The sequence below is a fragment of the Ranitomeya imitator genome, chromosome 4, assembly GCF_032444005.1.
Source record: "Ranitomeya imitator isolate aRanImi1 chromosome 4, aRanImi1.pri, whole genome shotgun sequence".
Classification (NCBI taxonomy): Eukaryota; Metazoa; Chordata; class Amphibia; order Anura; family Dendrobatidae; genus Ranitomeya; species Ranitomeya imitator.
In genome coordinates, this window is record NC_091285.1 from 505,918,787 (window position 1) to 506,062,965 (window position 144,179).

The 144,179-nt window shown below is 45.2% G+C and overlaps 2 protein-coding genes across 4 annotated transcripts in view; one reads left to right on the forward strand and one right to left on the reverse strand.

Annotated features, from left to right (window-relative positions):
* Positions 1-6,635: 6,635 nt before the first annotated feature.
* On the reverse strand, positions 6,636-102,044 carry COPS2 (COP9 signalosome subunit 2). Of its 2 annotated transcripts, none has more exons than XM_069766038.1 (13): positions 101,882-102,044; positions 82,061-82,174; positions 77,177-77,254; positions 68,406-68,531; positions 59,544-59,633; positions 59,375-59,452; positions 58,154-58,328; positions 43,454-43,632; positions 43,323-43,375; positions 41,814-41,911; positions 16,472-16,554; positions 12,602-12,660; positions 6,636-7,390 (listed from the first exon to the last, which is right to left on the reverse strand). In XM_069766038.1, exons 1-13 carry the CDS (start codon positions 101,933-101,935, stop codon positions 7,246-7,248), a joined length of 1,332 nt encoding a protein of 443 aa, XP_069622139.1. In that variant the 5' UTR covers positions 101,936-102,044; the 3' UTR covers positions 6,636-7,245. The 2 variants fall into 2 exon arrangements, with proteins under 2 accessions (XP_069622139.1, XP_069622140.1); XM_069766039.1 differs by having other exon boundaries at positions 59,544-59,618; positions 101,882-102,033.
* Positions 102,045-142,716: 40,672 nt separating this feature from the next.
* Positions 142,717-144,179, forward strand: part of GALK2 (galactokinase 2) — a 507,611-nt gene continuing 506,148 nt past the window's right edge. For both annotated transcript variants that reach the window (XM_069766040.1, XM_069766041.1), the window contains exon 1: positions 142,717-144,179. This exon is cut by the window's right edge. The gene's annotated coding sequence lies outside the window, so the exon portion shown is untranslated.

The window sequence follows — 144,179 nt, forward strand, 5'->3', positions numbered from 1 at the left end:
CTATTAACTATTTTGTGCGATATAACTCTCTAATTTAAGAGCATAAAAATAAAAAAAATTTGAAAATTGTGAAATTTTCAAAATTTTCGCCAAATTTCCTTTTTCACAAAGAAACGCAAGTCATATAGAAGAAATTTTACCACTATCATAAAGTACAATATGTCACGATAAAAAAATTTCAGAATCACCAGGATCCATTGAAACGTTCCAGAGTTATTACCTCAAAGTGACAGTAGTCAGAATTGTAAACATTTGCCTGGTCATTAAGGTGAAAACAGGCTAGATCTCAAAGGGGTTAAAGGAGCACTCCTCTGGTCAAAATTTGTATCCTCTTAATATATTGCAATCATCATATTATATAGCACTGTGCACTTAAGTGTCATGTTGTGTTTGGAGAGCTCCTTATGTGTCTAAGCAGTGTAAGCCCCCACAAGTGATCCCATTTTCAAAACTAGACCCCTCATGGAATTTACCTAGATGTATGTTGAAAACAGTGAACCCACAGGTGCTTCACAGAATTTTACAACGCTGACCTGTGAAAATGAGAAAATATTTTTCCCATAAAGATTCTGTTTTAACCCCAAATTTTTTTCATTTTTTTGTAATGAAAGCAGGATAAAATGGACCCCAAAATGTGTTGTGCAATTTCTCCTGATTACAGATACCGCATGTGGTCAAAAACAACCTTTTGAGGCACAGGGCAAAGCTCAAAAGGGAAGAGGTGCCATATTACAGTGCTGATTTTGCTGGACTGGCATGAGGGTGCCATGTCACATTGGCAGAACCTCTTACATGCCAGAACAGCACCTCCCCACATGCAACCCCATTTAAAAAAAAAACTACACCTCAACTAGGGGTGCAGTGATCATATTGACACCACGGGTGTGTCACAGAATTTTATAGCATTGGGCAATGAAGAAAAAAGATTTACATTTTTACAACCAAAATTTAGTTTCAGCCCGAGATTTTACATTTTCACTCTGGAAAAAGGGCAAAAATGGCAATAAAATTTGTCCCACAATTTCTGCTGAATGTAGAAATACCCCCATGTATGGCTGTACAGTAGTGCTTAGTCATACAGTGAGACTCAGGAGGGACGGAGTGCTATTTGACTCTTGAAGCGCAGATTTTCCCAGAATAGTTGGCATATTCCATATACACAGTGAATCGCCCCCAGACACAGGGCCACGGGTTCTCGGTACCGGGCCTCTCTGGTTCGGTGCTGGTCAGACAAGATTGTTAGTGCCTCGCGACCCGGATGTCATTATGACATCGGGTCGCCATGGCAAAGATCACCCCCCTTGCGATTATGTCACAGGGGTGCCGATTGGAGCACAGAGGGGGCTCGTTACCTCTGACTACCTTTTAAATGCTGTCATGGATATCGATTGCAGAGTTTAGTGAGGCCACTTCTGGCAGTGAGCGTCGAGTGTCAGCTGTCATATCAGCGGAAAACCCAGCTTTGATCGTCCGCGCACGGCCTACTGTGCGTGGACGATCGCCATGAGGAATATGTACTCATTGGTCTGGATGTACTTCCCAACCATGATGTATAGATACTGCAAATGCCAGGAAGGGGTTAAGGAGATAAAAACTTTGATGGGAGTACTTTTTTTTTTCTAACTTCATCGTAAGCAGCTCCACTAATAGCTTTCAGCTGGTGCCCCAGATATTTGTTGATGGGTTACAGCGGTGACATCATGATTCCAATGCACATTATTGCTGCGGCTAATCACGAGGCTCAGTGGGTATAATAATCAGGGCCGCAGCAGAGGGGCAGCTGGACCTATGGAGGGCGAATTAATCTAAATTTGTTTTTTTTTTTACACTGTTGAAGTCTTTCCAGTAAACAGAAATGAAAATGGAAACCCCTTTTCAATAATAATGACGTGTGACCTTCTATTTTACCAAGCTAATAGCAAAGATGGTGAGCTAGCACCAGAAAGAATTGTACTACCCACGGTAAATATACCCCCCCCCCCAAAAAAAAAAAAAAACCCCTCCGTATTAGGATGCTCATTGAAAGAGAATCAAAACTAATTCTACCAAACTGAGTGGCAAGCAGTAAAGGTTATATAAAGCTGTATAAAACATGGGGGTACAAGTCTTACCCCGCAATGAATGTTGGAAGGTTTTTGGCAATGAACTAAATGTAAAGGTTGCATTGTATCGTGCTAATAATCTATATTTTTAAAGAATGAATGATATGTTCTGACCAATGTGACATATCTGACAGAACCAATATTAAACATGTTTTCACAAGCCTGGCATCTCTATAAAGAATATTTTGTTTTACTTGTATGACAATTATTACTCTTTTTATTAGTTATTCTCTTCGCTCACACAGGGAGATACAAAATGGAGGACTTACAACTCTGAATGGTCTATTCACCCTTATAAGTGGAAAAGGCTTGTTGTATAAATGTTTTAGGGACAAATGTTTAAAGGGAACCTGTCACGTGAAAAAATGCTATTAACTATGGGGTTAATCTGCAGGTTAATAGTGTTTTGAACCTGCTTGGTGCCTGTACTTTGAGCCCCACTGCCAAGGGAAAATGAACTTTATTCTTTCCGGCGGCATCCAGTCACCTCTCTGTGTATAGAGAGCAGCGGCTTTAACAGTGCTCCCAGAAATGACTGACAGCAGGATCAGCATTAGGACCGGCTGTCAGTCAGTACCTGAGGCGCATATACAGTCGGGTTCTCTGTATACGGTGACTGAACCCATGCTGGTGCAACCCCCGGCATTGAAATGTGAACGCTACTGATAGGAATATAGTTAATTTTCCTCTGTTAGCGGGGCTCAAAGTGGTGGGCAGGATAAGAACCCTATTAACCTGCAGGTAAACCCAATATCTGCAGGTTAATAGCTTTTTTTCACGTGATAGGTTCCCTTTAAGAAATTTTAACAGCCATTTATACTAACTCAGTAGCTTTCTACCATATCTATACAGAAAAAAAAAAGAATGAAAATTGAATGCTTCAGTTTTTTTGTGAATAGAAAAACTGAAGAAAAATAAATAAATTGAACTTAAAACTTTAGTAATATTATTAGAAAATAATTACATATATTCATAAATAATTTTTACAGATATTTGCCAAGCAGCGGCCTCTATATATTCATTGTTTAGGAACAGATTCTAAAATAGGTGGGTTCAAACAGGCAGACCCCTGGCTCCAGTTTGATGTCAATAGCAATACCAAAAGTCATGTACATCAGCAACCCAGAAAAGAAGATGGGAACCGGTCCCAAGCACTGTGCACAATGCAATGAGTGACTTGGTAGAGAGCTAGAGGTGAAGGTCACCAGCAGGACGTGGTGTCGTTTGTTTCATCTTTGATGAGACTCCTGGCTGCTTAAAACAAATACTGCAAGGAGAAAAGATTAATTGATCTCTTTAGAAACTTAAATACAATTTGTATGCATAATATAGAATATTTTGAGAATTATCATACAGTGGGTACGGAAAGTATTCAGACCCCTTTAAATTTTTCACTCCGTTTCATTGCAGCCATTTAGTAAATTTAAAAAAAAAGTATATTTTTTCTCATTATTGTACAATCTGCACCCCATCTTGGCTGAAAAAAAAAACAAACGTAGAAATTTTTGCAAATTTATTAAAAAGAAAAACTGAAATATCACATGGACATAAGTATTCAGACCCTTTGCTCAGTATTGAGTAGAAGCACCCTTGTGAGCTACCGTAGTACAGCCATGAGTCTTCTTGGCAATGATGCAACAAGTTTTTCACACCTGGATTTGGGGATCCTCTGCTATTCTTCCTTGCAGATCTTCTCCAGTTCCATCAGGCTGGATGGTGAACGTTGGTGGACAGTCATTTTCAGGTCTCTCCAGAGATGCTCAATTGGGTTTAGGTCAGGGCTCTGGCTGGTCAGATCTGAAGCCATTCCTTTGTTATTTTAGCTGTGTGCTTAGGGTCATTGTCTTGTTGGAAGGTGAACCTTCGGCTAAATCTGAGGCCCAGAGCATTCTGGAAGAAGTTTTCATCCAGGATATCTCTGTACTTGACCGCATTCATGTTTCTTTCAATGACAACCAGTCGTCCTGTCCGTGCAGCTGAAAAACACTCCCATAGCATGATGCTGCCACCACAGTGTTTCGCTGTTGGGATTGTATTGAGCAGGTAACATAGTAACATAGTTAGTAAGGCCGAAAAAAGACATTTGTCTTTTCAGGTGATGATCAGGTGATGATCAGTGCCTGGTTTTCAACCCACATACCGCTTAGAATTATCACCAAAAAGGTCTGTCTTCATCTAATCAGACCAGAGAATCTGATTTCTCATAGTCTGGGAGTCCTTCATGTGTTCTTTAGCAAACTCTATGCGGGCTTTCATATGTCTTGCACTGAGGAGAGGCTTCCGTCTGGCCACTCTGCCATAAAGGCCCGACTGGTGGAGGGCTGCAGTGATAGTTAACTTTGTGGAACTTTCTCCCATCTCCCGAGCTCAGCCACAGTGATCTTGGGGTTCTTATTTACCTCTCTCACCAAGGCTCTTCTCCCATGATTGCTCAGTTTGGCTGGACGGCCAGGTCTAGGAAGGCTTCTGGTGGTCCCAAACTTCTTCCATTTAAGTATTATGGAGGCATCTGTGCTCTTATGAACCTTGAGTACTGCAGAAATTCTTTTGTAACCTTGGCCAGTTCTGTGCCTTGCTACAATTCTGTTTCTGAGCTCCTTGGTCAGTTCCTTTGACCTCATGATTCTCATTTGGTCTGACATGCACTGTGAGGTCTTGTATAGACAGGTGTGTGCCTTTCCAAATCAAGTCCTATTAGTTTAATTAAACAAAGCTGGACTCCAATGAAGGAGTAGAACCATCACAAGGAGGATCACAAGGAAATTAACAGGATGTCACTTAAATATGAGAGTCTGAGCAAAGAGTCTGAATATTTCTGACCATGTGATATTTCACTTTTTTTTAAATAAATATGCAAAAATGTCTACAATTCTGTTTTATTCAGGCAAGATGGGGTGCAGAGTATACATTAATGAGAAAAAAATGAACTTTTTTGAATTTACCAAATGGCTGCAATGAAACAAAGAGTGAAAAATTTAAAAGGGTCTGAATACTTTCCGTACCCACTGTTTCTAGTGTTAGCGCTCCTCCAGTTTCAAATCTACAATTAATAAATGTTCTATAATATTTTATAATAATAATCTTTATTTTTATATAGCGCTAACATATTCCGCAGCGCTTTACAGGTTCCACACATTATCAGTTTCAGGTGGAACTTCTATTTCAGCCTTGGGCTAAGTAGGTAGAGACTAAAACCAACTCAGTACTGCGTTCTCTCCATGCTGAAAAGATAAATGCCTAAATAAACATTTGTAAGGCTACGTTCACACTAGCGTTATGCTAATTTGTGTCGGGTTTGCGTCGGGCGACCCAGCAGCGACGCATGCGTCATGCGCCCCTATATTTAACATGGGGGACGCATGCGTTTTTGTTTGTTGCGTTGCGCGACGCATGCGTCTTTTTTGCCGCAAGCGTCTGACCAAGAAAACGCAACAAGTTGCATTTTTCTTGCGTCCAAATTTTGGCAAAAAACGACGCATGCGTCGCAAAACGCAGCGTTTTTGCGTGCGTTTTGGTGCGTTTTTATTTGCGTTGTGCATTGCGTCGCCGACGCAGCGGCGCACAACGCAAAAGTGAACGTAGCCTTAGGTAGTAATAAACATGAAGACACAGATAAGAAAAAAAATTTTTTGACAGTGAGGCTGATCATTGAGTGAAACAGGCTGCCATAAAAGGTGGCAAGTTCTCCTTCAATGGAAGTCTTCGAACAGAGGCTGGACAGACATCTGTGAGATGATTTAGTGAATCCTGCATTGATCGGGGGTTGGACACAATGACCCTGGAGGTCCCTTACAACTCGTAACATTCTAGGATATTGGGTACTACAAGCTAAATGTCTTTTCAGGATGAGCTTTATTATTTAGAAAGTCCTGTGATCACAGCAGCATGGGCACTAAATTAACCATGTAGTTTCTCATCATGTGGTGTGAAGACAGGAGGTGGAATGTGACCCAGTAGGTTTAAAAGACAGAACAAATGGACTGCATCACTATCTGTAACATGGCAGACAATAACTTCTTGTATGAAAAGAGAAGAAAAAAAGGATGCGGAGTGAAAAGCTTCACAAATATAGTGTGCATGAGGATCAAAGTCAAGAACCAACATTGAGGTTTTCTTCTTACACTGGAGATCAGCCATACTAACTTTGATTTCTCTTCCACGAGAACAGTACTAACGATTAATATTCTGCACAAATTTCATTCTGCCAAGCTTTACGTAACACAAAGATATATGGTGTGCAAGAAAGACTGAAAGTCTTTTAAAAAATATGTTTGAGGGAAAACAAGTTGACCGTTATCTGTGGCTAGGATGACAATACACATTGGACACAGGTAAGAAATAAATATTTCTCATTTATTCAGCTTCAACTTTTCTATGGTTTAGGTTGTCAAGTATATTTAAGAGAAATGAAGCTGTATTTTGTGTTAAATGGAAAGCGCCATCAACACTACCTAAAAAAAACAAAACACTGCAAACAATTCTATCCTGCCAAATGGATGTTATTGTCTTGTTTCTAAGCAATAAATACACAAATTCTTTTCCGAGGTGTTTATTTTGTGGCTTGGAACCTAAGCGACTGTGCGCCACCTTCTAAATGTAGTCTACAAATGAATATATCTATTCGGGAACAGATATGTTCATTTCATTCTTGCTAAATGCAGCCAGCAGATCAGCTCATATAAGGAAGTTTTGAAAGGATACGAATTTCAAGTTATTGCAGGTTATTTTACATATTTTTTTTTTTTTTTAAGGTAAAATACGTTTATACCAAACCAAGTGTAATGTGTAGATTTAAAACGGTGACAAAACCTTCGCTCGGGAGTCGGGACATGATTTGCCTGTGGCAAACTTTACTAGAATGTTACATTTTACAGGGCAGGATGACAATACAGCAGAGATCCTGTGATATTTTGGTTATCTTCTGGAGGTTAAAGCTGTTTTAGTTTATTCTCTTGGGAAAAATGCAGCAGTGAAACACATACCAGCTGATTGAAAAGCACTTCCTTTTGTTGTGATTTTTTTCAGGGTGCAAACACCAACCCACAGTAGTTCGTCTTTACCAATCCAAAGTCCTTTTTAAGGGTTATATAACTGCACTGTTGCCTTTAAGTACTTGTTTTGCTATGTAAAAGCTTGTTCTCTGTTAAGCAAGCTTGCTGACTACAGCCTGGTTGAGAGAATTCAACTGATTGGTCCATTTATCTAGAGCCGTGTATCGTGCGCCTCCTCGCTTTTGATGGTCCAGTTCCAGGAGTTGGTTTACTTGATCAATCCGTCCATGAATAGTGCTTTACAATCAACGACAGAAAAAAAACAAACAAAAAAAACGTTAACAAAAATGAAAGGTCATTGTTTAAATCACTGCATAACACTTAGTATTAATAGTTGTTGGCTTTAATCTGATTTTAAATCACATTGTGTATAATATGAGGGGGAAAATGTATTTATATTTGCACATATAATATGCATATATAAGTGCAATGTAAGAATGATTTCAAGAATATAAGTGTTAATATGTATTTTTTTTATCAATTAAAACAATGCAAAGCGAATGAACAAAAGAAAAATCTAAATCAAATCAATATTTGGTGTGACCACTCTGCTTTCCAAACAGAATCAATTCTTCTAGGTACACTTGCACAAAGTCAGGCATTTTGTAGAATTATAGTCAGGTGTATGAGTAACCCATTACCAAACAGGTTATAATGATCATCACTTTAATATGTAGGTTGAAATTAGTGATGAGTGAGGGTACTCGTTGCTCAGGTGACCTCCGAGTATTTGTTAGTGTTCGGAGATTAAAGGGAACCTGTCACCCCCAAAATCGAAGATGAGCTAAGCCCACCAACATCAGCGGCTTATCTACAGCATTCTGTAATGATGTAGATAAGCCCCCGATGTATCATAAAAGATGATAAAAAGAGGTTAGATTATACTCACCCAGGGGCGGTCCCGGTCCCGTCCGATGGGCGTCACGGTCCGGGGCCTCCTATCTTCATAGGATGACGTCCTCTTGTCTTCACGCTGCGGCTCCGGCGTACTTTGTCTGCCCTGTTGAGGGCAGAGCAAAGTACTGCAGTGCGCAGGCGCCGGGCCTCTCTGACCTTTCCCAGCGCCTGCGCACTGCAGTACTTTGCTTGGGTACTCGAACATCACCCAAGCGTGCTCAGGAAAACCCGAGCAACAAGTATATTCGCTCATCACTAGTTGAAATACAATCAACTTAAATAAAAACAGCTGTGTAGGAGGAGGCTTAAAACTAGGCGAGGAACTGAACGGTGCTGCTTCAAAAGGTGAGGCTGGAAAAGACAGTTTCATGTAACAGGTCATGAAGGGCTGAGACATAAGGTAATTATACTGCATCAGCAAGATCTCACCCAAGCAAAGATTTCAAAGCAGACTGGGGTTCCAAGATTTTTCCAAGGTTTCAAGCTCTTATGAGGCAGCAAGAAACAGACAACGTTGAGCACAATAGAGGCAGAGGTCAGCCAAGGAACCTGCCACCAGGTTTTCCCAATAAAATGTAAAACCACCACCTTTAAAGGGGTTGTCCCGTCCAACTCTGTGTGACTGCAGACTTATGAATAAACTCACTGCAAGAACGCACTGCAGGGATTTGCCAGTTTCTGAGCGGAAGCCGGAGGGTATGTACGAGTTATACATACTCCCGTCGAGTAGTCATGGCCTCGCTCCATTGAAGTTTTTGGAAGCGAACTGCATCCACTGGCCGGGAGTATGCATCTCAGACATACCCTACCGAATGCCTGCAACGCATAATACACAGAGTGACTGCAGAGTTATCAATTTGGACCAGACAACCCCTTTAAAGCCTCTTTCACAGTGTTCTTGTATATATATAGTACAGAAAAGACCTTTTTATTATACCCACAAACTGCGCGGTCCGGTCCAATGGTCTGGATCCAGACCTCTTATCTTTCTACAATTGCCGCCCTCCTTCCCTGGTTCATGTGCTACCCTACCTCATGAACAGTGTCCCCAAATTTCTCTCCTGTATAGGCACTCTGCTCTACGCTTGGCAGGGCAGAGAGAAAAGTACTGTACTGCACATTCACTGGGCAAGGCGAAATAGAGCCAATGACCTGGAAGTTAATCCGGCGCATTCGCATTACAGTACTTTGCTCTGTCCTCAGCAGGGTACAGAGAAGTGTGCCCGCGCAAGAGTGGGATTGGGAGACACTGTGTGGATGATGTAGGATGTGTGATCCACATGAAGCAGAGGAGGACGGGTGTAACTGTAGGAAGAGAGGAGACATCGCGTCAAGACTAGAAACGTTCATTGGCCCAGACTGCACCATCTGTGGGTATAATAAAAGGGTCTTCATTGTACTATGCAGAGGGGATTGGGGACCTGCACACAACATACTAAAATGTTGTAAAAGTGTCCTTAAAAGTGGTTGCCGTACTTTATATTGGGAAAACTTGCTGACAGGTTAACCCCTTCACGACATGCACCGTACTAGTACTGCGCATGTCGTGTCTCCCCCTTTGATGTGGGCTCCGGCGGTGAGCCCACATCAAAGTCGCGACATTTCAGCTGTTTTGTACAGCTGACATGTGCCCGCAATAGCGGCGGGTGAAATTGCGATTCACCCGCCACTATTAACCTGTTAAATGCCGCTGTCAAACGCTGACAGCAGCATATAACTACCGCTTCCGGCCGCGCAGCCGGAAATGAGCGCATCGCCGACCCCGTCACAAAATCGGGGGTCGGCGATGCGTTAGGATTGCAACCATAGAGGTCCTTGAGACCTCTATGGTTACTGTTGCCGGCCTGCTGTGAGCACCACCCTGTGGTTGGCGCTCATAGCAAGCATGCATTTCAGCTACATAGCAGCGATCTGATGATCACTGCTATGTAGCTGAGCTGATCGAGTGGTGCCATCTTCTAGCCTCCCACGGAGGCTATTGAAGCATGGCAAAGGTAAAAAAAAAGTTTTAAAAAATATGAAAAAAATAAAAAAAATATAAAAGTTTAAATCACCCCCTTTTGACCCATCCAAAATAAAATAAAAAAAAAAAAAAAGCAAACCAACACATTTGGTATTGCCGCGTTCAGAATCGCCCGATCAATAAAAAAAAAAGCATTAGCCTGATCGCTAAACAGTGTAGCAAAAAAAAAAAAACTTGAAACGTCAGAATTACGTTTTTGGGTCGCCGCAACATTGCATTAAAATGCAATAACGGCGATCAACAGATCTGCACCGAAATGGTATCATTAAAAACGTCAGCTTGGCATGCAAAAAATAAGCCCTCACCAGACCCCAGATCACGAAAAATGGAGACGCTACGGGTATTGGAAAATGGTGCTGCTTTTTTTTAGCAAAGTTTAGAATTTTTTTTTCACAACTTAGATAAAAAATAACCTAGTCATGTTAGGTGTCTATGAACTCGTAATGACTTGGAGAATCATAATATCAGGTCAGTTTTAGTGAACCTAGCAAAAAAGCCGAACAAAAAACAAGTGTGGGATTGCACTTTTTTTGCAATTTCACCGCACTTGGAATTTTTTTCCCATTTTCTAGTACAAGACATGGTAAAACCAATGGTGTCGTTCAAAAGTACAATTCGTCCCGCAAAAAATAAGCCCTCACACTGCCATATTGACGGAAAAATAAAAAGTTATGGCTCTGGGAAGGAGGAGAGTGAAAAATAAAAACGCAAAAACGAAGAAGGGCCGCGGCGTGAAGGGGTTAATGCAGTGCAGCAAACAAATAATGAAATCGGAAGATGTCCATTAGCGCCATCACCTCATAACTGGCAGTAACCAATGGGACCCAGCTGAACTTATCTACTGCTTGGAAAAATCTGTCCAGAAGTGATCTCGACAGAAGAATTGTGGCCAAAAACCCATACCCTTGACATGGAAGCAAGACCAAGCAAAATAACTATGCGTAAAACCAAAGGAACTGGGGGCACAAACATAGAAGCAGTTGCCCTGGACAGACGAGTTACTATTTGAAGTATTTGGCTGGCTGGAGAGAAGTAGAATAATAAGTGTCTGCATGCAACCGTGAAGCATGGTGTAAATTGTTTTGCAAGTTTGGGGCTGCATTTCAGCAACCAGATTTAGGGATCTGGTTAAGATTAATAGTGTCCTCAAAACTATCAGAAGTGCAAAGAACATCAAGCAGTCCTGGAAGTGATGATATGAATCCCACAGAGCTCTGATTTCAACAGCAAGTCTGCCTGTAATTACACGAAGAGACAGAAGGAGTTGAGCAAGTCAATATCCACAGAAGATCTGTGGTTAGTTTTCCAAGATGTTTGGAACAACTGTGTGCAGGTCTAAGCTGTCGATTTGAATGGAAAAAATGGTCACACCAAATAATGCTTGGATTCAGATTTCACTTTTCTTCACTTTACCTTTTGTTAAATAATAAAAATAAACTATTAACATTTCTATTTGGAAGCACTCAACTCTATCATTTTTTTCCACACCTGCTATAACTTTTCAACAGAATTGTAGAACTGGTTAAAATAAACAGGTTCCTTAAAAAAAATACATTTAATATACTTGATAAGCGCAAGCAATATATGAACACTGATATTTTACAATATCAGAGTCATACAACTCTTCAGCCTAACAACTAAAAAATATCAGTTTTATAGACCACTGAGAACAAAAATGTATCTAGATTTTTCAGAATACTGAGTAAAAGATAGACTTACTACCAATAGTGATGAGCCAATAACATTGTTGCTCGGGTGGTCTCCCGAGTATTTGTGAGTGCTCGGAGATTTAGTCTTCAACACTGCAGCTGTACGATTTACAGCTGCTGAACAGGCTGAATACATGTAGGGGTTGCCTGTTTGTTAGGGAATTCCCACATGTATTCAGGCTGTCCACCAGCCGTAAATCATGCAGCTGAGGCGACGAAGACTAAATCTCCGAGCACTCCCAAATACTCGGAAATCACCCGAGCAACAATGCTATTCGCTCATCACTAACTACCAACAGTACATGTGAACATAAGAACGTTCACAGTATAGGTTATTAGAGAAAAATGCCTATTTCCCCCTTATTACTCACTTTCTCCTGCTCTACTATCATTTGCACTCAAAAGCTGCATGCATCTGCCTTTCAATCAAGATTCATATTACACCTGCTGCCTATAAAGGTCTATGGAGAGGAGAGGGTGAAGGAGAATGAGGGAGAAAGAAGTAGTAAGGAACAGAAATAGCTGGGGTTTCTAGTGCAGGGGGTGGAAGGGATTGCCAAAAATGTAGGATACAAGTCAAAGATGGCCACACACACACACACGATGGCATCTTTTGAAAAGTCACTTGAAAATGCAAATACACTTTTAGACTAAGGTAATCCATCAACATGGTCCTTCCAATAACAAAATAAGACATTCTTCCAGGCACTGTTTAATTATCAATAATCGCAACAAACAGCAATTTCTAAGTTATAAAATGTGAGTGTTTATTTAAAAAAATTAAATTAAAAAGTGAAAGTTGTATAAACCATTACGTACTTATCCAGTATGCACTGCACCAGCAAACTCTCAACATCCGCTACATCTATGTTAAGTTCCTAAAAAAGAAAAATAATAAATTAAAAAAAAACAAATGGTCTCTAACGCAGAGAGAGCAATATAAATTCATATATCAATTTATATGGGGACTTAGGGCCTGATTTCTCAGAGCTTTTACGCCAGTATTCTGGTGTAAAAACATTTGAATAGACAATATTTTGGCGAAACACAAGTTTACTCCAAAATTTTGCAACTTTTGGAGTTCCCACGACCTTTTTGCCCAGCGCAGACATAGTGAGTGGAGCTGGACAGGAATATGGCAACCCCCGCTCTTCAAATCAGATCTATAGAAATAAAATACAGCATAAGGCAAACGGCGTAAAATACCATTGTAAAATGATAAAAGTATATTACTGTAGGATAGGGTTTAGTACACGGCTGGCTGAGTGTCATCTTATGATGAAATTCTCTCTTATGCGGATTACAACACAATTGCCCACATGATCCTTGGTCACACTTACCACCACAAAACTCCAGATAAGATATAAAATGTCAAGCACATGACAGTGTGAACACAAGGGTGAAAGTAACAGCACTAGAAGACTGTTCAAACACAGCACTATATAAACCATATCTAGCTGTACGTGCAGCTGTGAAGTATTATTGTGTAAGAAAATTTAATTCTTTAGGAGTTTTGTGAAAATGCAGCTCAATTACAGTCATGCTTTTCAGAGGTTTTCCTGCACCTCTACAATTCGGGTAACGCTGTCATCTGGGAAACATATCAATAGGAAGTGCTATAAATTTCTGAACACGTGAATGACCTTTCCTTTCCATTCCATCTGCACAGAGGCCCAGTTCTGATAACAGAAGAGGGTATTGGACATTTATGGCTTATCCTACTTACAAGGCCATAAATGTCCTATAAGGCAGAGGTCCCCAACTCCAGTCCTCAAGCCCCACCAACAGGTCATGTTTTCAGGATTTCCTTTGCATTGCACAGGTGATGCAATTATTACCTGGGCAAGACTAAGGAAATCCTGAAAACATGACCTGTTGGTGGGCCTTGAGGACTGGAGTTGGGGACCTCTGCTATAAGGAACAACTCATGAAAATGTTATCAATCTAGTTTGTTAGTCAATTCTCTACGAATATAAAACTAGTGATAGCCTATAGATAGGACTGATCATGTGGCCAACAGCTGTCAGCTACTGAATATATATTTTATGACATCCTATATTATGGGACTAGGAAAAAGCTGTGCACATACCCTTAGTACTTTGACGGTTTGCCTTTTTTTTTTTGCTAGTATTGTCAGGATAATAGTCATGCATTAGCAAACTGCTTGCAATGCAGTCTCTTAAAGAGATTGTCTAATCTTCTTACAGTAAAAAGGTAAAATTGCAAAGTGGTAGTAAAAACAAGCAACTTTTCAATTTACTCATTTCTTAAAAATTCTCTAGAACGGGGGGATTTTTAATACTATATTTTATGGCTCCTTTCCAAGGTTAATGGCCACTTTAGAGATGGCTGGTTTACTAGGCAAAGAGCGCACACGTGCAAGCTGTTTGCTATACTGCTAGCAAGTGGCATGCTACAACTGGTTAGATTTCTGGATCCGGCCACCACCAGTGCCCCTGTGTCCCACCAATGCCGAGAAGGCAAAGCTACATGGCAAGGTACACAGTTAGTACCAGAAGCTCCGCCATGCCGCCAGTCTGCGCTGTCAATTTACAGTAGCCCATCTTTTCCCCCAGCAAGCAAAAAGTTGGGAATCTGGGGAGCTTTTAATGTTCTACATAAAGTGGCTTCATAATAATTTCATATGAAAGTTAGATTTATCAATTTGCTTTTTGTTCACCATTGATTTATACATCAGTGAACATATAAAAACAGAAAACGAATCTTAAGTTTTGGATTGCTGAAGAATAATACCAAAAGCACCTGTGTTCTATTGTGTAGTTACTGACTAAATAGTGGGAATCACATTCTTTAATTCCTTGTTCTGCAAAAACAATAATATAAAGTCTGCAAATTAGGTGTCCTTGCTACAATCTTGGCCAAAAAAACGTTCTCAGACTAAAATATGTCTGCGCTATCATTGGAAGATAATTTGTGCACGCAGTACTTCCCCAAACTAGTACATCAGGGTGAAAAGAGAAGAAAAAAAAAAAAAAAAAAAAAATGATTCTCACGAGCCTCATCCCATTTTAATACGTGAAGCGACAGTAAATAATTACCTAAATCACAAGTGCTAAACAGAAAATGTAGATAAAGAGGGCCTGTCACAAGGTCAAAAGTGAAACGTTTTTGCTCTTTAATCATTACTACTGCTTCCTGAATATTCAGGGGGTTCTTTTTAAATCTGCCATATGGCTCCAGAAAAAAAGGCCTTTTTATTTAGTGCTAATTTCACTTGTCTTTACCAAGAGGTCGGTGCTCACAAGATAAAATATTAATAAAAAAAATAATGAGCGACAAAGACATGTCCACGATAATGAGCCACGCCCCCTTAATAAAGATCAGGAAAAATGAGTGCTAAATAAAAGGTCCATATATCTGGAGCTGTACGGCGGATTTAAAATAAGCAAAAAAAAAAATAGAATATTCAGAGAAGCAGTGGGAACAAAATAAAGAGCAAAAACTGGCCACTTTTGACCTAGTGCTCGGTCCACTTTAATACTGAGCAAAATAATAAACTATTATTTGACGCTGAGCTGGAGATCATTATATGTGTAACAAATTAATGTTCAGACAGTGAACTCTAAGGCTGTGTGCACATGTTGCGGATTTTTCGTGTTTTTTCGCTATAAAAATGCATAAAAACGCATACATTATGCATCCCATAATTTACAATGCATTCCGCAATTTTTGTGCACATGATGCGTTTTTTCCGCGGAAAAAACGTATTGCGGTAAAAAACGCAGCATGTTCTTTAATTTTGCGCATTTTTCCCCGCTATTTAATGCATTGGAGGCTCCGGAAAAAAACGGCGAAAAAACGCATGCGGATTTCTTGCAGAAAATGTCCGGTTCTGCTCAGGAAATTTCTGCAAGAAATCCTGAACGTGTGCACATAGCCTTGATGCTTAAAAATAAGAGGATGTTGCCTGAATTTACACTAAGTATATTAATTTGAAGATTGTGCCCAAATTAACTAAAGTACTGAAAAGAGCAGGAATAATAAATGTCATATTACATGGTGAATGGCACTTTATAACCACAAAGCATGAACATGCACAAAATGTGATAAGATTACTGTAAAAGGGTGCAAGGATTTCTATGTTTCCCGGCAGAGTCCGTAAATCAGTAGCAGAATACAACCATTTTATTTGTATATAATGCCTTCATTTTGTTGGTGACCTGCTGAGCCACAGCTTGTGTCAGCAATTCATTTAGGGAACACACAAAGAAGCTATTGTACATGATGGGTACAATATGCAGGGGAATGGTCAGATTTTATACCAGAATCGGCATCAAAAGTCGCATAAATCACTTGAAATTCCTATTAGTTATATAATAGAAAAACAAAAATAAAAAACACTCGTTTGCCACATTTTAATTCTTGAGGAATGTATGCCTTCAAAAAATGCACTCAATGAATTAAGACATATGCACCAAAACCGTAAAAAGAAAAAAAGTTCCCAGAAATACTTGATGTTTGCACAGCAGATATTTCGATATTTCTAGCAGAAAAATTCTCAGCAAATACGGTGTGTGAACAAACACTAAAATGTCAGATAATCTGCAGTATCATAGGATTCTTATTATATTTCTGCATTTTGATACCTGAGTAAAGTAATATTGGTATAAGAGAATATGTTGCCTTGACTGTCATGTCTACAGAAAACTAGCAAGTAAGGATTCTTACCTTAGAAATAAAAGGAATATGTATTCTTGTATAAGGCTTTATTAACTTAATAAGCACTTGAGTTCTGATGTTTCTTAAAAGCTCTGGAAGAAAGAGGAGACAAGTATGAACATTAAAGTATGTCACACCCAAAATGCCTTTTAGACTAACTGCAGAGTAATATAGAGGACTAAGCCCACCAGCAGCAGTTACAGTGCCTGTGAAAATGACCCAATAGATATGACAATAGATTAGTGCACCCTTGGTGTGGCCATGAATTGTGTGCACCGTGACGCCACCTCAATGTTTGGTTTGAAGACCGCCTAGCTTGTGATGCATGGGGCTTACTGCTAGAGGGAACACTGTCCCACATGTGTACCGATACACACTGTGCCAGTAGTGCATACCCTGGGGGCGTTCTCCTACCTGGCTCCCCGCAGACTCTGCTGGCTACACTCTCTAGTGTACAGGCTGAACCAGCAGAGAGGAACCAGGAAGGAGAACACGGCTGGCATTTCACACCCCGATGGGCATGTGTACACATATGGGCAGCATTCGCTCTAGGCGCGAGCGTTGTCCATTACAAACTAGTACAGTCCCCAAGAAGCAAATTGAGGGGGCGTAATGGTGCACCCAGCTCATGACCACGCCACAGGAGCCTTAAAGTCCCCTCATTTGCATATGAATTAAAAGTTCTTTCCCCAGGCACTGTACCAGTAACAAGTATAGTGCTAGTAAGATTTGTATAGGGGAGAAGTCCCCCTATATAAGGGCTGTGGAGTCGGGAGTCATGAAGTTGAAGTCAGTATCCATTTTGGTGGAGTCAGTATAAAGTGGACCAACTCCAACAATATATAATAATTTGGGTTCAGTAGTACAATGCAGGATGTGCTGGAAATGTTCTCATAAGAATTTGGGAAAGTTATGAGATGTCCTATAAATGTCTGTGCTGCACTTTATGCACATAGTCAGCAGTGACCAGGGCTGTGGAGTCAGGGAAATGGAGGAGAAGGAGATTTGGCTTATCAGCTCCACAGCCCTGCCCTGTATCACTGTATAGTTAGTCTAAAGGGCATTTGGGGGTGACAAACTCCTTTTAAAGAAAACATTCCTATAGAGATTTTCCCATCATAAAAATACTATTTATTTTAAAAGCACTTTTGCATGTAAGCCATATAAATAATTAGCCAATTTATACTGCCCAAAATAAAAGCCCACTGAAATTCCTCTTTCTTAATTCCATTTCAGAGTACTGGTAATTACTAGATAGGTATTACACCTAAGCTCATCTTTACACACAGTTTCTTGTGATTTCTTAGGTCATGTTCACACTATGCGGTTTTTACCGCGGAACCGCCGCGATTTTGCCGCTGCGGATCCGCAGCAGTTTTCCATGCAGGGTACAGTACAATGTTACCCTATGGAAAACAAAAACCGCTGTGCCCACATTGCGGAAAATCACGGAAAAAAACGCGCGGAATTGCTGCGGAAAAAAAGTAGGAGCATGTCACTTTGTGCAGAATCGCAGCGATTCTGCACCCATAGAAATGCATTGATCCGCTTACTTCCCGCATGGGGCTGTGCCCACCATGCGGGAAGTAAGCGGATAATGTGCGGGTTATACCCGGGGTGGAGGAGAGGAGACTCGCCTCGCCTCCAGGCCCCGGGAACCATATTTGAGTAAAAAAAAAAAAAAAAAGAATTAAAATAAAAAATAATGCTATACTCACCTCTGAAGTCTCAGAGCTGCACGCGGCCGTCCGGTCTCAGGTTTGCTATGCGACCAGGACCTGCAGTGACGTCGCGGTCACATGACCGTGACGTCACGAAGGTCCTGGTCGCACAGCATCTTTGGAACCGGACCGCCGCCTGCAGCGCCGAGGAGATCGGGACGTCAGAGGGTGAGTATATCATTATTTTATTATTTTTAACATTACTATTGATGCTGCATATTGCTGCATATGCAGCATCAATAGTAAGGGTAAAATCCCGCAGCGGAACCCGCAGGACAAACCGCGATAAATCTGCAGGGATAACCGCAGCGGGTTTGCCCTGCAGATTTATCAAATCCGCTGCGGGAGAACCCGCAGGACAGGACGCAACGTGTGAATGTGGCCTTATAGTGGTGTCTTCCATGCAAGGCTCCAGAAGGTGAGTATACATAACTAGATGGTGGCCCGATTCTAACGCATCGGGTATTCTAGAATATGCATGTATGTATATAGCAGCCACATAGTATATAGCACAGGCTACGTAGTAAATAGCACAGACCACGTAGTATATAGGAGTACTACGTGGCCTGTGGTATATACCATGTGGCTGCTATATACATACATACATATTGTAGAATACCCGATGCGTTAACATAGGCCACGCAGTAAATAACACAGCCCACGTAGTATATAACACAGCCCACACAGTATATAGCAGCCACGCAGTATATAACACAGCCCACGTAGTATGTAACACTGGCCACGTAATATATAGCACAGCCCACATAGTATCTAACAGTGGGCACGTAGTATATAGCACGCAGTATAGAACACAGCCACGTAGTATATAACACTGCTCACATAGTATATAGCAGCCATGTAGTATATAACGACGCAGCCCACGCAGTATAGAACACAGCCCACGCAGTATAGAACACAGCCCACATAGTATCTAACACTGGCCAGGTAGTATACAGCAGCCACGCAGTATCTAACACAGCCCATGTAGTATTTAGCAGCGTGGGCACCATATCCCTGTTAAAAAAAAATAATTAAAATAAAAAATAGTTATATACTCACCCACCGGCGGGATCCAGCGTAAATCCAGCAAACCTCTGGCGATGCGCGCGCGGCTGCCGCCATCTTGCGTTCCCAGGATGCATTGCGAAATTACCCTGATCACTTAGCGGTCTCGCGAGACCGCTAAGTCTTCTGGGTAATTTTGCAATGCATCTCTGGAACCGGAAGCTGGCGGCAGGCGCGAGCACATTGTCGGACTACGGAAGGTGAGAATAGCAGGTTTTTTGTTTTTTTAATTATATTTAACATTAGAACTTTTTACTATCGATGCTGCATAGGCAGCATCAATAGTACAAACTTGGTCACACAGGGTTAATAGCAGCGGTAACGGAGTGGGTTACCGACGGCATAACGCGGTCCGTTACCGCTAGCATTAACCGTGTGTGAGTGGTGACTGGAGGGGAGTATGGAGCGGGCGCTGACTGCGGGGAGTATGGAGCGGGCGCCGGGCACTGACTGCGGGGAGTATGGAGCAGGCAGAGGAAGGAGCGGCCATGTTGCCGCCGGACTGCGCCCGTCGCCGATTGGTGGTGGCAATGGTCGTGGGCGTTTTGCCACGACCAATCAGCGACTTGGATTCCATGACAGACAGAGGCCGTGACCAATCAATATCCGTGACAGAAAGAAAGACAGAAGGACAGACAGAAAGACGGAAGTGACCCTTAGACAATTATATAGTAGATGTCAATGGACAAACTACACTGTGGGGAATTATTAGGCAAGTTGTATTTTAGAGGATTATCTTTATTATTGATCAACAACTATGTTCTCAATCAGCGCAAAAGACTCAATTATCAAAGCTTAACCCCTTAATCCCCAAGGGTGGCTTGCACGTTAATGACGGGGCCAATTTTTATAATTCTGACCACTGTCCCTTATGAGGTTATAACTCTGGAACGCTTCAACGGATCCCGGTGATTCTGACATTGTTTTCTCATGACATATTGGGCTTCATGATAGTGGTAAAAATTTTTTGATATTACCTGCGTTTATTTGTGAAAAAAATGGAAATTTGGCGAAAATTTCAAAAATTTCGCAATTTTCCAACTTTGAATTTTTATGCCCTTAAATCACAGAGATATGTCACACAAAATAATTAATAGGTAACATTTCCCACATGTCTACTTTACATCAGCACAATTTTGGAACCAAAATTTTTTTTTGCTAGGGAGTTATAAGGGTTAAATTTGACCAGCAATTTCTCATTTTTACAACATCATTTATTTATTTTTTTAAGGACCACATCATATTTGAAGTAATTTTTAGGGGTCTATATGATAGAAAATAACTAAGTGTGACACCATTCTAAAAACTGCACCCCTCAAGGGGCTCAAAACCACATTCAAGAAGTTTATCAACCCTTCAGGTGTTTCACAGGAATTTTTGGAATGTTTAAAAAAAACCAAAATGAACATTTAACTTTTTTTCAAAAAAAATTTACTTCAGCTCCAATTTGTTTTATTTTACCAAGGGTAACAGGAGAAAATGGACCCCAAAAGTTGTTGTACAATTTGTCCTGAGTACGCCGATATTCCATATATGGGGTTCAACCACTGTTTGGGCGCATGGCAGAGCTCGGAAGGGAAGGAGCGCCGTTTGACTTTTCAATGCAAAATTGACAGGAATTGAGATGGGACGCCATATTGCGTTTGGAGAGCCCCTGATGTGCCTAAACATTGAAGCCCCTCACAAGTGACACCATTTTGGAACGTAGACCCCCTATGGATCTTATATAGATGTGTTGTGAGAGCTTTGAACCCCCAAGTGTTTCACTACAGTTTATAACGCAGAGCCATGAAAATAAAAATACTTTTTTTTCCCCACAAAAATAATTTTTTAGCCCCCAGTTTTGTATTTTCCCAAGGGTAACCGGAGAAATTGGACCCCAAAAGTTGTTGTCCAATTTGTCCTGAGTACGCTATATGTGGGGGGGAACCACCGTTTGGGCGCATGACGGAGCTCGGAAGGGAAAGAGCCAATTGGAATGCAGACTTAGATGGATTGGTCTGCAGGCGTCACGTTGCATTTGCAGACCCCTGATGTACCTAAACAGTGGAAACCCGCCACAAGTGACACCATATTGGAAACTAGACCCCCCCAAGGAACTTATCTAGATGTGTTGTGAGAACTTTGAACCCCCAAGTGTTTCACTACAGTTTATAACGCAGAGCCGAGAAAATAAAAAATCATTTTTTTCCCACAAAAATTGTTTTTTAGGCCCCCAAATTTTTAGTTTCCCAAGGGTAACAAGAAAAATTGGACCCCAAAAGTTGTTGTCCAATTTGTCCCGAGTACGCTGTTACCCCATATGTTGGGGTAAACCCCTGTTTGGGCGCACGGAAGAGCTCGGAAGGGAAGAAGCACTGTTTTACTTTTTCAACGCAGAATTGGCTGGAATTGAGATCAGAAGCCATGTCACGTTTGGAGAGCCCTGATGTGCCTAAACAGTGGAAACCCCCAATTGTAACTGAAACCCTAACACACCCCTAACCCTAATCCCAACCACACCCCTAACCCTAATCCCAACCCTAACCACACCCCTAACTCCAAACACACCCCTAACCCTAATCCCAACTGTAAATGTAATCCAAACCCTAACTGTAGCCCTAACCCTAACTGTAGCCCTAACCCTAACTGTAGCCCTAACCCTAACTGTAGCCCTAACCCTAGCCCCAACCCTAACCACAGCCCTAACCCTAATGGGAAAATGGAAATACTTTTTTTTATCTTATCATTTTTCCCTAACTAAGGGGGTCATGAAGGGGGGTTTGATTTACTTTTATAGCGGGTTTTTTAGCGGATTTTTATGATTGGCACCTGTCACACGCACACAAACTAAAAGATGCTTAGTTTTTGCATCTCCACATTTTGAGAGCTATAATTTTTCCATATTTTGGTCCACAGAGTCATGTGAGGTCTTGTTTTTTTGCGAGACGAGTTGACGTTTTTATTAGTAACATTTTAGGGCACGTGACATTTTTTGATCGCTTTTTATTCCGATTTTTGTGAGGCAGAATGACCAAAAACCAGCTGTTCATGAATTTCTTTTGTGGAGGCGTTTATACCGTTCCATGTTTGGTAAAATGGATAAAGCAGTTTTATTCTTCGAGTCAGTACGATTACAACGATACCTCATTTATATCATTTTTTTAATGTTTTGGCGCTTTTATACGATAAAAACTTTTATAGAAAAAATAATTATTTTTGCATCGCTTTATTCTGAGGACTATAACTTTTTAAATTTTCTCCTGATGATGCTGTATGGCGGCTCGTTTTTTGCGGGACAAGATGTTTTCTGCGGTACCATGGTTGTTTAGATCAGTCTTTTTGATTGCGTGTTATTTCACTTTTTGTTCGGCGGTATGATAAAGCGTTGTTTTTTGCCTTTTTTACGTTGTTCACTGAAGGGGTTAACTAGTGGGACAGTTTTATAGGCCGGGTCATTATGGACGCGGCGATACTAAATATGTGTACTTTTATTGTTTTTCTTTTATTTAGATAAAGAAATGTTTTATGGGAACAATATTTTTTTTTTTTTTAATTTAGGAATTATTTATTTATTTTGTTTACATATCTAAATATTTTTTTTTTTTACAAAATCACATTGTCCCGGGGAAGGGGGGAGGGGGGGATCATGTAATAAGGTCAGATCAGCGATCTAACGTGTACTGCTCCAGGCTTACAGGCGCTTGTAAGCCACCTCCCTGCAGGACCCGGAAGTAGCCCCACGGCCATTTTGGATCCGGCGCATGCAGGGAGGAGACACTCGGTACAGGGTGAGCACATCGCCTTGTACCAAGGGTCTCAGGGAAGCAAACAGGGAGCCACCTCCCTACGCGATGCTTCCCTATGCCCCCGGAACGCTGCGGGGGGTTAATGTGCCAGGAGCTGTCCATGACCGCTCCTGGCACATAGTGCCGGATGTCAGCTGCGATAGTCAGCTGATACCCGGCCGCGATCGGGCACGCTCCCCCCGTGAATTAAGTCCCAGGTCACCTCGACGGGATAGTATGGGATTAAGGGGTTAATATTTTTGGAAGTTGGAGTGTTTTTTTTTCTCTAGATTTGGCTATCTTAGTAGGATATCTGTTTGTGCAGGTAACTATTCCAGTGCAGAATTATTAGGCAACTTAATAAAAACCAACTTGTATGTAGCCCATTCTCATGTACAGCACCATGGAATCAATGGTACTATATAAATAAATAATAATAATAATAAATACAAATAGTAAATACAAATTACAGATATCACTTACAGTAAACAAACTAACAATGACAGACTGATACAGAGGGGCGAGGATCCTGCCCTTGCGGGCTTACATTCTACAGGATGGTGGGGATGGAGACAATAGGTTGAGGGTTGCAGGAGCACCGGTGTTGGTGAGGCGGTAGCTCCGGGAATGGTGAAGGCAGCGGAGTCAGTGCAGGCTGTAGGCTTTCCTGAAGAGGTGGGTTTTCAGATTCCCTCTGAAGGATCCGAAAGTGGTTGATAGACGTGTTGGGGCAAAGAATTTCAGAGGATGGGGGATATTCGGGAGAAGTCTTGGAGGCGATTGGATGAGGAGCGAATAAGTATGGAAAATAAGTATGGAGGAGAGAAGGAGGTCTTAGGAGGACCGGAGATTACGTGAGGGAACATATCGGGAGATTAGTTCAGAGATATATGAAGGAGACAGGTTATGGATGGCTTTGTAGGATAGTATTAGTAATTTGAACTGGATACGCTGAGGGAATGGGAGCCAGTGAAGAGATTTGCAGAGGGGAAAAGCGGAGGAGTAGCGAGGAGTGAGATGAATTAGTCGGGCAGCAGAGTTAAGGATGGGCTGGAGAGGTGCAAGGGTGTTAGCAGGGAGGCCACAGAAAAGGATGTTGCAGTAGTCAAGGCGGGAGATGATGAGGGCATGCACAAGCATTTTAGTAGACTGACGGTTCAGGAAAGGACAGATTCTGGAGATATTTTTGAGCTGGAGGGGACAGGAGGTGGAGAGAGCTTGGATGTACGGTATGAAGGACAGGGCAGAGTCAAAGGTTATTCTGAGGCAGCGGACTTCTGGTACGGGGGAAAGCGTGATGTTGTTAATTGCGATAGATAGGTCAGGTAAGGAAGATCTATGGGATGGAGGAAAGATGATGAGTTCAGATTTGTCCACATTGAGCTTGAGGAAGTAAGAGGAGAAGGAGGAGGATATGGCTGATAGACACTCCGGGATTCTGGACAGCAGAGCGGTGACGTCTGGGCCAGAAAGGTAGATCTCAGTGTCATCAGCATAAAGGTGGTACTTGAAACCATGAGACTTTATGAGTTGTCCCAGGCCAAGTGTATTGATTGAGAAGAGTAGGGGTCCTAGAACAGAGCCTTGGGGGACTCCAAGAGAGAGGGTGGGATGTGGAGGTAGTGTGGGAGTGGGAGACGCTGAATGGGCGGTTGGAAAGGTACGAGAAGATCCAGGATAGGGCGAGGTCTTTGATGTCAAAGGAGAGGATCTGTAGTAGGAGGCCTAAGTTGCCTAATAATTAAGCACACCTTTTATAGGGTTTTGATGTCATTAGACAACACCCCTCTTCATTACAGAGATGCACATCACCTGATTTACTTAATTGGTAGTTGGCTCTCAAGCCTGAATAGCTTGGAGTAGGACAACATGCATAAAAAGTATCATGTGATCAAAATACAACTTGCCTAATAATTCTGCACACAGTGTAGAGCACCACAATGCACAGAAGAAGAGAATGTGTGCACCTGGATACCTTCAGACATAATATTAGTCACATTGTTAGCTAAGCTATGCCCAATATGTCCTGCTACTTAGGAACATCGGGCATGCCTCGGACACCAATAGATCTCTATGCTCTTGTGGAAAACTAATGGGGACATTAATATTCTGTAAAGGTGTGTACAAGCACATTGGATTTTCAATGACAAAATGAATTACAAAATACAATCAGTGGCTGCCCATAACTAACCAGTTCAAGACCACCCACAGACTTTAAATGTCCAGACTGACTGCACTTTATTCTAAACTGTTGTTCTAAAACATCAATGTAGAGTACGCTGCTTGCACACAGCCGGACTCCCCACATTGACGGTTTATTACCATTTGACACTGTACCACAAACACATAATGGTACATTAATGTCTACAGAATTAGAATGCAAGGTTTGTAATTGGTTTGAACACCTGGTTGGGAAAAGCTGCTCTTGAGGGAGTAAAATTAGGAGAGTCAATGGTAAAAAAGGATCTTCATGCATGTGTTGTAGACAGACTAAACAACAGCATGTAATGTCAATAGGCAGCTTCTACTGTCATACATTTTAGGCAACGTTCACATTTGCTTTGTGCGGCGCTGCGTCGGCGACGCAACGCACAACGCAAATATGAACGCATGCACAAACGCTGCGTTTTGCGACGCATGCGTCGCTTTTTGCATGGTTTTGGGCGCAGGAAAAACTGCATCATGCAGCGTTCCCTGCACCCTGACGCATGCGCTGCAGCGACGCATGCGTCGCAAAACGCAAATGCAACGCATGTCCATGCGCCCCCATGTTAAATATAGGGGCGCATGGCGCGTGCGTCGCCGCGGCTGCGCCCGACGCAGCCGGGAGCGGAGCAAATGTGAACGTAGCCTAAAAGCTTTAAACTTGACTTGCAGGACAGGACGTCACAATGTGTTAGTGCAACCTTATATAGCACAAAAAGGTTCAGTTCTGGGCACCAGTTCATAGAAAGGATGCCCTGGAGTAGGAAAAGATACAAAAAAAGCCACAAAATTGATAAGTGCCATGGAGGAACTTGGTTATGAGGAAAGACTAAAAGAAAGAAAAGCATTTGGTCGTGAGAAGAAATGTGTGTAAGTGGGGACATGACTAACCTGTAGAAGTACATAAATAGCTCATGCAAAAGCAAATTCATGTAAAACCCCACAATAGACAAGAGGGCACTCCTTCCGAGTGGAGGAAAAATAAATCTCAAGAGGAGACACTGCTTCTTTACCATGAGAACTTTTAATCCGTGGAATAGTTTACAAAAGAAGCTGGTCATAGTGGGAACTGTTGATGGTTTCAAAAAAGGTTTATTTTCTTCTTTTAAAAAAAAAAAAAAAAAAAAAAAAACACATTAAAAATTATGGTGTACAGTTCTTTTCTGAATGTTTGGTCCAGTGGATCAACGTTTAGGAACAGGAGGGAAACATTTGCTCTTCTGGGGCGGATGGGATCATGCATTTTAGTTATATATGCCGCCTTATACCCTCTACGAACACTTGGTTGAACTTGCACATTTGTCTTTTTTCAATTGTAACCATTTCTGTCTTCCTGATAGATGTATACAGAGTAGGAAGTGCTAAGAACTAGTGATGAGCAAGCACTAAAATGCTCGGGTGCTCATTGCTCAGGTCGAGCAAATTGGAATACTCGGGTACTCGACCCGAGCAACGAGCCCAATGTAAGTCTATGGGAAACCCGAATATTTTTACCGCGATCCCCCACGTAGGTCCTTTTAAGGGCTCATACTCACTTGCGCGAAACTCAGATCAGTCTCGCACGGCAATACCTGGCACTGCATCTGGCACAGAGGAACGAGCGGCTGCATGTATTACTATGCGGCCGCACGCTCCGATCTGAGTGCCGGCAGCAGCGCCGGGTATTAACATGCGAGACTCATCCAGGTTTCGCACAAGTGAGTATGAGCCCTAAGATCTAAAACATCTGAAAATGATGGAAACACTGCTCAAATGACATGGGAACATCACGGGGATCACCCCTGGAAGCATTTCTGACTCAAAGGTCACAGCTGTAAGCAATCTGGTCAGAGTTTCACGCCATTTTTACAGGTGCACCAACAAACATACAAAAACAAAACCAAAATGGATTTTGCTGAGAAATATGTTAAGGTACATCCTTTCCAGGGTAATGAATTGTATATAAGGCAAAATAATTAACCCCAGACCAATATGTTCCTCCACCACTTGGGCTCCACACGCAGCGTTTTTGATGCGTTTTTCAACTTTTACACAACCAATACAAATGCATTCAGAGGGAAATGTCATTGTAACATTTAACAACCCTAGCTGGCCATGTGGTGTGTGACACATAAGGAGACCCATCTTGTTTCATTTATGAAAGAGGGACTCAGTCTTAAAATCACAAAGCGTATTTTTGAGGGGCATCAGGCGGCATTAATATTCTTAAAGGGCCAATATTAAACAGTAGGTCTCCTATGCGGTTATTGCCTATGAAGTTAGTCGCTGGGCTGCCAACAATTACAACGCACCCCAATACCCCTTTCACGAGAGGTACAGGAGGGCTTCCTGAAAAAATGTTGCATTGGATGCAAGGCCTGCCCTGCTATCAAGTTATATGCACCCAGAAAAGCCTTTGAACCCAGGTACTGGATGGCCACAGGAAAACCCACTTCACATTCTTCAGTTGGTCCAGCCATACTGTTTCCTTATGCATTGAATGCAAGTTCCGCCTTGACCCAAATTTGCACGCACCCCAATCCTCTTTCGAAGAAACATGGAGGAGGGCCTCACAAAAAAAAACCTGTACCATTGCAAAGGAGTGTGTCTCCTAGACTTGTAAAGCCCATACACTATGTGTATGGGCTGAGAAACATTTCCCAATGGGGAGTACATTTTTAACAAAATATTTAATTGGGATCACAGACACCCTTGCCAAAAAATTGACTGTCTGTAGCAGCACGGAACACGTGAACCCTGGTGATCTAGTGGTGGAAAATGATGAGAGGCCCAATTTAAAAGAGCGTGTCTCCTAGACTTGTAATGCCCATACACTAAGTGTATGGGCTGACAAACATTTCCCCATGGGGGATACATTTTTAAATAATTATTTATGGGGATCAGACGCCCTTGGCCAAAAAGTGAATGGCTGCAGCAGCACAGAACATGTTCACCATGGTGTTCTAGTGGCAGAGAATGATGATATGTGGAGGAAGTCATTATTAAAAACTAGGCCCAATGTTAAGGAGCGTGTCTCCTAGACTTGTAATGCCCATACACTAAGTGACAAACATTTCCCCATGGGAGATACATTTGTAAAAAAAATATTTAATTGGGATCACAGACACCCTTGCCAAAAATTGACTGTCTGTAGCAGCAAGGAACATGTGAACCCTGGTGATCTAGTGGTGGAAAATTATGAGAGGTGGAGGAAGGCTTCAATAAAAACTAGGCCCAATGTAAACGAGTGTGTCTCCTAGACTTGTAATGACAAACATTTTGCCAAGGGGGATATATTTTTAAAAAATATACTATGGGCATCATAGAGACCCTTGCCAAAAATTGGACTGCCTGTAGCGGCACAGAAGACGTTAAGCCTTTTGATCTAGTGGTGGAAAATGAGGAGACAAAGATAAATCATACTGAAATAAAATAGAAAAAACAGGATTTTTGGTTGCTTACCGTAAAATCTGTTTCTTGAAGCCTCCATTGGGGGACACAGGAACCATGGGTGTATGCTGCTGCCACTAGGAGGCTGACACTATGCAAATAAAAAAGTTAGCTCCTCCTCTGCAGTGTACACCCCACCGACTGGCATTATACTCTTCAGTTAGTGAGAAAGCAGTAGGAGATAATGAACAAGGTTGAAAAACCATAACCACAAACTTGAGAACTGTAAACGTGAGAACAGTCATAGAACAGATAACAACAGAAAACATTGGGAGGGAGCTGTGTCCCCCAATGGAGGCTTCAAGAAACAGATTTTACGGTAAGCAACCAAAAATCCTGTTTTCTTTATTGCCTCTCATTGGGGGACACAGGAACCATGGGATGTCCCAAAGCAGTCCCTAGGGCGGGAAAAAACAGACTTCCATCAGGTCAGAGGACTCACCACTGCCGCCTGCAGGATCCTTCTGCCTAGGCTGGCGTCCGCCGATGCGTAGGTATGGACCTTGTAAAATTTGGCGAACGTGTGGATGGAAGACCAAGTTGCCGCTCAGGAGGCGCCGACTGCCCGGGTAGAGTGAGCCTTAATCCCAGGAGGGGGCACTCTGTTCTTGACCCGGTAAGCCTCCAAAATTGCCATTCTGATCCATCGAGCAATAGTCGCTTTAGAAGCCGGCTGGCCTCTGCGCGTGCCATCAGGAATGACGAAAAAAGAATCCATCTTCCGGAAAGAGGATGTTCTATCCAGATAAATCCTCACTGCCCTGACGAGGTCTAGCTTGTTCAACGATCGCTCCAGAGGATGAATCGGAGCTGGACAAAAGGAAGGTAGAACGAAGTCCTCGTTGAGGTGGAAGGTGGAAACCACCTTAGGAAGAAAAGAAGGTGGGGGTCGGAAGACCACCTTGTCCTGGTGAATGACCAAAAACGGAGGGTGGCAAGACAGTGCCGCCAGCTCCGAAACGCGGCGAATGGACGTGATGGCCACAAGAAAGGCCACCTTCCAAGATAAAACTGATAGAGGAATCTCCCTAAGAGGCTCAAAGGGGGAAACCCTTAGAACGTCCAGTACCAGGTTTAAGTCCCATGCCTCCACAGGGGCCATGTACGGCGGGACAGCGTGGGCTACTCCTTGAAAGAAAGTCTTAACCTGTGGCCGAGAGGCCAAGGTCTTCTGAAAGAGGATGGAAAGCGCAGAAACCTGACCCTTCAGGGAGCCAAGAGCCAGGCCCGAATCCAGTCCTGCCTGAAGAAAGGCCAAAAGAGAAGGCAGGGAAAAAACCATAGGAGGAACGCGGTTGGACTCGCACCAACGGAAGTAAGCCTTCCAGGTGCGGTAGTAGATCCTGGAAGACGAAGGCTTCCGAGCTTGAATCATGGTGTGAATCACCCGGTCCGAAAGACCGGACGCTCTTAGAACCGCGGTCTCAACAACCACGCCGTTAAACTGAGCGACCGAGAATTCGGGTGGCAGATCGGACCCTGGGACAGCAGATCGGGCCTGTCTGGAAGGCGCCAGGGAGCGTCCGCGAGAAGGTTGACGAGCTCCGCGAACCAAGCTCTCCTGGGCCAATCCGGGGCGATCAGGATGACCGGCACCCCTTCCGCTTTGATCTTTTTCAACAGCTTGGGAAGTAATGGAAGGGGTGGGAACAGGTAGGGCAGCTCGAACTGTGACCAAGGAATGGCCAGAGCATCGACGCCCACTGCGAGAGGATCGCGGGACCTGGAGACGAACTGCGCAACCTTCCTGTTGATTCGAGACGCCGTGAGATCCACATCCGGAGTCCCCCATCGAAGACAAATCTGATGGAAGACCTCCGGATGCAAGGACCATTCCCCTGCCGCGAGACCCTCGCGGCTGAGGAAGTCGGCGGCCCAGTTGTCCACGCCGGGGATATGCACCGCGGATATCACCGGAACCGTTGCCTCTGCCCAAAGGAGGATCTTGGATACCTCGGCAAGAGCCAAGGAGCTCCGGGTCCCCCCCTGATGGTTGACATATGCCACAGCCGTGGCGTTGTCCGTCTGGATCCGAACTGGAAGGCCCCGGAGGATCCTTTCCCAGTGGCGGAGGGACAGAAAGATGGCCCGAATTTCGAGGACGTTGATTGGCAGAGATGACTCCTGCGGCGACCAACGGCCCTGAACCGTCAGGTGGCGAAAAACCGCACCCCAGCCGATCAGGCTGGCGTCCGTTGTCACCACCTGCCAGTGAACCGGAAGGAAGGACCTGCCCTGGGAGATGAGAGGTGACGTCAGCCACCAGTTGAGAGACCGCTTGACCCGAAAAGAGAGTCTGATCAGCCGATCCAGGGAGAAGACAGACCTGTCCCACTGAGACAGAATGGCTTGCTGAAGGGGTCGAGAATGGAATTGGGCGAAGGGAATCGCTTCTAAGGTAGCTACCATCCTCCCCAGAACCTTCATGGCCGATCGGAGGGAGGGAGGCCGAGGACCCTGGAGCAAGCGTATGTCCCGACAAAGAGTGGATCTCTTGTCCTTGGGAAGGAAGACTCTGGTCTGACGAGTGTCGAAAAGCATGCCCAGAAAGATGATGCGCTGAGAAGGAATAAGGCAGGACTTCTTCCGGTTGACCAGCCACCCGAAACGGGATAAGGTGTCGAGAACAATGGACAGGCTTTCGTGGGCCTGAGCAAAGGACGGAGCCTTGATGAGGATGTCGTCGAGGTATGGAAACAGGACCAAGCCTCTGACTCAAGATGGCCATCAGCGCCGCCATGATTTTCGTGAACACCCTTGGCGCGGTTGCGAGACCGAACGGCAGGGCGACGAACTGAAAATGATCTTGTTGCACTGCGAAGCGCAGGAAACGGTGATGTCCGGGAAATATCGGAACGTGTAGGTAGGCGTCCTGGATATCTATAGAGCATAGAAATTCCTGAGCCTCCATGGAAGCAATTACTGAACGAAGGGATTCCATCCTGAAGTGTCTCAGGCGAACCCTCCTATTCAGCAATTTGAGGTCCAGAATGGGACGAACCTTGCCGTCTTTTTTCGGTACCACAAAAAGGTTCGAGTAGAAACCCGTGTACCGTTCCTTTTCTGGGACGGGAACGATTACCCCGGATTTGAGCAGAGAAGCGATAGCTGCGAAGAAGCCCGGAACCAGAGCGGGATCTTTTGGAGGACGGGATTGGAAGAAACGATCCCTGGGTCGGGAGGCGAACTCTATTTTGTATCCCGAGGATACAACTTCCCTGACCCATGCATCCTCTACTGCGGAAATCCAGACGTCCCTGAAACGGAGAAGACGGCCCCCCAACCTGGGAGTTGGGCTGGAGTCTTGCCGAGAGTCATGCGGAGGTGGATCTTCCAGTCCTGGGCCTGGACGATCTACCCTGGGAATAGCGAGGACGCCAGGACGGAGTGGGCCTGAAGGACACCGTCTTCTTCTCTTGACGTGCCTGTGGCCTCTGTTGCTGCTGGGAAAAAGGGCTTGATGCAGCGAAACGACGAAAAGGCCGAAAAGAGCGAAACTGCCGTCTAGGAGGAGGGCGACGAGGCTTAGCCTGGGGGAGAAGAGAACTTGTACCCCCGGTGGCGTCCTTAATGATTTGGTCCAGCTGGGAACCAAAGAGACGAGAGCCCTGGAAGGGCAGACTAGTGAGGGACTTTTTGGAGGACAAGTCCGCCTGCCAGGCCTTGAGCCAAACGGTCCGGCGGATGGCAACGGCATTGCTGGAAGCCTGAGCCGCACAAGACGCGACATCCAGGGAGGCGGAAACCAGGTATTCACCAGCGTGGGAAATCTGGTTGGCAAGTTCCGCTAATTGCGCGGGAGGTGCCCCGTCCAGGATACCTCGCCGTAGATCCTTGGCCCATTTTGAGATGGATTTTGAAGCCCAAGTGGAAGCAAAGGCTGGACATAGCGCTGCTGAAGCCGCTTCAAAAGCAGATTTCGCAAAGGATTCTATAACTGTCGTTAGAATCCTTCAGAGATGCTCCGCCGGACAGTGGAAGCACCGTGTTGGTGGACAGCCTGGAAACAGGGGGATCCACCGAGAGGGAGACCATCCAATTGGCGGTAAGTTCTGGTGAAAAAGGATATAACACCCCCAGGCGTTTTCCCCTCTGAAAACGTCTGGTCGGATTCTCTCTCTCTCTGGCCAAGATTTCCTCGAATTCAGGATGAGGAGCGAAAAATTTTGAAGGTGGTTTGGCCCGTCTAAACGAAACCGCCTGATCTGCGGGTTCCGTAGAGGGATCCTTAATGCCACAGGTTTGGTTTATAGCCCGAATCAGGTTCTGGACCGTCTCACTCATGGTGGCGATTTGGTTAGGATCCAGCTCCGAAATATCCTCTGAGGGCGCATCAGATAATGCCTCGCCTGACTCAGGGGAGGAGTATCGGTGGGACACCAACCGCGGGGGAGGGCCGTGCGGCGAGATGGAACGCGAAGAGGACTCAGACCGACGTTCCTTTCTGGACCTTTTGTAGCTTAGCAAGGAGGGCTCGGGCGGAGGTTCCTGCGACCCGCTGGCCACGGCAGGGATCTGCAGGGGTAACCGATCCAGCGCGGACACCGGGGTTTGAGATACCCGTGTTAAATCGGCCACAGATGTGACAGAGAGGCGGCCCAGCCTGGGATGGGGGGATCACTCTCGGGCGGAACAGCCGGGGGATCCTGGGCGGTGGGAACAATCGGGTTGCTGCAGGACTGACACAGCGGGGAGGACTGATCTGAGGGAAGTTTGCTGTTACAGGACGAACATGCAAAGTACGTGACTAAGGCAGAAGATGAAGAAGTAGGGGGGCAAGAGCGGCCCCCTTTAGAAGACATTTTGAGAGATCCCTGAAGATGCCAGTGGGTTAGGGGACAGTGGGGCAGAGAAGGGTGTCAGTCTGCAGTGCAGCTACTCACGGACCCGGTCCTGGAAGATGTCCCACTTGTCCTCGGCAGAGAACTTCCCTGAGGTGCTGATTCTGCGATGCTGAGCCCACAGAAGTTGCGAGTGAAGGAGCGTGGCGCGCTGCGTGAGGCACTGCGAGGGCTGCTGCTGCTGTGAGAAGCGGTGCACACCGGCCGAGAGACCCACGAGGAAGGGGTGGAGCCAGACGCAGAGGCGCCGGTGGGCAGGACGCAGTATGTCGGGCGGGAAAAAGCCCGCCTGCAGGAGCGGAAATGGAGAAGCTGAAAAACCGGAAGTAGGCCCCGGCCGAAGCCGGGGCCTAAATTAGGTACCGGTAGCCGAGAAAAGGAGCCGCGGCGTGAGGAAGGCTGAAGCCGCAGGCACCGCGGCCTGCTAGGCTGCGCCGCTGAAGGGCGCCGTAGAAAACACCCTCCTGCGGCGCCAGAGCGATGCGCCGCAGGGGGAAGCGGCGCGACCGCCTGCAGGGCTGCGTCGCAGAAGGGGGCCGCAGATAACCAGGGGATAAGAGCGCGGTGGCCTAAAAGGGGCCCCGCGCTGAGACAGAAGGCCCTTGTCAGAAAAAGGGAAGAAGGAATACCGGCCGCGCCACTGGAAGATACAGGTGATGACCGGGTAATAAAGTCGACAGGGAGCCCCTAACAAGAACCCCCCTATCAAAGATCTGGGATGGGAAGGGAGAGAATACTCACCTAAAAATATCCCACGCTGGTACTAACCTTGAAAAGGGTTGAGACGTCCAGGGGCTGATGGACGTCCTCGTCTCCTCCGACCGACAGGCTCTGGTGGGCGAGTGGGTGAGGGACGGAGCCAGGACCGGACTTCTTAGCACGCTTGTGTGCTAGGATCTTGGTCCTGGAGAGGGATCTATGAGGATACGGAGTGGCAGTACACGCCGTACTCATAGTCCGCATTGTGGGAGTACAGGTGTGACTGCTCACCCTGTATCCCTCCGAGGAAACCTGTAAAGGAAACGACGCACATTGAGGTAGATAAGGGTCTAATGAAAGACCCGTGTCCACCTCCTACTGACACTAAGCTAAACTGAAGAGTATAATGCCAGTCGGTGGGGTGTACACTGCAGAGGAGGAGCTAGCTTTTTTATTTGCTTTGTGTCCGCCTCCTAGTGGCAGCAGCATACACCCATGGTTCCTGTGTCCCCCAATGAGAGGCGATAAAGAAAAGGATGTGAATCCACCGATGAAAGTAAATAACAAAAGGGAGGGGTGAATACAGGCTCATATATATGATACCAGATTGTGTCCAACAAGGTATGTTTGTCCCTAGCAACAGCTCAGAGACCAGGATATAAAAATATATATATAATAGTATTTCAATATTTTAATATTGTAGAGGTATACACTGGGTCATACAAGGACGGGGCAGAGATATTAAAACTGGAATATTTAAGAATAAATGGGAAAAATATATGTATATCTCATTTTGATGAGTTCCCCCTGGGGGAGTTTATTTTGTTTCTAATTACTAACGGGCATCTGAAAAATACCCTTGCACAAAAATTGAGTGACTTTTGCATCACGGAATACGTTCACCCTGGTGTTGCACTGGTTGTGGATGATGAGGATGAGGATAAGGAGGACGATACACCAAACAGACGAAATCAGAAAGTGGATAGCCATGTGTGCTTGGGGAGAGGTGAATATTCACCTCCACAAAAAAGACAATCTATTACAGGTTATGTCTCGCTGTTTTTACTTGGTGGTGTACAGAAATCTTGCCCAATCCAGCCCTTGTTCAATTTTATAAAAGTCAGCCCGTCAGCATTTTCAGTTGACAGGCGGATGCGCTTATCTGTTATAATTCCACCAGCGGCACTAAAAACCCGCTTGGACAGAACGCTAGCAGCAGGGCAGGCCACGACCTCCAAGGCGTGTCCAGCTTGGATACTCAATAATTAAAAGGCACAGAGGAATCACGGAGGACGTTTGTACGTTTGCAAGGTACTCCCTCAGCATCTTCCTAAACACTGCACTTCTTGTGACAGCACCCCTTGCCTCTGTGCCGACACGATGGGAGGGTCTGAGAAAACTAACCCAGAACTTTGCCATTGTTCCCCTGCCTGAGCTGGATTGTACTTTTGTCTCTCTCGTTTGGACTCCTTGGTTGTACAACAAACTCTGACGTCTGCTGCCAGCGTTCTCACATGGGACTTTTCTAAGTAATTCCGCTACAAAGGCCCTCTGGTACCGCAACATTTTAGTACACCTCTCTGCCTCTGGCAGAAGAGATTGAAAGTTCTCCTTGTAGCACGGGTCTAGAAGTGTCACTATCCAGTAATGAATGTCACCATGTGTGCCAGACTGCTAACAGGCAAGACTTCCTCCTCCTCCTCCCTGTCCTCAGGCCATCCCCGCTGAACAGACGGTATGACAGCTGTGCTTGTAGTAGTCTATAGCGCATGAAAGTAGCTCCTATTCTTCCTCCTCCTCATTGCCTACCAATCCACGTTGGGAAGACATGAGGCTGGGCTGAGTGTAATCCCCCTGTATGGTTCCTTGGTCCATATCCTCGTGCTCTGCCTGTAATGCATCCTCTTTAATTGTGAGCAGAGAGGTTTTCAGAATGCTGAGAAGCGGGATGGCGACGCTAATTATGGCATCATCGCCGCTTACCATCCTGGTTCAGTCCTCAAAGTTTTATAGGATGGTACATATGTCTGACATCCATATCCACTCCGGAGGTCTTATGTGTGGAGTCTGAACTGAATATCGACGGCCTTGTTGATGTTGGTAGTCAACAACTGCCCTCTTCTGCTCACAAATCCTTTCCAACATATGCAGCGTAGAGTACCATCGCGTGAGGACAGCTGGAAGCTGCAAATGCTGAAGCACGGCAAGGGCGGCTGAAGCTGTAGCTGACTTTCTAAAATGGGCAGACAGATGGCATACTTTCACTAGCAGATCCGACAGCTCCGGGTAGCTTTTCAGAAAACGTTGAACCACGAGGTTAAGCATATGGGCCAGGCAAGGTACGTGTGTGAGCTCACCTTGCCTCAGAGCCGCCACCAGGTTCCGGCCATTGTCACACATGACCATGCCTGGCTGTAGGTTCAGCAGTGTCATCTAAATATCTGACTGCTCTTTCAGTGCTGTCCACAACTCTTCTGCATTGTGCGGTTTGTCACCTATGCAGATTAGCTTCAGCACAACCTGTTGCCACTTGGCTGAAGCAGTTCTTCCAGCTTCTGACTGATGTGTTGATTTCAGAGATGGAGGCTGAAGAGGAGGAGGAGGTGGTGCAGGAGCTGTAGACTGTGGGGGAACCCTGATTGACAGAGGGCCCGCAATCCTCGGCGCGGGGAGGATGTGTTCCATCCCAAGGTCCGACTGGGTCCCGGCTTCCACTATGTTAACCCAGTGTGCCGTCCCTGCCCACAAGCACGTGTCCATGTGTCAGTGGTTAGGTGGACTTTCCCAGTAACAGGCTTTGTAGAGGGCACGGGTAATGTTGTGGGACACATGCTGGTGTAATTCCAGTACGGCACATAGGGAGAAATAGTGGCGACAGGGGACAGAGTACCTTGGGATGGCCACCACGATCAGGTTGCGGAAAGCTTCCTTCTCAACGAGCCTAAAAGGCAACATTTTGAGCGCAAGCAAAAGAGAAATGTTAGAATTTAGTACTGTGGCATGTGGGGCGTTGGCTGGGTATTTCCGCTTGCGTTCCAATGACTGGGGTATAGACAACTGAAGGCTGTGCGGGGACAAGGACGTGGATGGGCTTGATGATGGTGCTGCTTGACTGTGGGCAATAACAGGTGCAGGGCTACAGGCATCTTCACATGCACGGGCTTCTATGCAAAACAGCGGAAGAAGCAGTGGTGTCACCTGCAGATAGTGTTCCCGGAGCCTGGGGTTCGGCCCACAAAGTTGGGTGCTTTGCTGCCATGTGCCTGATCATGCTGGTGGTGGTCAGGCTGGTAGTCTTTAAAAGATAACCAGACTCGGGAAGATCAACATTTGGAATGGCAACTTCCCTCATGTTGGTGTTACCGGGAACGGATGCACGCCTTCTGTCTGTGGCCATAACACTGCTTCTTCCTGCCTGTTGGGGTGATATGCCTCCTTCCCCATTTGTGTTGCTGTCCTCGCTATGCATGTCCTCCTGCCAGGTTGGGTCAGTCACTATGTCATCCACCACCTCGACTTCCACATCCGCACCCTGCTTCTCCTCCTGACTTTCTGGCAATTGTGTCTCATCATCGTCCACCTCGTGACACTTTCCCACCATCGCCTTCGTGTGACCGTGGCTGGTCAAAGCTTTGGGCATCGCTACATGCGATCTCATCTGGCCCCACTTCAAGTTGACTGGCCGAGAGTCCGGAATCTTGAAAGGGAAAACTGAACAGCTCTTTGGAGTGTCCAAATGTGGGATCAGTTGTCTCAGGGCACTTGGCATGGTGGGAGGAAGGAGGATCAGGGTGAGAAATATCCGGTCCACACTCATGGCTACTCAGACTTGACCGTGTGGAAGACATGGTTGTGGTGGCGGCTAAGTGACTGGAAGCATTATCCGCTACCCAACCAACAACCGTTTCACACTGCTCTGGCTTCAATAGTGGTGTGCTGCGATCCCCTAGAAACTGAGACAGGAACGTCGAGCGAGAAGATGTGGGTCTTTGTTGTGGCCCACTTTCAGCTTGGCCACGGCCTCGTCCTCTGCATGCACCATTAGCATCAAGTCCACTTCCCCATCCCTTGCCCATTTTAAATGGAATACTGAACTATTTCCAAAGCTCAACACAAATGTATTTATTTGGAGCAAAATTATATCTGACCAGCATGCCTTCAAAGCTACGATTTTACCACCACAGATACACCAGGCCTCAGCCTGACATAACAGACTGTATAAAACTATATACAGGTCCTTCTCAAAAAATTAGCATATAGTGTTAAATTTCATTATTTACCATAATGTAATGATTACAATTAAACTTTCATATATTATAGATTCATTATCCACCAACTGAAATTTGTCAGGTCTTTTATTGTTTTAATACTGATGATTTTGGCATACAACTCCTGATAACCCAAAAAACCTGTCTCAATAAATTAGCATATCAAGAAAAGGTTCTCTAAACGACCTATTACCCTAATCTTCTGAATCAACTAATTAACTCTAAACACATGCAAAAGATACCTGAGGCTTTTATAAACTCCCTGCCTGGTTCATTACTCAAAACCCCCATCATGGGTAAGACTAGCGACCTGACAGATGTCAAGAAGGCCATCATTGACACCCTCAAGCAAGAGGGTAAGACCCAGAAAGAAATTTCTCAACAAATAGGCTGTTCCCAGAGTGCTGTATCAAGGCACCTCAATGGTAAGTCTGTTGGAAGGAAACAATGTGGCAGAAAACGCTGTACAACGAGAAGAGGAGACCGGACCCTGAGGAAGATTGTGGAGAAGGACCGATTCCAGACCTTGGGGAACCTGAGGAAGCAGTGGACTGAGTCTGGTGTGGAAACATCCAGAGCCACCGTGCACAGGCGTGTGCAGGAAATGGGCTACAGGTGCCGCATTCCCCAGGTAAAGCCACTTTTGAACCATAAACAGCGGCAGAGGCGCCTGACCTGGGCTACAGAGAAGCAGCACTGGACTGTTGCTAAGTGGTCCCAAGTACTTTTTTCTGATGAAAGCAAATTTTGCATGTCATTCGGAAATCAAGGTGCCAGAGTCTGGAGGAAGACTGGGGAGAAGGAAATGCCAAAATGCCTGAAGTCCAGTGTCAAGTACCCACAGTCAGTGATGGTGTGGGGTGCCATGTCAGCTGCTGGTGTTGGTCCACTGTGTTTCATCAAGGGCAGGGTCAATGCAGCTAGCTATCAGGAGATTTTGGAGCACTTCATGCTTCCATCGGCTGAAATGCTTTATGGAGATGAAGATTTCATTTTTCAGCACGACCTGGCACCTGCTCACAGTGCCAAAACCACTGGTAAATGGTTTACTGACCATGGTATTACTGTGCTCAATTGGCCTGCCAACTCTCCTGACCTGAACCCCATAGAGAATCTGTGGGATATTGTGAAGAGAAAGTTGAGAGACGCAAGACCCAACACTCTGGATGAGCTTAAGGCCGCTATTGAAGCATCCTGGGCCTCCATAACATCTCAGCAGTGTCACAGGCTGATTGCCTCCATGCCACGCCGCATTGAAGCAGTCATTTCTGCCAAAGGATTCCCGACCAAGTATTGAGTGCATAACTGAACATTATTATTTGTTGGTTTTTTTGTTTGTTATTAAAAAACACTTTTATTTGATTGGATGGGTGAAATATGCTAATTTATTGAGACAGGTTTTTTGGGTTATCAGGAGTTGTATGCCAAAATCATCAGTATTAAAACAAATAAAAGACCTGACAAATTTCAGTTGGTGGATAATGAATCTATAATATATGAAAGTTTAATTGTAATCATTACATTATGGTAAATAATGAAATTTAACACTATATGCTAATTTTTTGAGAAGGACCTGTAAAACTACGATTTTTCCACCACCGATACACAAGGCCGCAGCCACAGATAACAGACTGTATAATGTTTTTTTCTCTTGTATGTGAAATTTGGCAAAAAATTAAAAAGGAGTACAACAACGCTAGCAGACAGAACTATGAAACTTATGCCTGCGAAGCTACAATTTTTCCTACCACTGATACACCAGACCTCAGCCTGATATAACAGACTGTATACATTTTGTTTTGGTTCTTGGATAATGTTTTTTTATTTTTTTTTTAAGTGGTACAAGGCTAGCAAACATAACTATGAAACGTATGCCTGCGAAGCTACGATTTTTCAACCACAGATACAACAGGCCTCAGCCTGACATAACAGTGTATAATTTTTTTTTATTATCTTTTTTTTTTTTTTTGGGGGGGGGGGAAGGGAGATGGGGTTGGAGAATTAAAAAAAAAAACAAAAAAAAAACAAAAAAGAGTAGAACAAGCTAGCAGACAGAACTATGAAACTTATGCCTGCGAAGCTACGATTTTTCCACTTTTCCACCACCGACAGCCTCAGATAACAGACTGATGTAAATGTGGTCTAGTCTTGATTTTTTTTTGGCACAACTGAATTGTGTCAACAAGTTGGCTATGACACACACAAAAAAAAAAAAAGATTTTTTTGGCGCACTCACATCTGGTGTCTGGAACAACAACAACAAAAACAACTTAGATTTCAATAACCTGGCTGTAGTAGGGAGCGTGGACATGCAAATAAATGTTAAAATAAGGGGTCTATGGATTGCTTTTGAATAAAAGGAGCAGGTATCAGGTGAAGAAAAAAAAGCCACAGAAACTGCAGCTGGATATACTATATATTAAATAAGCAGCAGCAGACAGTAATGGAGCTTTTGGAGGTATGCAATGAGAGCTCTGTACTCACATACACTGCCTGCAGGCCTAGCACTGATGTGGATATGTGCACATAGACTCCCCTGACTACCTAGCGCTGCGATCTCGGGACCCCCCGAATTAGCCCTAAAAAGGACTGTTGGTTTCTCAGGAGTTGTCGACTGAACAGTTGCAGACCTGCACTAACTATTAACAGGACGATTCTGACCCTATCTCAGCAGCAGCTCTCCCTACACTCGCTAAGTCCGGAGCAGAATGCGGCGAGCAGAGCGGCGCCAGGTCTATTATAGACCTGATGACGCTGTGCGGCCAGACAATCACTGTAATACCACGACAAAGATGGCTGCGGCATTACAGTGCATGGCTGACAATCCCTGTACTGTCACTGGCGCCCTAAAGAGTGCCAAAATTGCAGGGCGGAGACCAGAGCTCCCGCTAAATAATCCTGGAAATGCTTGGTGCTCGCTGAGTACACCGAGCATAGTGATACTCAGGCGAGTACCGAGTAGTGGCGAGCACGTTCGATCGTCACTACTAAGAACGCTTCCTCCATACCCAGTGGTCATATGATCCCCTTCTGAAATTAAGTGAAATTGGCTATGCAAGCAGGAGGCTGAATTTTCACTCACTCTGTAATTACGGGCTAATATACCACCCCCAGCTACACAAGAAATCAGCAATAAAAAGAATCTATTAATATGTTATGTTTCAAACCAAGCTTTATCTTTGTCCCACAGAAAAAAATCTATTGAATACTAAACACTACAGTTGGTTGATGAGTTTGGTCCTATCTGTACTGATAAACATTAGTAGGGTGCACCTGTTTTCTTCAAAATAAAGCCTGTACATAGAAATAGCTCGTGTAGAGCATGCTATTTACACAAAATACAGAGTGACTTTCACCTTCAATGTGCTCCCTTATAAAGGGGTCATCCATGATGTTGCTGTGATTTGTTTTCAGAATTTTCTCAAACTCGGTGATGTCATTATTTTGATAGGCACTGGATAAAAAGAAAGAACAGTTACAATCAGGGCTGTGGAGTAAAATCTACTATATAATTGTCTAAGGGTCACTTCCGTCTGTCTGTCCTTCTGTCTGTCACGGTTATTCATTTGCTGATTGGTCTCGCCAGCTGCCTGTCATGGCTGTCACGACCAATCAGCGACGGGCACAGTCCAGAAGAAAATGGCCGCTCCTTACTCCCCGAAGTCAGTGCCTGTCGCCCGCATACTCCCCTTCGGTCACCGCTAACACAGGGTTAATGCCGGCGGTAACGGACCGCGTTATGCCGCGGGTAACGCACTCCGTTACCGCCATTAACCCTGTGTGTCCCCAACTTTTTACTATTGACGCTGCCTATGCGGCATCAATAGTAAAAAAGTAATGGTAAAAATAATTTAAAAAAAAAACAAAAAACCCTGCTATACTCACCCTCCATAGAAGCTCGCGCTGGCCGCCATCTTCCGTTGCAGGTTCTGGTGGCAGAAGGACCTGCCATGACGTCACGGTCATGTGACCGCAACTTCATCACAGGCCCTGCGCGACAACGACCTGCCATGACGTCACGGTCATGTGACCGCGACGTCATCACAGGTCCTGCGCTAATACCAACCCTGGGACCGGAAGCTGCCGTGGACTACAAGGGCTCCCTCGGAAAGGTGAGTATATGTTTATTTTTTCACCTGTGATAAACCTGGCTGGGCAATAAACTACGTAGCTGGGCAACATGACATACTACGTGACTGGCCAATATACTACGTGGCTCTTTGCTGTATACTACATCACTGGGCAATATACTACGTGGCTCTGTGCTGTATACTACGTCACTGGGCAATATACTACGTGGCTCTGTGCTGTATACTACGTCACTGGACAATATACTACGTGGCTGGGCAATATACTACGTGGCTGGGCAATATACTACATGGCTGGGCAATATACTACGTGGCTGGGCAATATACTACGTGGGCTGTGCAATATACTACGTGGGCTGTGCAATATACTACGTGGGCATGCATGTTCTAGAATACCCGATGCGTTAGAATCGGGCCACCATCTAGTATATAATAAAATGGGTACAGTAGTTCAATGCTGTATATGATGTAAATGTTCTCATAAGAATTTGGGAAAGTTATGAAATGTCCTATAAATGTCTGTTCTATTCCTGATCTAAGGATCTCGGCTTTTAGTTGAGATTAATAATGAGCGAACATGCTTGGATAACATGTTATCTGAGCATGCTCTAGTGTTACACAAGTACTTGGACGTGCTTGATTAATATGTCTTTACAAGGGCGAGGCAGCCTTTACTTATGGCGGATACATTTTTAGCGGTTCTTGCATAGGGCCTGGTCCAAAGGACTGATGCACATTACCATTATTATGGGGAGTCACACACGAGCAATAGCTTACCTTACTAAATTTGTCATTGCTAGAATTTCAGGATCATTTTTGTAAGGTTTAGCCTAAGGAGAAGAAGCAAAATAATAATCAAGTAACAATCATCATATAAAAGTTCATCTAGCATATAGAAAGAATTCTACCTCCTGAGAGTCAAATGGATTTATACCGGACTTCATGAGCATGTTTGCCAGGACTAGGTATTTCAAGCATGTTGTTCTTCTTGGGCTTCCAGATTCATCATAATTTTTAAATGCTTCAAAGAAATCTGTGTGGGCCTTCTCAAACTCTCCTTCTCTTAGGTGCATCTTCCCTCCACATTCTGAAACAGAACATAAGAACCTTATTCATTCATGTCAACAACTATTTAAATTAGGAACAGTACACAAAGAAAAAACAAAACAAAAAAAAAAACACTATGGAATCCGTTATAAAATAAAAAAAATATCAAGACCCCCCCAAAAATACATAAACTGTTCACTGAAATATTTGAGAAAAGTTCACCACTTAATAACCCATGTTGCTTCTCATGTGCTTTGCCCTATTAGTTTCATATCTGTTTGGAGTCATTTCTAAGCTACTGACAGGACTTGAACACACACACACACACACACACACACACACACACACACACACACACACTCTACGGTTCCAAAGTTTAGGGTCACCCAGACAATTTTGTGTTTTCAATGAAAATCATACTCTTATTAATCTAATGAGTTGCCAAATGAATTGAAAATCTAGTCCAGATATTGGCAAGGTTCGAAAAAACCTTTATTTGAAATTAAAATTTTCTCCTTCAAACTTTGCTGTCGTCAAAGAATGCGCCCTTTGCAGCAATTACAGCATTGTAGACCTTTGGCATTCTAGCAGTTAACTTGCTGAGGTAATCTGGAGAAATGTCACCCCATGCTTCCAGAAGCCCCTCCCACATGTTGGTTTGGCTTGATGGGCACTTTTTGCGTACCATACGGTCAAGCTGCTCCCACAACAGCTCAATGGGGTTGAGATCTGGTGACTGCGCTGGCCACTCCATTACAGATAGAATACCAGCTGCCTGCTTCTTCCCTAAATAGCTCTTGCATAATTTGGAGGTGTGCTTTGGGTCATTGTCCTGTTGTACGATGAAATTCGCTCCAATCAAGCTCTGTCCACAGGGTATAGCATGGCGTTGCAAAATGGAGTGATTGCCTTCCTTATTCAAAATCCTTTTTACTTTGTACAAATCTCCCACTGTACCAGCACTAAAGCAGCCCCAGACCATAACAATACCTCCACCATGCTTGACAGATGGCGTCAGGAACTCTTCCAGCATCTTTTCAGTTGTTCTGCGTCTCACAAATGTTCTTCTGTGTGATCCAAACACCTCAAACTTGGATTAGTCTGTCCATAACACTTTTTTCCAGTCTTCCTCTGTCCAATGTCTGTTCTTTTGCCCATATTAATCTTTTCCTTTTCAGTTGTGGGGCGGGGCCTCCCACTTCTCTTCCTACTCTGGTTAGAGCCTGTTTGTGCTCACCTCTGAAGGGAGTAGTACACACCGTTGTAGGAAATCTTCAATTTCTTGGCAACTTCTAGCATGGAATAGCCTTCATTTCTAAGAACAAGAATAGACTGTCGAGTTTCACATGAAAGTTCTTTTTTTCGGGCCATTTTGAGAGTTTAATGGAAACAACAAATGTAATGCTCCAGATTCTCAACTAGCTCAAAGGAAGGTCAGCTTTATAGGTTCTCTAATCAGCCAAACTGTTTTCAGCTGTGCTAACATACTTGCACATGGGTTTTCAAGGGTATTCTAACCATCCATTAGCCTTCTTACACAGTTGGCATACACAAAGTACCATAAGAACACTGGAGTGACGGTTGTTGGAAATGGGCCTCTATACACCTATGAAGATATTGCATTACAAACCAGACGTTTGCAGCTAGAATAGTCATTTACCACATTAACAATGTATAGAGTGTAATTCTGAATCATTTAATGTTAGATTTATTGGAAAAAGCTGTGCTTTTCTATAAAAAATAAGGAAAATTCTAAGTGACCCTAAACTTTGGAACGGTAGTGTACGTATGTACAGTGGGGCAAAAAAGTATTTAGTCAGTCAGCAATAGTGCAAGTTCCACCACTTATAAAGATGAGAGGCGTCTGTAATTTACATCATAGGTAGACCTCAACTATGGGAGACAAACTGAGAAAAAAAAATCCAGAAAATCACATTGTCTGTTTTTTTAACATTTTATTTGCATATTATGGTGGAAAATAAGTATTTGGTCAGAAACAAAATTTCATCTCAATACTTTGTAATATATCCTTTGTTGGCAATGACAGAGGTCAAACGTTTTCTGTAAGTCTTCACAAGGTTGCCACACACTGTTGTTGGTATGTTGGCCCATTCCTCCATGCAGATCTCCTCTAGAGCAGTGATGTTTTTGGCTTTTCGCTTGGCAACACGGACTTTCAACTCCCTCCAAAGGTTTTCTATAGGGTTGAGATCTGGAGACTGGCTAGGCCACTCCAGGACCTTGAAATTCTTCTTACGAAGCCACTCCTTCGTTGCCCTGGCGTTGTGCTTTGGATCATTGTCATGTTGAAAGACCCAGCCACGTTTCATCTTCAATGCCCTTGCTGATGGAAGGAGGTTTGCACTCAAAATCTCACGATACATGGCCCCATTCATTCTTTCATGTACCCGGATCAGTCGTCCTGGCCCCTTTGCAGAGAAACAGCCCCAAAGCATGATGTTTCCACCACCATGCTTTACAGTAGGTATGGTGTTTGATGGATGCAACTCAGTATTCTTTTTCCTCCAAACACGACAAGTTGTGTTTCTACCAAACAGTTCCAGTTTGGTTTCATCAGACCATAGGATATTCTCCCAAAACTCCTCTGGATCATCCAAATGCTCTCTAGCAAACTTCAGACGGGCCCGGACATGTACTGGCTTAAGCAGTGGGACACGTCTGGCACTGCAGGATCTGAGTCCATGGTGGCGTAGTGTGTTACTTATGGTAGGCCTTGTTACATTGGTCCCAGCTCTCTGCAGTTCATTCACTAGGTCCCCCCGCGTGGTTCTGGGATTTTTGCTCACCGTTCTTGTGATCATTCTGACCCCACGGGGTGGGATTTTGCGTGAAGCCTCAGATCGAGAGAGATTATCAGTGGTCTTGTATGTCTTCCATTTTCTAATTATTGCTCCCACTGTTGATTTCTTCACTCCAAGCTGGTTGGCTATTGCAGATTCAGTCTTCTCAGCCTGGTGCAGGGCTACAATTTTGTTTCTGGTGTCCTTTGACAGCTCTTTGGTCTTCACCATAGTGGAGTTTGGAGTCAGACTGTTTGAGGGTGTGCACAGGTGTCTTTTTATACTGATAACAAGTTTAAACAGGTGCCATTACTACAGGTAATGAGTGGAGGAAAGAGGAGACTCTTAAAGAAGAAGTTACAGGTCTGTGAGAGCCAGAAATCTTGATTGTTTGTTTCTGACCAAATACTTATTTTCCACAATAATATGCAAATAAAATGTTAAAAAAACAGACAATGTGATTTTCTGGATTTTTTTTTCTCAGTTTGTCTCCCATAGTTGAGGTCTACCTATGATGTAAATTACAGACGCCTCTCATCTTTTTAAGTGGTGGAACTTGCACTATTGCTGACTGACTAAATACTTTTTTGCCCCACTGTATGTATGTATAGACTTTTCTTTGCCTGATGAAGAGACCTGTGTGGTCTCGAAAGCTTGCAATTTGTTACCATCTTTTCAGTTAGCCATTAAAAGGTATCAACCACGGAGGACTCTCAATTCTAAATATTTTTATATCTACTGGCTACCACGGTACCAAGATATATTTCTTTCCTGTATATATACACACACACGCTAAAATGCTAATCAGTCAAGCCATGGCAGCATCAGAATAAGGCGCAGCACGGATCCCATAAATCCCGCACTACATTTCAGAGGATCGATTTGCTTTAGAGGTCAAGTCAGATAAGCATCAGAATACACAGATTACTCATGTAACAATCATGGCACAATCTTCATCTAATGCAGATCAAATCACCTGGATCATATATATATATATTTATATATATATTTTTTTTTCCTTAAGTGACCACGGCAGTCAATCACTGTGCTCAGCAGCTCGGGCTGTGTTCAGCAATTATGTGCACATAGGTTGCTGATGCAGCCTATAAACAAAGACCTGGAAGTGATGAAGAGGCAGCTATAAACAAAGACCTGGAAGTGATGAAGAGGCAGCGCTGGAACCAAGGAGGGCGAGTGCAGCAGAGTTTATATTCTACAGCTGCAGCTCTATGGTTAAAGGAAAAAAAACAATATCCCTGACTACCTCTTTCAATTCAGAAATTCTTTAGGATAACATAGACTACTGCATTTGTAATAAGACAGCAGATCGGTAAATCACTAAGTATGACTCTGAAATTATCTGTCCTGCCCAACCTTTCCTAGCTCCCCCCACCCCCAATCTGCTGTTTGTGAAGAACAAGGACACCCCCATACCCAGTCCTGAAAAATGAGAGTTTGACTGCCATTCATTTAAGTAAATGAAGACTTTAGGCAGGAGTCTGTGTTTTGCCACATTCCCTGTATGCCTTTGCAGATATAATTGAGCTTTTCTTTAGCGCTGTCCTATTCTAATTCTAGGTGTTCACAACAGGCAATCAGGATTACATGCAGCAATAGAACACCCAGGCAGCAAAATTCCCAGATTACAATGTTATCTCAGAGTCACTTTCTTCTACCACACAGATAAGACTTTACAATGTGTTATGAGTAGGTCATGAGGAAGTTCTCTTATAAGCTTTTCCCTGAAATGTACACAACAGTTAACCCTCTAAATCAATTGATGTGGGTGTGCAGTAAAGCGATGTTCAGACCCGTGTGATAGGTGATATGGGGTCTGACCGCAGAGACCACTGCTCGGCTATCTCCGTCAATCCCTTACAGAATGACTACAGCAGTGTCTCTCCAAGTCTACAGGGAACAGAAGTTCCCTGCTCTTGGTCAGTGGTGGTCTCAACAGCTAGCCCCCCTCCAATTTAGAAGTTTGTAATCCATTGTGGATAGATAATTGTCCTTACCAGAATACCCTTTAATAAATCTTTGCAAAGGCAGGATCAATTTACCAACCAACACAATTAGAACATAAAATTCAGGCATTGTGCATTCATTGTTGGCAGTAGGTGAGCTGGACTCAAATATTTAATTTGCTGGTAAGTATAATGGAAAAAAAATAAACCAACTAATGGTTGCAGAAACATCGCTTTCAAACAAAGCGAAAAAACAAACCTCTTTAATGGTTATTATATATAGTACCATCTGTATTACAGCTACTAAGAAACAATAGGGCTTGAGCACACAGCTACTGTACTTTTAGGACTATAAGACGCACCTAAGTTTTAGAGGAGGAAATTAGGAAAAAAAATTGAAGCAAAAATGTGGTCAATTCTATACTTAAAGGGCCACTGTCACTCCCTCCAGCCGTTATAAACTAAAAGAGCCACCTTGTGCAGCAGTAATGCTGCATTCTAACAAAGGTGGCTCTTTTAGTTTTTGGTGCATTTATTCCCAAAATAAAGCGTTTTAGAACTTCTCCAAAATACCTGTCTTTAGACAGGGAGGCAGGTCTTAAATCTTCAGGGGCGCCGCCCCCTCCGCGCTGTTTTCCCATGAAATCTGGCGCCTGCGCTGTGTAGTACTGGCTGGTGCAGGCGCAGTCTACAAGACTGGATGTGACGTCAGACGGCCAGAGCTCACTGCGCCTGCACCAGCCAGTACTAAACAGCGCAGGCGCGGGATTTTATGGGAAGGCGGCACCCCTGAAGATTTGAGTGACGGCAGTGTGGCGTTTCCAGCAGGGGGGTTAAGACCTGCCTCCCTGTCTAAAGACAGGTATTTTGGAGAAGTTATAAAACGCTTTATTTTGGGAATAAATGCACCAAAAACTAAAAAAGAGCCACCTTGTTAGAATGCAGCATTACTGCTGCACAAGGTGGCTCTTTTAGTTTATAATGGCTGGAGGCGGTGACAGAGGCCCTTTAATATCATCTATCCTGGTAGACATGGCCCCCTCATCCCTATCCTGGTATGCATGCCTCCTCATCCCTACCCTGGTAGGCATGGCCCCCTTATCTCTAGACTGGTAGGCATGGTCCCCTCATTACTATCCTGGTAGGAATGGTCCCCCTCATAGCTATCCTGGCAGGAATGATCGCCCTCATCTCGTCCTAGTATGCATGGCCCCATCCCAAAACATAAACTCCAAAACATTACACTTACCTTCCCAGCGCTCCCTCACAGCATCTTGTTCCGACGCCAGAAGCTGCTTTTTGCTTGTAAGCAGCGCATGGCAGGGACGTCATGCGCTGCTTGTAAGCTGAAGTGCAGCTGCCGGAATACTCACTACTCTGCATGCTTAGACTGTGTGCGCGGACAGCAGTGAGTATTCGTTGCTCTTCAATAGCGAGCACAGTGTCAGCCACAGCCTTCCAGCAGCTGCCGGCGGTCACGTGTGCTGCTATTTAAGAGAAACGAATATTCACCGCATTCCACTCCCATGGGGAGTCCCGGAATGCAGAGCAGAGACCCATCCGGCTTCTCTATCAAAAAGAGGGGGTAATAAAATCTCCTTCCTATTTCTTCCAACGGGACTTCGCGCAGAACTCTTTTTTTGTAACAATCCCAAGATCTCCGTCGTCTCCAGGGCCAGCTTTTCTCCTGGTGATTTCCTGTGCGGTGTTAATATAAAGGTCTGGAGAGGTGGATGGACAAAGTGTATCTTCAGACCATCCTTGATGACACTCAAGATCCTGCGACTGGGGGATATGTTCACCCAGGCAGGGAGAAAGGGGGAGAGCCTTCCCCCTACCTCTGACCTAACATCATGTGGGGTGTGTGTGTGTGTGTGTCTTTTTTGAAGAAGTAGAGGGCCCTCTGAACATATATCCAGACCCCTTCCTATCCTTGAAGTCCTTCTTCCTCCGAAAAAAAGGCTTCCTAGCATTCAACGAGAAACGGTGGAACCCCTTGTCACCGGCCTTCTCCAAGACGTCTTCTATAGCTTTTGCTCAAAGAGAAACTGGCTGTCACATGGGATGGAGCAGAGTCCACTGTCCAAGGCCCGTCTAGCCACGTTGGATAGGATCACTGACCTAGCCGCTTATCTCACGGAGTCTGTTAAAAAGGTCCCTGCAACAGAGTCATATTGGACAAGATCTAATTTCGGAACCTTACTAAGTTGTTTCTCCATCTGTTGCAGCCAGACCAATTGTGGCTGCCTTCCAGGTGTGCCTCAGGAACCCATCAGCTTTCCTATCCAACAGGTCTCTAAAGTATGCTGGAATCCTCCAAAGGCAGGGATGACTTCTTAAGAGGATTTTGCTACTGCCCCATCAATTTTAGGGATTTTATCCCAACCTTCCGAATCCTTCTCCTCAAAGGGGTATCTCCTTTTAGAAGATGAGGGCAGGCTACCAGATCTCTCCGGCTTCTTCTATTCTTTATCTATGAGTGCCTTTATCCTGGAATTAACTGTAAAGGTACACTTCCTCTTTTTCTCCAAGCCCCCAAACATAAGATCCTCTAGGGATTTAGGTGCGCTTTCCTCCTTTAGGCCCATTGTCGACCTGACTTCCCTAACAAGTCTATCCGTGTCCTTGGTCGGAAAGTAAGGTCGGCCACCTACATTACTGTCCTAGGACGACAGGGATTCAATATGATATTCCCCACCGGATTGCGATGATTCCATGACTACCTCCCGAGCTCTCATTTCCCTTTTTTAAACACCATCTGTAGGGAATTTTGCACCTCCACCCTGATTATGGCCCTAAGGCTCGTGTCGAAGTCGGGGGGGGGGGGGGGGGAGTCTCATCCTGTATTTTTTTTTGTATGCAGTCAGAGTAGAGATCTTTCTGCCAATGAACTGCCAGAGGGGTTTTTACAAAGGACACACTCATTCATCCTTGTGGCGCTAGACTTCCTAGGCCCCTAGAGATTTAAGCAGAAAAAGGCCACTATTAACAACAAAGGTGACATTCTCGTACATTATTCACCACCCGCTGTCAAATCAAGGGTACCGGATTCGGAGGCTGATCTCAGAGTTACGTACAAAGTCCTTCCTGGATACCGAGGAGTCCCGCGATCTCTGGTCGGGACGGCTGCCACTTGAGCGGCTGCTCCTTTTAGTGCACCAGAGCTGGTGACCAGGCACAGATACTGGTGATTGCTGCTGTCCGCTGGGATCCTCCATGATGGGGAGCTTCAGACATAAGCGCTTCTTCTGTGGTCATCCCTCCTTATATAAGAGGCATCCACTGCGCTTCCCGCCTCCTCCGGTGCCCAAACGATACCCCTCCCCCCTCCTCCGGGACACGTGGATACTTTTTCCCCCGGGGCGCCGCCATCCTAGCCTTGATGTACTCCCACCGACGTCACACACATTCCCAGCGTGCCTTGCGTGTAATGTCAGCAGCATGTGCCCCTGGAAGGCGAGCTTACTACGGAGCGGCAGTCAGAAGGCCCCATGCAGGTCGACGCTCAATGGACCCGCGGACGGCACCTCCAACACCTGTAGGCCGGCATACAGGCGCTCTGCCTGTTCTTCCAGTGCCAGGACGGTAGTGGGTAAGTATGGAAAACAAATTAACTTCAACCTGCCCGGGTCTCAGCACGAGGGTTCACATCAGGACAGGAAACCTAACCGAAGTGGGGGAGAGGTACAGCCCTTTTATTTCAGTACCTTTCCTGTCCTGGGCGCATCCCTCTCTCAGGTGTGCTGTCATGGGTGAAGGTAAAAATACGGAAAGTGTTGTGCGATAGCAATTCTCAGACAAGGTGTGTGAACAAAAAAAATTTGTGCAACTTGTCTACAACTTGCTGTCACGTTACTATATTAAAGCTGTGATTTTGCTGTTACAAAAAGGAAAAAAAAATGTTGAGATCGCAGTTAAGTTGCATGTAACTTTCTTTAAAAAGTCTATGGCAAGTGAATTGAATTTGACTTGAAACAGAAAATACCTTTCATTCAGAAACATTTAGGATTCTCTAACAGTAGGTCTCTATGTAGCCCTGGCCTAAAACAGTCACGAGGATTAGATTTGTGAGCATCCTTCGATGACTGACACCCATTATGTGTCTGCCTGTACTATCAGCTGGATCCATCATTGTTGCACAGGTGAGCAGAATGTCAGACTTATGACCAGAGCGATATTCTCTCTATAACTGTACATTTACTTCAATCTTCGTTGGGAACCATTACACAAATGGCACAACATATTTTCTGCCAGTTGGTATAATAGTCCAGAGAATCTGTTACGAGACCATGCAGCCCTGAACCATTATTAACTCCTCTACCCCCAAGGGTGGTTTGCACGTTAATGACCGGGCCAATTTTTACATTTCTGACCACTGTCCCTTTATGAAGTTATAACTCCGAAACGCTTCAACAGATCTTAGTGATTCTGAGATTGTTTTCTTGTAACATTGTACTTCATGATAATGGTAAAATTTCTTCGATATAACTTGCGTTTATTTGTGAAAAAAACGGAAATTTGGCGAAAATTTCGCAATTTTCCAACTTTGAATTTTTATCCTGTTAAACCAGAGAGTTATGTGACACAATATAGTTAATAAATAACATTTCCCACATGTCTACTTTACATCAGCACAATTTTGGAAACAAAATTTTTTTTTCTAGGAAGTTATAAGGGTTAAAATTTGACCAGCAATTTATCATTTTTACAACAAAATTTACAAAACCATTTTTTTTAGGGACCACCTCACATTTGAAGTCATTTTGAGGGGTCTATATGGCAGAAAATACCCAAAAGTGACACCATTCTAAAAACTGCACCCCTCAAGGTGCTCAAAACCACATTCAAGAAGATTAATAACCCTTCAGGTGTTTCACAGCAGTAGAAGCAACATGGAAGGAAAAAATTAACATTTTACTTTTTAGTCACAAAAATAGGGATTTTTGTGTTACTCACCGTAAAATCCTTTTCTCCGAGACGCTCATTGGGGGACACAAGACTGTGGGTGTATGCTTCTGCCGCCAGGAGGCTGACACTAAGTAAACTTAAAAAAAAAAAGTTAGCTCCTCCTCCATCGTATACACCCTGACACTGGCTACCAGAGACTCCAGTTTGGTGTAAAAAGCAGTAGGAGAACAAAACTCAAAAGATAATATAACAGCATAAATACAGAAAATTTATGTCTAGAAAAGATTCTACTGACTAGCGCAATCAGATATAACAAAAGCAGCCATAAGGCTACCAGGGAGGGAGCTGTGTCCCCCAATGAGCGTCTCGGAGAAAAGGATTTTACGGTGAGTAACACAAAAATCCCTATTTCTCCTTCGCCTCATTGGGGGATACAGGACTGTGGGATGTCCTAAAGCAGTCCCTGGGTGGGAAAAAAAAATAACTCACCAGTAAAAGACCTCCATATATTGGTTGTCTATAAATGCGCCACTGCCGATTGAAGAATTCTTCTACCCAGACTTGCATCTGCAGAGGTCTGGGAGTGGACATTATAATGTTTGACAAACGTATGCAGACTAGACCAGGTCGCAGCCTTGCAAATCTGTTCTGCTGAAGCCTGGTGCCGAATGGCCCAGGAGGCCCCCACTGCTCTAGTCGAATGAGCCTTAATTCCATCCGGAACCGTCATGCCCATGGTGCGATAAGACTCCTGAATGGTCGCCCTTATCCACCTGGCCAGGGTAGATTTTGAAGCCGCGCATCCCTTCCTGCGACCCTGCGGAAGGACAAACAGAGCATCTGTCTGGCGAAAAGGAGCCGTTCGGGAAACGTACCTCCTCAGAGCCCTCACCAGATCCAACGTATGGAGAGCTTTTTCTACACGGTGCGTAGGTGCCGGACAAAAAGAGGGCAGAACAATATCTTCATTGATGTGAAATGATGAAACAACCTTCGGCAAAAAAGACGGTGCTGGTCTGAGCACTACCTTGTCCTGATGAAAACGCAAAAAGGGAGGCCGACAAGAAAGGGCCTGCCAGCTCCGATACCCGTCTTATGGACGTTATGGCCACTAAAAATACGACTTTCCTAGAAAGAAACATCAAAGAAACATCTTGAAGAGGCTCAAAAGGAGCATCCTGTAAAGCCCTTAAGACCAGATTAAGGTCCCAAGCTTCCAAAGGAGTCTTATAAGGAGGAACCTTATGAGCGACTCCCTGGAAAAAAGTCCTGACTTGACGATTAGGAGCAATCTTGCGCTGAAAAAGGACTGATAAAGCCGAAATCTGCCTTTTAAGGGTACTCGGAGCAAGCCCAGAATCCAGGCCTGTTTGAAGGAAGGCTAGAATGTTAGGAACGGAAAAACGCAGAGGAGGCAGCCCGCGCTCTCTACACCAGGAAAGGAACACCTTCCAAGTGCGATAATAAATCTTGGCCGAGACGGACTTACGTGCACTGATCATGGTATCAGCCACTTCTTGAGAAAAACCTGCCTGAGTTAAAGCCCAAGATTCAACGGCCAGGCCGTCAAACGTAGGACCTCTGAGTTCTGGTGGTAGATTGGCCCTTGAGATAGAAGATCCGGCTGATTGGGGAGCCGCCAAGGAACCCCGGCGAGAAGTTGTACCAGGCCTGCATACCAGGTCCGTCGTGGCCAATCTGGAGCGATCAGGATGTCCGGCACTCTCTCTGATTTGATCTTCTTGATTACCCTCGGTAGCAGAGCCAGAGGAGGGAATAGATAAGAGAGATGAAACTGGTTCCACGACATAACCAGCGCATCCACGGCAATTGCCTGGGGGTCTTGGTACCGAGAGACAAACCTGGGTACCTTGGCATTCATCCTGGACGCCATTAGATCCACGTCCGGAGTCCCCCAGAGATGGCATATCTGCAAAAACAACTCGGGATGGAGAGACCATTCCCCGTAGAGGCTAGGCCCTGACGGCTTAGAAAATCTGCCGCCCAGTTTTCCTCACCCGGAATGTGGACTGCTGAGATAACAGAGCGATTTTTCTCCGCCCAGAGTAGAATTTGTTTTACCTCCTGCATGGCTGCCTTGCTGCGGGTGCCCCCCTGGTGATTGATGTAGGCTACCGCCGTGGCGTTGTCCGATTGTATCCGGACAGGGCGACCTGCCAGAAGATGGTGGAAATGTAACAAGGCTAGTCGAACTGCTCGAATCTCTAAGATATTGATGGGGAGATCTGATTCCCGAGGAGACCAGCGTCCCTGAGCTGTGTGTTGAAAAAACACCGCTCCCCAACCCAGGAGACTGGCATCTGTGGAAACCACTAGCCAATTGGTTGGGTGAAAGGGCTTCCCCTGAGTAGAGATGAGCTGTTTAGCCACCAAGAGAGCCTGCCTGACCTGGAGAGACAACCGAAACCTGCGGTTGAGGGAGAGAGGATTTTTGTTCCACACAGATAGGATTGCTTGTTGGAGGGGTCGAAGATGAAACTGCGCAAAAGGAACCGCCTCTATAGTAGCAACCATCTTTCCTAACACCCTCATGCCAGACCGAATCGGATGAGGGCATGGTTGTTGAAGATTCCTCACTTCCCGCCGAAGGGCTAGGACCTTGTCCTGGGGAAGGATTGACAGGGCTTGAGAGGTGTCGAAGATCATGCCTAAAAATGAGATCTTTCGAGACGGCTGTAGGGATAACTTCCTTAAATTTACCAGCCACCCTAAGCGAGAAAGGGTGTCCAGAGTGATGCTGACATTTTCCCTGCAAGATAGAAAAGTCGGTCCCTTGATCAGCAGATCGTCTAGGTATGGCAAGACAACTATACCTCGGGAGTGCAGAATGGACACCACAGTAGACATGACTTTCGTGAACACCCTGGGAGCGGAAGCCAGCCCGAAGGGTAATGCCGTGAACTGGAAGTGTAGATTGTTTACGGCAAACCGGAGAAATCTTTGATGAGGCGGAAAGATGGGAATATGCAGATAAGCATCCTGAATGTCTACTGAGGCCAAAAACTCTCCTTTTTCCAGAGAGGCGATGACAGACCTGAGCGATTCCATCCGAAAGTGACGAACGCGGACAAACTTGTTTAAAAGTTTTAATTCTAGAATAGGCCGTACCGCTCCTTCCTTTTTGGGAACTACAACAAGATTGGAATAAAACCCCCGAAACCTTTCCTCCCTTGGAAAAGGAGAAATTACTCCGCTGAGACGAAGGGACTCTATGGAGTTGTACAGGTCTTGTCGGAGGGACTCGGACTTGGGAAGACGGGATGGGAAAAACCGGGGAGGAGGTAGACGGACCAGCTCTATCTTGTAACCTGAAGATACGAGCTCCCCCACCCACCGGTCGTGGACTACTTGAAGCCAGACCTGGTGAAATAAAAGTAGGCGTCCGCCTACTCTGCTGGAGGTACTCCGAGGAGGCCTCCAGTCACTTGGCCGAAAATCTTTGAGTCCTAGAACCTCTGGATCTGGTAGACTGGGAACGCATTCTTCCCTGGTTGGCCGAATAGGGCATCCGAACGTCTCGGTCCTGATTGGGTCGACCTTGCGCAGCAGAACTCGATGCTGGAGCCCATCTAGCATTGCGGAAGGGTCTGAAACGAGCTTGAAATTGGCGGCGAAAAGGCTGTCTAATCCTCTGCTGGGGAAGAAACTTACTCTTCCCTCCTGTGGAATCCGAAATCAGCTGATCCAGTTTTTCACCGAACAAGCGCCACCGGACATGGCGCATGGAGATGCACGTCAAGGAACCAGAAGCGTCAGGTAATTCAAAATCAATAGCGCCCTGCCAGGAGCCCCCCAGCGCCCCAGCAGAGGGGGAAAGCCAAAAGAAAAGACGGTGCAGGAACCCTATCTCCGTTATCTGCCAGGATAAGGAGAGGGACCGTCCACCACCCCATCTATCACCACGGCAGAGCCGGGGTGTAGAAATCCTGGGGGGAAACACGGACGACTACGGGCACCTGTACAGCCCAGGGTCTCAATACCTTAGGGTGGTCAGGGCCAAGTCAGGTGAAGAATCCCACGTAGCGGGAAAGGATACGTGGACATGGAATCACACGTGCTTGCCCGTTGATGGTTTTGGGGAGATCGGACCCTCAAAAGGATCCGTCGCCCCTTCAATTCATCGCGTTGAAAAAATGGAGTCCAAGAGAAAGGACTCAGAGGTGTGCCTCCTTGAGACACTAAGCATAAACTGGAGTCTCTGGTAGCCAGTGTCAGGGTGTATACGATGGAGGAGGAGCTAACTTTTTTTTTTTTAAGTTTACTTAGCGTCAGCCTCCTGGCGGCAGAAGCATACACCCACAGTCCTGTGTCCCCCAATGAGGCAAAGGTGAAATGTTCTTTCAGCAATCATTTTTTTAATTTCCCAAGGGTAAAAGGAGAAATTGGACCCCAAAAGTTGTTGTCCAATTTGTCCTGAGAACGCCGATACCCCATATGTGGGGGGAACCACTGTTTGGGCGCATGGCAGGGCTCAGAAGGAAAGGAGCGCCGTTTGACATTTTCAAGCTAAAATTGGCTGGAATTAAGATCGGATGCCATGTCGTGGCCAATCTGATTGGCTGAAACAATGAGAAAGGCTGTGATTGGCTGTTCAGAATTGAACAGCCAATCACAGCGATCAGGAGGCAGGGGGGGCGACACCATACCTCAGGATGCCGACGCCATCTTCCCCAAGGTAAGATGGCGTCGGAATTTTAATGCGTTCACCACGACTTAAGTCGCGGTGTCGCATTAAAGGGCATGACGTACTATCCCGTCGGTGGTCATACGGGCCCACCCCACCTCAACGGGATAGTACGTCAGATGTCAGAAAGGGGTTAAAGAGAAATAAATCAAAATTTTCAAAGAACCCTGGTCTTCAGCTCACCTCTGATCACTCCCATAATAAGAGGGTGAGGGATGGCGGATTTGATGTGCAACGACTGTTCATATAGTGCCTTAAGTTTCTTGTTGTTTTTCTGTGCTGTGTACATTTGAATTTCCAAAGCGTAGATCTCTAGTAGCTGTGTTCCCTTCTTCAGATCGTCCTCTCCATCATCAGTCTACAATATAGCATAAACATACATTTTTCATGTAGTTGCACAAGTTCTCTTGTGCAATAAGTTTTTCACTTTTCCCATTTTAATCCCCGAAAAAGAAATAAAACTACCACTTATAAAAAAAATACCATGCTAAACAAAACAAATGTATCAATTGGCATCTTTATCAAACTGCTCTGCTATTGAATGCAATGTCGGACGCATCGCTAGCGCACACTCACAATGGGCGTGCGCTAGCGATGTGCCGTCATTGAGTGACGGACCTGAGAAGTGGGCTGCAGCGTTTCCGGGTGCGTCACTGCTAGTGCAGATGGAGCTAGCAGATGCTCCATCTGCGCTAGCGCTGTGCCAAAGTCAGCACTTGCGTTAGCGCAGTCCGTTTAACGTATGCGTTGAACAGACTGCACTAACGCAATGTGAACCTAGCCTAAGAATCAGCACAACAGATGAGGCTTCCACCCAGCAGGGCTGGACTCATTGAATAGACGTCCTGAAATGCAATCAAAAGAACACCAGTGGGCGCCACAACAAGTATGTGGCAGCAATATCTAGACAGTAGAGCATACTTCCAAAGTGATTTCAGTGGAAGAGTAATTTTGTTTTGATTAAACTAAAAAAAGAAAAAGGGTATTCTCAAGTATAGAAGTTATCCCCTATCCAAAAAGATAGGGGATAACTTTCCGGTCACTGGGTGGGGGTCTGACAGCAGGAACCTCACCAATCCACAGAACCAAGATTCTGATGAGCCCATGTAAGTGGAGCGGTGGTCGATCACGTGCACAGCTGCTCCATTACTTCTGAACGGGACTGCCAGAGATAGCGGAGCGCTGCACTCCCATGAGAGTGCATGGAGAAGTCGTGCATTGATTGACCACCACTCAACTCACAAGGGGCTCTGAAGAGCCCCAGGTCTTGCGATCAGTGGAAGTCCCAGCAGTGGGAAAGATATTCCCCATCACAGGAATAGGGGAAAACTTCCAAACTTAAAGGATTATTCTAACAGAAATTATTAAAAATCCAGTAATGTGACAAAGGTGGAAAATAATTACCTGGCACGATTGGTGTAGCTGACGTAAAATTTTCTGTAATTTTCCAAACTCTTCACGTTCCAAGTACAGCTTACCAAGCTGCAAACAGAAAGCTCCAGGTGAGTTTAGATCTCAGGAAAATACAATATGCTGCCCAGAAGTTGGTAACTAATGCAATCTAGTACATTACCTTTGTGTTTGTCTTAAACCATAACCGATCATTCTTTGCATCCTTCAGAGCTTCAAGTGTGGTTTCATAAAACTCCTGCAGAAGGTCCATCTTGGGAAAGAGCACAGAAAAAAGAAAAAAACCCACAAAATGTCAATGCAACGCTGCCATAAGCTTTAGATTCACCACGGATCATTAATGGAAAATCTACCCAAATGTGAGCCTACGAAATGTAAACTGTTAGGCAATGTGCACACGTAGGAAAAGTTGTGCAGAATTTTCTGCACAAAATCCGCATCTCCTGGCAGAATCCGCAGCCGCGGATTTGCAGCGGTTTTTATGCGGTTTCTATGCAGAATTGATGCGGATTTTCAGCGGGTTTTTGCCACTGCGGAATTTTAACATGGATGGGTGCAGAAACGCTGCAGATCCGCACAAAAGAAGTGACATGCACTTCTTTGAAATCCTCAGCAATTCCGCACTGATTTTTCCGCACCATGTGCACAGCTTTTTTTTTTCCCCATTTAATAACATTGTACTGAACATCACAGTGCGGATCTGCACCATTTCGGAGCGGAAAAAATCAGCTGCGGACCGCAGCAAATTTGCATCGTGTGCACATAGCCTTACCGTCGCCCAGGGCACTTTATAAAAGAAAACTGGTCATGTAAAAAGGCTATTAAGCAGATATGAGGTTAATCTGCAGGCTAATAGCGTTCTGAAACTGTCTGGATGCTGCACTGAGAGCCCCGCTGCCAGGGGGAAATTAACTTCATCTTCCCAGCAACCTTGAGCTTTCAAGTCATATTAGTACAGCCGACGCAGCCTCGGTCACTGCGCAGCACATAATGACTGGCGGCTGGAACCACACCCTGGCACTGACTGACAGCTGGCTCTGATGCTGCCCAGTAACATTCACAAATTCCATCAGACACTTATCTATGACAATTTTTATATGACACTGGAATCAAATGGTCAAAACATGAAGCCATTATTTGTGCAGAACATTTTATCCATAAAGCATGAGAACTTGCTTAAGAAGCATTACAGCTGGTAGGCTTTCAATTTAGTGGTGCCATGTGTCAATAACAGAGTGCCGATTGTATGCTGCGGGCTCCACGTTCCCCGGTCATCGCACACACTGCTCTTTCACTGCATGTGTCATGACAGGAGTTGGCGGGGCGATACAGTGCCAGAGAGTGGAGTGAGTGTCTGCGGCTGCATGAAGCAGTGATCTCAGCCTGTCAGCTGTGTTCACCACTCACTGCTAACCTGTTCAAAGCACAAAGAAGACAGTTATTTATTTTTTTTCTTTGCATTGAATACATGGAAGCATTATACCAGGATGGGGGCCATATGCAAGGATGAGGGCCATATACCAGGGTGCGGGGACATAAACCAGGGTGCGGGGGTAGGGGAATAAACCAGGATGGGGGAGGGCGCCCATACACCAGGATGCACTATATGATTCCATTATACTGTGGCACAATATAGACAGTGCCTTGAAAAAGTATTCGACCCCTGGAACTTTTCAACCTTTTCCCACATATCATGCTTCAAACGTAAAGATACCAAATGTAAATTTTTGGTGAAGAATCAACAACAAGTGGAGCACAATTGTGAAGTTGAACGAAATTTATTGGTTATTTTAAATTTTTGTGGAAATTCAAAAACTGAAAAGTGGGGCGTGCAATATTATACGGCCACTTTACTTTCAGTGCAGCAAACTCTCTCCAGAAGTTCTTTGTGGATCTCTGAATGATCCAATGTTGTCCTAAATGCCTAATGATGATAAATATAATCCACCTGTGTGTAATTAAGTTTCCGTATAAATGCACCTGCTCTGTGATAGTCTCAGGGTTCTGTTTGAAGCACAGAGAGCATCATGAAGACCAAGGAACACAACAGGCAGGTCCATGATACTGTTGTGGAGAAGTTTAAAGCCGGATTTGCATACAAAATGATTTCCAAAACTTTAAACATCCCAAGGAGCACTGTGCAAGCGATCATATTGAAATGATAGGAATATCATACCACTGCAAATCTACCAAGACCCGGCCGTCCCTCTAAACTTTCATCTCAAACAAGGAGAAGACTGATCAGAGATGCAGCCAAGAGGCCCATGATCACTCTGGATAAACTGCAGAGATCTAAAGCGGAGGTGGGACAGTCTGTCCATAGGACAACAATCAGTCGTACACTGCACAAATTTGGCCTTTATGGAAGAGTGGCAAGAAGAAAACCATTTCTCAAAGATATCCATAAAAAGTGTTGCTTAAAGTTTGCAACAAGCCACCTGGGAGACACACCAAACATGTGGAAGAAGGTGCTCTGGTCAGATGAAAACAAAATCGGACTTTTTGGCAACAATACCAAACGATATGTTTGGCGTAAAGACAACAAAGCTCATCACCCTGAACACACCATCCCCACTGTCAAACATGGTGGTGGCAGCATCATGGTTTGGGCCTGCTTTTCTTCAGCAGGGACAGGGAAGATGGTTAAAATTGATGGGAAGATGGATGGAGCCTGCAAAAGACCTGAGACTGGGACGGAGATTTGTCTTCCAACAAGACAATGATCCCAAACATAAAGCAAAATCTACAATGGAATGATTCACAAATAAATGTATCCAGGTGTTAGAATGGCCTGGCCAAGTCAAAGTCCAGACCTCAATCCAACCGAGAATCTGTGGAAAGAACTGAAAACTGCTGTTCACAAAATGATCTCCATCAAACCTCACTGAGCTTGAGCTGTTTGCCAAGGAAGAATGGGAAAGAATTTCAGTCTCTCGATGTACAAAACTGATAGAGACATACCCCAAGCGACTAGCAGCTGTAATCGCAGCAAAAGGTGGCACAACAAAGTATTAAGTTAAAGGGGCCGAATAATATTGCACGCCCCACTTTTCAGTTTTTGAATTTCCACAAAAATTTAAAATAACCAATAAATTTCATTCAACTTCACAATTGTGTTCTACTTGTTGTTGATTCTTCACCAAAAATTTACATTTGGCATCTTTATGTTTGAAGCATGATATGTGGGAAAAGGTTGAAAAGTTCCAGGGGGCCGAATACTTTTGCAAGGCACTGTAGGTCCATTATACTGTGGCGCACTATATGGGGCCATTGTACAGAGGGCTCGGTGACTGATGAGCGGTCTAGTTACTTACTGACGTTACTGCTCATCACAGCCGCCAGGTCTCATGGAGGGCAGAGGGACCCGGAGTGGCTGCTGCTACAGCCTGGGGAGAGTCACTCTCTGATCAACGCTCCATAGCCTTTGGACGTCGGATTCTAGGACTGTGGTGGGAATGCCATGGACTACGTTGGACCTGTATAAATTGGTGAACCAGGGAAAGTGTCTGGGAGTCTTTACTGAAATAAAATGTAATTTTGTCTTTTTTTTTTTTAATTATTAGTGGCTTAGTAATGAGGGTATCACATGTTTATCCATTACTAACCACAGGGCTTGATGTCAGATGTGATTTTTGACAAATACCAGCTGTCATGAACCACAACTACCATTACCCCGATTGTGCCAGAATAGTGCGGCTGTGAGCTGGTATGTTTAGGCTGGAAAGTACCCCAAAACTAGGGACCTTCCCAGCTTGATAATATAAGCCTACAGATGTCTGTTTTACCTTGCCTGGCTGCCAAAAATAGGGGCACCCCATAATGTTTTTTTCATTTATTAGGGTAAACACCCTTTAGTGCCACATGAAAGGCACTAAAGGAGGCACGTTTATTTGTAGGGGGCATGTGAAATTAACTACACAACATTTATTCTATTTATCTATTTTATTACACCATTGCTCCCATTCAAGTGGACAGAGCAGAGTTACACATTTCTAAGAGATCAGTGGTGCAATGTGTGACAATGCTCATACTAGTTCTATGGGAGCAATGGTGTAATGTGTGACCCCGCTCTGTGTGCTTCTATGGGAGCAGTGGTGTAATGTGTGACTGCATTATATTCTGTGGGGGGGAGGATGCATTATACCCTATGCTGCATTATACCCTATGAGGGGAGGCTGCATTGTATTGTGTGTGTCTGCATTATATTCTGTGGGCGGAGGCTTTATTATACCCTAAGAGGGGAGGCAGCATTATATACTGTGGGAGGGTGCTGCATTATACCCTATGCTGCTGCATTATACCCTATGAGGGGAGGCTGCATTATATTCTGTGGGGGAGGCTGTATTATACCCTATGAAGGGAGGCTGAATTATATTATAGGCTACATTATAGGCTGCATTATATCCTATGAAGGGAGGCTGCATTACATTGTGTGTCTGTATTATACCCTATGAGGGGAGGCTGCATTATATTCTGTTGTGGAGGGGAATCTCAATTATATTCTGTGTGCGGGGGAGGCTGCATTATATTCTGTGTGTGGGGGGAGGCTGCATTATATTCTTTGCTGCATTACACCCTATGAGGGAAGGCTGCATTATATTCTGTGGGGGGGGGAGGTGGCTGTATTATGCCCTATGAGGAGAGGCTGCGTTATATTCTGTGGGGGAGGAGGCTGTATTATACCCTATGAGGAGAGGCTGCATTATAGTCTGGGTGGGGGGAGGCTGTATTATACCCTATGAGGAGAGGCTGCATTATATTCTGTGGGGGGGGGGGGGGGGAGGCTGCATTATATACTGTGGGAGGGTGCTGCAGTATACCCTATGCTGCTGCATTATACCCTATGAGGGGAGGCTGCATTATATTCTGTGGGGGAGGAGGCTGTATTATACCCTATGAGAGGCTGCATTATATTCTGTGGGGGGAGGCTGCATTATATACTGTGGGAGGGTGCTGCAGCATACCCTACGCTGCTGTATTATACCCTATGAGGGGAGGCTGCATTATATTCTGTGGGGGAGGAGGCTGCATTATACCCTATGAGTGGAGGCGGAATTATATTATAGGCTATATTATAGGCTGTATTATATCCTATAAGGGGAGGCTGCATTACATTGTGAGAGTCTTTGTCTGTATTATACCATATGAGGGGAGGCTGCATTATATTCTGTTGTGGAGGGGAGGCTCAATTATATTCTGTGCGTGGGGGGAGGCTGCATTATATTCTTTGCTGCATTACACCCTATGAGGGAAGGCTGCATTATATTCTGTGGGGGGAGGCTGCATTATATTCTGTGGGGGAGCAGGCTGTATTATACCCCATGAGGAGAGGCTGCATTATATTCTGTAGGGTGGGGGGGAGGCTGCATTATATTCTGTGGGGTGGAGTCTGCATTATACCCTATGAGAGGAGGCTGAATTATATTATAGGCTACATTATAGGCTGTATTATACCCTATGAGGGGAGGCTGCATTACATTGTGTGTGTTTGTGTGTGTGGGCTGTATTATACCCCATGAGGGGAGGCTGCATTATATTCTGTTGTAAAGGGGAGGCTGAATTATATTCTGTTGTGAAGGGGAGGCTGAATTATATTCTGTGTGTGGGGAGAGGCTGCATTATATTATGTGTGTGTGGGGAGGCTGCATTATATTATGTGTGTGGGGGGAGGCTGCATTATATTATGTGTGTGGGGGGAGGCTGCATTATATTCTTTGCTGCATTACACCCTATGAGCGAAGGCTGCATTATATTCTGTGGGGGGGGGGGGGGGGGGAGGCTGTATTATACCCTATGAGGGGAGGCTGCATTTTATTCTGTAGGGGAGGAGACTGTATTATACCCTATGAGGAGAGGCAGCATTATATTCTGTGTGGGGGGGATGCATTATGCTCTATGAGGGGAAGCTGCATTATATTCTGAGGGGGGATACTGCATCATATTGTGTGTGTGTGTGTGTGTGTGTGTAGTCTGCATTATACCCTATGAGGGGGGCTACATTATACCCTATGCTGCATAATATTCTGTGGGGGGGAGGAAGCTGCATTAAACCTTATGAGGGGGAACTGTATTACACACCATGAGAGTAGGCTGTATTATAGTCTGTGGGGGGAGGATGCATTATACCCTATGAGGGGGGCTGCATTATACTCTATGTGGGAGCTGCACTATACCTTATGAGGGGGTTGCATTATACTCTGAGGGGCTACATTATAATCTGTGGGGGACTGCATTATACTAAATGAGGTGGCTACATTATATTCTATGAGGTGGCTACATTATATTCTATGAGGGGGCTACCCCAACCCCTGCTGCCTTATATTATTCTCTGATATTAGCGCGTTTTACCACACAATTGGTGGTTTTGTATTTATTCCTATGTGGCTACATAGTGGGCCCCAAGAATGGTTTTCTCTGGTGGGCCCAAGGTGCTCCAGTTCGACGCTGTGCGTATCCAATCCCATCCTGTGTGATACACTCCGATCTAATCCCATCTTGTGATGAACTACACTTAGCCCTGTATCTAATCCCAGTGTGTTACCCTAAGTGTATCTAATCGAGCATGTGATACACTCCATGTATATAACTCCAATTTATGAAACAGCGAGCAGCACTAACAATCAGTGTTGCTGACCGTTCCCGATGACGCTTTCTACTTGGCAGTATCACTTTGCAGTCACAAACAAAATGGCTCTGCACTGTGATCCTAAACTTCATCCTCTCTTATCCTTTTACAAACACCCAGAAGGTGAGGAAAGGAGTGACATCACACACGTGAGCAGACCCCACCCACATTTACTGCAGTCATAATGTGAGCTAGTTGTACATTAGGTTTTCACGGAAAATTTCAGCAGCTGCTCCCCCTAGTGTTTAAAAGAGTAAATACCAAATTGTTTAAAATTATTTTTCGGATTTACTTTATTAAAAATAATGATTTTGAAAAAAAAAATTAAAACATTAATACTTTACATTTTTCAATTGTTGCCATTTTTTTATAGCACCTTCCCTTTAAAGGGAACCTGTCAGCAGGATTATGCACAGTAATCTACAGACAGTGTCAGATCGGCGCAGTTATACTGATTAAAGGGAACCTGTCACCAGGTTTGGCCGATATGAGTTATGGCCACTGCCTTTCAGGGCTTATTCTATAATGCTGTATATCTGCCCCCAATCTGACCTGTAAGAGAAGAAAAATAACTTATCATACTCACATGGTGGCAGTTCAATCAGTTGGGTGTCACAGGTACTGGTCCGGCACCCTCCCATCTTCTTGCGATGCCGCCCTCATGCTTGCTTCATGTGGATGACGTGTGTCTGCATCATCCACACGGGCTCCCCGGCCAAGCGCTCCGGCGCAGGCATACTTAATTGCCCTGTTGAGGGCAGAGCAAAGTAATGCAGTGTGCAGGCGCCGGAAACGGTCCGAGAGGCCCAGCACTTGCGAACTACAGGAATTTGCTCTGCCCTCGACAGGACAAATCAGTACGCCTGCGCAGGAGCGCGGTGGCGGGGAGCCTGTGAAGCAAGCAGGAGGGCGGCATCGCAAGATGGGAGGGTGCTGGACCAGGACCTGTGACACCCAACTGACTGGACCACGCCCATGTGAGTATGATACAAGTTATTTTTCTTCTCTTACAGGTCAGATTGGGGGCTTATCTATAGCATTATAGAATGCTGTAGATAAGCCCTGAAAGATGATGGTCGCATCTTATATCGGCCAAACCTGGTGACAGGTTCCCTTTAAAATTATACCTTGGTTGATGAAATCCGTCTTGTGGTTTGTAGTTTAAACTTTATTTTCAGTTTTGAGTTAATGATATGCTTGTGTCCCAGGGCGGCCTTCTGGGGGGGTTCTTGTGGTGCTCTGATTAGGTATTCATAATGAAGACTGCTGACAGGTCACTGCTTCCTCCCTGACCTGCCCCAGGTTAACATAACATCATGATTATTATATTTAAATGCTAAAAAAAAAAAATCCATTTAAAAATGACACCCGCCGCACCTGCTATTGGTGTATGTAGAGGTGACCCGATAGCTGCTACTGCGCAGGAGCCGCCGGTGTCATCATGCTAGAAAAAAAAAAATCCTCCTCCAAGATGGCGCTGATGGTGCAAGCAAAGTAGCACCTACCGGGTCATTTCTATATACACCGATAACTGCTATTGTGCAGGCCCGGCAGACGCCATTTTCAAGTGGATTTTGTTTTTTGAGGATAACCTCAACCATAATTATATGCACATTACACATGTGTTTATGCTGCCATGGCTGGCACCTGCCTGCGGAAGTTTTTTTCTAATGTATATATAATATTAATCATGTAAACTAGGTGGCAGGTCAGTGAGGGATCAGTGTCCTGTCAGCAGGCTGCATTATGAATACCTAATCAGAGCACCACAAGAAGACCCCCCACCTCCCCACAGGCTGCCCCGGAGCACAAGCATATCATTAATTCAAAACTGAAAATAAAGATTAAACAACAACCACAAGACGGATTTCATCACCCAGGTATCATTTTAATCAGTATAACGGCGCCGACCTGACACTATCTGTAGGATACTGCGCATAATCCTGCCGACAGGTTCCCTTTAAATGGAGCAGAAGCAGCATGCAGAAGACACTACTGCAGCTCCAGTAAAATGGACGATGCGGAACCCTGTACTGCGGACCCGTGGTGGTCTTCGGAAGCAATTATTGTCTATGTAACCGGGAGATGATTATTTATTAGCTTCATATTTCTTGAAGGACATTACTGGTAACCGTTAATGTAGCTTGCATATATAAACCTGGAAAATGTAGTTCTGATTTTTTTTTTTATTCAAAAGAGTAAATATTTGCATGGCGCATATGATAGGAAAGCCTGACATTTACAATAATTATACTACATTTACTATGGCTACATGAATACGGACATGGTGAGGTACAGAATACATCTACGGCTGAGGCGTGGGAAATCCACTGGTATTGAGCTGCTTTTTAAGATTTTTTTTTCGGTGATGACCACTGAAACCATCTAAACAAGTCAGACCTGTTTTGAAGTGGAGATATAGTCAAGGATGGAGTTGATAGACTTCTCAGAGTAGTTTCTGGTGACAGCGCTGCGGATGTAGGTTAAAAGTTGCTTATATCTATTCATCATTTCTGGATAGTTACCCTGTGAACACACAAAAGTCAGTCACATGAAAGTTCTGTATATATACAGGTTAAGAATAAGAAGAGTCTCCTTTTATAAAACAGGTTTATATTATTTATTTTATGGATTTATTGTTTCTATCAAATAGCAAAAAAAATCATAATATCATCGACCTTTTTGTGCATTATTTTAGGTTGTTTTTTTTTTTTTTACACAAACATTTTTCAAACACTGCAGTTTATACAAAGGTCACAGAGTAATCTTTATCGTTAGAGGGTGGGCGAGACAATGACAGCTCGATTTTACTGCTGAAGATGCAGATAAGGTAGGGGAGCAACACCTACACTAATTACAGAACAGGCTTTGTGTGCTGGATGCCTGCCCCCTAGTGTCCGGGATGGTACTAATTTAGGAACTCTGTAATGGACTGCTGTTTATTTCTGAGGCTATAAAGAGCACACTCCACTGTACTAGCTATATCAGTAACGCAAAAAGGCAGGCTGTGCTGAAATATGGCTACACCACGGAAAAAAAACACACACATTTCATCTATTGGCTACATCCGTGCACCTAACTAATGGAAGGACACATTTCCTTTTACAATGTCCGATACAAGAATAATATATATATATATATATATATATATATATATATATATATATATATATATATATATATATATATATATATATATATATATATATATACACATACATATATACATACATATATACACATATATAGAGAGAAAGAGAATTTAAATTGATGAGTTGATGATTACTTTGTCTAAAGGTATGTGCACACATTGCAGATTTGCCTTCGGATTTTTCTGCACTAAAACCGCAGCTCTTGGCAGAAAACACAGGTGCGTTTGTCATGCGTTTTTGAAAGTTGAAAGCTAAATAAAAATCTATTACTGAGCAGAAAAAAAATGTGATGTCATTTCTTGTTCAACCTCCTCTTTTACATTTGTCCAACCCACACTCCATTACACACAGTTAGATATAAATATAGATAGAAAATAGATAGAAGGAATGAAATAGATAGATAGATGACAGATAGATATATAGATAGATCTATACATAGATCAATAGATATTATCTATCTATAGATCTGTCATCTATCTATCTCATTCCTTCTATCTAATCGATAGATAGATGGAATGGGATAAATAGAAGGAATGGGATATATCTATTCATATATCTATCTCATTCCTTCTATCTATCCCATTCCATCTATCTATCCAATATCTATCTATCTATCTATCTATCGATAAATAGAAGGAATGAGATAGATAGATATATGAATAGATAGATCTATGTATCTATCTATAGATATATGTATGGATAGATCTATCTAATTATAGATGTAAACGTTCGAAAAAGAGGCAGCACTCCATTATTCCAGTATAAAAACGTGCAGGGTTTAATTTACCCTCAGTTTCACACGTTTTTCACCGGATCAGTCGCTGGGCGTTTTTTCGTTGGACAGAAAAAACGTTCCTCTGTATGTTTTCTCCGTCCGCCGGAAACAGTTTTTTTTGCCGAAAAAACGGATCTGGCGGGAAAAAAACCGGATCAGTTTTTTTTTCAAAACTCACCGGATTGTGCCTGACGGCAAAAACCTAATGTGTGAAAGTAGCCAGATAGATATATGGATAGATATATCTATGTATCTACAGATATATCTATCTCTCTATAAATAGATCTATAGATGGATATAGCCATAGTTACAGTCATGGCCAAAAGTATTCACACGCCTGCAATTCTGTCAGATAATACTTAGTTTCTTCCTGAAAATGATTGCAAACACAAATTATTTGGTATTATTATCTTCATTTAATTTGTCTTAAATGAAAATGCACAAAAGAGAATGAAGCAAAAAGCAAAACATTGATCATTTCACACAAAACTCCAAAAATGGGCCAGACAAAAGTATTGGCACCCTCAGCCTAATACTTGGTTGCACAACCTTTAGCCAAAATAACTGCGATCAACCGCTTCCGGTAACCATCAATGAGTTTCTTACAATGCTCTGCTGGAATTTTAGACCATTCTTCTTTGGCAAACTGCTCCAGGTCCCTGATATTTGAAGGGTGCCTTCTCCAAACTGCCAATTTTAGATCTCTCCACAGGTGTTCTATGGGATTCAGGTCTGAGCTCATTGCTGGCCACCTTAGAAGTCTCCAGTGCTTTCTCTCAATCCATTTTCTAGTGCTTTTTGAAGTGTGTTTTGGGTCATTGTCCTGCTGGAAGACCCATGACCTCTGAGGGAGACCCAGCTTTCTCACAATGGGCCCTTCATTATGCTGCAAAATTTGTTGGTAGTCTTCAGACTTCATAATGCCATGCACATGGTCAAGCAGTCCAGTGCGAGAGGCAGCAAAGCAACCCCAAAACATCAGGGAACCTCCGCCATGTTTGACTGTAGGGACCATGTTCTTTTCGTTGAATGCCTCTTTTTTTTCTCCTGTAAACTCTATGTTGATGCTTTTGCCCAAAAAGCTCTACTTTTGCCTCATCTGACCAGAGAACATTCTTCCAAAATGTTTTAGGCTTTTTCAGGTAAGTTTAGGCAAACTCCAGCCTGGCTTTTTTATGTGTCGGGGTAAGAAGTGGGGTCTTCCTGGGTCTCCTATCATACAGTCCCTTTTCATTCAGACGCCAACGGATAGTACAGGTTGACTCTGTTGTACCCTCGGACTGCAGGGCAGCTTGAACTTGTTTGGATGTTAGTCGAGGTTCTTTATCCAACATCCGCACAATCTTGCATTGAAATCTCTTGTCAATTTTTCTTTTCCATCCACATCTAGGGAGGTTAGCCACAGTGACATGGGCTGTAAACTTCTTGATGACACTGCGCACGGTAGACACAGGAACATTCAGGTTTTTGGAAATGGACCTGTAGCCTTGAGGTTGCTCATGCTTCCTCACAATTTGGTTTCTCAAGTCCTCAGACAGTTCTTTGGTCTTCTTTCTTTTCTCCATGCTCAATGTGGTACACACAAGGACACAGGACAGAGGTTGAGTCAACTTTAATCCATGTCAACTGGCTGCAAGTGTGATTTAGTTATTGCCAACACGTGTTAGGTGCCACAGGTAAGTTACAGGTGCTGTTAATTACACAAATTAGAGAAGCATCACATGATTTTTCAAAGGGTGCCATTACTTTTGTCCACCCCCTTTTTTATGTTTGGTTTAAAATTATATCCAATTAGGCTTTAGGACAATTCTTTTTGTGTTTTTTTCATTTAAGACAAATTAAATGAAGATAATAATACCAAATAATTTGTGTTTGCAATCATTTTCAGGAAGAAACTGAGTATTATCTGACAGAATTGCAGGGGTGTGAATACTTTTGGCCATGACTGTATATCTATAGATATATCCATAGATATCCATCTATAGATATATAATAGCAATGCTGATGTTGATTAATGAACATGTTTAATAAAAAAAAATAAAAAATTAAAAAACCAAAAACAAACAAACAAACAAACAAAAAAAAAACGGAAAAAAATGGCGTGGACTCCCGCTGAAATTTTCTGCGCCAGAGGGGGAAAGCCGACGGCCAATATTTGTAGCCTGGGAAGGGGGTAATACCCATGGCCACTTCCCAGGCTATGAATATCAGGCCACAGCGGACTGCGTAGCCTTTACTGGCTAACCCCCTCCTACCCCCCCCCCCCCAAAAAAAAAAAAATGACGTGGGGTCCCCCTATATTTTATAGCCAGAAAGGCTACGCAGAAAGCTGCAGGCTGATATTCATAGCCTAGAGAGGGGTCATGGATATTTGCTCCCCCCCCCCGGCTACAAATACCAACCCCCAGTCACCCCAGAAATGGCGCAGTGGGATATGGGGTAATAAGGGGTTAATGTCACCTTGCTAATGTAGGGTGACATTAAGGCCGGTTAATAATGGAGAGGCTTCAATAAGACGCCTATCCATTATTAATCCTATAGTAGTAAAATAGTTAAATTAAAAAAAAAAAAAAGGACACCAGAAAAAAGTATTTTAATATTCTTAATTTCACCATACTTACCATTCTCGATCATCTGCAAAAACTTAAAAATAATAAACCAACTGTATGCTCCCAGTCCAATTAATAACGAGTGTCCCACGAAGATCTCCCCTATGGAACAGTGACATCGGGTGATGTCACTGCTCTATAGGACCTCCAGTGACACACTGACAGGAGACAATGGCTCCTGCAGTGCATCACTGAAGAGGTTACCTGAGTTCATTGGTCTCACTTTATGGCAAAGCTGCGTGGGAATTTTCCCACACAGCAGTGCAACAAGTGAGAGTAGGGACTATTTCTCACAGCAGCGGAGGAATCCAGTGCGGAAGGATACCTTGTATTGTCTGAGCCCCTGGAGAGCGGTCGCATCAGCTGATGTGGCTGCTCTCCACGGGCGATCATCGTGGGACACTAATATTAATTGGATCTCTGCGGACACAGAGAGTATATTGTTTGTTTATTATTTTATTTTATTTTTTTTTTACAGGTGAGCAAGGATTTCTGGGATCAAGGTGATGGTGAGTATGTACTGCATGCTGTATGTACTGCATGCTGTATGTACTGCATGCTGTATGTACTGCATGCTGTATGTACTGCATGCACTGTTGTATGTACTGTTGTATGTACTGTATGTTATGTTGTATGTGTACGTACTGTTGTATGTGCTATATGTTTTATGTTGTATGTTATGTTGTATGTACTGTATGTTGTATGTACTGTTGTATGTTCTGTATGTCATATGTTGTATGTACTGTATACGTGCGTATGTGATTTTTTTTTTTTTACATTCAACACATTACTACTACTGTCCCATCATTGGCTAATGTGTCAATCACTGTCACTGTAGCAGTCATAGCCCGATGGGACTTGTAGTCCCATTGGACGATGCCTGCACGCGCACACACACACAAAGTCGGCACAGCTCCCCGACAGCCCCACGCAGACCCCCGGCAGCCCCACACAGACCCCCCGGCAGCCCCGCACACGCATCGGCAGACCCCCTGACAGCTCGCAGACTCCGCCCGCACACACATACACGCACACAGTCACCGCCCACACACTCACCGGTTTTGCTGCGGAAGTGCCCGACTCAATGCAAGTCTATGGGTGCAGAAATGCTGCAGATCCGCACAAAGAATTGCCATGCTTCGGAAAAAACAACGCTGCGTTTCCACGTGTTTTTTTTCCGCAGCACGTGCACAGAGGATTGGGTTTTCCATAGGTTTATATGGTACTGTAAACCGCATGGGAAACTGCTGCAGATCCGCAGCGTCAAAAACGCTGCAGATCCGCGGTAAAATCCGCAACGTGTGATCATGGCCTAAACATCCTGATGTGCTGATATATGTAGATTATGTACATGAATCGAAGTCAGATTGTGGATAGGGTTTGGAATCGACGTCAGATTGGGGATAGGGTTTGGAATTGATGTCAGATTGTGCGACACTAGTTCAGCAACCGTTGAGCTGCTCACTTCAGGCCACGGGCAGCTCTGTGCACTCATCGAGCGCTGTCATCTGCAAAAGGGATGAGACCAGTGCATGCTGCAATCTATCAGTCCATGTTGAAGATTGCTGGTGTGCACTAGCACATTGACGTTAATTGCTGCATTTAGTCTACATGTGAACAGACCCCAACACTAACATTTTCATATAGCTGGGAATAAAAGGACAAAGCAAGTGTATCATGTAAATATGGATTTCAGGGATTACAACTAGAATTGCAGTAAACCTAAGTCAGATGCTAGTTCTGACGTCATTACGTGGAGAATTTTGCCCGAAATAAGTCACCCTTGCCTCCTAATATTCTGAAGGCTCATTTTCGTGGCAGAAATTGCAGGTAAGCTATGGCCTACACAACATGACATACAGGGGTATTCTGGATGGAGAAGGAGATATTGATCCAGCTTAGGGTACCGTCACACAGTGGCACTTTTGTCGCTACGACGGTACGATTCGTGACGTTCCAGCGATATCCATACGATATCGCTGTGTCTGACACGCAGCAGCGATCAGGGATCCTGCTGAGAATCGTACGTCGTAGCAGATCGTTTGGAACATTCTTTTGTCGCTGGATCTCCCACTGTCATCGCTAGATCGGTGTGTGTGACACCGATCTAGCGATGCGTTCGCTTGTAACCAGGGTAAACATCGGTTTACTAAGCGCAGGGCCGCGCTTAGTAACCCGATGTTTACCCTGGTTACCAGCGTAAATGTAAAAAAAAAAAAAAAAAACAGTACATACTTACATTCCGGTGTCCGTCCGGTCCCTTGCCGTCTGCTTCCCGCACTCACTGACTGACGGCCGTAAAGTGAAAGCAGAGCACAGCGGTAACGTCACCGCTGTGCTGTGCTTTCACTTTACGGCCGGCAGTCAGTGAGTGCGGGAAGCAGACGGCAAGGGACAGACACCGGAATGTAAGTATGTAGTGTTTGGTTTTTTTTACGCTGGTAACCAGGGTAAACATCGGGTTACTAAGCGCGGTCCTGCGCTTAGTAACCCGATGTTTACCCTGGTTACCCGGGGACCTCGGCATCGTTGGTCACTGGAGAGCTGTCTGTGTGACAGCTCTCCAGCGACCACACTACGACTTACCAACGATCACGGCCAGGTCGTATCGCTGGTCGTGATCGTTGGTAAATCGTATAGTGTGACGGTACCCTTACAGGTAAAACATAGAGCAGCTTTATTTCGTTTAGTTAGAAACAATGCAAAAATGATAGTGGACCTATGTCCACGATAAGGAAAGCCGGGGGCACACGGGAGAGATGTGTAGAACCAGACGCGTTTCTAGTGTGGCACATACTCTTAGACTTGGTATGAATGTGGACCCTATATGAGGGTGGTGATGGATCAGAAGGTGCTACAGGTGTGTTGGAAAATAAGACACAGAATGTGAGGTAAAATGGATGAAAAAGACATGGAAATAGGAAACAAAATAAGACGAATGACTATGTATACGAAATCAATAAAAATATACTTAAAAATACATGATTAAATACCAAAGGTGTTAATGTAACAATTTCCTTTCTGACATTTAGCATGCCACGTGTGCCACGCTCGAAACGCGTCTGGTTCTACACATCTCTCCCCTGTGTGCCCCCAACTTTCCTTATGGACAAAGGTCCACTACCATTTTTGTGATGTATCATTGTTTTTAACAAAATGGAAAAAAGGTACTGTGTTTTACCTGAAAACTGGCATCCTGTGAGCTGGATCAATACCTCCTCCTTCTGCACAGCTGAGCGCTCGCAGCAGCGCTGACCGCGGACTCCGGGACAGACTGAAGCCGCAAGAGGGTGAGCCGCTTCTTTGTTCTTTATCACACTGTATTCTGGATGGAGACAATTTATTTGGTAGCCATAATAATACACGTCTCAGTATACTTACCACATCACCAATCACAAGCCAACATAATGCATAGCGCTGCATCATGTGATTGACCACCATGGTCACGGGACATCCGAATAAAGCACAGAAGAATTGCCAAACATCTGTTCATAACAGTAGGTTTATTGAGAAGGCCATTTTTTTTGCGCTGACTGCCATTAATATACGCAGACAAAAAACACTTTAATATGGCCACACTATAAGATACGTTTCCCCAAATCCGAGGTAAGCTACATAAAGCAGCACATCTGTCAGGATAAGCATTACCTTCCATCTGCGCTGCATGGCAGATCATGAGGTTCCAGAATAGCAGAATTAATTACTGGCTAATAATTTGTAAGGAGTCAGATATGAGCAATGAAAAGTCCTGCACCATCTTGGACAAAGAAGAGTGACTTTATAAGCCCCAGCGCATCCATTCACTTGAATGACCTGCTAGATTTCCAGGCGATTATTCCCCAAATGATTACAGATAATCTCTACAAGAAGGAACGACCTTGTGAGAAATCCCTTTTAGGGTAGCCTGAGGTGAAGTGGTTACCACATGGCCAGAATGTGGCCCCTTCCTGAATGGCAGGGACTATCAGAGTATAGGGAAACACAAGGAAGAAATTACTTCTTATTAAATCTTGTGTAGTTGTGCATAAAACACATGATCATCAACAATTAATAATCAATTTACTGCCATTCCCTGCAATCTTTTAGGCTACGTTCACACTAGCGTTATGCTAGTGTGCGTCGGGTTAGCGTCGGGCGACGTAGCGGTGACGCACGCGTCATGCGCCCCTATGTTTAACATGGGGGATGCATGCGTTTTTGTTTGTTGCGTTGTGCGACGCATGCGTCTTTTTTGCCGCAAGCGTCGGACCAAGAAAACGCAACAAGTTGCATTTTTCTTGCGTCCGATTTTCGGCAAAAAACGACGCATGCGTCGCAAAACGCAGCTTTTTTGCGTGCGTTTTGCCACGTTTTTGCGTGCGTTGTGTCGCCGACGCAGCGGCGCACAACGCTAGTGTGAACGTAGCCTTACAGCTACAGTGACAACACAAGGAGCCGCACACAACTGCTGTTCTGGTGCAACCCCCATAACTAGCATCTTTTAATATAAAGAATGCCATGTCATAAAATAGACAAAATGACTATACAAAGCAATCAACCAAGGAAATATGTTTTTCTTTTTTCAACTCTGTCAGTTTTGAAAAAAAAAAAAAAAAAAACAGGACAAGGGATGGAGTGGTATAGAGAAATCTTTACCAGCTTGAAGTTTATTTTGATCATCTGTTTCAATGCTTTAAATCCCCATTCTCCCTTTTCACCTTCCAGTTCCAAAACCTAAAATATACAAGAGAGAATAAATAGTTTACAAACACTCATTCAGCTGAAATTTAGGAAGTTTGGCCATCCACAATACAAAACTCTAGTCAACTAAATAGTTTTCAACCACATATTAGATGAACTCGGTAAAATAGACCTAATCTTAAAGGGGTATTCTCAAGTTATTAAATTGCTTTAATAAGTCAGCATGAAGATTATCAAGTTTGCAATTGACTTGCTTGTTCTAACAGCTTTTATCTTTCATAGTGTGCAGCTGGTTTGCATGGAGCTTGACTACTAAAGCCGGCCCAGACCCTGGCGCAGTAGTTGCCATATTTTTCAAAATATAAGACGCACCTTTTCCCCTCCAAATTAGGGAGGAAAATAGGGGAGTGTTTTATAGTCTGAATGCAGCTTTCCTGGAGGGAGGGGGGTGGTGGCAGTGAAGGGAGGTCACAGGAGGCAGTGTCGCCGCTGCGCTGCAGGAAGCCAGGGCAGCAGTAGTGGAGAGATGCTGAGGGCTCTTGCCTGGGAGGAGGCATGTCCCGGCAGTATGAGGCAAGGGCCATTGATCTCCCGGCGGTTGGCTTCAGGAACATGGTGCCAGAGGTGGCATATATGCTGCCTCCGGCGCCATTTTTCTGAAGCCCATTGCCAGTAGATCAATGTGCGCAGCGGGGACTCCGCTACTGCTTTGAACCGCCAACATTTTCCTGAAATCCACTGCTGGCAGATCATTGGCTCCTGCCTGGCACTTACGCGACACCCCCTCCTTCTAGCCCAGGGCTCACAGCTACAACCCAATCCTGCTGCTCACATCCTGTAGCAGCGAATCCTTAGCACTGCCTCGCTGCTGAGCATGTACATAAAGTGCAGCACAGATTCACCATAAAAGCGGAGATCCTTAGATCAAGAACAGAACAGACATTTATAGTACATTTCATAACTTTCACAGATTCTTATGAAAACATTTACAGTACATCCTGCATTGTACTACTGTCCCCAATTTATTATATATAGATTAGGAATCAGTACATTTTACACAGACCCTGAGTCAATCAAAAAGGACACCGATTCCACAGCCCTGCCTGTGATACCACAACACTGCCGATGCCTTCCCCCATAAGCTAAATTCAGACTATAAGACAGACCCCCAATTTCACATAAAAAAAAAAAATCTTTTTTTCTTTATTTTCCTCCTCTATATTTGGGGTACGTCTTATAATCAAAAAAATATGGTACATTCCAGTAGAGGGGTAAACTTGTAGTTTCCCAGAAACCTCTCTCGAGCCCATTGATTGCCATACAGCCGTTATCTGCTCAACTCTCTTTCAGTCCCTCTTAACTAATGAGCTGCAGTTATAAATCTTGCAAACTCACCAGCCCATAACATGGACTTCTACCACAGCAGTTCTCCTCATCATGGCTTGTACTGTCCCGAGCTATTGCTTGTTCAAATGCTCAGCTATCTTTATGTGCAAACACAGTGATAACAGTGTACACTCCAGAACAAACCATCCATCACCGAATGTGTCACAGCAGGACTTGTGCTGAGCTTTATAGTTCTACTAAGGGTACCGTCACAGAGTGGCACTTTTGTCGCTACGACGGTACGATTCGTGACGTTCCAGCGATATCCATACGATATCGCTGTGTCTGACACGCAGCAGCGATCAGGGATCCTGCTGAGAATCGTACGTCGTAGCAGATCGTTTGGAACTTTCTTTCGTCGCTGGATCTCCTGCTGTCATCGCTGGATCGGTGTGTGTGACACCGATCTAGCGATGCGTTCGCTTGTAACCAGGGTAAACATCGGGTTACTAAGCGCAGGACCGCGCTTAGTAACCCGATGTTTACCCTGGATACCAGCGTAAATGTTAAAAAAAAAAAAAACAGTACATACTTACATTCCGGTGTCTGTCAGGTCCCTTGCCGTCTGCTTCCCGCACTCACTGACTGCCGGCCGTAAAGTGAAAGCAGAGCACAGCGGTGACGTCACCGCTGTGCTTTCACTTTACGGCCGCCAGTCAGTGAGTGCGGGAAGCAGACGGCAAAGGACAGACACCGGAATGTAAGTATGTACTGTGTTTTTTTTTTTTAACGCTGGTAACCAGGGTAAACATCGGGTTACTAAGCGCGGTCCTGCGCTTAGTAACCCGATGTTTATCCTGGTTACCCGGGGACCTCGGCATCGTTGGTCGCTGGAGAGCTGTCTGTGTGACAGCTCCCCAGCGACCACACTACGACTTACAAACGATCACGGCCAGGTCGTATCACTGGTCGTGATCGTTGGTAAATCGTATAGTGTGACGGTACCCTAATACTGTAGCTCTGCCATTCTCTCATGTCACTCAATGAGGAGAGCCCGTGCTGCCAGAAACCATGTAGAAGACTGGAAAGCTCAAGAGACAACACGAGAAGAACCTAAATAACCAGTGAATACACTTCATATTATAACCAAATTACTAATGAAGGAGCACTAGACTCCTGCCATACGGTTATGGTATTTTACAGGATAACACATTATCCATATCCTTTATATTAATATAAAATGTAAAAGACATTGAAATATTAGAAACAAAAGATGCCTTTGTACAGAGGGAAATTCTCCAATTGTTTTTTGAGCATCACTCAATCAGTGGCCCAAGCTAAGGAATAAGGATTCTGCGTATAATGTAAGCTGTACACTCAGGATTTAGGTACTATGCCTATATTTCTGAAAAATGACCTAGAGCAATCTCTACCAAGAAATACAGTGAAGGAAATAAGTATTTGATCCCTTGCTGATTTTGTAAGTTTGCCCACTGACAAAGACATGAACAGTCTATAATTTTTGGGGTAGGTTAATTTTAACATTAAAGGGAACCTGTCACCCCGTTTTTTCAGATTGAGCTATAAATACTGTTAAATAGGGCCTGCGCTGTGCGTTACTATAGTGTATGTAGTGTACCCTGATTCCCCATGTATGCTGAGAAATACATTACCAAAGTCGCCGTTTTCGCCTGCCAATCAGGCTGGTCTGGTCAGGTGGGCGTATTCACAGCGCTCTTTTCTTCCCCAGCTTTCCGTTGGTGGCGTAGTGGTGTGCGCATGTCCAAGGTCCAAATTCCCTGCGCCCAGGTGAAGACACAGCGCGCGATCTGCGCTGTCATCCCTTTCATCGGTGGGGGCGGCCATCTTCCTGGGGCCGCGCGTGCGCAGATGGAGTGCTCTGCTGCACGGGGCTTCAGGAAAATGGCCGCGGGATGCCGCGCGTGCGCACAAGAGATCGCGGCGGCCATTTTCCCAAAGCCGAGTTTGCATCTCGGCTTTGGGAAAATGGCCGCCGCGATCTCGTGCGCACGCGCGGCATCCCGCAGTCATTTTCCTGAAGCCCCGTGCAGCAGAGCACTCCATCTGCGCACGCGCGGCCCCAGGAAGATGGCCGCCCCCACCGATGAAAGGGATGACAGCGCAGATCGCGCGCTGTGTCTTCACCTGGGCGCAGGGAATTTGGACCTTGGACATGCGCACACCACTACGCCACCAACGGAAAGCTGGGGAAGAAAAGAGCGCTGTGAACACGCCCACCTGACCAGACCAGCCTGATTGGCAGGCGAAAACGGCGACTTTGGTAATGTATTTCTCAGCATACATGGGGAATCAGGGTACACTACATACACTATAGTAACGCACAGCGCAGGCCCTATTTTACAGTATTTATAGCTCAATCTGAAAAAACGGGGTGACAGGTTCCCTTTAAGAGAGCGAATATCAAAAATACAATCCAGAAAATCACACTGTATAAATTATATAAGTTTATTTGCATTTTGCAGTGAGAAATACGTATACGAGATAGAATATGAAAATACAATGCGATTATATGGATTTGATTTTTGATTTCCTTCACTGTATATATTTACAAGGCATCAAAAGGGTAGTCACTAGTTTAACGGAATTCTACAGAAAATATGCATTACCAAAGGGATTTGATAAAACCAAAATGCTTTATTGATGCAAAGGATAAAAACATGAGAATATTTATAAATTTACTCCATTTTCTCTTTGTGTATATTAATCAGGAGTACATCACCTCTCTACTGTAAATTACCTGTGGGGGGAACTCTTAATTAAGCGATGTCTTTATTTGGAAGAAAAGAGAACATGTCCGGGTGAAGTGTCACTTGATGCGCTGCTGATAAAATTTGACCAATGAATATTTTCCTTGAAAACTTTATTTTAGCAGGTTTACAAAGTCAAGGTCAACGCAGGACCTCTTCATCAGGACAAAAGAGGTTTATGTTCTGATGAAGAGGTCATGCGTTGACTTTGCAAACCTGTTAAAATACAGTTTTCAAGGAAAATATTCGTTGGTCAAATTTTATCAGCAGCGCATGAAGTGACACTTCACCCGGACATGTTGTCTTTCTAAAGTCTACAGACTTGTGTTCTGCAGCAGCTGATAAATGCGATTTTTACATTTTGCTTAAGTGCAACACCACCAGGCGAGCAGATCCATTTCTGTTTTTGGGCATGTTTTACAGTTAAAACTCTATTTGGCGCTCTTATTTCCCAATTTGCTACATTTACTATTTTCTCCACTTTGGCAGAAAATAGGCATTAGCTGGATAGGTTTTATCCAGCTATTATCCGACACTAATCGAGTGGCTGAACAGGGAATCATGTCCCTTGTTCTTCCTAGCTGCTTACTGGGCAAAAAAAAAAAAAAAAAAAACAGTGGTAGGAAAAAAAAATTAAAAAAAGGCAACCTAATCTTAATAAACTTCTCTGATCACGTTTTATGGAATGATGTTGGTTTAGAATAAAAGTCCATTCTGCACTCACCTTCTGGAAGCTGCTGAGCGCTGCTTTTGGGTCATCTTCCTTCAAAGCTTTGGAGTTATAGTACTGATTTTCCAAATCGACATTGGGTTCAGAGTTGCTGTCTTCTGAGTATTCCTGTGTGAACAAAAGCAAAAAAAAAACACCAAACATGTAAGTAATTGATATTCCGAGGCAGATTTATTTTAGTAGGATGTATCAACGTATGTTGCAACAATAAAGGTGCAAAATAAAACATTTATCTTTGGTGCATGTGGTATTTAATTATTAGAAAAACTTGCAGGGCGCATTAGACAAACTCCTCCAATTTAAATGGATTTTATAACTACGGTATACATTTAAGTTCATGGGCTTGCTGCAGCTAAAAATATTTTAAAAAAATCAGCAACCCTTGATAGCTCTCCGCTGATGTTCACAGTATTAAGATGCTGCAGCAGTTACGTCAGGATTACAGTGCATGTGACCACTGCAGACAATCACTGGGCTAATAAGCCGCTGAACTGTAACGTTATCACTAGGGCTTCTCCAACATCCACCATCTGTTATGGGGGTACACAGAGTTCCCGCAATTCCCTATTACGGGGTCACATCAGACTTCACCTGTCAGCGCCGGACACTCTGCACATCACACTACACTTATACCTGTGTTCACACATGACAATATCAATGGTGCAAATATGTTGGTGATCATAAAGGGTTTCACTTCATTAAAGCCAATACATGAAGGTACTCGGCACTCTGAATGATGAATAATTCATAAAGGATTTATTGGGAGGCAATCCCATGGGTGCAGAATGTACTGTGATGTTTCGATCTGAGAACATGGACCTTCATCAGACATGGATTGCAGAAGACGGAAGCAGAGAATGTAGGACATCGATGAATAGCGGCTTTACACATAGCGGCAGAGGCTGCTATTCTTCAGAGATCTACGTTCCCTATCATGTCTCCGAAACATCACTAAACATACTGTACCTCTAGGATCGCCTGACAATAAAGCATTTATGATCTATTCATCAATGAGAACATGACATATGATACATGCTGTCTGATCTGCGGCTGATTCCCGAGCCCGTTTTCACCTTTATGACCTGGCCAAAGTTTATAATTCTGACCAGTGTCACTTTGTGATAACTCTGAAACGCTTCAATGGATCCCACTGATTCTGAGACTTTTTTTGTGACACATTGTACTTCACGATAGTGGTAAAATTTGTTCGATATGACTTGCGTTTGTGAAAATACTGGAAATTTTTCGAAAAATTATTAAGATTTGAGATTTCTCATTTTTCTACCTACTGGCTAACAGGGTACAAAGATCAGCAATTTATTTATGCCATAAAATACCCTAAAGTGACACCATTCTAAAAGTGCAGGCCTCCAACTAATGAAAAACACATTCAAGAAGTTTATTAACCCTTCATGCGCTTCACAGGAAATAATGCAATGTGAAAAGAAAAAAAAATTACATTTTACTTTCCACAAAAATGATCTTTTAGCCTCAAATTTAGTATTTTCACAAGTGTAACTGCAGAAAATAGACCCCAAAATGTGTTTTGTAATTTCTCCTGAGTACGCCAATACCCCTTTTGTGGAGGAAAACTACTGTTTGGGCACATGGCAGGGCTCGGAAGGGAAGGAGCGCTGTTTGACTTTTTGAAATAAAAAATGTTTGGAATCAAGAGCGGACACCATGTCTCGTTTGAAGAGCCCCTGATGTGCCTAAACAGTGAACCCCAGGTGCTTCACAGACGTTTGGAAAGTAGAGCCGTGAAAATAGGGGGGGGGGGGGGGGGGGGGGGGGAATATATATATATATATATATATATATATATATATATATATATATTTTCTTCCCACTAAAATGTTCTTTTAGCCCCATTTTTTTTTTTTCATTTTCACAAGGGTAACAGGAGAAAATGGACCCCAAAACGTGTTGTGCTTTGGAAAGCAGACTTTGATGGAATGGTCTGTGGGTGTCAAGTCGTGTTTGGAGAGTCCCTGATGCACCTAAACACTGGAAAACCCCCACAAGTGACCCTATTTTAGAAACAAGGCCCTCTCCTCAAGGATTTTATTTAGATGTGTGGTGAGAACCTTGAACACACAAGTGCTTCAAAGAATTTTACAACATTGAACTATGAAGATGAAAATAAATATTTTTCCAAAACAAATGCTTTAGCACAACATTTTTTCATTTCCACATGGGTAAAAGGAGAAAATGGACCCCAAAATATGTTACGCAATTTCTCCTGAGTGGATCGATATGTGTCACAGAATTTTATACCATTGGGAGGTGAAGAAAGAATAAACTACATTTTTACCACTAAAATGTTGTTTTATTATAACCAGATAGAAAAAATGGAGTTCAAGTCCAAAATAAATTAAAAAGCATAAATTTATTACAAAAATAAATACATTATGCACACATAATCTATAATAGTGCAAAAAAGTATTGATAACTACTAGGATTTCAGCGAGAATGTATCATCAAGTGCAAAGTGCTTTGTTATGGGACAGGAAAGATAGACAGGAGGAAGGGTAGTAGATGTAAATAATGCAGAGTTACTTACTGGCACAGGGAACAGTGCCCTAATACCATAACCTCCCATGCCCTGGATATCTTACCCATATTGTGGTATCGTCTGGCTCCCGACTGTGCAGCCCCAAGGCATGTTTCGCATTGGCTTCGTCAGGGGAGCAGTGCTCGCGCCGCTTAGTAGTGACCTGTACATTGCAATGCTTTATAACAGCGATCAGAGTGCTCAAAGTGAAAGAGTGCTCTAACTCAGGGGTCCCCAACTCCAGTCCTCAAGGCCCACCAACAGGTCATGTTTTCAGGATTTCCTTTGCATTGCACAGGTGATGCAATTATTACCTGGGCAAGACTAAGGAAATCCTGAAAACATGACATGTTGGTGGGCCTTGAGGACTGGAGTTGGGGACCCCTGCTCTAACTGACTTGCCGAAGCCTGGTGACCTGAATATCGTCAACATGGCAATGATCGGGTCCTCGCAATGACGCCGATCGGAGGGGAGTCAATATGGCCATGTGAGGGCTTGTGTTTTTGCAGGACGAGTTGTACTTTTTAATGACACCACTGATTTTATCATATAGTGTACTGTAAAATATGGGGGGGAATATAATAGTGTGGTGAAACTGCAAATAAAGTGTGATTCCACACTTGTGTTTTGGGTTTTTTTATGTACCATGTTCACTAAATGCTAAACCTGACCTTGCATTATGATTCTCCAGGTCACTACGAGCTCGCAGATAGCAAAAATATGTAGGGTATTTTAGTGAAAAAGATGGTGCTACTTTCCGGGACCTGGGGCAGGGTGAGGGCTTATTTTTTGCATGCCGAGCTGACATTTTTATTGATACTATTTTGGGGTAGATACAATGTTTTAATCGCCGGTTACTGTATTTTATTAGAATGTTGTGGTGACCGAAACATGAAACTCTGGAGTTTCGATTTTTTTTTTCTTGTTACACCATTTACCAATCGAATTAATTTAGTTTATATTTTGATAGATTTGGTTCCACTACATTCAAAAAACGCCCAGTGTATATTTTTATTGTTTTATTTTGAAAGGGGCAAAAGGGGGGCGATTCCAACTTTTATATTTTTTTAAAAACATTTGTTTCTACTTTTCCCTTGCTTCAATAGTCCACTTAGGAGACTTGCAGCTGAAATCATCCGATCGCTTGTGCTACACATAGCAGGGCTAGGGCCACTAGCTCTGCAATGATGACCATGGGGTGTCTTCTGCAGATCCCCGGCCGTCATGACAACCCATCAGCACCCCGCGATCATGTGACAGGACACTGATGGGTGTGTTCTGACGCTGGTGTCTGAAATGGACAGCAGATTTAACATGTTAACAGCGGCGGGTGGATCGAGATTCCACCAGCGGCTGTTAGAGGAACATTACAGCTGGTCTAGTCAGCTGTCATGTGTCGGGAAAGATGCGGGCTCAGCAGCAGAGCCTGCTTCAAATACAGGGACACGACCTATGACGTACCTATACATCTTAGGTCGTGAAGAGGTTGAGGGAAGGGTTAGACGGCCGAAAACTCAAAAGAGGATCACAATGCAATGCTCAGGCTGGCTGTCAGCTGTCCCAATCGGAGTGTGACGTCAAGTATTTCTATGCAGCTTTCAAGCTCAGGTCGGAAAAACCAATGGACAATCCAAGCATTGTGCGGTGATCATCGTCCGAATTATACAGACGTATGACTCTTCTTTAAGTTGTGGAAACACAAGTTTGTATTCTCACTCTCACTAAGTACAGAACTAAACTTATTGCTAGATTAAAAAAAACACAGATCTAAGCTATACAGTGATAAAAATAAGTATTTTTGCATTCTGTGCATGCCGGGGTGTGGCTTTCCTCTCCTGAGCTGGAAATTACACTTAACGACTTCCCCAGACTGGTGCCCATAGATTGGGACTGTATCCTTTTGTCTGCCCTCTGAGGTCAGTTCTCACACATGGTAAGGTTTTAATATTAGACAGTGTAGGACTGTCCCGAACAGGGGCACCTTGACGATGGTGGGATGGCTTTTATGCTATTTTTGATCAAACGCAGTATTATTTAGAACTGAGTTATTTAGATGCCCTTTTGTTTTTTATTTACCGTATTTAGTTTACAGCAGGGTTTTTTGGTTATTTTGTTTCTTGTAGGTTTTGTAAGTGATAAAAAATAAGCCTACGTTTCTGTGTTTTATTTATAGCTATAAATTTACAACGATTGCAGAACACTGATGACAGTAAATACTTGAGCACAGTATGCCAACTTAATGTGATACCGTCTTAAATTGGCTGAGCACATTCAATAGCTACCTGCCAAGAGATGTCTCCAAGTCCCTTATAAAAGCATGTACAGGTCCTTCTCAAAAAATTAGCATATAGTGTTAAATTTCATTATTTACCATAATGTAATGATTACAATTAAACTTTCATATATTATAGATTCATTATCCACCAACTGAAATTTGTCAGGTCTTTTATTGTTTTAATACTGATGATTTTGGCATACAACTCCTGATAACCCAAAAAACCTGTCTCAATAAATTAGTATATCAAGAAAAGGTTCTCTAAACGACCTATTACCCTAATCTTCTGAATCAACTAATTAACTCTAAACACATGCAAAAGATACCTGAGGCTTTTATAAACTCCCTGCCTGGTTCATTACTCAAAACCCCCATCATGGGTAAGACTAGCGACCTGACAGATGTCAAGAAGGCCATCATTGACACCCTCAAGCAAGAGGGTAAGACCCAGAAAGAAATTTCTCAACAAATAGGCTGTTCCCAGAGTGCTGTATCAAGGCACCTCAATGGTAAGGAAACAATGTGGCAGAAAACGCTGTACAACGAGAAGAGGAGACCGGACCCTGAGGAAGATTGTGGAGAAGGACCGATTCCAGACCTTGGGGAACCTGAGGAAGCAGTGGACTGAGTCTGGTGTGGAAACATCCAGAGCCACCGTGCACAGGCGTGTGCAGGAAATGGGCTACAGAGAAGCAGCACTGGACTGTTGCTAAGTGGTCCCAAGTACCGTACTTTTTTCTGATGAAAGCAAATTTTGCATGTCATTCGGAAATCAAGGTGCCAGAGTCTGGAGGAAGACTGGGGAGAAGGAAATGCCAAAATGCCTGAAGTCCAGTGTCAAGTACCCACAGTCAGCGATGGTGTGGGGTGCCATGTCAGCTGCTGGTGTTGGTCCACTGTGTTTCATCAAGGGCAGGGTCAATGCAGCTAGCTATCAGGAGATTTTGGAGCACTTCATGCTTCCATCGGCTGAAATGCTTTATGGAGATGAAGATTTCATTTTTCAGCACGACCTGGCACCTGCTCACAGTGCCAAAACCACTGGTAAATGGTTTACTGACCATGGTATTACTGTGCTCAATTGGCCTGCCAACTCTCCTGACCTGAACCCCATAGAGAATCTGTGGGATATTGTGAAGAGAAAGTTGAGAGACGCAAGACCCAACACTCTGGATGAGCTTAAGGCCGCTATTGAAGCATCCTGGGCCTCCATAACATCTCAGCAATGTCACAGGCTGATTGCCTCCATGCCACGCCGCATTGAAGCAGTCATTTCTGCCAAAGGATTCCCGACCAAGTATTGAGTGCATAACTGAACATTATTATTTGTTGGTTTTTTTGTTTGTTATTAAAAAACACTTTTATTTGATTGGATGGGTGAAATATGCTAATTTATTGAGACAGGTTTTTTGGGTTATCAGGAGTTGTATGCCAAAATCATCAGTATTAAAACAATAAAAGACCTGACAAATTTCAGTTGGTGGATAATGAATCTATAATATATGAAAGTTTAATTGTAATCATTACATTATGGTAAATAATGAAATTTAACACTATATGCTAATTTTTTGAGAAGGACCTGTATTTGGAGCAGATAGGTGCGCACGTTTACCTCAATAGGGGTAGCATCAACACCTTTTTCTATGGAGACACAGGTGACCTAGGTCCGGAATGGACCCAAACATCGGCCTCCTCTGCTCATTTGGCTATTAAAATCCAATCTTCTAATAAATTTCTCTTTCCTTAAAGGGTATCTGACTTCCCAAAATTTGCCTATAAGCTAAAGGTACCTTCACACTAAACGATATCGCTAGCGATCCGTGACGTTGCAGCGTCCTCGCTAGCGATATCGTTCAGTTTGACACCCAGCAGCGATCAGAATCCTGCTGTGATGTCGCTGGTCGGGGCTAGAGGGCCAGCACTTTCTTTGGTCGCTGGCTCTCCCGCTGACATCGCTGAATCGGCGTGTGTGACACCGATTCAGCGATGTCTTCGCTGGTAACCAGGGTAAACATCGGGTTACTAAGCGCAGGGCCGCGCTTAGTAACCCGATGTTTACCCTGGTTACCAGCGTAGAAGTAAAAAAACAAACGCTTCATACTTACCTTTAGCTGTCTGTCCCTCGGCGCTGTGCTTTCCTGCACTCACTGTGAGCACAGCGGCCGGAAAGCAGAGCAGTGACGTCACCGCTCTGCTTTCCGGCCGCTGTGCTCACAGCCAGTACAGAGAAGCAGAGCGCCGGGGACAGACAGCGGTAGGCAAGTATGTAGCGTTTGTTTTTTTTACTTTTAGGATGGTATCCAGGGTAAACATCGGGTTACTAAGCACGGCCCTGCGCTTAGTAACCCGATGTTTACCCTGGTTACCGGCATCGTTGGTCGCTGGAGAGCGGTCTGTGTGACAGCTCTCCAGCGACCAAACAGCGACGCTGCAGCGATCCGGATCGTTGTCGGTATCGCTGCAGCGTCGCTTAGTGTGAAGATACCTTAAGGCCACCGGTATCAGAGGCTTATCTACAGCATTCTGGAACGTTGTAGATAAGCCCCTGATGTAACCTGCAAGATAAGAATAACAGGTTATATTAAACTCACCCAGGGGCTGTCCCATGCGGTCTGGTCCGATGGGCGTCGCGATCCAGCGCCTCCCATCTTCATACGATGATGTCCTCTTCTTTTCTTCCTGCCGCGGCTCCTGCGCAGGCGTAATTTATCTGCCCTGTTGAGGGCAGAGCAAAGTACTGCAGTGCGCAGGCGCTGGGAAAGGTCAGAGAGGCCCTGGGCACTGCAGTACTTTTTTCTGCCCTCAACAGGGCAGAAAAAGTACGCCTGCGCAGGAGCCGCAACAGGAAGAAAAGAAGAGGACATCATCATTTGAAGATGGGAGGCCCCGGACCGTGACGCCCATTAGACCGGACCGGGACCACCCCTGAGTAAGTATAATCTAACCTGTTATTCTTATCTTTCAGGTTACATCGGGGGCTTATCTACAGCATTATAGAATGCTCTAGATAAGCCCCTGATGGTGGTGGTCTAAAGGTACCGTCACACTGAACGATATCACTAGAGATCCGTGACGTTGCAGCGTCCTAGCTAGCGATATCGTTCAGTTTGACAGGCAGCAGCGATCAGGATCCTGCTGTGTCATCGTTGGTCGCTGCAGAAAGTCCAGAACTTTATTTGGTCGCTGGACTCCCTGCAGACATCGCTGAATCGGCGTGTGTGACGCCGATTCAGCGATGTCTTCACTGGTAACCAGGGTAAACATCGGGTTACTAAGCGCAGGGCAGCGCTTAGTAACCCGATATTTATCCTGGCTTCCAGCGTAAAAGTAAAAAAAAAACAAAAACCACTACATACTTACCTTCCGCTGTCTGTCCCCGGCGCTATGCTTCTCTGCACTGCGAGCGTCGGCCAGCCGGAAGCAGAGCACAGCGGTGACGTCACCGCTGTGCTTTCCGGCCGCTGTGCTTACACAGTGCAGAGGAAAGCACAGCGCCGGAGGACAGACAGCGGAAGGTAAGTATGTAGTGGTTTTTTTTTACTTTTACGCTGGTAACCAGGGTAAACATCGGGTTACTAAGCGCGGCCCTGCGCTTAGTAACCCGATGTTTACCCTGGTTACCAGGGAACCGGCATCGTTGGTCGCTGGAGAGCTCTCCAGCGACGCTGCAGCGATCGACATCGTTGTCGGTATCGCTGCAGCGTCGCTTAGTGTGACGGTACCTTAAGCTTATAGGCGAATTTTGGGGTGACAGATTCCCTTTAACCCCTTTCTGACATGTGACGTACTATCCCGTCGAGGTGCAGTGGGCCCGTATGCCCACCGACGGGATAGTACGTCCACCGACGGGATAGTACGTCATAGCGATCGGCCGCGCTCACGGGGGAAGTGTGGCCGATCGCAGCCGGGTGTCAGCTGACTATCGCAGCTGACATCCGGCACTATGTGCCAGGAGCGGTCACGGACCGCTCCTGGCACATTAACCCCGGAAACACTGCGATCAAACATGATCGCAGTGTTTCGGGGGCATAAGGAAGCATCGCGCAGGGAGGGGGCACCCTGCATGCTTCCCTGAGACCCGACAACACGATGTGCTCACCTTGTACCGAGCGTCTCCTCCTGTCAAGGTGAAAAATAGGTATTAAGCTTACCGTTAATTATGTTTCCAGGAGTCCATCCTGACAGCACCCTGGAGGACGTCCTCCTCCCCTTGCTGGGACAGGAAACACACGAGTTTAAAAGGCCAAGTCCCACCCACAGTCCTCAGTGTTGTAACAAGAACCGCCTCAAGGAAATGCAGAAAAAATCTTTGTTTAATGGTAGCAAACATATTACATTATAACCAGGAACATATTACATCATATGCTAGGAATAGGTTACAAACATGCTAGAATACCATGCATCATATAATAATACAGGGAGGGAACTACCCGTGCTGTCAGGATGGACTCCTGGAAACATAATTAACGGTAAGCTTAATACCTATTTTCCAGGACGTCATCCTGACAGCACCCTGGAGAGTACCAAAGCACCTCCTCAGGGTGGGATAACCGCTTGGAGAACCTTTCTCCCAAATGCAGTATGCTGACCAGACAAAACATCAAGTTTATAGTGTTTGCAAAAGGTATTGGCACTAGCCCATGTCGCGGCCTTACAAATCTGTTCTAGAGAGGCACCTGCCCTCTCTGCCCAAGAAGTAGCTATCCCTCTACTCGAATGTACATGGAGACCCTCCGGAGGAGAGAGCCCTTCAGATTGATAGGCCTCAGAGATCACAGACGTGATCCACCGAGCAATAGAGGCCTTAGAGGCCTTTTTACCCCTATTTTTGCCCCCATACAAAATGAATAGGTTTGGGTCGATGCGCCAAGTGTTGGTGGCTGCCAGGTAGTCAAGAACTGCCTGCCTGACATCCAGAGAATGAAGGACTTTTTCTTTAGCATTAGCAGGGTTATTGCAGAAAGATGGTAACACAATCTCTTGATTTCTATTTTTAGATGTTCCTACTTTTGGAATAAAGGAGGGGTCGAGTTTAAGAATTATACAATCCTCTCTAATTTGAAGGTATGGGTCCCTAGTACACAGGGCCTGAATTTCCCCCACTCTTTTAGCCGTAGTCACTGCTACAAGAAACGCCGTTTTACGTGTAAGAATGGAAATGGGCATATTATCTACTGACGCATAGAGGTCTTTGCAGAGAAATCTGAGGACCAAGTTAAGGTCCCAAGAAGGAGACATATGTCTGATAGTGGGGCGCAACCTCTGGGTAGCTCTGATGAATCTAACTATCCACGGGTGTGATGCTAGGGGATAGTCGAGGAAAGAACTAAGTGCCGAGATCTGCACCTTCAATGTGCTTGGTTTAAGACCTTTGTCAAACCCAGCCTGCAAGAAATCTAAAATTCTGGGTAAGTCGGGAGTGCCTGCCGTAACCTCAGACCTGCCACCCTCCAGACAGAACCGTCTCCAAATTTTCAAGTAAATTGCTGACGTAACAGGCTTCCTACTAGACTTCATAGTAGATATTACTTGGCTTGATAGACCCTTAGCCTTCAAGATGGACCCTTCAGGATCCATGCCGAGAGATGGAGCTTCTCTGGGTTTGGGTGGAATACCGGACCCTGGTGGATTATATCCGCTCTGAGAGGGAGCTCTACTGGATTCTCGATTGCTAGCTCTAGTAGAAGGGAAAACCAACTCCTTCTTGGCCAGTATGGAACGATCAATATGACGAGAGCTCGATCCTCCTTGATCTTTCTGAGAACAGCCGGAACCAACGCCAGAGGGGGAAATGCATACGAGAGAGGTTCCGTCCAATCCTGGCTCAGAGCATCTATTCCTTCTGGAAGATCCCGCGGGTTCAGAGAGAAGAATTTTGAGACCTTCGAATTTCTCCTGCTTGCGAATAGGTCTATACAGGGGGTTCCCCAGCGAAGACATAAGTCCTGGAAGACGTCCCGGTTGAGTTCCCACTCTGTTGCAGACACCTCCCTTCTGCTGAGATAGTCCGCTATAACGTTCTGGGAGCCTTCTAGGTGAACCGCTGAAATAGAAAGGACCGATCTTTCTGCCCAACGAAATATCTTCTCTGTCAGTTCCTGAAGCGCATGGTGTTTCGCACCTCCTTGATGTTTCAGAAAAGAGACTGTTGTCACATTGTCGGACATTATCCTGACCTGACGATTTTCCAGGACGTGTCGGTTCCTTCTCAAAGCTTCCCAGACCGCGTATAGTTCTTTGAAGTTGGAGGAGCTGTGGATGACGTCTTCCGGCCATCTCCCCTGAAGGATCCTGTCTTCTAGGTGAGCTCCCCAGCCCCAAGCGCTGGCATCTGTAGTAACTACTACGTATGGATCTGCGGACCATAATACTCCTTTTCTTAATTTCTCTGGCTTTGTCCACCAGAGGAGAGACCTTCTTACACAATGTGATAGGTGTAAAGTACTGTCCAGAGAAGACAGACTCCTGTCCCATCTGGAAAGAATCAATTTCTGTAGTGGTCTTGAATGGAACTGAGCCCATCTCACACACGGAATACAGGCCGTCATCAGGCCGAGGACTCGCATGGCCGTCCTTGTCGTCACCCTGTGCTCCAGCAGGAGCCAAACCTGAGACTGCACTGCAATCAGCTTGGACTCGGGTAAGAGGGATATTCTGTTCCTTGAATCCAGACGTACTCCCAGAAACGTCTTCATGCACTCTGGAGTCAAATCGGATTTCCGCCAATTTATGACCCAACCAAGTTCTTCCATCACTGAAATAATTCGGTTCCTGTGGTCTGATAGAATTTCTGGCGTTCTTGCCACCAGGAGAAAGTCGTTGAGATAAGGGATTATTCTGATCCCTTGATTTCTTAGGAAAGCGACAATCTCCGACACCAGTTTTGTGAAGATACGAGGTGCTGAGGCAAGACCAAATGGAAGGCACTGAAACTGGAAGTGACAGGTCCCGGACGGCAGGACTACCGCAAACCTCAGAAGCCTCTGAGAAGAAGGGTGGACGGGAACCTGATAATAGGCACTCTTTAGATCTAGAGTGCACATCACAGCATTCTGATCTATTAGGAGTATTGCCGAACGGATGGATTCCATACGAAACCTCTTGTACCTGACCCAGGCATTTAGAGGTTTCAGATTTATTATAGTGCGAGATTCGCCGGACGGTTTCATTATGGAAAAAAGGGAGGAGTAATGACCCAAGCCTATTTCCGGAGATGGTACCGGAACTATGACCTCTGAGGAGAGCATTTCCATCAGGTCTGTCAACATGGGAGAGTCTCGCGGTACTACCGTAGGACTGATGAATCTGTCTGGTGGGGGGGAGTAGAGCTCTATACTGTAACCTTCTGAGATGGTCCGAAGGACCCACTGATTTTGAGTGATCCGAGCCCAATTGTGCGAAAATTGGCGGAGTCGACCCCCTATGAGACTGGCGTCATTGCGATTTAGATTTTGAGGAAGGGCTGAAGAAGAAACCTCTGTTTCTATTGCCCTGGCTACGGGAGCCCCTATAAGATCCTCTACTGGATCTGCCTCCTCGAAACTCAGACTGCCTTCTGAAGGGGAATCCTCTCCGAAAGGACTGGGGCTTCTTAGATTTCTCCTCTGGAAACCCCTTCTTTTTGTCGGAGGCTGACTCCAAAATGGTATCCAGGGAGGGTCCAAAAACCCTTTCACCTGAGAAGGGAATTGAACAAAGTTTAGATTTGGAAGCATTATCCCCCGACCAGGACCTTAGCCAGACCGCCCTCCTAGCCGCGTTAGATAAGGAACTGCATCTGGCCGAAAACCTGACTGACTCAGCAGTCATATCAGACAGATAAGCCGTGGCAGATTTCATCATAGGGAGGGAATTTATGATTTCAGATCTCGGGGTCTTATTGGATAGGTGTTCCTCCAATTGACCCATCCATAGATACATAGACCGAGCCACCGAAGTAGCCGCTATATTTGTTTTTATTAGAGCCGCAGAAGATTCCCAGGCTCTTTTTAACAATATGTCGGCTTTCCTATCCATAGGATCACGCAAGTTTGATGAGTCCTCAAAAGGTATGGCCGTTTTCTTGGCCACCTTTGCCACAGGAACGTCAATTTTGGGAACTTCGTCCCATAGTTTTATGTCCTCCGGCTCATAAGGTAGACGAGCCTTAAAGTCCTTGGATAACACCAGCCGGCGTTCTGCCTCTTTCCATTCTTCCAGAATCATGGCCTTAATGTGCTCGCTAACCGGAAATACTGTCTGCTGACGTGACATAAGTCCACCAAACATCAAGTCCTGCCTGGTTTGTGGTTTAGATGTCTCCTCTATTTGCATAGTGCATCGCACCGCCTGCACCAGATCATTTGTGTCTTCTGCCTGGAAGAGGTATTTTCTTTGGTAATCCTGGCTTCCTGACGGAAGCTCTCCCTCTTCCTCTGAGACGAAGTCCTCTGAGTTAGACTTGTCCTCAGAAGTAACCTCCTGTTCTCTAAAGTCCTGCTCCCGTCTGGCCCGCTTACGGGTGGGGATAGGACTGGATTTCTGCACCATGGTAGACAAAGAAGCTTGTACTTCTTCACGTATAAGGGATCTCATCTCAGCCAGCAATGTGGGTTGTTCGTCCCTTACGACCTTAGCTGTGCAGTCCCCACATAAAGATTTCCCATGGGAGTCCGGGAGCTTCATATTACAAAGGGGACATCTAACAGATTTCCCAGATGCCTTGCCGGATTTCTTAATCTGGACAGGAGGACCCGCGGGGTTTCCCTTATCCTTAAATGACATAAGAAGGGATAAGCACTGGGGTGAGCCTGCTTCTGCATATAGATAGGGGAACTTGCGCCATGCGCACTTACCCCCTCCTCGGTTGGAGTACTTGCTTCCATGATGAGGGTAGCAGGTCCCCGCAGCTCTCAGCGCCAGATCAGGAGCGCTTCTGCCGCTGTGCGATTCACTGCACGCTTTCCCCCCGCGCATACAACGTTACCGGAAGTAGCGGTAACGAAATGCCGACGGACCGGAAGTGACGCGTTCTGACGACTTCCTGCCGGGAGACGCCGTTCTGGATACCACGCTGCCCAGGATGGCCGCACACCGCGTGGATAGCGTCCGCAGCCGAGAGCCTCCCACCGGGAGGAGCGGCTGCCACCAGGAGCTTCGTCCTGGTCTTTGGAGCAGAGGGACCCCCCACCGGAGGGTTTCTGCCCTGAGCCTCTTGACAGGGGGAAGGGTATTGGCAAGCCGCACGATCCCCCTGAGCTCCGGTAAGTCCTGCGCAGCTTCTCACTCGTGCGTCCCTTCCTTGCAGGGACAGGAAAAACACTGAGGACTGTGGGTGGGACTTGGCCTTTTAAACTCGTGTGTTTCCTGTCCCAGCAAGGGGAGGAGGACGTCCTCCAGGGTGCTGTCAGGATGACGTCCTGGAAATATATATCTTTATACTCTTTTGTACTTTTATATTCTCATGCTGTGAAACAATAAGTTTTTCCCCTTTATGCTTGCTAATGCAAATTTAATTGTATTTAAGATGGCTGCCAGTATTCACCTTTGCCCTAGATCTGCTTTACTAAAGAAGCAACTTTCACATTCCAGAAGCCAAGTATCGTTTCTGGTGAAATGGAAACTTAAAGTGACGTGGAGGAAGGAGGATCCATCAGATAACGTCAGACCAACCAGAAAGACTGAATACTAGATACATTGCTTAAACCCCGCCCTCTGCACACCTTCCCCCAATAGATCATATAATGTTGTGTATTAGAAAATAAAGTCAGTTGCTGTGACGTTGCTACACCTTGTAGACATACGAGCAGGCACTGAGTTTGAACCAGCTTTTGTCTGACTCATTCTTCACTCCGGTACCACTGCTCTTATTCTGATTTGGAATGACTGGTGAAGGAAGGGTATTGTCGTGACGACCCCGACACTCCCTGCAGGCCCCGGATCCAAAATGGCCGCGGGGCTGCATCGGGGTCCTGCAGGGAGGTGGCTTACCAGCGCCTGCTCAGAGCAAGCGCTGGTAAGCCTGCAGCCCTGCACGTCAGATCGCTGATCTGACATAGTGCATTGCAAAGTGTCAGATCAGCGATCTTACACTATAGCATGATGCCCCATGCCCCCCAATATATATTTATTTTGTTCCCATAAATACATTTCTTTATCTAAATAAAAAAAACAAACAATAAAAGTACACATATTTAGTATCACCGCGTCTGTAACGACCTGACCTATGAAACTGTCCCAGTAGTTAACCCTTAAGTGAACAAAAACAAAAAAAACGAGGCAAAAAACGCTTTATTATCATATCGCCGAACAAAAAGTGGAATCACACGCGATCAAAAAGACGGATATAAATAACCATGGTACCGCTGAAAACGTCATCTTGTCCCGCAAAAAACGAGCCGCCAAACAGCATCATCAGCGAAAAAATAAAAAAGTTATAGTCCTCAGAAAAAAGCGATGCAAAAATAATTATTTTTTCTATAAAATAGTTTTTATCGTATAAAAGCGCCAAAACATAAAAAAATGATATAAATAATAAATGAGGTATTGCTGTAATCGTACTGACCCGAAGAATAAAACTTCTTTATCCATTTTACCAAACGCGGAACGGTATAAACGCCCCCCCCCCCCCAAAAGAAATTCAAGAATAGCTGGTTTTTGGTCATTCTGCCTCACAAAAATCAGAATAAAAAGCGATCAAAAAATGTCACGTGCCCGAAAATGTTACCAATAAAAACGTCAACTCGTCCCGTAAAAAACAAGACCTCACATGACTCTGTAGACCAAAATATGGAAAAATTATAGCTCTCAAAATGTGGTAACGCAAAACATATTTTTTTGCAAAAAAAAAAAACGTCTTTTAGTGTGACAACTGCCAATCATAAAAATCCACTAAAAAAACGCTATAAATAGTAAATCAAATCCCCCTTCATCACCCCCTTAGTTAGGGACAAATAAAAATTTTAAAAAAATGTATTTATTTCCATTTTCCCCATTAGGGATAGGGCTAGGGTTGGGGTTTGGATTACATTTACAATTGGGATTAGGGTTAGGGGTGTGTCAGGGTTATGGTTGGGATTAGGGGTATGGTTGGGGTTAGGGTTTCAGTTAGAATTGGGGGTTTCCACTGTTTAGGCACATCAGGGGCTCTTCAAACGCAATATGGCGTCCCATCTCAATTCCAGCCAATTTTGTATTGAAAAGTCAAATGGCGCTCCTTCCCTTCCGAGCTCTGCCATGCGCCCAAACAGTGGTTTACCCCCACATATGGGGTATCGGGGTGCTCAGGACAAATTGTACAACAACTTTTGGGGTCCATTTTCTCCTGTTACCCTTCGTAAAATAAAACAAATTGGAGATGAAGTAAATTTTTTGTGAAAAAAAGTTAAATGTTAATTTTTCTTTAAACATTCCAAAAATTCCAGTGAAACCCCTGAAGGGCTAATAAACTTCTTGAATGTGGTTTTGAGCACCTTGAGGGGTGCAGTTTTTAGAATGGTGTCACACTTGGTTATTTTATATTATATAGACCCCTCAAAATGACTTCAAATGTGATGTGGTCCCTAAAAAAATAGTGTTGTAAAAATGAGAAATTGCTGATCAACTTATAACCCTTATAACTCCCTAGCAAAAAAAAAAAAAAGGTGGTTCCAAAATTGTGCTGATGTAAAGTAGACATGTGGGAATGTTACGGTACTTATTCAGTATTTTGTGTGACATATCTCTGTGATTTAAGGGCATAAGAATTCAAAGTTGGAAAATTGCGAAATTTTCAAAATTTTCGCCAAATTTCCATTTTTTTCCACAAATAAACGCAGGTAATATCAAAGAAATTTTACCACTATCATGAAGTACAATATGTCACGAGAAAACAATGTCAGAATCACCGGGATCCGTTGAAGCGTTACAGAGTTATAACCCCATAAAGGGACAGTGGTCAGAATTGTAAAAATTGGCCTGGTCATTAACGTGCAAACCACCCTTGGGGATAAAGGGGTTAATCGCATACTAAGTGCCGTGGGTAACTACCGGTATTCTATGTACAAGGTATTCATATCCTACCATAGAGCATCAGAATGTTAACCCGAGTGCCAACATTAACTCTGCAATAAGGCAGACACACTGTCAGGATTCAGCAATCATATAGGATTCTGCAAACATACAGGGGTGTCTGCAGAAAAAACATATGGGCCGCCCAGAAAATCCCTTTAAACCCCCCTTTAAAAAGTTTCCCTATTACTATTTTCACCGGTTTACAGGATAGAAGGAGATTCAACACCACAACCTCAGTAGAAAAACAGGTAACTGGGTGCCCAATGTTCAAAATTCTTGCCCCACCGAGACTTCCAAATTATTTTAAGAGATAGGATCACAGCCCTCCACAATGAAAACCCCACAGTACATGCAAAGATACCAGTCCAAATGGGTCTTTGTGAAGATTGATATCTTGCATGTACTGTGGTGAGTTCTGCGGTCATCTCTCTAAACTATTCACAGGACAGATGATAAATGTAGGATTACTGCGGACTAAACACTGAGACACCCAGCCATTACAAGAATGGGGCTTACTTGTGCACCGTGGGTTAATGCAAGTGGCAGTAAGCATCAGTGACTATGGCTCTATTCACTGTCTATGGAGCAGAGATAGTCCAGTGCTACCTCCGTTAGTTCCATAGAAGTATTTTTTTTTCCCAAGAATGTGCAATGGAGTCATTTTATTAGGATAAGGCCTGCTGGATTTTTAGAGTAATTTAACATTTTATAAGAAAACAATTGGGTAAGCGTGAGCAAGGATTAGTGCACATCGAGTCAGTGCACCTAGCAGACAGTACACTAGAAAGATTTTCCCAATAAATATTGTAAATTTCTTACAAGCCAACACTCACCAGACAGGGGCCAAAAGTGTGTTCTTTCAGCTTCAGTCTGGTTGCATGTCATTTCTTTTCCTGTATAGGAAAGCGCTGAAAATGGTGCTTTCCTATACAGAGGGTCACTGCAGAAAAACAAACAAACATAGCACACCCCTAGCCTTACACCGCATTCAGATGTACATCTCATGCAGACATGTGTTAGCATTTGCATTACGACTAGAAGCCCTGGCTTCTCCATTTATGTTACATGCCACTTGCTTGCAATCTTTCTGCGATTTGGGGGCTTTTTTACAGCAATCTGATAGCAAGTTCCAGGCAAATTGCAAACATTTTTTCCTGGTCAACTTGTTTAAAAGGGACTCTCAGCACAGAATGACTGTTCAAAAAAAGCACAGCCGCTCGGTGCATCATTGCAGGGATAATCATCTACATACACTTTCCCAATAACTCCACTCCCCAGTTGTCTTTGATGCACAGCTCGAGTCAGAGAAGGGCTGACAGAGTCCCTTTAAGACACGTTGTTGTGCATGTAAAGTTGCCATGTAGCGCTAACCTACGGTCACACAGAGATTTTAACTACCACGTCTCAGCTGCCGTCCACAACAGTGCATACAGAACAACTTATATCTTTGGAGTATCAATGCGCAGCACTACAGACAATCCCAGCGTAGCCCAGTAAACCCTCTAGGTCTATACGATGAACACCGCAATCTCACCACCATAGTCTTTGATGTAAGATGAGAGCTGAACTTTACAGGCCAATCAGATCAGAAAATGTACATTTATTGGGCTCCAAGCGCTCGTCTGCAGAGTGAACGGGGGCAGGAGCCATCTACAACTTACATGCAAACCGAACTAGACGAGCGCATGTAGCCATTACTGCAGCCCTGAAGTCCGTGTGGAAAGTCGCCCACGTCCTCTACTGTGCATTCAGAGAGACGACTGTGGCGTGAACGCATCCTCCGTCACCTAGGACTCGCTTGCATCAGCTCTGATTATTTGGTTTTCAACAACCATCAAATCCCCGACAAAAAACACACACATTATGTCTCACCACCAAAGCAGCCAAAGTTTCATAGTCTATAAAGGAAAAACCAAACTTGTCGCCCATAATCAGACTCCAGGTGTAATTTTTTGTAAGACCCTTAAGTAAATAAACCCGTCTGATCCTCAGGTCAGATATGGCGACTGGTTATCCAAGTCCTGAGGGAAACAGAAGAAGCAGCCTTGTTCAGCGAAAATAGTGCACGGGACCTCCCCTGTGCCCGCTCCGCCACGGCAGCCTCCCCTGTGCTGCCTCCGCTATGCCCGCTCCGCCACAGCCCCTCCCTGTGCCCGCTCCGCCACAGCAGCCCCCCCCTGTGCCCGCTCCACCACAGCAGCCCCCCTATGCCCGCTCCACCACGGTGCCTTCCCCTGTGCCCGCTCCACCACGGTGCCCTCCCCTGTGCCCGCTCCACCACGGTGCCCTCTCCACCACGGTGCCCTCTCCACCACGGTGCCTTCCCCTGTGCCCGCTCCGCCACGGCACCCTCCCCTGTGCCCGCTCCACCACGGCAGCCTGCCCTGTGCCCGCTCCGCCACGGCACCCTCCCCTGTGCCCGCTCCACCACGGCAGCCTGCCCTGTGCCCGCTCCACCACGGTGCCCTCCCCTGTGCCATGGCAGCTGCTGGTTACAGGGTAGCAAGGACTAACCCCCTCCCAGTACACTGGTCCTATATCAGCACTGTACTGTCCGTCCATGCAGCCTAGAGTGGCTGGTAACAGCGAGCAGCAGCCGGCACTTCATGTACATGACACATGTCAGGGCTGAGCCTCTGCTCGGTGGGGAACACTCTGCGGCCTAGAACTGGCTACCAGCAAGGCCTCAGGAGCTCAGTGCAGCCTGCGGACCAACCTGCCGCCATCTGTGGGCAGCCGGGTGTCCAGGTGACGGCTCAGCAGCAGCCAGGGCCGCCCGGTGCCCACCACACCAGCAGTGCCACCCGGGAGCGCCAGCCTGGGAGGGAGACGTCCCTGCTCACTGTCCCGCCAACAGAGTTCCCTCTCAGGCGAGCAGCTGCGCAATGAGCGGAGGCAGCCGCCGTCCGGGCCGCACTCGGCGAGCGCATCACGTCCCCGCTGCTGCAAACTTACCAGGTCGTAATCTTCCTCATCATCGCACATGAAGTCATCCTCCATGTCAGACATCTTGGCCGGGGAACTGGAGCCAACGGCGTCCCAGGATTCTTTGCGCTTGCCGGAATTATTTCCTTACCCGGAACGAATTGTTTTCTACTCGCTGTTCACAAGGGAAGATGAAGGCTGTTACACGTAAACAGGAAGTTCAGAGGGAAGGGGAGGCAAGCTTAGCAACCAGCATAGCAACGGCGCTCACAAGGAGCATGGCTTTAAGTTTGCTGGTGCTTGTAGTACAAAGAAAGGGTCACTGATCATGCTATAAAATGGCGCTGTTGTAGCAGTGGTTGTGCCCATGTTTATCCAACATCATAAGTAAAGCTAGTAGGATAGTATATAGGACATTGTAGGGGGCATTAGGTCTTATTCACACGTCAGTTTCTTATTCGGAGCAGAAGTTGGTTTCTTGTTTGTCAGTTTCTTAGTCTGGATTTTTTTCTTTTCTGTTTTTCATAGGTTTAACAACAAAAAATAATCACCACAATAATAACATACAATGCAGCGAGTTGCCCTGATGTGAACGAGGCTGAAGTTGGTTTCTTATTCGTCAGTTTCTTATTCGGCAATTTTTTCTTTTCTGTTTTTTATAGGTTTAACAACTAAAAATGAGCATCACAATAATAACATACAATGCAGTGAGGTGCCCTAATGTGAATACGCTTAAAAACGGCTAAAAAAATAATAAAACTGGCACAAAAATGGGCATCAAAGTGGGCAACAAAGCGCTGAAGAAAGGGTTACATGCCTTTGGGCCACTGATCTAACACTGCAGACATATAGAACAGGGCGCCCCGCATCCAAACCAGTTATTTCCAGCCTGGCACAAATGGGTTCTGGGTACCAGAACTGGCATCAAAGTGGGCAGACAGTCAATTCTTGCCATTTTAATAAGTAACTGATGTTTTTAAGGGGTTAAATGCCTTTGGGCCACTGATCTGACACTTAAAATACACAAAAAGTGATGCCCTGCATCAAACCCAGGTCCATTCAGCCTGGCCCAAATGGGTTTTGGGCACCAGAACTGGCATCAAAGTGGGCAAACAGCCCATTTTCTCAGATTTGAATAAGTAACTGATGTTTTTAAGGGGTTAAATGCCTTTGAGCCACTGATCTGACACTTAAAATACACAGATAGCGATGCCCTGCATCAAACCCAGGTCCATTCAGCCTGGCCCAAATGGGTTCTGGGCACCAGAACTGGCATCAAATTGGGCAAACAGCCCATTTTCACAGATTTGAATAAGTAACTGATGTTTTTAAGGGGTTAAATGCCTTTGAGCCACTGATCTGACACTTAAAATACACAGAAAGTGATGCCCTGCATCAAACCCAGGTCCATTCAGCCTGGCCCAAATGGGTTTTGAGCACCAGAACTGGCATCAAAGTGGGCAAACAGCCCATTTTCTCAGATTTGAATAAGTAACTGATGTTTTTAAGGGGTTAAATGCCTTTGAGCCACTGATCTGACACTTAAAATACACAGATAGCGATGCCCTGCATCAAACCCAGGTCCATTCAGCCTGGCCCAAATGGGTTCTGGGCACCAGAACTGGCATCAAATTGGGCAAACAGCCCATTTTCACAGATTTGAATAAGTAACTGATGTTTTTAAGGGGTTAAATGCCTTTGAGCCACTGATCTGACACTTAAAATACACAGAAAGTGATGCCCTGCATCAAACCCAGGTCCATTCAGCCTGGCCCAAATGGGTTTTGAGCACCAGAACTGGCATCAAAGTGGGCAAACAGCCCATTTTCTCAGATTTGAATAAGTAACTGATGTTTTTAAGGGGTTAAATGCCTTTGAGCCACTGATCTGACACTTAAAATACACAGATAGCGATGCCCTGCATCAAACCCAGGTCCATTCAGCCTGGCCCAAATGGGTTTCGGGCACCAGAACTGTCATCAAATTGGGCAAACAGCCCATTTTCACAGATTTGAATAAGTAACTGATGTTTTTAAGGAGTTAATTGCCTTTGGGCCACTGATCTGACACTTAAAATACACAGAAAGTGATGCCCTGCATCAAACCCAGGTCCATTCAGCCTGGCCCAAATGGGTTCTGGGCACCAGAACCGGCATCAAATTGGGCAAACAGCCCATTTTCACAGATTTGAATAAGTAACTGATATTTTTAAGGGGTTAAACGCCTTTGGGCCACTAATACGACACTTCAAATTCACAGCCAGTGATGCCCTGCATCAAACCCAGGTCCCTTCAGCCTGGCCCAAATGGGTTCTGGGCACCAAAACTGGCATCAAAGTGGGCAAACAGCCCATTTTCTCAGATTTGAATAAGTAACTGATGTTTTTAAGGGGTTAAATGCCTTTGGGCCACTGATCTGACACTTAAAATACACAGAAAGTGATGCCCTGCATCAAACCCAGGTCCCTTCAGCCTGGCCCAAATGGGTTTTGAGCACCAGAACTGGCATCAAAGTGGGCAAACAGCCCATTTTCTCAGCTTTGAATAAGTAACTGATGTTTTTAAGGGGTTAAATGCCTTTGAGCCACTGATCTGACACTTAAAATACACAGATAGCGATGCCCTGCATCAAACCCAGGTCCATTCAGCCTGGCCCAAATGAGTTCTGGGCACCAGAACTGGCATCAAATTGGGCAAACAGCCCATTTTCACAGATTTGAATAAGTAACTGATATTTTTAAGGGGTTAAATGCATTTGGGCCACTGATCTGACACTTAAAATACACAGAAAGTGATGCCCTGCATCAAACCCAGGTCCATTCAGCCTGGCCCAAATGGGTTTTGAGCACCAGAACTGGCATCAAAGTGGGCAAACAGCCCATTTTCTCAGATTTTAATAAGTAACTGATGTTTTTAAGGGGTTAAATGCCTTTGAGCCACTGATCTGACACTTAAAATACACAGATAGCGATGCCCTGCATCAAACCCAGGTCCATTCAGCCTGGCCCAAATGGGTTTCGGGCACCAGAACTGTCATCAAATTGGGCAAACAGCCCATCTTCACAGATTTGAATAAGTAACTGATGTTTTTAAGGAGTTAATTGCCTTTGGGCCACTGATCTGACACTTAAAATACACAGAAAGTGATGCCCTGCATCAAACCCAGGTCCATTCAGCCTGGCCCAAATGGGTTTTGGGCACCAGAACTGGCATCAAAGTGGGCAAACAGCCCATTTTCACAGATTTGAATAAGTAATTGATATTTTTAAGGGGTTAAACGCCTTTGGGCCACTAATACGACACTTCAGATTCACAGACAGTGATGCCCTGCATCAAACCCAGGTCCCTTCAGCCTGGCCCAAATGGGTTCTGGGCACCAAAACTGGCATCAAAGTGGGCAAACAGCCCATTTTCTCAGATTTGAATAAGTAACTGATGTTTTTAAGGGGTTAAATGCGTTTGGGCCACTGATCTGACACTTAAAATACACATAAAGTGATGCCCTGCATCAAACGCAGGTCCCTTCAGCCTGGCCCAAATGGGTTCTGGGCACCAAAACTGGCATCAAAGTGGGCAAACAGCCCATTTTCACAGATTTGAATAAGTAACTGATGTTTTTAAGGGGTTAAATGCCTTTGGGCCACTGATTCAACACTTAAAATACACAGAAAGTGATGCCCTGCATCAAACCCAGGTCCATTCAGCCTGGCCCAAATGGGTTTTGGGCACCAAAACTGGCATCAAAATGGGCAAACAGCCCATTTTCTCAGATTTGAATAAGTAACTGATGTTTTTAAGGGGTTAAATGCCTTTGGGCCACTGAATCAACACTTAAAATACACAGAAAGTGATGCCCTGCATCAAACCCAGGTCCATTCAGCCTGGCCCAAATGGGTTTTGGGCACCAAAACTGGCATCAAAATGGGCAAACAGCCCATTTTCTCAGATTTGAATAAGTAACTGATGTTTTTAAGGGGTTAAATGCCTTTGGGCCACTGATCTGACACCTAAAATACACAGAGAGTGATGCCATGCATCAAACCAAAGTCCCTTCAGCTTGGACCAAATAGGTTCTGGGCACCAGAACTGGCATCAAAGTGGGCAAACAACCCATTTTCATAGATTTGAATAAGTAACTGATGTTTTTACGGGGTTAAATGCCTTTGGGCCACTGATACGACACTTAAAATTCACAGACAGTTATGCCCTGCATCAAGTCCAGGTCCCTCCAGCCTGGCCCAAATGGGTTCTGGGCACCAGAACTGGCATCAAAGTGGGCAAACAGCCCATTTTCACAGAGTTGAATAAGTAACTGATGTTTTTAAGGGGTTAAATGCCTTTGGGCCACTGATTTGACACTTAAAATACACAGATATTTATGCCCTGCATCAAATCCAGGTCCATCCAGCCTGGCCCAAATGGGTTCTGGGCACCAGAACTGGCATCAAAGTGGGCAAACAGCCCATTTTCACAGATTTGAATAAGTAACTGATGTTTTTAAGGGGTTAAATGCCTTTGGGCCACTGATCTGACACTTAAAATTCACAGACAGTAATGCCCTGCATCAAACCCAGGTCCCTGCAGCCTGGCCCAAATGGGTTCTGGGCACCAGAACTGGCATTAAAGTGGGCAAGCTGCCCATTTTCACAGATTTGAATAAGTAACTGATGTTTTTAATGGGTTAAATGCCTTTGGGCCACTGACCTGACACTTAAAATACACAGATAGTGATGCCCTGGATCAAACCCAGGTCCCTCCAGCCTGGCCCAAATGGGTTCTGGGCACCAGAACTGGCATTAAAGTGAGCAAACAGCCTATTTTCGCAGATTTGAATTAGTAACTGATGTTTTTAAGGGGTTAAATGACTTTGGGCCACTGATGTCACTCCACGCTTACATCCCCCATAATGGTTTTGTGGTCCATCACCATTGTCATTATGTCACTTTTATTAGTGTTAAAATGTTGCAGCAATTTTTCATTATATTTAATGAAATTTGCAAAACCTTCTTTTTACAGACTTATACCATTTTTAACGGTCTTTGAAGGCTTGATATATTTTGAAACCTGTAGAATGATACCTTTTCAACTGCACCTGTCAGGAAACAGGAAGAAATTCTGATTACTTTAATTACACATACAGGGCTCTCAGCTGCAGTTTCCTCTGCCTGCCAGCACAAGGGTGGAATTCAAAGCCTCTCTTCCTCCCTTCCCCCTGCTATATGGCTGTAATTGAAGACCAGCGTGCAAGCTCCACTGAGAAATTTTTATGGCTTTGTGCTGTGAAAGCCGTCCTCTCCCTAAACCCCTCATCCCCCCTCCCGCCTGATACTAGCTATAACTGGTACAGCCACTTTCAAACCGCATGAGACTTTTTTGTTCTTGAAAATTTATGTACAATGACACAGATCAGGGATTGGGATATAAGGGTTACATATTCCGAATGTCCACCGAGAAATCTATAACTCACTGAAATCGCTAGTATCTACACCCAAAAAAATGCAAGGCAAGGATTTCTCCTTAAGCGGGTTATATATCTACGCCGTGTTTATACTTAAAAGAACCCCCATGACATGGTGAGCATCATGATCATTGTGTCCTTCATTTCTGAGGTTCATACAGCGAGTTATGTATAGAAATGTCTTGTCATAACTCAAAGAAAGGGGAGTATTCAGCCTCCGAGTGAGATCACCACAGGGGCCGTGCCTTGGTTTTGGGCACGGAGATCAGTGAGTTAGACATCAATCTACACTAGTCTTTTGTCTAGGGTCCAACTGCGAGACCCATCTGTAATGCATCTTGATGTATGCCCATCCCCCACAGCACATGGTCTGCTATGAGATGAAATTACATAACAGACTGTAAGTGTTTTTTTCAAATTTAATCCCATTTTAGTTGTAATTGTACTGTACATACGATACTTGTCTATTTTTCGAATATCTTTTTATAATTCTGTTAACACAGCCTACCTTTTTGTAGTAAAATATATAAAATTACTAGATTTGTTCCTCCTTGCTCTACAACGTACTGTCCTGTCCTCTGAAGAGAATTACTCTACTAATTTGGGTTGCCTCCTGACACATTATGAATTAAAAAAATCGGAGCTCGTGGCAGCGGATATGTCCTCTGCATTTGGGAGACCTTGTTGCAATGGACGGCGTTGATAGTTATTGTTCCCGCATGAGTGGGAGTAGTTATATCGCCCTCGCTGCAGCGTGCCAATTAGCCAGTACAAATAAGGCAGACTTTCTGGCTACTAATTATCCTAGGTGCAGTACCCTTTCTGACCTGAGGGTAAGGGGGGGGGGGGGGGGGTGCCATAGAGCTGCAAGTTCAAAACCGGAACTTTGAAGTGGGACAGAAATAATTCCCCTTCAGAAAGAAGTGAGCAACCTAACAACCCCGGTTCATGTCCTATTGGTGTTAGTGGCGGGGATCATAAAGTTATCCTCCTTGTCAGGAACAGGAGGTATTTGATTGTGTATTATCGCACACACCGAGCTCTGCTACAACCAAGAGCAGAGAACAGACGCTGTGGTGTTGTGAATTCTGCTCTTGGGCTCCCTCCGGTGGTTATGAGTGGTAGTGCTGCTGTCTTTGGATCACAGCATTTATCAGGTGTGTCCACTTATTGCAGTTTGGACTGGGCTATTTAGTCTTGCTTGATCCTTTAGTCAGTGCCAGTTGTCCATTGTTTTTGGAGGATTCACATCCCTGACTGGTCTCTCCTGTTTTGCTGTTCTTTTCAACAAAGATAAGATCTGGCTTTGTTTTTGCTGTCCACATGCTGTGGGCCTTATAGTTCTGTGCATTTTCATGTTTTGTCTTGTCCAGCTTTGTCTGTGTAAGGATTTTTTGCAGCCAAGCTGCATCTCTGGAGATGCAGATATACCCCCCATGTCTTTAGTCAGATGTGGAGATTTGTATTTTCTGTGGTGGATATTTTCTAGTGTTTTAATACTGACCGCATAGTACTCTGTCCTATTCTTTCTTTTTAGCTAGAAAGGCCTCCTTTGCTAAATCCTGATTTCAGTCTGCGTATGTCATTTCCCTCTCCTCTCACAGTCAATATTTGTGGGGGGCTGTCTGTCTTTTGCGGATTTTCTCTGAGGCAAGATAGTTTTCCCGTTTCTATCTTTAGGGGAAGTTAGTCCTTAGGCTGTGTCGAGGTGTCTAGGGAGTGTTAGGTACATCCCACGGCTACTTCTAGTTGCGGTGCTAAGTTCAGGGTCTGCGGTCAGTACAGGTACCACCTTCTCCAGAGTGCATCTCATGCTGCTCCTAGGCCACCAGATCATAACACTGTGGGTCATTCCGACCCCCCTCTTCTGCTTGCTGCTATGAGTGTAATTCAAAACCCTCACTAGAAGTTATGGCTGTAGCTGCCGTTAGCAGTCTCTGTGAAGGCTGCTCATTTCCCCCCTCCCACCAAAGACTAGTTTGAAATGGTGTAAAGCCCTGCGTTTCTTTGTACTATTAAAGTTATAGTGCCACTGATTTCAGCTACAAAGATAAGAATTATATATTCCGGACATCCATCGATAGATCTATCACACACTGAAAGCGCTAGCAGCTAAACCCAACGAGGGCAAAGTGCAGATTTTTCCGTAAGCGGTTCAGGAAATCAATCCATATTTACAATTAAAAGAATCGCCCCGACGTAGTGCACCGCTTGATCCTGGCGTATTTCATATACGAGGTTCATACAGTGAGATATGCATAAAAATGGTTTTAATATTTTCAGTAAAGGGGAGGTTTCAGCCCCAGAGTGATGTCACTATAGGGGGAGTGCCTGGGTTTTTGGGCTAAGAATATTTTTGTGTTTCAGCATTCCAGCAGTCTTGGTGCAGGAAGCAAACTAACAACAGCTCGGTAAAGCTGTGCTCATGCATCTGGATATATGGAAGCCCTTTCTCCTCCTGAGCACAAGGCCTCCATGCTGATATGAAATGACCTGAACGACCTGTAATTGTTCTCTATTCAATGTTAATCCTTTTTTTTGTAATCTTCAATGTACATATGAGTTTGTCTTCTTTAGAACATCTTTTATACTTTGTAAACACTGCCTTCCTTTTTTTATGGAGTAAAATATCTAATTTACTAGCTTGTCTCCTATGCTCTATAAACGAACTGTCGCTTCCACTGTCACCCCCCTCCAGCTGTTATAAACTAAAAGAGCCACCTTTTGCAGCAGTAATGCTGCATTCTAACAAGGTGGCTCTTTTAGTTTTTGGTTCATGTATTCCGAAAATAAAGCGTTTTGAAAGTTATGCAAAATACCTATCTTTGTCCATGGAGGCGGGTCCTCACTCCCCAGCTTGAACCGCTACTCTGCCGTCACTCAAATCTTCAGGGGCTTTCGGCGCCACCCCCTCTGCGCTGTTTTTGCTTCAAAACCGGAGCCTGCGCTGTCTACTACTGTGTTTGCAGGCGCAGTAAGCTCTGGCCGTCTGACGTCCCAGCCAGGCTTGCAGACTGCGCCTGTGCGGGCATTGCGGCCACCCACCTTGGGAATCCCTACCCCGCACTGTGTTATGCATTATGCACAGTGCGGGACAGGGATTCATAGGCAGGGCGGCCGCACACGCGCAGTCTGCAAGCCTGGCTGGGACGTCAGACGGCCAGACCTTACTGCGCCTGCCCCACACAGTAGTAGACAGCACAGGCGCCGGTTTTGAAGCGAAAACAGCGCGGAGGGCGGGGCACCGAAAATGGGTTGTTTGCCCACTTTAATGCCAGTTCTGGTGCCCAGAACCGATTTGAGCCAGGCTGAAGGGACCTGGGTTTGATGCAGGGCATCACTGTTTGTGAATTTTAAGTGTCGTATTAGTGGCCCAAAGGCATTTAACCCCTTAAAAACATCAGTTACTTATTCAAATCTGTGAAAATTGGCTGTTTGCCCAATTTGATGCCAGTTCTGGTGCCCAAAACCCATTTGAACCAGGCTGAATGGACCTGGATTTGATGCAGGGCATCACTATCTGTGTATTTTAAGTGTCAGATCAGTGGCTCAAAGGCATTTAACCCCTTAAAAACATCAGTTACTTATTGAAATCTGAGAAAATGGGCTGTTTGCCCACTTTGATGTCAGTTTTGGTGCCCAGAACCCATTTGGCCCAGGCTGAAGGGACCTGGGTTTGATGCAGGGCATCACTGTCTGTGAATTTTAAGTGTCGTATTAGTGGCCCAAAGGCATTTAACCCCTTAAAAACATCAGTTACTTATTCAAATCTGTGAAAATGGGCTGTTTGCCCACTTTGATGCCAGTTCTGGTGCCCAGAACCCATTTGGGCCAGGCTGAAGGGACCTGGGTTTGATGCAGGGCATCACTTTCTGTGTATTTTAAGTGTCAGATCAGTGGCCCAAAGGCATTTAACCCCTTAAAAACATCAGTTACTTATTCAAATCTGAGAAAATGGGCTGTTTGCCCACTTTGATGCCAGTTTTGGTGCCCAGAACCCATTTGGGCCAGGCTGAAGGGACCTGGGTTTGATGCAGGGCATCACTGTCTGTGAATTTTAAGTGTCGTATTAGTGGCCCAAAGGCGTTTAACCCCTTAAAAATATCAGTTACTTATTCAAATCTGTGAAAATGGGCTGTTTGCCCACTTTGATGCCAGTTTTGGTGCCCAGAACCCATTTGGGCCAGGCTGAAGGGACCTGGTTTTGATGCAGGGCATCACTTTCTGTGTATTTTAAGTGTCGAATCAGTGGCCTAAATGCATTTAACCCCTTAAAAATATCAGTTACTTATTCAAATCTGTGAAAATGGGCTGTTTGCCCAATTTGATGCCAGTTCTGGTGCCCAGAACCCATTTGGGCCAGGCTGAATGGACCTGGGTTTGATGCAGGGCATCGCTATCTGTGTATTTTAAGTGTCAGATCAGTGGCTCAAAGGCACTTAACCCCTTAAAAACATCAGTTACTTATTCAAATCTGAGAAAATGGGCTGTTTGCCCACTTTGATGTCAGTTTTGGTGCCCAGAACCCATTTGGGCCAGGCTGAAGGGACCTGGGTTTGATGCAGGGCATCACTGTCTGTGAATTTGAAGTGTCGTATTAGTGGCCCAAAGGCGTTTAACCCCTTAAAAATATCAGTTACTTATTCAAATCTGTGAAAATGGGCTGTTTGCCCACTTTGATGCCAGTTTTGGTGCCCAGAACCCATTTGGGCCAGGCTGAAGGGACCTGGTTTTGATGCAGGGCATCACTTTCTGTGTATTTTAAGTGTCGAATCAGTGGCCTAAATGCATTTAACCCCTTAAAAATATCAGTTACTTATTCAAATCTGTGAAAATGGGCTGTTTGCCCAATTTGATGCCAGTTCTGGTGCCCAGAACCCATTTGGGCCAGGCTGAATGGACCTGGGTTTGATGCAGGGCATCGCTATCTGTGTATTTTAAGTGTCAGATCAGTGGCTCAAAGGCACTTAACCCCTTAAAAACATCAGTTACTTATTCAAATCTGAGAAAATGGGCTGTTTGCCCACTTTGATGTCAGTTTTGGTGCCCAGAACCCATTTGGGCCAGGCTGAAGGGACCTGGGTTTGATGCAGGGCATCACTGTCTGTGAATTTGAAGTGTCGTATTAATGGCCCAAAGGCATTTAACCCCTTAAAAACATCAGTTACTTATTCAAATCTGTGAAAATGGGCTGTTTGCCCACTTTGATGCCAGTTCTGGTGCCCAGAACCCATTTGGGCCAGGCTGAATGGACCTGGGTTTGATGCAGGGCATCACTGTCTATGTATTTTAAGTGTCAGATCAGTGGCCCAAAGGCAATTAACTCCTTAAAAACATCAGTTACTTATTCAAATCTGTGAAAATGGGCTGTTTGCCCACTTTGATGCCAGTTCTGGTGCCCAGAACCCATCTGGGCCAGGCTGAAGGGACCTGGGTTTGATGCAGGGCATCACTTTCTGTGTATTTTACGTGTCAGATCAGTGGCCCAAAGGCATTTAACCCCTTAAAAACATCAGTTACTGATTCAAATCTGAGAAAATGGGCTGTTTGCCCACTTTGATGCCAGTTTTGGTGCCCAGAACCCATTTGGGCCAGGCTGAAGGGACCTGGGTTTGATGCAGGGCATCACTGTCTGTGAATTTTAAGTGTCGTATTAGTGGCCCAAAGGCGTTTAACCCCTTAAAAATATCAGTTACTTATTCAAATCTGTGAAAATGGGCTGTTTGCCCACTTTGATGCCAGTTCTGGTGCCCAAAACCCATTTGGGCCAGGCTGAATGGACCTGGGTTTGATGCAGGGCATCACTGTCTATGTATTTTAAGTGTCAGATCAGTGGCCCAAAGGCAATTAACTCCTTAAAAACATCAGTTACTTATTCAAATCTGTGAAAATGGGCTGTTTGCCCACTTTGATGCCAGTTCTGGTGCCCAGAACCCATTTGGGCCAGGCTGAAGGGACCTGGGTTTGATGCAGGGCATCACTTTCTGTGTATTTTAAGTGTCAGATCAGTGGCCCAAAGGCATTTAACCCCTTAAAAACATCAGTTACTTATTCAAATCTGTGAAAATGGGCTGTTTGTCCAATTTGATGCCAGTTTTGGTTCCCAGAACCCATTTGGGCCAGGCTGAATGGACCTGGGTTTGATGCAGGGCATCACTTTTTGTGTATTTTAAGTGTCAGATCAGTGGCCCAAAGGCATTTAACCCCTTAAAAACATCAGTTACTTATTAAAATGGCAAGAATTGACTGTCTGCCCACTTTGATGCCAGTTCTGGTACCCAGAACCCATTTGGGCCAGGCTGGAAATAACTGGTTTGGATGCGGGGCGCCCTGTTCTATATGTCTGCAGTGTTAGATCAGTGGCCCAAAGGCATGTAACCCTTTCTTCAGCGCTTTGTTGCCCACTTTGATGCCCATTTTTGTGCCAGTTTTATTATTTTTTTAGCCGTTTTTAAGCGTATTCACATTAGGGCACCTCACTGCATTGTATGTTATTATTGTGATGCTCATTTTTAGTTGTTAAACCTATAAAAAACAGAAAAGAAAAAATTGCCGAATAAGAAACTGACGAATAAGAAACCAACTTCAGCTCCGAATAAGAAACTGAACGAATAAGAAACCAACTTCAGCCTCGTCTGATGTGAATACATGTAAAAACAGCTACAACAATTATAAAACTGGCTCAAAAATGGGCATCAAAGTGGGCACCGAAGGGCGTTACTGAAAGGGTTAAATGACTTTGGGCCACTGTTCTCACACTGCAGACATATCGAACAGGGAGCCCCACATCAAAACCAGGTCTCTCCAGCCTGGCCCAAATGGGGTCTGGGGATCAGAACTGGCATCAAAGTGGGTAGTCAGTCAATTTTGGCCATTTGAATAAGTAACTGGACTTTTTAAGGGGTTTAAATGACTTTATTCTACTGATCTCACACTAAGAATACACAGTGATATGCCGCGCATCAAAACCAAGTCGCTCCAGCCTGGCCCAAACAGGTTCTGGGCATCAGAACTTTCATCAAAGTGGGCAAACAGCGCCAATTTTCACAGATTTGAATAAGTGGTATTTTTAAGGGATTTAACCCCTTAAAAACACCAGTTACTTATTCAAATGGTAAAAATCGACTGCCCACTTTGATGCCAGTTCTGATGCCCAGAACCCGTTTGGACCAGGCTGGAGGGACCTGGTATTGATGTGGGGCTCTCAGTTCTATATGTCTGCAGTGTGATATCAGTGGTCGAAAGTCATTTAACCCTTTCAGTAACGCCCTTCGGTGCCCACTTTGATGCCCATTTTTGTGCCAGTTTTATAATTTTTGTAGCTGTTTTTAAGTGTATTCACATCAGGGCACCTCGCTGCATTGTATGTTACTATTGTGATGTTTATTTTTGTGGTTAAACCTATAAAAAACAGAAAAGAAAAAATTCCCAAATAAAAAACTGACAAATAATTCTTTCACACTTGCGTCGGTACGGGTCCGTCGCTAAGCATCGGCACGACGTACTGACGCACGTTGTGAAAATTTGGCACAACGTGGGCAGCGGATGCAGTTTTTCAACACATCCGCTGCCCTTTGTAAAGTCCTGGGGAGGAGGGGGCGGAGTTCTGGCCACGCATGCGTGGTAGGAAATGGCGGACCCGACGTACGAAAAAACGTTCCCTTTAATGTTTTTTCGTGCCGACGGTCCGCCAAAACACGACGCATCCAGTGCAGGACGGACGCGATGTATGGCCATACGTCGCGATCCGTCGGCAATACAAGTCTATGGGGAAAAAACGCATCCTGCGGGCACATTTGCAGGATCCGTTTTTTCCCCAAAACGACGCATTGTGACGGATCTAAAACGACGCAAGTGTGAAAGTAGCTTAATAAACCAACTTCAGCGTTGAATAAGAAAATGGACGAATAAGGCCCCTTTCACACTTGTGTTTTTCAGCTTCCGTCACAATCCGTCGATTTTTGAGAATGCAGGATCCTGCATTTTCCCATAGACTTGTATTAGCGATGGATTGTGACGGATGGCCATCCGTTTCATCCGTCGTGCACTGGATCCGTCGGAAAATAGCGGTCCTTCGTGGAGTGAAAACGTTCAGAGGAACGTTTTTTCTGCACGTCGGAAAATCGGTCAGCGACGCAACCTGCGCTGCCCCTCGTCGACTACAATGGATGCCTATGGATGCAGGATTCGTCGCTGAGTGTCACACACAGGAATCCAACGACGTATCACGTTTTTCCCCTTTGAGCATGCCCGGAAAGATTTTCAAATCCGGGAAAAAGTCTCTCTCTCTCTCTCGTCCCCGGACATATGCTTCCCGGCAATTTCTCCATTGAAAATTGTGGCAACAGCAAACGACGCATCCGTCGTTACACTGGATGTGTCACACACGTTTTCCACAATTTTCGTAATCCTGCTTTTTCTCATAGACTTGTATTAGCGACGGATTGTGACGGATGGCCATCCGTTTCATCCGTCTTTCACTGGATCCTGCATAAAAAAAGGTTCGTCGGGCAGAGAAAAGATTCAGAGGAACGTTTTTTTCTGCACGCCGAAAAAATCGGTCAGCGACGCATCCTGCGCTGCCCGTCATTGATGCGTCGCTGCCTGTGAAAAGCAGGAATCCAGCGACAGGTCCCGCCTTTTCAAACTGAGCAAGCGTGGAAGAATTTTCCGTTAGGGAAATTCTCTCTCGCTCGCTCTCTCTTTTTACTATTGATGCTGCCTATGCAGCATCAATAGCAACAAGATATAATGTTAAAAATAATGAAAAAAAGAAAACAATCGCAATATCCTCACCTACCGGAGTCCCGCGCAGATTTCGCAATGTACCACTATGAACGCTAGCTGCCGGGAGCAACGCTGCGCGGGACTCCGGTAGGTGAGGATATTGCGATTTTTTATTTTTTTTATTATTTTTAACCTGTTTTGTGTTGTGTACGCAGTTTTGCAGCGGAAAACTGCTGCAAAGACGCATACACAACAGGTGCACATAGCCTTGACGGGTCCCTCAGAAAGACGGGCCCAGTGCATCCGTTTTCCACAATCTGCACAGGATCCGTCATTTCAACGTCTTGACGGATCCTGTGCAGATCTGGAAGACGGAAGTGTGAAAGTAGCCTAAGAAACCAACTTCAGCATCATGTAAAATAGACGAAGCTGTGGTAGACAGCGAAACACGCGTCGAGGTGTTTGGTGCACGGACGTCTCTACCATGTCGACAGGTATAGTTTGAGATCAGCTCATGGGCATATAATGTGTATATTCATGCTTGTGATTGGCTAGCTACTTATGGTCTTGAAAACTAGCATTATACGGTTGTAGCTATGCACTTAGCCCACTATGCCTAATTAACCATTATATTGGTGGATAGAAGTTGCATAATTATAAGTTTGAACAACGGGTGGACACCTATTGCTATTAGATCTTTATAAATCTATGTCACCCATGTTTCTTAGGGAGTCACTATATATTTCTATCCTTGTTTTGACGTGGTGCCAGTGATGTCTTTTAGTGCAACCATTGGTCTATGTACTATGTCTCATATGTAAGTTATCCATATTCTATGTATTTTTATGATGATATGTGCTTTATTCAATAAAATTTGTTGATTATATATTTTTTACATATTGGATCAGTGCTCCTTCTTTACTCTCTAGTAGCTTGTTGTCTATATTTTGAGGGGATCCTTGGATATATTGAGGAATTCTATTGGTGTAATCATGTAAAATAGATTGTTCTCTATTCACCTGACAGATGTCGGACTGCACCAAGTACTATGTCTGTAGGAAAAGTGTGCCATCTAGTGTTCAATAGGAGCAGCACATGTCCCAGGAACCACCACAATGCGCTTCTGTACTGGACATAGATTATACATACATGAAGCTACATTTGTGTTATTGATATCACCAGAGATGGTAATTGCCAGGAGGCTTCAACTTAGTTGCATAAATATGTGAAGCATGTTTTTTGTGGGACATTTTCATTCTCTATGTGGCTGTGTATGACGTACCCTGACATGATTGCACCTCAGTATAAGGCTGGAGTCACAAAGTATGAAAAATCGGTCCCTGCAGAGAGTCGCACGAATGTCATTTGAAGTACAATCTGATTTTTCACACCTACAATGCGATTACAATGCGATTTTTAACATGAGCTTTTACAGTCATGGCCAAAAGTATTAACACCTCCGCAATTCTGTCAGATAATACTCAGTTTCTCCTGAAAATGATTGCAAACACAAATTCTTTGTTATTATTATCTTCATTTAATTTGTCTTAAATGAAAAAAACACAAAAAGAATTGTCCTAAAGCCAAATTGGATATAATTCCACACCAAAAATAAAAAAGGGGGTGGACAAAAGTATTGGCACTGTTCGAAAAATCATGTGATGCTTCCTTAATTTGTGCAATTAACAGCACCTGTAACTTACCTGTGGCACCTAACAGGTGTTGGCAATAACTAAATCACACTTGCAGCCAGTTGACATGGATTAAAGTTGACTCAACCGCTGTCCTGTGTCCTGTGTGTACCACATTGAGCATGGAGAAAAGAAAGAAGACCAAAGAACTGACTGAGGACTTGAGAAACCAAATTGTGAGAAAGCATGAGCAATCTCAAGGCTACAAGTCCATCTCCAAAGACCTGAATGTTCCTGTGTCTACCGTGCGCAGTGTCATCAAGAAGTTTAAAGCCCATGGCACTGTGGCTAACCTACCTAGATGTGGACGGAAAAGAAAAAATTGACAAGAGATTTCAACGCAAGATTGTGCGGATGTTGGATAAAGAACCTAGACTAACATCGAAACAAGTTCAAGCTGCCCTGCAGTCCGAGGGTACAACAGTGTCAACCCGTACTATCCGTCGGCGTCTGAATGAAAAGGGACTGTATGGTAGGAGACCCAGGAAGACCCCACTTCTTACCCCGAGACATAAAAAAGCCTGGTTGGAGTTTGCCAAAACTAACCTGAAAAAGCCTAAAACGTTTTGGAAGAATGTTCTCTGGCCAGATGAGACAAAAGTAGAGCTTTTTGGGCAAAGGCATCAACATAGAGTTTACAGGAGAAAAAAAGAGGCATTCAAAGAAAAGAACACGGTCCCTACAGTCAAACATGGCGGAGGTTCCATGATGTTTTGGGGTTGCTTTGCTGCCTCTGGCACTGGACTGCTTGACCGTGTGCATGGCATTATGAAGTCTGAAGACTATCAACAAATTTTGCAGCATAATGTAGGGCCCAGTGTGAGAAAGCTGGGTCTCCCTCAGAGGTCATGGGTCTTCCAGCAGGACAATGACCCAAAACACACTTCAAAAAGCACTAGAAAATGGTTTGAGAGAAAGCACTGGAGACTTCTAAGGTGGCCAGCAATGAGTCCAGACCTGAATCCCATAGAACACCTGTGGAGAGATCTAAAAATGGCAGTTTGGAGAAGGCACCCTTCAAATATCAGGGACCTGGAGCAGTTTGCCAAAGAAGAATGGTCTAAAATTCCAGCAGAGCATTGTAAGAAACTCATTGATGGTTACCGGAAGCGGTCGGTCACAGTTATTTTGGCTAAAGGTTGTGCAACCAAGTATTAGGCTGAGGGTGCCAATACTTTTGTCTGGCCCATTTTTGGAGTTTTGTGTGAAATGATCAATGTTTTGCTTTTTGCTTCATTATAGTGCTTTGGCACAAAGCACTATATTGTTATTCCACCGTAGTCAACTTCTTCTTCTTCTTATTATTATTCAGTCCGCAATTAATGCGGCCCGAACCGCTACATGCACAGACTCCAGTGAGGTGTCATTTCGAAGCCAGCGTTCCTGGGAGGTGTGCTAAGTATTTTTCGTGTCGATCGGATTTGTAGTTTTGGCGCAATTGGCGTTTGAAAATTTTGTCTCAATGCATTTCAATGGGGAAATCTTGCCACAAGCTTATAATGGCAGTTATTTTGAAATTGCCTCAGAAATCAGCCCAACTGCCACCTGGCTGATTAACTCATTGAGATGCGCAGTCAGACCCAGTTACTATGCCAACGCCTACGAACTCTACATGACCCCACCAGGACACAGGTTTGCCAGATAATATCAGCTCTTAAAGTGACCTGCCCACCAAATTGTTACCTGAGGTGCCAGCCCACCAAATCGGACCCAGAGTGACCCCGCCCACCAAATCGGACCCAGAGGGTAAGTGCACCCCCGCCCCGTATGTGCAAAAGTAAGTGCACCCCTGCCCCATGTGTGCAAAAGTAATTGCACCCCCACCCCAAGTGTGTAAAAGTAAGTGCACCCCCACCCCATGTGTGCAAAAGTAATTGCACCCCCACCCCAAGTGTGTAAAAGTAAGTGCACCCCCGCCCTGTGTGTGCAAAAGTAAGTGCACCCCCGCCCCTGTGTGTGCAAAAGTAAGTGCACCCTGCCCCGTGTGTGAAAAGTAAGTGCACCCCCGGCCCCGGATGTGCAAAAGAAAGTGCACCCCCGATCCCGGGAGTGCAAAAGCAAGTGCGCCCCCGTGTGTGCAAAAGTAAGTGCACCCTGCCCCCGTGTGTGCAAAAGTAAGTGCACCCTGCCCCGTGTGTGAGAAGTAAGTGCGCTCCCGGCCCAGGATGTGCAAAAGTAAGTGCGCCCCGGGTGTGCAAAAGTAAGTGCGCCCCGGGTGTGCAAAAGTAAGTGCACCCTGCCCCCGTGTGTGCAAAAGTAAGTGCACCCTGCCCCGTGTGTGAGAAGTAAGTGCGCTCCCGGCCCAGGATGTGCAAAAGTAAGTGCGCCCCGGGTGTGCAAAAGTAAGTGCGCCCCGGGTGTGCAAAAGTAAGTGCACCCCCGTTCCCGAGGGTGAAAAGTAAGTGCACCCCGGTCCCGTGTGTGAAAAATAAGTGCACCCGAGGTCCCGTGGGTGAAAAGTAAGTGCACCCCCAGTCCCGTGGGTGAAAAGTAAGTGCACCCCCGGTCCCGTGTGTGAAAAGTAAGTGCACCCCCAGTCTCGTGGGTGAAAAGTAAGTGCACCCCGGTCCCGTGTGTGAAAAGTAAGTGCACCCCCATTCCCGAGTGTGAAAAGTAAGTGCACCCCTAGTCTCGTGGGTGAAAAGTAAGTGCACCCCGGTCCCGTGTGTGAAAAGTAAGTGCACCCCCGGTGCCGTGTGTGAAAAGTAAGTGCACCCCCGGTCCTGGTGTGAAAAGTAAGTGCACCCCCGGTCCTGGTGTGAAAAGTAAGTGCACCCCCGGTCCCGAGGGTGAAAAGTAAGTGCACCCCCGGTCCCGTGTGTGAAAAGTAAGTGCACCCCCAGTCCCGTGGGTGAAAAGTAAGTGCACCCCCGGTCCCGTGGGTGAAAAGTAAGTGCACCCCCAGTCTCGTGTGTGAAAAGTAAGTGCACCCCGGTCCCGTGTGTGAAAAGTAAGTGCACCACCGTCCCGTGTGTGAAAAGTAAGTGCACCCCCGGTCCCGTGTGTGAAAAGTAAGTGCACCCCCAGTTTCGTGGGTGAAAAGTAAGTGCACCCCGGTCCCGTGTGTGAAAAGTAAGTGCACCCCCGGTCCCGTGGGTGAAAAGTAAGTGCACCCCCGGTCCTGGTGTGAAAAGTAAGTGCACCCCCGGTCCCGAGGGTGAAAAGTAAGTGCACCCCCGGTCCCGAGGGTGAAAAGTAAGTGCACCCCCGGTCCCGAGGGTGAAAAGTAAGTGCACCCCGGTCCCGTGTGTGAAAAGTAAGTGCACCCCGGTCACGTGTGTGAAAAGTAAGTGCACCCCCGTCCCGTGTGTGAAAAGTAAGTGCACCCCCGGTCCCGTGTGTGAAAAGCAAGTGCGCCCCCGGCCCCGGGTGTGCAAAAGTAAGTGCACCCCGGTCCCGTGTGTGAAAAGTAAGTGCACCCCCAATCCCGTGGGTGAAAAGTAAGTGCACCCCGGTCCCGTGTGTGAAAAGTAAGTGCACCCCGGTCCAGAGTGTGAAAAGTAAGCGCACCCCAGGTCCTGTGGGTGAAAAGTAAGTGCACCCTTGGTCCCGTGGGTGAAAAGTAAGTGCATCCCGGCCCCGTGGGTGAAAAGTAAGTGCACCCCCGGTCCCGTGGGTGAAAAGTAAGTGCACCCCCGGTCCCGTGGGTGAAAAGTAAGTGCACCCCCGGTCCCGTGAGTGAAAAGTAAGTGCACCCCTGCTGCCATATGTGAAAAGTGCACCCCCGATCCCGTTTGTGAAAAGTAAGTGCACCCCGGTCCCGTGTGTGAAAAGTAAGTGCACCCCCGGTCCCGTGTGTGAAAAGTAAGTGCACCCCCGGTCCCATGGGTGAAAAGTAAGTGCATCCCCGGTCCCGTGGGTGAAAAGTAAGTGCACCCCCGCTGCCATATGTGAAAAGTAAGTGCACCCCCGATCCCGTGTGTGAAAAGTAAGTGCACCCCCGGTCCCGTGGGTGAAAAGTAAGTGCACCTAGGTCCCGTGTGTGCAAAAGTAAGAGCGCCCCCGCCCCCAAATCGGACCCCGAGTGACCCCGCCCACCAAATCGAACCCAGAGTGGCCCCACCCACCAAATTGGACCCAGAGTGGCCCCGCCCACCAAATCGGACCCAGAGTGGCCGCGCCCACCAAATCGGACCCAGAGTGGCCCCGCTCACCAAATCGGACCCCCAGGGGCTCCGCCCGCATATCGGACCCCGAGGGGCCCCACCCGCAAATCGGACCCCGAGGGGCCCCGCCCGACAAATCAGACCCCCAGGAGCCCCGCCCACCAAATCGGACCCCCAGGGGCCATGCCCACCAAATCGGACCCCGCCCACCAAATTGGACCCGAGTGGCCCCGCCCACCAAGTCGGACCCAGAGTGGCCCCGCCCACCAAATCGGTTCCTATGGTGCCCCGCCCACCAAATCGGACCCAGAGTGGCCCCGCCCACCAAATCGGACCCAGAGTGGCCCCGCCCACCAAATCGGACCCAGAGTGACCCCGCCCACCAAATCGGACCCAGAGTGACCCCGCCCACCAAACCAGCGCCTGAGGGGCCCTGCCCACCAAACCAGCACCTGAGGGGCACCCAAGTGTGAAAGTCTTGCAGGGGCAGCCCGGGCACCATTCCAAAGCACTATCTGTAGTTCCTTCAGGAAATACCCATCTAGTTCTCTTTTGTGTTTTTCATTTAAGACAAATTAAATGAAGATAATAATACCAAAGAATTTGTGATTGCAATCATTTTCAGGAAGAAACTGAGTATTATCTGACAGAATTGTAGGGGTGTTAATACTTTTGGCCATGACTGTACATAAAGCAATTCTCTGTCATTTACACATCGTTCTCAAAGGAAATATGTGTCAAAGCATAAATATAATAGATAGAATAAAAGCCTGCAATTCATGTGCCGCGTACATTAAAATCACAGAGTGACAGGTTAGAATAGAAAAGATAGATATATTCACATAAAATACATATATAGAGATGTCAGTGACACACACATATATATTACATAGATAGATAGATAGATGAAAGCCAGCAATTCATGTGCCGTGTACTGTAAAATCAGTCCAGGAGCCGACAGGATAGAAGAGATGGATTACATACAGTAAGTACAAATATAATAGGTAGATATATAGATGTCAGTGACAAATACAATTAGTGCAGTGTGTGTGCAAATTAGTGCTATGCGAGAAAACATCGCTTGGCACTCGGCCCAGTGTTAATCTATGCAACAGCTCCCATTTATTTTCTCGGGCGTATTGTGTGAGTGACGTATATTGTCTGAGACTCGCCAATGCAAGCCTCTGGGTGCGAGAAAAAAAAAATCGCACAGCACTTGGACCATACGAATGCTGTCCAATTTTTACGCCCTGGTGTCGTTTGAAAAGCTGGCAATTCATGTGATGCATACAGTAAAATCACACTGACAGGTTAGAATAGAATAGATATACAGTTGTGCTCAAAAGTTTACACACCCCGGAATAATTTTTGCTTTCTTGCCCCTTTTTTCAGAGAATATGAATGATAACACCAAAACTTTTTCTCCACTCATGGTTAGTGGTTGGGTGAAGCCATTTATTGTCAAACTACTGCGTTTTCTTTTTTTTAAATCATAATGACAACCCAAAACATCCAAATGACCCTGGTCAAAAGTTCACGTACCTTGGTGATTTTGGCCTGATAACATGGACAAAACTTGACACAAATGGGTTTGCATGGCTACTAAAGGTAACATCCTCACCTGTGACCTGTTTGCTTGTAATCAGTGTGTGTGCATAAAGCTGAGTGAGTTTCTGGCATCCAGACAGACTCTTGCATCTTTCATCCAGCCACTGACGTTTCTGGATTGTGAGTCATAGGGAAAGCAAAAGAATTGTCACAAATAACATCAGCTGAGATACAGGACTCTCTGAAAACTAGCGGTGTGGCTGTTTCAAGATGCACAATAAAGAGGCACTTGAAGAAAAATGGGCTGCACGGTCGAGTCCAAACTGATTAACAAATGGAAAATCAGGGGCTCTGTAAAAACAAAACCACGGTCAGGGAGACCAACAAAAATGTCGTCCGCAAGTGCCAGGAAAATTGTTCGGGATACAAAGAAAAACCCACAAATAACATCAGCTGAAATACAGGACTCTCTGAAAACTAGCGATGTAGCTGTTTCAAGATGAACAATAAGGAGGCACTTGAAGAAAAATGGGCTGCATGGTCAAGTCGCCAGAAGAAAGCCATTACTGCGCAAATGCTACAAAGTATTTTGCCTACAATACGCAAAACAGCACAGAGACAAGCTGCTTCTAGAACAAGGTAATTTGGAGTGATTGGACCAAAATTGAACTTTTTGGCCACAACCATTGTTGGTTCCGGTTTCCAGTTGGCTATCCAATACTATCTCCTATATAATCAATTGTCCAAATTATCCACCAATGATGTCTTCAGAAAATAGAGAGAGGGATAACTGATAATTACATACAAACACAAAGCACACAAGAATGTCAAATATAATCAACTATCAATTTCATTATTTTTTCTTTAGGATACCTATTCCCACTAGGATTTTCCTATTTGTTTCTTTCTGGAATCATACGGTCTTGCCTATTGTGCCCTCTTCTGTCACAGTTCTCACATACAGTGGGTACGGAAAGTATTCATATCCCTTTAACTTTTTCACTCTTTGTTTCATTGCAGCTGTTAGAATCTGTTTTGTTTTGACCATCCGTCATCTTGTTGTGGTTTTCTGGCTGCTGGTCTTTTTCCCCTGGTGCTGGGTTGTCTTGGTCAGGTGATTGTATCACCCTTTATTACCCAGCACCTGCCTCCCATTCCTTGCTGGACAACAGTATTAATAAGCTAGAGTTCTGGCTAGGTGCCTAGACAGCTTTCTGTGTTTGATATTTTGCAGTTCTGCTATCTTTTGTTTCTGTTTTCAATTTGTTTCTGCAGCCTTCTCTGTGTTTCCTATTAGGAGGTGACCTGTTTTTGTACCTAGTCCTTATATCTTTCAGGGACCTCCTTCCCCTTATTTATAAGTCTTCGCTGAATTTAGACTAGGATCGTCGGTGGGTCTATTGGCAAGGAATGGGTCGCCCACTCCATCGTAGGGTATCAGCCTAGTCTTAGTGCAGGGTCAGTTTTCCTCCATATCTCCTAGTTCTGTGCTGCAGTTTCGTAACAGCAGCCATTTGGTAAATTCAAAAAAGTTCATTTTTTCTCATTATGTACACTCTGCACCCCATCTCGACAGAAAAAAAACAGAAATGTAGAAATTTTTGTAAATTTATTAAAAAAGAAAAACTGAAACATCACATGGTCATAAGTATTCAGACCCTTTGCTCAGTATCAGTAGCGTAGCTACCGGGGGGGGCAGAGGGTGCGGGCTGACGTCGCCGACACTGACATCGGGCGCGATGACGTCACTGCCCGGCGCCCACTGTCAGATCAGCGGGAGCAGCGCAGGAACCAGGAAGAAGAGTTTTTTTCTTTTTTTTTTAATGGGTGCTGCTGCCTTATTACAGGGTCTGCCTATGGGGGTGCTGCCTTATTACAGTGTCTGACTACGGGGGTGCTGCCTTATTACAGGGTCTGACTATGGGGGTGCTGCCTTATTATAGCGTCTGACTATAGGGGTGCTGCCTTATTACAGGGTCTGACTATGGGGGTGCTGCCTTATTACAAGGTCTGACTATAGGGGTGCTGCCTTATTACAGGGTCTGCCTATGGGGGTGCTGCCTTATTACAGTGTCTGACTATGGGGGTGCTGCCTTATTACAGTGTCTGACTATGGGGGTGCTGCCTTATTATAGCGTCTGACTATGGGGGTGCTGCCTTATTACAGGGTCTGACTATGGGGGTGCTGCCTTATTACAAGGTCTGACTATAGGGGTGCTGCCTTATTGCAGGGTCTGACTAAAGGGGTGCTGCCTTATTACAGGGTCTGCCTATAAGGGTGCTGCCTTATTACAGGGTCTGACTATGGGGGCTGCCTCAGTACAGGGTCTGACTATGGGGGCTGCCTCATTACAGGGTCTGCCGCCTTATTACAGGGTCTGACTATGGGGGTGCTGCCTTATTACAGGGGCTGCCTTTTTACAGGGTCTGACTATGGGGGCTGCCTCATTACAAGGTCTGACTATGGGGGCTGCTTTATTACAGGGTCTGACTATGGGGGTGCTGCCTTATTACAGGGTCTGACTGTAGGGGTGCTGCCTCATTACAGGGTCTGACTAAGGGGGAACTGCCTTATTACAGGGTCTGCCGCCTTATTACAGGGTCTGACTATGGGGGTGCTACCTTATTACAGGGGCTGCCTATGGGGGCTGCCTTTTTACAGGGTCTGACAATGGGGGTGCTGCCTTATTACAGGGTCTGACTATGGGGGTGCTGCCTTATTACAGGGTCTGACTATGGGGGCTGCCTTACTAGAGTCTGACTATGGGGGTGCTGCCTTATTACGGGGTCTACCTATGGGGGTGCTGCCTTATACTACAGAGTCTGCCTATGGGGGTACTGCCTTATTACAGGGTCTGCCTATATGGGGGTGCTGCCTTATTACAGTATTTGCCTATGGGGGCTGAAGTATGCTATAGAGTCTGCCTATGGGGAGTGCATTATACTATATTGTGGACTATTTGGTGCATTATGCTACTGTATAATGAGGCTATCTAGGGGGCCATCATACCGTATGGAGATTACAGTGTGGGAGTCATTATACATTGTTGGAGCCATCAAACAGTTTGGGGCTACTAAGGAGCCAGTATACTGTGTGGGTGCATTATACTGTGTATAAGAGAGCATCATGCTGTGTATAGGGGAGCTGTACAAGGGGAGACTCGGGACTTTATTAAATGTAAAGTGGGCACTTATTGTTATATTGGAACTCAGGTTACTGTGGCTATCAAAGGGGCACACAGGGCATTATTACTTTCTAGGGGCAAAATAGGGGCACTTTCTAGGGGCACTGTTTTCTGGGGCACTTGCACCTGGCATTACTATATTGTAGAGAGTTGCTTTAGAATTTAGAGGGCACAGAGAACCACACAGCAGGGGCAGTAATAGGGACATATACGGCAGCAGCGGCTCAGTATTGGGGTATCAGGTGCAGTAATAGGGACACATACCGCAGCAGCGGCTCAGTATTGGGGTATCAGGTGCAGTAATAGGGACTCATACGGCAGCAGCGGCTCAGTATTGGGGTATCAGGTGCAGGAATAGGGACACATACAGCAGCAGCGGCTCAGTATTGGGGTATCAGGTGCAGTAATAGGGACATATACAGCAGCAGCGGCTCAGTACTGGGGTATCAGGTGCAGTAATAGGGACACATATGGCAGCAGCGGCTCAGTATTGGGGTATCAGGGGCAGTAATAGGGACACATACGGCAGCGGCGGCTCAGTATTGGGTTATTAGGTGCAGTAATAGGGACACATACTGCAGCAGCAGCTCAGTATTGGGGTATCAGGTGCAGTAATAGGGACACATACTGCAGAAGTGGCTCAGTATTGGGATATCAGGGGCAGTAATAGGGACACATATGGCAGGAGCGGCTCAATATTGGGGTATCAGGCAGTAATAGGGTCACATATGGCAGCAGCAGCTCAGTATTGGGGTATCAGGGGCAGTAATAGGGACACATACGGCAACAGCAGCTCAGTATTGGGGTATCAGGTGCAGTAATAGGGACACATACGGCAGCAACGGCTCAGTATTGGGGTATCAGCAGGATTAGGAGTTTGTGCAGGTTGGGAATAGATGGCGATGGGGCTGGAATATGAGAAGAGAAATGTGTCTTTGTTGTATTCTCTGCAGACGAGTCCTGGCTGGAGGAGTTGTCATGTCAGTCTGGGCCAGATGGAAATGACGGGAAAAATGAACAATTCCATCAGAAAGGACGTCAGTGGTAAGACATTATCTGTAACTGTGCAGTGATCTGTTATATGTCCTGCAGGGCTGTTATCTACAGTACCACTGACCATATGGCGGTAATATTCATATTGGTCGTTATATAGAGATTATCTTCAGTAACAGCGCGGTCATCTTCTGAGGTTCTCCTCCAGTATTAGGGCGCGTCACCGAGTTGTAATCAAGGTTACCTGGTTAGGAGCCCACTCAGAAGTTTCGCCCCCCTGAACCAAAACCCTAACTACGCCTCTGGCACTCGCCCGTATTCTACGGTAGTGTGACGCCGGCCTAAAGCTGCAAGTGACCAGGTGATAAGCAGATATCTGTAGTCTATGGCTCAGAAAAGACATGAGCACGGTCACATGCAGACAGTCTCGTAGAACTTGTATCTTGTGGAAAATTATATTCTGAAGAACGTGCAACTGAAAAATAGGCTTTTCTTAAAGAACTTTATAATATAGATTGTAGTCTTAGAGGACATTCTACCTGGTCTCTATGCCGTGCAGCCAAGGTAAGCAGGGAAAAAAATGACACAGTTGGGGTACGTGCCCATGATCAGGAACTGGAGGTTTAATGCTGCGTATTTATGCATCAATTGCGCAGCAGCCAGATGTTACAGCATAGTGGATGGGATTTCTAGAAATCCCATATCCACTATGCATGCAGTCGCCAGCGGATCACCCGTGGTCACTGCCATACGTTGCGTCTTTCAAGACTGCAGGATGTCAATTTCTCTTGTGGATACGCACGCTAGTCTCCGCAAGAGAAATTACATTAATGGAATGTGTTGGACGCCGTAAATCCGCACGGTTCAACGAACACATGCGGATTTACCTGCATTCAATAGAAGGCAGCGCTTTGCATGCAGTGAACATGCGCTGCGTCTAAAGCGCTGCTAGTTTCGGATCTTGGGCACCGGTCCTAAAAGAACACAAGAAAACAAAAAATAGTCTAATATCTTCTATTCTTCATCTGTAAATGCAATATAGCATGATAGAAGCCCGTTTCCTTCTGAAGAGTCGGTGGAGTCTCCTGAAGTTGAGATGTGGATGACCACACTGAAGCATATCCTATATGTTATGTCCTTTTTGCTGGTTTAGCAGTTAACTGTTTCTCTCTTTCCAGTTCCCGATCTCTCTGTTGTTCTTGTTTTAGGTTTTCCTCCTGCTTTTTCTGCTGACGCTTCAGAGCTCGCTTCTGTAATAAAGTATGAACATCATCAGCAGGGCTACCACTAAGAATTTCAGGGCCCCATACTGGCGACATTTTCGGGCCCCCTTGAGACTCCGCCCAGACTCCACCCCAGCTCTGCCTCCACCCCGCAAATCTTCCACAGTCCCACCGCCCACTCTTGGAAAAACTCAACTTTGCACCATGTCCTCACAAATCAGATATTAACAATTCCAATCAAGCACCGTATCACATACATAGCCACCAGCTTTTGTTTTGGCCAAGACTTTTTAAGCTGCTATCCTGACAAGGCAAACTCTTTTGGCTGGGCCCTACTCTACTCTTACCTATTAAAGGGAACCTGTCACCCCGTTTTTTGAGATTGAGCTATAAATACTGTTAAATAGGGCCTGCGCTGTGTGTTCCTATAGTGTATGTAGTGTACCCCGATTCCCCATGTATGCTGAGAAATAACTTACCAAAGTCGCCGTTTTCGCCTGTCAATCAGGCTGGTCAGGTCGGGAGGGCGTGGTGACATCGCTGGTTCTTCCTCAGCTTTACGTTGGTGGCGTAGTGGTGAAGACACAGCGCGCGATCTGCGCTGTCATCCCTTTCGTCGGTGGGGGCGGCCATCTTCCTGGGGCCGCGCGTGCGCAGATCGAGTGCTCTGCTGCACGGGGCTTCAGGAAAATGGCCGCGGGATGCCGCGCGTGCGCATTAGAGATCGCGGCGGCCATTTTCCCAAAGCCGAGTTTGCATCTTGCATTGTGGGTGTTGAAAGCCATATTCCACTTGTCTGCCTGGCGAATTCTAACCAGGTTGTATGCCCCTCACAGGTCAAGCTTCGTGAAGACTCTGGAACCCTTCAGGCGATTAAACAGCTAGAAGATCAGAGGTATGGGGTACTTCGTTTTTACATTGATTTGATTAAGGTCCCTATAGTCAATGCAGGGTCACAGAGAGCCGTCCTTCACAAAGAAAAACCCAACTCTGGCCGGAGAGGCTTTCCGGATAAATCCCCTAGTAAGGTTCTCTTCTATATACTATATAAGCTCCAGGCAGGAGGTCAATCGGGCAGTCATATGGCCTATGAGGTGGCAAGGTCTCAGCATCCTTCTTGTCAAAGACGTCCACATATGTCCAATATGCCGAGGCAGGTCAAGCTAATTAGCAGGAGAAATAGGAGACCAGACAGGACAAACCGGAGCAAGGCACATTTCATGTTCAAGTTTTTGCAGCTACGGGACAACTAGAAGTAGAGGATAAGAGATACCAAGCAGCACATGAAGAGAAATCTTCTCAGAATGTAGCATTCCCACCTGATGTGCCACAGGGTCCATGATGAACTGGATGGTATCTGGAAGAGGCTTTCCATCCACTGAAAAAATCACCAATGAATCCAGAAGACGTAGGATCAGAATCTTATACCACTGGACCACAGTCTGTTGAATAAAATTACCTGCGGAGCTGGAGTTCAGGTGGGCCAATTCAACAAAAGACCCTTTGCCGCAGGAGACTGATACAGTCAGGGTCAACAATGAAGAGGTAGAAGTCTTGCTCAGGGTAGCCTCTCCTACCGACCCTAGGCACTGGCATTTCCCGGTCTCTCAGGGCAGGAACGAATTAAGTGTTCGGAGCTGCCGCAGTAGAATCATATTCCTTAGGTTTGATGAACCTCTTGGCGGTGCTTGGATAACTTCACCTGGTCAGTCTGCATGGGTTCAAGGAAAGAAGTCGCAACAGGAACTTGCTTAAAATTGATGAATGCATACAATTTAATGGGACAATTCACACATCATTCTATTATACTATGCACTGACCCATGTGACGTATTTAAGACAAACTTAGTGCATGTTCTATTTTGGTTCATTTTTGAAAAACGGACCTGGACAATTAAAAAGGTTGTCCACTACTCAAACAATCCCTTTTCAATTGCAATATTTCTCCTCAAAATAAAAGCCAAGCTGCAGTTCTAGGCAATGACTACTTTTGCACATGGAAACACGAAAAGCAATGGAATAAAACTGAAAGGGAGAAGATACAGATTAAATATTAGAAAAACTTTTTACAGTGGGGTGATCCTTCAATGGAAGTCTTCAAACAGTGGCTGGTCGCACATCTGTGTGAGATGACCCCCAACAATTTAGAGTACTTCACGAGTTTAACAAAAAAAATTCTAGAATTATCTACGGCCCACTCTTCATCTCTCAACCATATCCCCCTTTTTTATAGCTCACTTGGTGAAGCCAATTTGCTACACCATAGGACTGATACAGCAGCACAGACAGGGTCACACTTGTCATATTCGTATGGCGCATGGAACACAGGAGCTATTTATGCTGGATGCATGTGGAAAAAGAGAATTATTCTTACCGTTAATTCGGTTTCTAGAAGCCTTCCACGACAGCCACAGGAGGTTGTCTTCATACCCTAATGGGGACAGGAAGCACAAGAGGTTAAAAACCCCTCCCACCTCCCATTAACCAGTGACTTACAACTGAACCCATAGCACCGGTTACCTTTAGGTTCTCAGAACAAATATCCAAGAACATCGGGAGGGAATTAATGCTGTCGTGGAAGGCTTCTAGAAACCGAATTAACGGTAAGAATAATTCTATTTTCTCTAGCAGCCTTCCACGACAGCCACAGGAGGAATGCCAACCAATTCTGTATTTAGGGAGGGACCACAGCCTGAAGAACCTTTCGGCCAAAGGCAAGATCCCGGTTGGACCAGAAGTCCAATCTATAATGCTTAGTAAATGTGTGTAGAGAAGACCATGTTGCAGCCCTGCAAATCTGCTCTGTTGAAGCACCAGCCCTTTCAGCCCAAGAGACGGAAGTAGATCTGGTGGAATGAGCCTTTAGGCCCATAGGAATCGCAATATTCTGAGCTAGGTATGCTTCAGTAATGGCCTTCTTTATCCAGTTGGCAATGGTACTCTTCGCTACCTTCTTGCCCTTGTTTCAGCCAGATAGATGAACGAAGAGATTTTTGTCAATTCTGAAGGATTTAGTTTGTTCCAAGTAGTATAGCACTATACGCCGTACATCCAATGTATGAAATCTGTGTTCTTCCAGATTTGAAGGATTGTGACAGAACGATGGGAGGACTATATCCTGTGATCGATGAAATTCTGACACTACTTTCGGAAGAAAACATGGATCTGGTCGGAACACAATGGAATCATCTCTTATGGTAAGATAAGGTTCTCTAATTGAAAGGGCTTGTATTTCCCCCCACTCGTCTTGCAGTAGAAATTGCAACTAAAAAGGCAGTCTTGCAGGACAAAAGCTGTGAGGAACAAGATGATAACGGCTCAAATGGAGGAGCCATAAGACCCTTTAGAACTATGTTTAAGTCCCATGATGGTACAAAGATTTGTTTTCTTGGACAATGTCTTGATGCTGAGACTATAAACCGTTTTATCCAACGGTGACCTGCAAGGTCTTGGTCGAAGACAGAACTCAAAGCTGACACTTGGACCTTTAAGGTACTTGGCTTCAGCCCCAACTCCAATCCTTTTTGTAGAAAATCTAATATTTGTGAGATATTAGGATGGAAAGGGTCAGGATTATGAGGATGACACCACGAGAATATCTTCCAAATTTTGCTATATATAGCATTGGTGACAGGTTTTCTAGATTTCTGTAGAGATTACTGACTCTGAAAGACCTTTAGCTCTTAGTACCTGGGCTTCAATAGCCAGGCTGCCAGCTTGAATTTCTGCGGCTCCGGATGATAAAAGGGGCCCTGGCAGAGTAGATCCTCTGATGTTTGAAGAAAGACTGGACCATCCACCTTCAGTTCTCTGATGAGGTGATACCAGCTCTTCTTTGGCCATGCCGGAGCTACTAGGATAGTCGGGACCTGATCGTCTCGGATCTTCCTGAGGGTCTTTGCAAGCAAAGGTATTGGAGGAAACACGTACGCTAGATGGAACCTCCATGTATGAGCAAAGGCGTCTACTCCTTGAGACCTGTCTTTGGGGTCTAGAGAGAAGTAGTTCTCGACCTGTGCATTCTGGCTTGACGCTAGAAGATCTATGTCGGGGAGTCCCCATCTGTCTGTCAACATTCTGAAAACGTCTGTCTTCAGGCTCCATTCTCCTGGATGTAAATCGTGACGACTTAGGAGATCCGCATGAATGTTTACTGACCCTTTGAGATGTATTGCTGATAGTGAGAGGAGATGTTTCTCTGCCCAGCAAAAACTTGTTTGATATTGCTCTCAAATGGTTGAACTTCGGACTCCCCTGGTGTTTTAGATGCGCTACAGTCGTCATATTGTCTGAGTAGACTCTGACATGTTGACCTATGATGAGACTGCTGGCTGCCAGAAGGGCCCTCTCCACTGCCATCAATTCTCTGAAGTTGGAGGAATTGGAGCTTTCTTTCCGATTCCAGTGACCCTGGAATGGGATTTGCGAAACCACTGCTTCCCAACCTTTTTGACTGGCATCTGTTGTCACTGTTACCAGCAGATCTTGTATCCAGTCCACTCCTTTTAGCAGGTTTGATTTGATCGCCCACCAGGTTAACGAGGCCTTTACCTTCCCTGGAGTGTAGACTCTTCTGTTCAGGAAATTTGGATTTCCGTTCCAATTTCCTAGGATGTGTGCCTGCAGAACTCTGGAGTGGCTTTGAGCCCACTGGACTGATTGTATACAGGCCGTCATCGACCCCAGAAGAGACATTGCAGTCCGCAGAGTCGGAGACCGTTGTTTCTTGAAGTCTAGGACCTTGGATATCAGGTTCCTCTGGTGTACCTCTGGTAGCAAAGATTTTTGATTTTCCGAGTCCAAAAGGACTCCGAGGAATTTTATCACCTTTGAAGGTAATAGTTGAGACTTCTTTAGATTGGGTATCCAACCCAAAAGCTGCAAGATGTTCAGAGTTTTGGAAATTCTGATTGAGAATTTCGGCGGAAGGACCAATTATTAAAAGGTCGTCCAAGTACGGCACTACAGCGACGTCTTGGTTCCTGATGTGAGCTACAGCTTCCGCCATGACTCTGGAGAAAACCCTTGGGGCCGAGGAGATCCCGAAGGGGAGAACATTGTATTGGAAATGTAGGACCATTTGATTGAATTGGACCGCAAATCTTAGGTATTTCCTGTGGCGAGGATGCATTGGAATATGGAAATAGGCATCATTGAGGTCTATTGTTGCCATATAGGAATGAGGAGCTATCAGAGGGATGGCTGTTTTTACTGACTCCATTTTGTGGTAAGTTATGTATTTGTTGAGAGCTTTTAGATTTATTATAATCCGGGCCTGCCCGGAAGGCTTTTTTACCATGAAGATACGGGAATAGTGTCCCTTTCCTTGCTCGTTTACCGGGACCACAGAAATAGCTCTCGAGTCTAGTAAGTCCTGTATTCCTGCTATCATCAGTTTTTGAGTCTCCCGAGATGACGGGGAGGTGACTCAAGATCCTGGGAGGAGGCGCAGCGAACTCTATCAGAAGACCCTGATGGATGACACTCACCACCCAAGGGCTGTTGGAGATATTCTGCCAACTGTGAACAAAGTTCGAAAGCCTACCCCCCACCGGATCGGAGTCATTGTTTTTCTTGTTGTGTTTGTTGGGGAATAAGGATGTTTTTAGGTTTCCCCTTGGCATAACGCCACCTCCCAGATTTCCCTTTTCTTTTACCCTGGGAGGGCTGGGGCTGGGAGGGTCGAAAAAAACGCTTCCTGGGAGGTCTTTGTTCAGGAAGAGTTTTCTTTCTGTCCGTGGCTTTTTCCAGTATGTCATCTAATGAGGGCCCAAACACATAGTCACCCTTAAAAGGAATGGAACAAAGCTTTATTTTTGAAGTGACATCTCCGCTCCACATTTGGACTAGAGATCTGGCGGCCACACGGATGGATTTGCAGATGATACAAAACTATGTAAAGCAGTTAATACAAGAGAAGATAGTATTCTGCTACAGATGGATCTGGATAAGTTGGAAACTTGGGCTGAAAGGTGGCAGATGAGGTTTAACAATGATAAATGTAAGGTTATACACATGGGAAGAGGGAATCAATATCACCATTACACACTGAACGGGAAACCACTGGGTAAATCTGACAGGGAGAAGGACTTGGGGATCCTAGTTAATGATAAACTTACCTGGAGCAGCCAGTGCCAGGCAGCAGCTGCCAAGGCAAACAGGATCATGGGGTGCATTAAAAGAGGTCTGGATACACATGATGAGAGCATTATACTGCCTCTGTACAAATCCCTAGTTAGACCGCACATGGAGTACTGTGTCCAGTTTTGGGCACCGGTGCTCAGGAAGGATATAATGGAACTAGAGAGAGTACAAAGGAGGGCAACAAAATTAATAAAGGGGATGGGAGAACTACAATACCCAGATAGATTAGCGAAATTAGGATTATTTAGTCTAGAAAAAAGACGACTGAGGGGCGATCTAATAACCATATATAAGTATATAAGGGGACAATACAAATATCTCGCTGAGGATCTGTTTATACCAAGGAAGGTGACGGGCACAAGGGGGCATTCTTTGCGTCTGGAGGAGAGAAGGTTTTTCCACCAACATAGAAGAGGATTCTTTACTGTTAGGGCAGTGAGAATCTGGAATTGCTTGCCTGAGGAGGTGGTGATGGCGAACTCAGTCGAGGGGTTCAAGAGAGGCCTGGATGTCTTCCTGGAGCAGAACAGTGTTGTATCGTGCAATTATTGGGTTCTGTAGAAGGACGTAGATCTGGGTATTTATTATGATGGAATATAGGCTGAACTGGATGGACAAATGTCTTTTTTCGGCCTTACTATGTTACTATGTGAGGTGTCTGCAAGGAGCCCAGTTGCTCGATGCAAAATAGGCAAGGAGTCCAATACTTCTTCTCTGGGGGTACCCTGAGAGATGTGGTTTTCTAGCTCTTCTATCCAGCGGAAGAGAGAGCGGGCCACACAGGTGGATGCAATGTTGAATCTGAGGGCCGAGGTAGAAGTTTCCCAGGATTTTTTGAGAAGGCTCTCAATCTTCCTATCTAAGGGGTCCTTTAACTGGGAAGAATCCTCGAACGGCAGAGCCGTCTTCTTAGCCACTCTTGCCACCTGAACATCTATTTTGGGGATGCTCCATTTGATTGAATCCTCATCTAGAGGAAACCGATGTTTAACCCCTCTGTGACCTTAGACGTACTATCCCGTCGAGGTGCCCTGGGCTTATCTGACCCTGGACGGGATAGTACGTCATAGCCGATCGGCCGCGCTCACGGGGGGAGCGCGGCCGGGTGTCAGCTGCTTATCGCAGCTGACATCCGGCACTATGTGCCAGGAGCGGTCACGGACCACCCCCGGCACATTAACCCCTGGCACACCGCGATCAAAGATGATCGCGATGTGCCGGAGGTGCAGGGAAGCACCGCGCAGGGAGGGGGCTCCCTGCGGGCTTCCCTGAGCCCCCCGCAGCAACACGATGTGATCGCGTTGCTGAGAGGGTCTCCTCACCTCCCTCCCTGCTCGAGCCCCGGATCCAAGATGGCCGCGGATCCGGGTCCTGCAGGGAGGGAGGTGGCTTCACAGAGCCTGCTTAGAGCAGGCACTGTGAAGGCTGCAGCGCTGCATGTCAGATCAGTGATCTGACAGAGTGCTGTGCAAACTGTCAGATCACTGATCTGTGATGTCCCCCCCTGGGACAAAGTAAAAAAAGTAAAAAAAAAATTTTCCAAATGTGTAATAAAAATAAAAAAAAATATTCCAAAATAATGAAAAAAAAAAAAAATATATTATTCCCATAAATACATTTCTTCATCTAAATAAAAAAAAAAAAAACAATAAAAGTACACATATTTAGTATTGCCGCGTCCGTAATGACCCGACCTATAAAACTGTCCCACTAGTTAACCCCTTCAGTAAACACCGTAAGAAAAAAAAAAAAACGAGGCAAAAAACAACGCTTTATTATCATACCGCCGAACAAAAAGTGGAATAACACGCGATCAAAAGGACAGATATAAATAACCATGGTACCGCTGAAAGCGTCATATTGTCCCGCAAAAAAAGAGCCGCCATACAGCATCATCAGCAAAAAAATAAAAAAGTTATAGTCCTGAGAATAAAGCGATGCAAAAATAATTATTTTTTCTGTAAAATAGTTTTTATCGTATAAAAGCACCAAACCATAAAAAAATGATATAAATGAGGTATCGCTGTAATCGTACTGACCCGAAGAATAAAACTGATTTATCAATTTTACCAAACGCGGAACGGTATAAACGCCTCCCCCAATAGAAATTCATGAATAGCTGGCTTTTGGTCATTCTTCCTCACAAAAATCGGAATAAAAAGCGATAAAAAAATGTCACGTGCCCAAAAATGTTTTCAATAAAAACGTCAACTCGTCCCGCAAAAAACAAGACCTCACATGACTCTGTGGACCAAAATATGGAAAAATTATAGCTCTCAAAATGTGGTATTGCAAAAAATATTTTTTGCAATAAAAAGGGTCTTTCAGTGTGTGACGGCTGCCAATCATAAAAATCCGCTAAAAAACTCGCTATAAAAGTAAATCAAACCCCCCTTCATCACCCCCTTAGTTAGGGAAAAATAAAAAAAAATGTATTTATTTCCATTTTCCCATTAGGGCTAGGGTTAGGGCTAGGGTTAGGGCTAGGGTTAGGGCTAGGGTTAGGGCTAGGGTTAGGGCTAGGGTTGGGGCTACAGTTAGGGTTGGGGCTAAAGTTAGGGTTTAGATTACATTTACAGTTGGGAATGGGGTTGGGATTAGGGTTAGGGGTGTGTCAGGGTTAGAGGTGTGGTTAGGGTTACCGTTGGAATTAGGGTTAGGGGTGTGTTTAGATTAGGGTTTCAGTTATAATTGGGGGGTTTCCACTGTTTCGGCACATCAGGGGCTCTCCAAACACGACATGGCGTCCGATCTCAATTCCAGCCAATTCTGCGTTGAAAAAGTAAAACAGTGCTCCTTCCCTTCCGAGCTCTCCTGTGTGCCCAAACAGGGGTTTACCCCAACATATGGGGTATCAGCGTACTCAGGACAAATTGGACAACAACTTTTGTGGACCAATTTCTCCTGTTACCCTTGGGAAAATACAAAACTGGGGGCTAAAAAATAATTTTTGTGGGAAAACAAAAAATTTTTTATTTTCACGGCTCTGCGTTATAAACTGTAGTGAAACACTTGGGGGTTCAAAGTTCTCACAACACATCTAGATAAGTTCATTGAGGGGTCTAGTTTCCAATATGGGGTCACTTGTGGGGGGTTTCTACTGTTTAGGTACATTAGGGGCTCTGCAAACGCAATGTGACGCCTGCAGACCAATCCATCTAAGTCTGCATTCCAAATGATGCTCCTTCCCTTCCGAGCCCTCCCATGCGCCCAAACGGTGGTTCCCCCCCACATATCGGGTATCAGCGTACTCAGGACAAATTGGACAACAACATTTAGGGTCCAATTTCTCCTGCTAACCTTGGAAAAATACAAAACTGGGGGCTAAAATGTAATTTTTGTGGAAAAAAAAATATTTTTTATTTGCATGGCTCTGCGTTATAAACTGTAGTGAAATACTTGGGGGTTCAAAGCTCTCACAACACATCAAGATGAGTTCCTTAGGGGGTCTACTTTCCAAAATGGTGTCACTTGTGGGGGGTTTCTACTGTTTAGGTACATTAGGGGCTCTGCAAACGCAATGTGACGCCTGCAGACCATTCCATCTAAGTCTGCATTCCAAATGGCGCTCCTTCCCTTCCGAACCCTCCCATGCGCCCAAACGGTGGTTCCCCCCCACATATGGGGTATCAGCGTACTCAGGACAAATTGGACAACAACTTTTGGGGTCCAATTTCTCCTGTTACCCTAGGGAAAATACAAAACTGGGGGCTAAAAAATAATTTTTGTGGGAAAAAAATTTTGTTTTATTTTTATGGCTCTGCATTATAAACTTCTGTGAAGCCCTTGGTGGGTCAAAGTGCTCACCACACATCCAGATAAGTTCCTTAGGGGGTCTACTTTCCAAAATGGTGTCACTTGTGGGGGGTTTCAATGTTTAGGCACATCAGTGGCTCTCCAAACGCAACATGGCGTCCCATCTCAATTCCTGTCAATTTTGCATTGAAAAGTCAAACGGCGCTCCTTCCCTTCCGAGCTCTCCCATGCGCCCAAACAGTGGTTTACTGCCACATATGGGGTATCAGCGTACTCGGGACAAATTGGACAACAACTTTTGAGGTCCAATTTCTTCTCTTACCCTTGGAAAAATAAAAAATTGGGGGCAAAAATATAATTTTTGTGAAAAAATATGATTTTTTATTTTTACGGTTCTGCATTATAAACTTCTGTGAAGCACTTGGTGGGTCAAAGTGCTCACCACACCTCTAGATAAGTTCCTTAGGGGGTCTACTTTCCAAAATGGTGTCACTTGTGGGGGGTTTCAATGTTTAGGCACATCAGTGGCTCTCCAAACGCAACATGGCGTCCCATCTCAATTTCTGTCAATTTTGCATTGAAAAGTCAAACTGCGCTCCTTCCCTTCCGAGCTCTCCCATGTGCCCAAACAGTGGTTTACTGCCACATATGGGGTATCAGCGTACTCAGGACAAATTGGACAACTTTTGAGGTCCAATTTCTTCTCTTACCCTTGGAAAAATAAAAAATTGGGGGCAAAAATATAATTTTTGTGAAAAAATGATTTTTTATTTTTACGGTTCTGCATTATAAACTTCTGTGAAGCACTTGGTGGGTCAAAGTGCTCACCACACATCCAGATAAGTTCCTTAGGGGGTCTACTTTCCAAAATGGTGTCACTTGTGGGGGGTTTCAATGTTTAGGCACATCAGTGGCTTTCCAAACGCAACATGGCGTCCCATCTCAATTCCTGTCAATTTTGCATTGAAAAGTCAAATAGCGCTCCTTCCCTTCCGAGCTCTCCCATGCGCCCAAACAGTGGTTTACTGCCACATATGGGGTATCAGCGTACTCAGGACAAATTGGACAACAACTTTTTGGGTCCAATTTCTCCTGTTACCCTTGGTAAAATAAAACAAATTGGAGCTGAAGTAAATTTTTTGTGTAAAAAAGTTAAATGTTCATTTTTATTTAAACATTCCAAAAATTCCTATTAAACACCTGAAGGGTTAATAAACTTCTTGAATGTGGTTTTGAGCACCTTGAGGGGTGCAGTTTTTAGAATGGTGTCACACTTGGGCATTTTCTATCATATAGACCCCTCAAAATGACTTCAAATGAGACGTGGTCCCTAAAAAAAAATGGTGTTGTAAAAATGAGAAATTGCTGGTCAACTTTTAACCCTTATAACTCCCTAACAAAAAAAAAAATTGGTTCCAAAATTATGCTGATGTAAAGGAGACATGTGGGAAATGTTACTTATTAAGTATTTTGTGTGACATATCTCTGTGATTTAATTGCATAAAAATTCAAAGTTTGAAAATTGCGAAATTTTCAAAATTTTCGCCAAATTTCCGTTTTTTTCACAAATAAACGCAGGTACTATCAAAGAAATTTTACCACTATCATGAAGTACAATATGTCACGAGAAAACAATGTCAGAATCACCAGGATCCGTTGAAGCGTTTCGGAGTTATAACCTCATAAAGGGACAGTGGTCCGAATTGTAAAAATTGGCCTGGTCATTAACGTGCAAACAACCCTTGGGGGTAAAGGGGTTAAAGTCTGAGGGGGTAGTTAGCCGTTTCTCAGGCAGTTCCCACTCATTATTGATCATGTCTATGATGCTTTTATGTACGGGAAACCCAGGTTGTTTTTCGGTATGTATACCGAATAGTTCGTCTTGTATAGACTGAGGAACTGGTTCCTCTTTTAGCCCCATAGTATTCCTCACTGCAGACACCAATTCCTCAATGTATTCAGAGGAAAAAAGATATTTTCTAATTTCCGCAGACTTATGGGGTAACACATCTTCCCATTTGACTGAAGATGACGTATAAGACTCTTCAGACTCTGACCCGGAATATTCCTGGATTTTCCTCTTTTTGGGAAGTGATGGACCAGGTGAGGACGGTGGTGGAGGGGGGGCGAGTGTGGCTAAAGAGGTTTGGACCTCTTGCCTAACCAGGGAGCGAATTTCTTCAATTAAAGAAGGGTGTTCCGCCCGGACTACTTTATCCGTACAAGGTTGGCACAACTTTTTCTCCCAATCCAAGGGCATTTTCACATTACAGGTAGCACATTTGCGTTTAGTAACGGTTCTAGGGCCAGGCTTGACTCCCTGAAATGAAAGAGGAAGCGGTGTAAGAAGGTATATTTAAACTACCTTAAAACGGGACCCATCTCTGCCGCACTTACTGGGGCTTGAGGAGCGCTGGGCTCTGCAGCTGCAGGGCAAGACAAATCCATGCTTACAGCAGGCTTACCTGAGACGTCTTCGCAGCTTATATATGAAATAAGACTGCACCAGCGCATGGCACTTAGCCGCCCCTCCCCCTCCACGGTCCCCGGCAGGCGTGCGAGGGTGCAGCGTGCCTCACACGCCGTTCAGTAGTCCATAGCGCTGGACAGGATATCGCTCCTATGCAGGAGTGCCGGCCCGGAAGTAGAACACCACGTGACTTCCCGGTCGCCGAACAGCGCGCACAGGAGGGGGAGACGCCGGAGAGCTCAGGGAGGCCTCCAGGAAGGGCTCACCGGTCAGCTTTACCCAGCAGGGGGAGCGCAGGAGGACCAGGAATGCGGTCCCGAATCCGGAGGAAACAGGGAGCATAACGGAGGAGGAAGCCCCGGGGCCCGACCACCAATGCCCGGCAAAGTAAAAAATAAAAGGTACACTGCAGAGCCGGCCGCGCAGCGCACCAGGAACCTCTCCATGCCCCATGGGGGACAGGAAAGACACTGGTTAATGGGAGGTGGGAGGGGTTTTTAACCTCTTGTGCTTCCTGTCCCCCATTAGGGTATGGAGACAACCTCCTGTGGCTGTCGTGGAAGGCTGCTAGAGAAAGTAGATTGCGGTGGGTAGACAGGCGTCTTGGGGCAGCAGGACTGAGTATAAGACAGGCCACTTTTGAATAGCAGAGTTGTAACCGCAGATCTGAGTGTGTGAACTGGCACCTTGGAACAGCATAGGCAACCTGGAACCGAAGAGCTGAGTATACAGAAAAGCACCTTGGACAGCAGATCTGAATATGCAGAATAGATTTAGTCTAGAGCAGTGTTCCCCAACTCCGGTCCTCAAGAGCCACCAACAGGTCATGTTTTTAGGATTTCCTTAGTATTGCCCAGGTGAATGAATGCTTGCCTGGCCAGGTGATGCAATTATCACCTGTGCAATACTAAGGAAATACTGAAAACAAGACCTGTTGGTGGCTCTTGTGGACCGGAGTTGGGGAACACTGGTCTAGAGACACACATTGGAGAACATATAGCTGAGTCTAGCGATCAAGCAGGACCGAGTTTGCAAAGTGGCATGAAAAGTTCAGAAACGTGATAGCCTGGGTGGTCGCCGCACTACTTGAATACTCAGCCAAAGCACTGCTGCCTGAGCCAGCCTAAAAAGACAATAGAGGTGCACACCAGGTTTCCATAGTAAACTGGCATGCATGGCAAGTAGAGGAAACAGGAAGCTGGGGAAGGAATAAACAGATCCAGATCTTGGAGACAGAACAAATGAACCCTTATTAAAGTATTCCTGGCATAAAGTGATGTGGTAACTGCAGCCAGCGAACACTGAACAACTGCAACCTATAGAATTCATGAAGAAACCCAAAGGCTGCAGCTGATCAGTGGTTGATTAGCTGTGGAGGTCATGACATTATGTTTTGCGATCTGTGGGGGACTCAGGGCTGAGCGCTAAGGAGTTCTGCAAGTCTGAGAAGTGTAGTTTCATTCATTTACATAGCACCATGGGGCCACTAATTAAAGGTTGACGAGTGGTGGACATTTCCTTTAGAACCACATTTAACATTACAAATATCAGCATCAGGGTCTCCATTTAATTTTTATTGTACACGGTGTACTGTGGGGGATCATGAAAAAAAGCTCCAATCCTCCATCCAGAAAGTGAAAATCCATGACCCATCCCTTAACCCGAAGCATGTGGATTATCTGCCTGTGAGCAGAATCTGTCAGGATTTGGAGACCAGCGCTGCCGCCTTACCTGGTCTCAAACGTCTACCACTCCTAGACCGCCATGTCCAGAATGAACTCTACAGCCACACGAGTATGGGGCCGGTTATCTGCGGGCAGTCCGGACACGGTGGTCTGTGGGTCAAGTCATTTGCGGGCGGTCTGGACATGGTGGTCGGTGGGTCGGGTCATCTGAAAGCAGTCTGGACATGGTGGTCTGTGGGTCAGGTCATTTGCGGGCGGTCTGACATGGTGGTCTGTGGGCAGTCCTGACATGGTGGTCTGCAGGTCAGGTCATTTGCGGGCGGTCTGGACATGGTGGTCTGTGGGTCAGGTCATCTGTGGGCGGTCTGGACATGGTGGTCTGTCCTGACATGGTGATCTGTGGGTCAGGTCATCTGCGGGCGGTCCGGACATGGTGGTCTGTGGGTCAGGTCATCTGCAGGTAGTCCGGACATGGTGGTCTGTGGCTCAGGTCATCTGCCGGTGGTCCGGACATGGTGGTTTGTGGGTCAGGTCATCTACGGGCGGTCCGGACATGGTGGTCTGTAGCTCAGGTCATCTGCGAGTGGTCCGGACATGGTGGTTTGCGGGTCAGGTCATCTGCGGGCGGTCCGGACATTGTGGTCTGTGGCTCAGGTCATCTGCAGGCGGTATGGACATGGAGGTCTGTGGGTCAGGTCGTCTGCGGGTGGTCCGGACATGGTGGTTTGTGGGTCAGGTCATCTGCGGGCGGTTCGGACATGGTGGTTTGTGGGTCAGGTCATCTACGGGCGGTCTGGACATGGTGGTCGGTGGGTCGGGTCATCTGAAAGCAGTCTGGACATGGTGGTCTGTGGGTCAGGTCATCTGCAGGCGGTCCGGACATGGTGGTCTGTGGGTCAGGTCATCTGCAGGTAGTCCGGACATGGTGGTCTGTGCCTCAGGTCATCTGCGGGTGGTCCGGACATGGTGGTTTGTGGGTCAGGTCATCTACGGGCGGTACGGACATGGTGGTCTGTAGCTCAGGTCATCTGCGAGTGGTCCGGACACGGTGGTTTGCGGGTCAGGTCAACTGCGGGCGGTCTGGACATGGTGGTTTGTGAGTCAAGTCATCTGCAGGCGGTATGGACATGGTGGTCTGCGGGTCAGGTCGTCTGCGTGTGGTCCGGACATAGTGGTTTGCGGGGCAGGTCATCTGCGGGCGGTTCGGACATTATGGGCTGTGGGTCAGGTCATCTGTGGGCAGTCTGGACATTGTGGTCTGTGGGTCAGGTCATCTGTGGGCAGTCTGGACATTGTGGTCTGTGGGTCAGGTCATCTGTGGGCAGTCTGGACATTGTGGTCTGT

Bases quoted from the DNA above. Each gene is read 5' to 3' on its own strand.
- COPS2 (XM_069766038.1), bottom strand. From the start codon at position 101,935: ATGTCTGACATGGAGGATGACTTCATGTGCGATGATGAGGAAGATTAC. The intron at 58,329-59,374 runs GTAATTATTTTC...GCTATATTGTAG, and splicing joins AGCTACACCAATCGTGCCAG to ACTGATGATGGAGAGGACGA. The intron at 12,661-16,471 runs GTAAGAATCCTT...TTTCTTTTTTAG, and splicing joins ATATTCCTTTTATTTCTAAG to GAACTTAACATAGATGTAGC.